The 101,803-nt window shown below is 39.3% G+C and overlaps 1 protein-coding gene across 7 annotated transcripts; it reads left to right on the top strand.

Moving 5' to 3' along the window:
- Positions 1 to 17,815: 17,815 nt before the first annotated feature.
- On the top strand, positions 17,816 to 97,311 carry PRELID2 (PRELI domain containing 2). 7 transcript variants are annotated; one of them, XR_005211390.1, is made up of 9 exons: positions 17,817 to 18,004; positions 29,953 to 30,010; positions 32,167 to 32,240; positions 33,814 to 33,974; positions 52,669 to 52,774; positions 78,883 to 78,933; positions 89,236 to 89,305; positions 90,387 to 91,705; positions 93,349 to 97,311. XR_005211390.1 is itself a non-coding variant. In XM_037801553.1 (8 exons), exons 1-7 carry the CDS (start codon positions 17,930 to 17,932, stop codon positions 89,293 to 89,295), a joined length of 558 nt encoding a protein of 185 aa, XP_037657481.1. In that variant the 5' UTR covers positions 17,816 to 17,929; the 3' UTR covers positions 89,296 to 89,305; positions 90,387 to 97,311. The 7 variants fall into 7 exon arrangements, 6 of the variants coding, with proteins under 6 accessions (XP_037657481.1, XP_037657480.1, XP_037657479.1 ...); XM_037801553.1 differs by having other exon boundaries at positions 17,816 to 18,004; positions 78,910 to 78,933; positions 90,387 to 97,311; XM_037801552.1 differs by lacking the exon at positions 90,387 to 91,705 and having other exon boundaries at positions 78,910 to 78,933.
- Positions 97,312 to 101,803: the final 4,492 nt, after the last annotated feature.

The raw sequence follows: 101,803 nt of genomic DNA, 5'->3' as shown, positions 1-101,803 counted from the left end.
GACCAAGAGCTGGGCTCTGAGCGTGCACATGAGAATATGCGGTGAACTAGAGTGCTGTTGATATTTCATGTCAGTCACTCAGAGCTGAAGAATTACTTACAAAGTTTATTAGTTCCCACTGATATTTCCAATTTAACTTGCTATATTGCCATTCTACACTTTTCTTATATTACATAAAGTTTCATCAACTACAAACCTTTCTCCTGAATTGACAATCTTTTTGGTGTGATGAAACTCCTTAGAAAGAAACAAGACATGCCTTGGTGCAGTATTTCCCAAACTTCTGTCTTTCACAGAATACATAATTTTTCTGGCCAAACCTGTGTGCCACCTATATTAATGTTTTAAAAATATTTTTGTTTAATCAACATTAAATTGGCCCATTTAAAAGAGCTGGCTTCACACTAAGCAATAGTATCTGTGAAATAACAGGATTTAATTATCTAGTCACATTAAATGAAATGAATACATTAAAATGAATACCTAAGTGTTGGGATTTGAGGAGACTCACCTCACCTATTCTCACTCAAGTTTCACACCATCTGAGAGATATGCAAGAATCAGGAAGATGGAGCTCAAAACAGAAGCTTCATTACCAATAAAAGCCATTTTGGAGGATGTGGCTTAGATGACGGGTGGTCATGGGCTCCCTAATAGTGGACCCCAAGCCATATCCACCCTGTCATCCACCCAGTGGGACACCTGCAGGCCTTCCTTGCAGTGCAGCCCATATGCCTCTCAGACAAGAGCAGCCCAGAACTTCTCCTCCCGGAAGGAGACTGTTCGGAAAAGACAGGGAGGGAAGGGCTGAGCTACCACATTCTGTTTTTCCTCCAAACTCACTAATTGAGCAGGAGTGAGTAAGGGTGCAGAGAGGGGTCAGAAACATTCAGTCAATGGCTATCTCTATAATTAGGTCACAAAGCCAGGGGAAATAACAACCACCAAAAATATGTATTTGTGCATATATTGGGTAAAAGCATCTCACATATACCTTTTGGGAAATACTGCTGTAGTGAACAGTGTTCTAATAGAGTGTCTGTGAAGTCTACCTTGTCAAATATTTCTTGGGCACCTTCTTTGCATTGCACAATTTGTTTGTTATATTTTGGAGCAATGGAATCGATGTAGAAAAGTTGGCCTGAATCCAACTCAGAGTGAGTCATGTTAACGATATACTACAGATACCATCTTGATCATTTTTCAGGCATTCCTGTTAAGGAAACTATCACTATAAAATCACAAATGAAAAGTACTAACCCTTCAAATGTCACAGGGAGTTATTTTACCCTCACCATTCACAAAACAAGTAGTATATGGAATGTCTTCTGGGCTTTAATTCTTTATTTCCTTAACTGCTTCAGGACACTTATCCCATTCAACTATTTTGGTATGGTTAGCTTCCTGATGATCAGGCTTCACAGAATGTCAGAGTTTAAATGGCAAAGTGGAGAAACCCTGTATAACTTCCCCTTCCCTTTGCAGAGATGAAGAAGCCAAGGCCTGAGAAGGCAAAGGACTGATCCAAGGACACACCCTACTTACTAACTGATAAGCCCAGAATTGGGGTCTTCTGATTTTCAGCTCTTCCCTTTTTATTCTGTCACTAGGACGTTTTAAACATAAAGGCAAAAAAAAAAAAAAAAAAAAAAAAAAAAGAATGCAGTGGATCTTGGCAGAGAAAACTTATTACCTATCAGTTCCTATCTTCAAACTAAATTTGAATTCTTCCATTCTTCTCTACCTTCCCTATCATCCTGATAGTCCAATCAACACCATCTCCTGCCTGGACCATTGCCTTCTCTATTTCAAGCTTTATCTCCATCCAGTTCAGTTACTTCCCTTCACTCAAGTTGTTCACTTCCTGGAATGCTTTGCCTTTTATTTTTTACTATCTCCCTTGTACTCATTATATTAGTTAGAACATTTTCTTTTGCAAAAGGCTGAGAAAAAAATTCAAACTGGTGGATATGAATCAGGATCGGAGAGATTATACTTCAGTAAAATACAATTCCAACATATTAACACACTCTTTCTGCCTTGGGTCGATGGGGCACTCTGGTCCCTGTCATGTCCAGGCAGGATCGCAGGTCGATGGAATCTCCTCTATCTGGAATGTGTTTGATTGCCATGGCAGGGTGGAGAATGCGGTGAATTGTGCCCTGGCTCTTAAAGCCTTCTGCCCAGAAATGGCATACGACATCTGCTCACGTTGCATTGGCCAAATCAAGTCCCATGCCTAGCTTCAAGGTGTGAGGAAATGCAGTCCTATCATGTGTCCAGGAGAAGCACAACCAGAAAAAAGATGGTGACCAGCACAAATGTCTACTACACCGACTTTAGCCTAAAAGGAACATGTTGTAACTCAGAGCTGAACCGTTCATGGATGGATATGATCAGGCGCAATTTAATTCTGGGCTTAAGTGATGAGGACAAAGGATCCATCTCTTGACTCAGCCATCTCTCAGTCATATATCATCCCTTTCCTTCAATTCAGGGTTAAATCCTACAACACCCAGTACAATGGATATGATAGTCTGCTTCCCTGCTAGCTCAAACCAAAGTCCCTAGGTTGAGCCTCACTGCTGTGATGGCCTGACATGGTTCACGAGTTCATCTCTAACCCAGTTGAATTAATCACTGTGGCCAGGGAGATGGGATACACTGATTGACTTAGCCTGGGTCTTGGCCCCACCCTAGTAGCCAGAAGTGGCAGAAATTTCTCCAAAGCATGTAGGCTGAGAAAGTGGGAAGAGTATTTTCTCCATAAAGACTTGAACTATGGTTACAGATAAATGTGAATGGATGCTGGGTAAGGGAAAAAAAAAAAAAAGGACACCTACTGCTCTTTCCTTTCAGATCTCATGTTTCGTGTCACTTCCTCAGAGAGAGAGTCCCTTGGCCATATCCAAACTGAGTCAAATCCTGCCTTTATTATCTATCAGCACTCCCTTTACTTTTCTTAAAAAGGCAAAATATGTAATTTTTAATTTACTCGTGTGATGATTTGTTTAGAATCTGCTTCTCTCCTTGGAAAGTCAGCTCCTTGAGGGAAGAAGTCATATCTATTTTGCTCACTGATGTTCCCTCAACATCTAGAAAAATGACTTGCATGTGGGAGGCTCTCAAAAATATTTATTGAAAGAAGTTAACAGTAAATACTACACATATGAATATTTACTGACTTTAAGAAAAAGATGTGGAGCAGAATTCAGGGGATTTGGGTTCAAAGATACATGGCCTGGCATATCCAGGGTAATAGTAGATAAATTTTCTTTAGACAGTGCAGGTAACAGATTGGAAAGGTAAAAGCATGGATTATCAATGCTTCTATAATAACCTTTAGATTGCAGCAAGAACAAGTTTCCAAGAATCAATAAATCAACAGCATAATAAAGTGTTGTAAAAAATAGGCAAATCTATATTTTTCACCATCTCATCCTGTCTAGAAGATGAAACACAATCTTGTTATGAACTGGCTTAGGTAAGTCCTATTGGTTGAAACATGGAGACTTTAAGATTTCATTTTTATGAGTTACTCATTATTTAACTATGGAGAATTTTTGTCTTAAACCAGCAGACCTTCTTATATGTATCTGAGTAAACGTGTTGTGCCTTAGCTTCTTTACCTGTAAAATGTGGATAATAATAGTAGCTGGTTGTTGTGTGAATTAAATAAGTTAATACATGCATACCACTCAGAGCTGTGTCTGGCACATATTAAGTGCCTAATAAATCTTAGCTATTATTATTAAGAGCTTTTATTTGTGCTTTATTTTCTTTATTTGCAAAGCAGTTTCCTCACTTCCAGAGCAATCTTATCTGAATCACGTGAGGGATTCAGTTTATACTGTTTCTTGGGTAAGAGAGAGAAAAAAATGTTAGACCCAGTCCCATCTCTGATAAATTCACCATCTAATTCCAACAGAATACTGTCAACTGAGAAATAACAAAATAAGCTGCAAGGGAACAAAAGTATTTATTTGGAATCTTGAATTGCAATTTGGGGAGTACAGATTCAGGTAGCAGCCCAGGTTGTGTTCCATCTTGGCATTTTCAGGTAAGGGTTTTTAAAAGGAAAAAAAGATTAGACATGTTGTTTGTGGTTGGTGGATATTTGGGGTAATTGAATTGTCCTTCAGGTTAAATAGTAACTGAGTTGTTTTTTATTTTTATTTTTTTATGGTTTAGTTTTATGGTGTCCCAGATGTCCTTGGGGTTTTGAGGAACATTGTTGCTTGAGTTTGCATAGTTTGGCAGTTTGTGATATCTGGCTGAGATCTGCATAAGAGTAACTTCCAGAATGACCTCCCAACTCCATTTTAAATCTCATAGTCATAGTATGTCATTCTATTTCATTTTATTTCTTTTAACATTACTTTAACCTGTGACTTGATTTTAAAAATACCTCTCCAGGAAAGCTAAACCTAGAGTGTTTGCTCTTTTTACAGATTAGGATTCTCTAGGTTGGAAGTAATCGAAAAAACCAACAATCTGGCTTAAAGTACAAAATGTATTTGTTAACTCATGTATGGGAAAATGAAAATAGTGTGGTGTTCACGGGTGGTTGATTCAGGGGCTCCACAGTGTGGACTGAAGGCCCAGCTTTTCCCCATATAACACATCACAGTGGTGGTGTCAAGCCAAGTCTGTCTCTCCAAAGGAGGGCTGCCAGCCACAGCTGGGGGCATTTCCTTGTTCACAACAGCAGAAGGAGGGCTAATTTCCAGAAGCCCCTCATAAACCTGTTTCATGTCTCATTGGTCCAGACTGGGTCATATATCCATTTCATGGCCAATCACTGGCACTTGAGATTACCCCTAGACCAATCAGGGCCACCTCTGAAGATGGGGAGGTGGGGTCAACGTCCCTTCAAGTCCATGAACTGCTGCTTGGGGGCGGGTTGAAATGCCTGGAGATATGCTAAGCTGGAGACCCAGACACTTCCTGACGCTCTGAGATGCTAGCCCAGAGTTTGCTCCAGAGAAGCTGAGATAGGACAAAATGCCCCAAGAGCAATGGAGAGCAACTTTTGGAGAGACACTTGGCAGCTGATGCTTAGAGATGCTTGGAGACATTTGGAGATGCTAGCCCAGAGACATTTTGGAGAAAGCCATTTTGAAACCAGAACCCCGGAGCATAGGATCAGTGGATGCCAGCACCGTGCCTTCCCAGCTAACAGCTTTTCCTGATGCTACTGGCTGTTCTTCAGTGAAGGTATCCTCTTATTGATGCCTTAGTTTGGACACTTTTATGCTTTTAGAACCATAAGTTTGTAACCAAATAAACCCCCTTTATAAGAGCCAATTCATTTCTGGTATTTTGCATAATGGCAGCATTAGCAAACCAGAACACCCAGTGTACCTTTGAAGAGAGAAACATTACTTACATTTCTTTATGTTCAATTATCTAGTTCAGTGCCAGGTGCATAGAAAATGCTTAATGAATACTGGTAGAAGGAGCAGGTATTAGATAGACGTACCATTGTTTCTTCACCTCTGGGTAAACCTCTGAGTCCTAGAAATGCGGATCCAGGAAGAAGCACTCTCAGTTTTTTCTTGTTTAATTGCTCTCTCCCATGGCATTATGACCTTGGACTTTGTCCAGTCCCTGGAGTGCTGGAGACAAGGGCTGGATTGGCCCCTTCCTCTGGAACCCCCTGAGTTGATTAATCCTCAGCTGTGATAGTTGTCCTCCTTCCCCAGGTCATAGGGCACCTTTTGGCTGCTTGGCATTATGTGTTGTGGTAGATGAGTCAATCTTTTAAGATTTGTGCTCTGAGAAAGGGGCATTTAAGCTTCCTCTTTATTCCAGCTCCGCATTTAGGGAAGCAGCTGTTGGTGGACTAATTAGCATCTTCGGGAGACTGAGAATGATCTCCACATCCTTTAACAGTTGCATAATTGGTTGTCCCAGGGGGATTCTGAGAGCATTACTGGAATGTTATTTCATGTAGAAAATCTAGGCTGGCCTAGCCTTCTGGTCATGATATGTAATACAATAGTAATAGTTATAGCAAGTTTGTTATGCCCATTCACATGTGAGGGTAAATTAGGGTGCATGTGACAAACATGAATTTGCTACATTCCTGGAATTAACTCCCTGACTTGCATGCTGAGCACCTGTTTGTCTCCCCTCACTAAGAGACGGCTCTTGTCTTAGGGGTAGACACGGGATAACCAAGTACTTGGGACCAGTGAGTACTATCACACAAAATAGTCATTTAAGCTATTGGGTAGCCGAAGCAAAACTAGGAACCACTTCATTTACTCTGAGACATCACTGCTACACCAATTAAATATGCTCCCATTGGTAAGATCAGCCTGCTTGGTGAGCAGACCAAGATGAGAATCAGATGGTTGCATGATGAGTTAGATTAATCTTGATATGTCCATTTTAGGAATTTTTTTTTTTTTCCAATGGAAAACGAATTATTCAAAATCCTTAGGTGACTATTCATTTCCTAGGGATAATTTCTCCAACATCCCTCCTTGGCCAGGGTATGTTAATGTTTACCTCTTGAATTTTTTTTTTTTCCCCTTGCTTTCATAAGTAACCCAAACCTCTTATTATCAGCTTATTCTTTCTTTAGAAACATCAATGCCTTTAATCTAATCCTTTCATTTAAAAATTTTTTCTTCTGGTAACATATATACAACAGAATAGTTCCCATTTTAACCACTTTCAAGTATATAATTCAAAGGTGTTAATTACATTCACACTCTTGCACTATCGTCACCTCCGTCAACAGAACTTTTCCATCACCCCAAACAAGAACTCTATACTCATTAAGCAATAACTCCCACCTATGGTACCCTGTAATCTACTTTCTTTCTATATGAATTTGCATATTATAATTATATAAGTGAGATTATACAGTATCTGTTCTTTTGAGTCTGGCTTATTTCACTCAACATGATGTCTTCAAGGTTCAGTCATGCTGTAGCATGTATCAGAACTTCATTCCCTTTTAACAGCTGAATAATGGCACTGCCAAACTGTTTTCCACAGCAACCGCACTGTTTTACATTCCTGCCAGCAATGTATGATGGTTTCTATTTCTCTGAATCCTTGCCAGCATTTATTATTTTCCATTTTTTAAAAATAATAGCCATTCTAGTGAGTGAGAAGTGATATCTTATTGTGGTTTTTGATTCACATTTCCCTGCTAGCTAATGATGTTAAGCAGCTTTTCGTATTTTTATTGGCTATTTGTATATCTTCTTTGCAGAAAGGTCTTTTCAAGGCCTTTGCAAATTTAAAAAATTTTTTTTTATTCAGTTTTATTGAGATATATTCACATGCCATTAAGTCATCCACAGTGTACAATCAGCTGTTCACAATACCATCATATAGCTGTGCATTCATCAACCCAATCAATTTTTGCACATTTTCCATACCCCAAAAACTATAAAAATAAAAATAAAAGTAAAAAAGAACACCCAAAGCATTCCATTCCCCCATCCCACCCTATTTTTCATTTAGTTTTTGTCCCCATTTTTCTACTCATCTTCCATACACTTGATAAAGGGAGTGTGAGCCACAAGGTTTTCACAATCACACGGTCACACCATGTAAGCTACATAGTTATGCAATCATCTTCAAGAATCAAGGTTACTGGGTTGCATTTCCACAGTTTCAGGTATTTCCTTCTAGCTATTCCAATACACTAAAAATTACAAAGGGATATCTTATATAGCGCATAAGAATGCCCTCCAGAGTGACCTCTCGACTCCATCTGAAATCTCTCAGCCTCTGAAACTTTATTTTGTTTCATTTTGATTCCCCCTTTTGGTCAAGAAGATTTTCTCAATCCCACTATGATGGGTCCGGGCTCATCCCTGGGAGTCGTGTCCCACGTTGCCAGGGAGAGTTACACCCCTGGGAGTCATGTCTCATGTAGTGGGGAGGGCAGTGAGTTCACCTGCTGAGTGACCTTTGCCCATTTTTAAATGGGGTTGTTTGTCTTTTTGCTGTTGAGTTGTACAAGTTCTTTATATATTCTGGATATTAAACCCTTAATAGTTATATGTTTTCTAAATGTTTTCTCCCATTCTTTTGGTTATTTTTTCACTTCTTAGTAGTGCCTTTGATGCAGAATAGTTTTTAATTTTGATGAAGTCCAGTTTATCTATTTTTTTCTTTTGTTGCTCATTCTTTTGCTGTAAAGTCTAAGAATCCATTGCCTAATACAAGGTCCATAGATATCACCCTGTTTTTCTCTAAGACTTTTTTTAAATTTTAGTTCTTACATTTAGGTTGTGATTGGTTTTGAGTTAATTTCTATATGTGGTGTGAGATAGGGGTCCATTTTCATCCTTTTGCATGTGGATATCCAATTTTCCCAGCACCATTTGTTGAAGAGACTCGTCTTTCCCCATTGAGTGGACTTGGCACCCTTGTCAAAAATCAATTGGTCATAGATGTGAGGGTTTATTTCTGAGCTTTCAATTCCACTCCATTGTTCTATATGTCTCTCCTTGTGCCATACCGCAGTAGTTTGATTACTGTAGCTTTGTAGTAAGTTTTAAAATCAGAAAGTGTGAGTCATCCAACTTTGTTCTACTTTTTCATCGTTTTGACTACTTGGGGCCCTTGCCTTTCTGTATGAGTTTGATGATGGGCGTTTCCATTTCTGTGAAGAAGGCTGTTGGAATTTGATTGGTTTTGCATTGAATCTGTAAATCACTTTGAGTACTGTTTGGGATTGTATTACATTCCCCAGAAAAACATGTTCTTTATTGTAATCCATTCCTGTGTGTGCAAACCCATTGCAAATAGGACCTCTTGAAGATGTTATTTTTAGTTAATGTGTAGCCAACCAAATCAGTTTGTGCTTTAATCTGAATTACTGGAGTCCTTTATAAAAAGAAATTCAGACGCACAGAGAGAAAGCCACAGGAAGACTCTGAAAGTCAATGGAACTAGAGGAGAAAAGAGAAGACATTGCAATGTGCACTGCCATGTGACAGAAAAGGCAAAGGCCAAGAATCACTGGCAGCCGGTCCCAGAGGCCACAGTCTTCAGGGAGAAAACATTGCCTTGTTGATACCGTGATTTTGGACTTCTCTTAGCTTCAAAGTTGTGAGCCAATTAATTCCCATTGTTTAAGCCAACCCATTGCATGCTATTTGTTCTAATAACTAGGAAAAATACAGATGGTGTTGACCTCTTAACAATATTTAGTCTTCTAATCCATGAATGCAGAATGTCTTTCCATTTATTTATGTCTTCTTTTATTTCTTTCAGCAATGTTTTGTAGTTTCCATGCACAAGTATTTTACATCCTTGATTAAATTTATTCCTAGATATTTGATTCTTTTAGTTGTTTTTTAAATGGAATTGTTTTCTTCATTTTCTTTTCAGATTGTTCATTGCTGGTGTTCAGAAACTCCTTTGATTTTTGTGTGTTGATCTTGTACCCCACCACTTTGCTGAATTCACTTTAGTAGCTTTCTTGTCAATTCTTTGGGATGTTTTAAATATAGGATATGTCAGCTGCAAATTGGGAAAGTTTTACTTCTTCCTTTCCAATTTGGATACCCTTCCTTTCTTTTTCTTGCCTAATTGCTCTGAGTAGAACTTCCATTACAATACTGAACAGCAGTGCTGACAGCAGGCATCCTTGTCTTGTTCCTGATCTTGAGGGTAAAGCTTCAAGTCTTTCATTACTGAGTAGGAATTGTGGCCACTATTGACTGTTCTTGGCTTCAAATCATTTCTGTTTTCTACCAGTGACTGTGCACTTATTAGTTTACACCTTTGTAAATAAAAATTTGGAGAAACCAGATTCTGCTACCTTTGGATGAGTTAATTAACTTCTCTAAGCTTTGGTTTATTTATCTGTAAAGTGTAGATAATGGATGTGGGAGTGCTCCACCCAGAATTCCCTCTTCAGAGTCCATGCTCCACTTTTTTTTGTTTAATATTCATTTTACTGAGATATATTCACATACCATGCGGTCATACAAAACAAATCGTACATTCAATTGTTCACAGTACCATTACATAGTTGTACATTCATCACCAAAATCAATCCCTGACACCTTCATTAGCACACACACAAAAATAACAAGAATAATAATTAAAGTGAAAAAGAGCAACTAAAGTAAAAAAGAACACTGGGTACCTTTGTCTGTTTGTTTCCTTCCCCCACCTTTCCACTCATCCATCCACAAACTAGACAAAGGGGAGTGTGATCCCCATGGCCCCCCAATCCCACTGTCCCCCCTCATAAGCCACATTTTTATACAATTGTCTTCAAGATTCATGGGTTCTGGGTTGTAGTTTGACAGTTTCAGGTATCCACCACCAGCTACCCCAATTCTTTAGAACCTAAAAAGGGTTGTCTAAAGTGTGCGTAAGAGTGCCCACCAGAGTGACCTCTCGGCTCCTTTTGGAATCTCTCTGCCACTGAAGCTTATTTCATTTCCTTTCACATCCCCCTTTTGGTCAAGAAGATGTTCTCCGTCCCACGATGCCAGGTCTGCATTCCTCCCCGGGAGTCATATTCCACGTTGCCAGGGAGATTCACTCCCCTGGGTGTCTGATCCCACGTAGGGGGGAGGGCAGTGATTTCACCTTTCAAGTTGGCTTAGCTAGAGAGACAGGGCCACATCTGAGCAACAAAGAGGCATTCGGGAGGAGGCTCTTAGGCACAATTATAGGGAGGCCTAGCCTCTCCTTTGCACATGCTCCACTTTTACACCTGTGGTACTTACTGGGGATGATTTTCTCCTGCAGGGAGCTGCCTCACTCTAGGGTAATTCCCCTCCCAGGAGTTGACTCAGGCCAGTGACTGGCTGAGGTGGGATACAAAGGCTCAGCCCCCTTGCTTCAATGGGGGCCACACTAGCTCCAGAACTTCCTATAGGATTGGCTGTTCCCTCAGGTACAACCAAATTTTGGGTTAGATTGTCTCTTTGCCTAACTTGATGTTCCTCACTTCCTAACAGATATATCTCCCCAAAGCACTCCCCGATATAACTGTATATAACTGTCTGTCTCAGAATCTGTTTCCACAAACCAAATTTAAGAAATAAAATATCTGCCTCTTCAGATTGTTGCACAGACTGAATGTATATATAAAGCCTTTTGGACAGCACCTTACTTTTGGAATGTACTTATTATTGATAGCTATCATTATTCTTGGGTGATAGCTCAGTGACTGATAATTCCATTCCTATCTCATCAATCAGTTCTTTGAGAAAAATAATGTGGTAACTTACTATACAGAAAGCCTCAATTCACTCTTCTTTGTTCTGGAGCCCTTCTTGTTTACCTCCTTCCCTGTCCCTTCCCTTCTGCTCTTTTCCCCTCTGTCTTCCTCTAATATCTTCTTACCCATACCTTCTTCCTCTAGAAAAATAGATGGGAAAGGAAAAGACTTAAACCTACTCACAGCAAGATTTAATATGTTAGGCCTTAGCTTTCTAAGTTATTTCACTTCATTTCAATTCTTCTCTGTATGCCTTGGTTTTATTATTATTTTTATCTCAAATATGACCAGAACTGCCCTTCAGTAATTTCTGGCCTGCAGTCTGGTATAAGATCAGTCTTTTTAAATTGGTCTTGCCAGAGAGGAAGCATCTTAAATAGACACTTTAAAAATGCATGACATTAATTGCTACTGTTTTTACAAAGAAAATTTCCCCTTTTGTACTTACACTGTGAGGTGAATTGGCCTTAAAGGATGCAATTTTACCAAACAAACAAAATGAATAAAATTCTTATTGGAATTCCAAACATTCAAGGTGAAGAGGGTAAAAACAGGGAGTTGAAAATATAAATGTGAAAGGCAGCTCAACTTTCTCAGGTGTCTGGAACTGGGTTAATTTGGGGATGGAAAAAGACCAAGCAATATGAGTATTTTTTTAAATTTTCTTATTTTTTCCCCTGGTATATGAACTCATAACAGCCAAATGTTTCTTCCCCTTTATGTAAGTTAAGAGTCTCACTTGAAAGTGATAGAAAACCCAACTCAAATTAAGTTAAACACAAAAGGAGTTTACTGGAAGGATCCTGGTGAAACTCAGAGAATCCATGAAGGAGCTGCAGAAAAGAGGGTAACTCATGAGATTTGGGGTCTGGAATTGAATTTTGGGTGCCAACAGAACTTTCTCTTCATTTTTTTTTAATCTCTTTTTGTTTGTGTCCAGTTTACTCCCTTCCATAGTCATGCGGGTTTCTCCATGTGGTGGAAGGTGTGATCCTTGGACTCTTTGGCGTGTCACTTCTCACTTTTCAGCACACCGTCTATCTCTAACTTCACAACAGATCCAGAATCCAAGAACTGCTCCCCACCACTGCTGCTACCACCATGGTCTTGGCCACCATTGTCTCTTGTCTGGATTGCTGCAATAGATTTCCTAATTGGTCTCTATTTCCCTTGCTCCCCTATAGTTACTTCTCCTCATAGCAGCCAGAAAGATTCTGTTAAAGCATAAAGTTCAAATTATGTCTTCCCTCTGCTCAATCTTCAATACTCTTCAGTAGTTTCCCATCTCACACAGCGATAAAACCAACATTTTTACAATGGTCTAGATGACTCTATGTGACCTGACCCCTTGTTACTTTTCTGACCTACTCTCCCAGGACTCTGCTCCTTTTAGCAGTTCCCAAAGCTCCTGCCTCAGGGTCTTTGAACTTGCTGTTCCCTGTGCCTGGAAAGGTCATCCCCTAAACAGGAGCATGACTTGCTCCTTTTTTTCTCTCATTTCTTTTACTTAAATGTCACTTTCTGTGGGAAGTATTGCTTGGCTCTTTTTTGAAATTTTAACCTCTCTTATTACCACCAACACTTTCATTCTTCTCCCCCACTTTATTTTATTTTTTTTTCCTTAGCACTTATCCCTGTGTAGGTATTTTATGTAGTTGTTTTGCTAGGCATTGGAATTAGCTATACCTTCTAGGTTCTCCCTGATATATTGAATGATACAATGACCCGCTGCCTTCCTGCCTTGCAATATTTCCTTTCTGCCTGCCTGAGACTCTTCAACTTCCCTTAACTCTCTAACCAATCTCATTTTTAATTGAGGGAAGAGAAGTCCAGTTCAATGTTGTCATGTGTTTTAGTTTCCTAGGCTGCTCAAAGCAAATACCATGACATGGATTGAGTTAAACAATGGGCATGTATTCTCACGGTTTTAAGGTCAGGAAAATGTCCAAATCAAGGCATCATCTGGGTAGTGCTTTTTTCCCAAAGATCAGCTGCCAGTGATCCTTGGCTCCTCTGTCACATGACAAGGCACATGGTATATTCTGTTGGTCTCGCCCTTCTTTTCTGGTTTCCTTGAGTTCAGCTTCTTACTTCCATGGTTCTCTCTCTCAGTCTGTATTCATTCCATTTACAAAGGACTCCAGTAATAGGATTAAGACCCATCCTGATTGATGTAGGTCACACTTTAACTGAAGTAGCCTTATCAAAAGTTCTACTTACAATGAGTTCACACCCACAGGAATGGATTAGATATAAGACCATGTTTTCCTGGAGTACATACAGCTTCAAACCACCACACCCTGACTTTGTGAACTTATTTTTGCCTTATTTTCCCTCAAAATTCCTTTTTTGTACCATGGTTCCAAATATTCTCATTGCTTGTGCTAGCCTAATTATTATTTTTTTAAGGTAAATCCTTTATTAAGTATAGTATACTAAAAAAAATATTAACCACAGTCCTCTCACCTGGAATTTAAAAAATCTTATCTCCGTTAAGCACTATTTTCAGACTTTTACCAAATTACTAATGCTTCAACTGAGCTTTAAGCCAGTCTCAATTACAAAGTACATCAGCTCACATGCACTTGAGCAATGAATGAGTGATGGTCATTTCCATTTTGCCATTCACTTGAAACTTCAAATTACCTAATATCAAACCTTTTTGAATTCCTGTTTTGATTGATAAGTCTTCAGTAGAAAAGGCAAAACAAAAAGGGAAAGAAACAACTGGGTCAGGCAACCTAGCTGATTCGCACTTCACTAACCTTCCTTGAAAGGTATGATTGTACTAGGTCCCCAGAAAACTGGACTTTTCTGTTCCTAGCCAGAGAAAATGGATGAGCCTGAAAAGTGCAGTGAATTATAAGTGAAAGCAGTATCTAAGGGTTCTGAAATAAGACGTCACCCACTAATAATTAAAAAGATGGGGGGCTTTGCACAGGGTGAACCCTCAAATGATGTTGACAATTATTTTTCCAGTGTTTTTCTTAGTTTTAGGTGTGGAAGAAGAGTAAAAGATTTGCAAAACTTAAGTACTTCAGGCAATAGTAACTAAATCAAACATCTGGTTACAACTAATACTAGAACACTTTAGCTAAAGCAATGTTCCCAAGAGTGTGGTCTCTTGCCTCCAAACCGGGAACATAACGGAAATTCTCAGGACACATCCCAAACCTAGTAAATCATGCATGCTAACATTTAAGAACCATTGGTTTAAAAGGAAAAGAATCCACACTACATTAATGTTGATTTCAAGAAACTTGGCAAAACTTCCATCAGAATAGATGGAGTTTTGCAGAAAGTGTTCTCAGCTTACCTTTTAAAGGATTTTTTTTTTTTTTTTTTTTTTTTACCTCAGGCTAGCCTAATTCAATCCACTGTATGAAATCTCAGGAGGCTAGGCTAGAAGGGAATTTAGAGATTATCTTGGCCCTCTCAGTCATTTTGTTGACAGATAAACTGAGGCCTCGGGACAGGAATGAACTTGTTCAAGGCCATACAGTATGTTAAATACATTCATGAATTTATTCAACATATATTACATGCCAGTCATTTTGCTAGGCATTAGATAGAGAAGGGTGAATAACACACAGTTCTTTACAGTCTAGAAAACCTCACAGGCTAGTGGAGAATTTACATAAACTGACAATTATAAGATTGGATAAAAATGATCAGTGATAGAGAGATGGTCAGGACGGTCAGAAGGGGGAACTGGACCAGCATGCAGTGGGTGAGAAATGCAAAAAGAGGAGGGCAAGGAGAGAGAGAGTCAGGAGGGAAGCCCTCTGTCCACTTAAATCTCCCAGAGTTTAAAAAGGTCTAATCATTCAGTTATTCAACCAAACTGTATTGGATGTCTATTATGTTCAAACCATTGTGACTAGCTTTGAAGACATTTCATCTTTAAGATACTAAACTCATCTTTATAAGATCATGGATTTAGCCAGCAAATTTCCAAACTCAAGTCCTTTACTAGTTAAGCCACCCAGTTTCAAAGCAGTGGAAATTTGTTCCACAGTCCCTCCTGTCTCCCTCAGGAGACACAGCAAGTAAGATTATTGTTGTGCTGTGCTTCTTAGCCACAAGATTACTTGGCAGCGGCCTCGCTGTTGTCAAGCCTTGTACAAGTTTCCACCTTCAGAGTTGCCCTGATGTCCTTGGAATGGGCAGGTGGCATTTGTTTTTTACACAAGTCACTTGGCCAACCAGTCCCAAGTAGAGCTAGCAGGTGCTGGGTCCTTCAGCCTTCCACGACACAGCCTTTGCCTTTTGTGTCCAGTTTATCCAGAGTTGGTGAGCAGCTGCCCAAGGATCCATTCTGGAAGAAAGTGGTGGTCAGGATGGAGTGGGGGCACAGGGCTCAGTCTGGCAGTGGGCTCATGTTTCACACAAGGTCTCCAGCTACTCTCTGGTAGCAGAGGCAGACAAGAAACCATCAACTCTTGCAAGTAAATTATGTCTCCTTTGTAGGCCTATGTGGTCCCCTGAGGAGACTGGTGTCTGTTTTTCTGTAAGGAGAGTTGGTAATGTAGTGGAGTTGTTTTATACATACATTCAACAGATGTAACTGGCTTTGGAATCTCTCTCTCCACTCCCTACACCCCTTTGCCATTCCAGGAAATATAGCCTGTAGGTTTAGCAAAGTGGGGATTAAGAATTAACTATTGGATTTAGCAATTTGGTCATTGTGACCTTGACAATGGTAGTTTCAGTGAAGTAGTTTCAGTACCAAAAACTGATTGGAATAGATTCAAGAGATTATAGGCAACTCTTTTGAGGAGCAAAAATGGAGCTGGAGGAAGAGATGGGGTTAGAGTGGATTTTTAAAAATGGTCCAATAGGGGGAAAAATTGATGGTGCAGGAGAGATGGGGGGGCTATTGTTAGAGAGATGTTCTTGAACAAGAAAGAGAAGTGATTTTTAGTGGTGAGCTAGAGTGGATTGTTAAACACAGCTATTATTAAATATTAAATTATATACATTTATAATTAAATAAATTATATTAAAAACAAAGGTAATAACACTTAAAACTCATCCCTTCCTAATTATTTTACTACATTTTGCTATTATCTATGATCTTGAGGTTATTTACACCTCTTGTACTTCTATGGTGAAAATATTATATCCTTCTGCACATTTTTCCCAACTCTATGTTGAGAGTTGCAATTGGCCATAATAGGAGTAATTAGAAATCAGCAACTGCTAGAGATCAGGGATTTGTTTTGGTTTGTTTTTTTAAAGGAGAGATGTTCATTAAACATTTGCCAGTTTACCACTGAGTTCAGTGGTAGATAACTGGAGAGACTGGCCCTGAACTAAGCACTGACTGTTCATCCATAGGAACAAGAGGAAAAGCAAATTTGGACTGGTGAGTAGATAGATGTGGTGGAGAGATGTTTCCTGTTTACTAAGTGAAAAAGGGAGCAAGTTGATCATCTGAGAATAAGGGTAGAAGAAGAGGTATTGAAGGTTTGCGGTGAGAGGAGTGTGAGACAGTGAATAAATGGATCAAAGAAATGTATTTGTCCAGCACCATTAAAGAATATCCTGAGGTCTGTGGTTATGAGTTTAAAAAGAGACCTGCCACAATGGGTGTATATTTTTATCTATCCTCTTTCAGCTGTTTGGGTGAAGCAGTAATTGGAGAGGTGGATTTATCCACCACTGGGATTTTGCCAGACCAGTAGGACTATGTAGGGGAGGGGCAAGGGTGATTATAAGATTATGTACATAAAAGTCACCATCTCAGAGAGATCTGCCTTATCTACCATAGTGTAAACCATGCCCCACCACCTTCGTCTTTAATCCATTATCCTGTTTATTTTTCTGTTTTGTTTGTTGGGTGTTAAATCGTCTGGTGTGGTATTTGGGAACAGGTACCATGCTTTTATTCACTGCTTAAATTGCAGTGTCTGTCATAGTACTTGGCACATAGTAGGTGTTCAGTAAGTAATGCATTGAGTAACACTGAATAAATGTGATTAACTTGCTAGTTCTCTTAAAATCTATATATTTGAGTAAAGAGCACTCAAATTATTTTTGTTTCCTTTTGTTCCTTACTCCAAGGTTTTTAACCTTTAGTGAGAAAAGGAATTTCCCTACAGGGTTGAATACAAACACCAGGGTTCTTTATTTCCTGGACATTCCTAGGGGATAGGGGCAATTCTTACTGTATTTGAGCCCAACTCCAGGCCTTAGAGGCAGCTGTGAGTAATGCAGTCGCTGGCCTTTGTCACAGCCTATTCAGCAACACTGCGAGGAGGCTTATGTTACAACGGTTATACTTGGAAGGCAAGTAGTTGATGTATTTATGATTTTGGTTTTTTAGTGCTGCCAAAATCGGTTTAGGGCTTATTCGGTGGCTTCAAGGTAGGCGATGACATAAAACCACAAGGTCCAAGACTCCAGGGAAGGGAGTGGCAGGGAAACTTGCTGCAAGCGCTGATGGGGCGCAGGCCCGGCCTCTCCAGGAACTAGACAGGGATCCTCCTGGGGAACCCGGGCGCCTCCGCCCCTCGAATTCACAGAGGACGCTGGCGGAAGGCGGCGGGGGCGGGGCGTGACGGACTGTCTCCTTCCCCGTGTGGACAATAAAGTTTCGAAAGTTTGAAAAAGAAGAAAAAGAGCCACACCTTTTTGGCTGCCTGGGTGAGGACGCTGGTCAGCCCCGCGCGGAGCTCCCGCCTCTGGAGGAGTGGCCGGCGCGCAGGGATGGGGGTCACAGTGGACGTGCACCAGGTCTACAAGTACCCCTTCGAGCAGGTGGTCTCCAGTTTCCTCCGAAAGGTACCGGCCCCCCTCTGGCCTCTCCGGGGCGCGCGTTCTGGGTGCGCTGCCTCCGCTGCCCCAGCTGTCTGCGATCTGGCGCGCCCGCTACCTGCAAGCGCTTTCCTCTTCTCTGCCCAGGTGGAAATCCCGACCGACGGCGTCTCTCCAGCCTCGGTTTCGCTTTAGGGATGTGCGTGGCAAGGGTGGAAGTGGATTTCCTCGAAAGCTCCTTCTTTGGGTTGAGGGAAAAGGCCCCGTGCGTGGTGTCACGTTCACACCCTCTCTCAGCTGACGGGAAGGGCATTTGGGGAGAGCCGTAGGGGATACAAGGATCCGCAAGTTCTCGAGCCCTTTTGGGGTGACAGATGACTTGTCCTTCTTTCCAGCACACCCTTGACCCCTTAAAAGCTAGTGGAAGCACTTGAAGCCATCATCTTAGGTTAAAGCACCAGCATTCTGCCGCTTCACCGTTTTTCTCTTTTATTAAACAGCTGTGAGACTCTGGGCAGGTTATTGAACCTCTCTGTGCCTTAGTTTTGTAATCTGTGAAATGGAGGTGATAATACTAACTCATAGGGTTGTTGTGAGGATTCAAATGAGGTAATTTATGTGAAGTGCTCAGCATAATGACTGATGCTTAGTGAGGGCTTTAAACTATTAGTGTTGTTGCTGCTGTACAACTGGGCACCCTAGCTTCAGCATTCAGTGTCCCTCTTTCATCCCAAGGGTTACTTCTAGGACTGTGGCTCAGGGTAATAGAAGAATGGGAAATGTCTTTGAAAAATGAAAAACACACATGCCCGGGAGGTGGGACCCAGGGACTCCAGTCTGGCTCTACTATTCGTTCACTGCATGACCTTGACCAGGGGTCTCCTCTCCAGGTCTTAGTTTTGGCATCTTAGGTTGAGGGTTTTGTACCAGAGTATCTTCTGGGTTCCCTTTCAGCGTTCACATTCTTAGGCAGAATTGGCAAGAATTGCAATTCGCTTTGGACAGCAGTCACTGGACAATTTACTTCATAGGTGCAAGGCAGAAACTAAACTAAAGAGATGTTAAGGGAGGAAGGTCAGTTTTTCTAGGTGATAAGGCCTGACTACCACTGAAGGAGGTGGCACAGTAGGGGGCTCAGTCACAAAGGAGTGAGTAGGACACTGGTTAACATGGTGTTGCTATGGAGGCCCTTTTGAGAGGAGATGTTGGCTCTGTGAAGTTGGGGACCTTATTGATATTGTTCATTGATCTTCAGTATCTAGAATACTTCATAGCACCTTCTAAGTGCTCAATAAAAATCTGTTAAATGAATGAGTGCATGAATGAACAAATGAAAGAATAAATTATGATCTGGTGTAGATTTTGCCTTAAGCCAGGCTTCTCGGGTCCAAAAATGGAACACCCAACATACCATTTTTTTTTTGTTAGGACTGGCACTTTCGCGCATGGATTCTCCAATGCCACTGCTCCTTTGGGAGCCTCTTTGGATTGCCCTCATCAGGAGTTGCTCTCTGCCTTCTCCAAGCTCCTGGGGCATTTGGTCTAGGCCTTGGAGACCATCTTCTGTGATGTCATATAGTTACTTCTGTACATGTTTTGTTTCCCCACTACTATAAGCTTCTTCAGATCAGGTATCATTCCTGGAGGAGCACGTAGCACAACACCAAGCTTTCATTTTAGAGCATTCAGCATGTGTCAGCTTCTAGGCTAATTGTTTTTCTTTCATTAACAGATGTTGATAGGAATTTTTTCTCCATTGTGTGAGGCTCTGTGCTAGGTGGTAGAAATACAGTGGTGGGAACAACAGGCAGACCCTCTTTTCTTGGAGCTGATGGTCGCTAGTGGGTGAGACTGACATTAAAAATCAACAAATGAACACATAATTCCAGTTGATGTGTACTTACAAAGGGAAAGTACTTGGTGTGGGACAGCATCTAGCAGGGGGCCCTGCTGAAGGCCAGAAGGTGGTCATTAGGAGAGGCTTCATAGGAGAAATGATGTTCATGAGATAATGGCTGAAGCATGAGAGTTTCCCTAGGCAAGAGGGGAGGGTGAAGGAAATGCTTTCCATGCATTATATTTACTCCTCCCGGCAGCCTCAGAAAGTAGTTATGAGTGACTTCCATTTCACAGTCTGGAGAAATTGAGATTCAGAGAATTTTAAACAACTTTTCTGAGTTCCCACAGCTAGCAGGTGGGGGACCTAGGATTTCACCACAAGTCTGAATCTACAGTCCACAATCTTAATCACCAGGCTATACTGCCTTGTACTGAGATATTTGTTGAGTGAATAAAATGTTGTTCCAGAATCAACTTTGTTGTGCACTTTATCCAGTCTCAGTTTCCTTTTATCCCAAGTCTTCTCTCAGAGTTTGCTCACCTGGAGTAAACCCATAGTGTCTGAAATAAGGGCTTTGCTATGTGTTAGGTTGAGAAGGTACAGTGTTACGGTTATTTATTTCTATGTTACAAATAACCCGAGAACTTGGTGGCTTAAACCAACAATAGAATTTTAATTCTCTTGATTTTGTGGATTGATTGGGTTCAGCTGGGTTGTTTTGTGCTTCATGTGGTATAGCAGAAGTCATTTATATAGCTGCAATCAGTTAGGATCTGGTATAATTTGTGTAAAATATGTAGCAAGGAGCCTGGCAGATAGTAAGTGTGTGATGGCTCAGAGAATGGTACACAGAGGAAGGAATATTAGAACCTCACCTTAAGGACTGAGGAGGACATTTGGAAGGCAGGGCTGGGGAAGGAGGAGGTGTGCATCCCCCACTGAAGGTCCTAGAGGTGGGACAGTGTGAACATCATGGGGAACACTGGATTTCCATGCTAACTTATTCACAAAGTAAACCTTCAGTGATTCCTGGGCAGGGCTATGTGACTATTTGTGGTGAAAACGTTTGTTTTATGTTATTTAAGGCCAAGAACTGGAAGTCCGTAGACCTGGATTCCGATCATTTTGCTTTCACTGTGAGGTTGTATGGCCTTGAGAAACAGCTTTCACTAACCCATACTGTGCTTTTGTGAAAATTCGAAGAAGGTACCATCTTGGGGGTCCACCCTGCAGGTTTATGGTAAATGGGGCTAGGGACAAGTAAATGGAGCTAGGGATGCAACTTAGAAAAGGTGCTCCTTCCTTTGGGTGGATGTAGCTGTGTACCCAGAGTGGCCTGCTTGACTGAGAGCCCTTGTGCCATGAAAACTTGCACAACCACATAAGACAGCCCTATTGTCATAGTTTCTCATCTGTAAAATGATAATACCATTCACCCCATCTACTGTCCAGGGTTGTTGTGAGGATAAATTGTGCAGCAGCTTTGACAAGTATAAGCTGTTTATAAGCCTAAGATAGTAAGAATTATGCTTTTATTTTTCTTTTATTCTTTATGGCTCCCCCCCCCCAAAAAAAAAAAAAAAAAAAAGAAAGCATTTGGCATAAGGGACAATCATAGAATCCCTGGAAAGCATTTAATCTGATTTTTCACAATGGTGTGTTTGAAGCTGCCTTAGCACTGAAGGAAGTTCTATTTTAAAAGAGTCTATGGAACTATGGCTTTTGCTATGTTTAGGACTTGCCTTCTAAGTTATAATATACTACTATTTTTAAAATCTGTGGAATGTTTGCTTTCTTACACCTGCTGGCTGGGTACCACAGGCAAAATATTAGCTGCATGCTTTCAAAGCTAAATGGCACCTTGAAAACAAACAACAATACTCTTTGTTTGTGGAGTACAGTGTTTTTCAACGGACTCTTCATGAAGGAATGCTCTGAAATCTGAAATGGTGTATTCATTGAATGCTAAACTGTTCTTTCCATGAACTATAGTTTCAATGCCCTTGACAGCGTATTTTGGTTTCTTCTCTGCATGACTCTTCCCTTTCTAGCTTTCATCATTTACAGCTGCTTCCTTCCTTTTGTTTAAAATCATCTACAAAGAGAATGGCAAAGTTGCCTAAATGAACATTAGCAGTGTAGAAGATATGTCATCTCTGGAAGCTCAAAGAGACCTGTGTGCTGGAAGCTCACAAAAGCTTGCCTTACATGATGGATTTTAAAAGGGTGCCAGGGACCAAGAGAGCCATTGTGTTGACTTGGTTTTCTTGTTTATGCTTCAAATGAGGCCAGAGCAGTTGTGGTTTTTCTTACTGTGGCATGTCAATTTTATGCCGTAGGCAAAATTGTCATTGTGAGTAGAGACTAAGCTTCATGGGCAGGAATTTTTGTCATTTGTTCCTGATATATTCCAAGTACCCAGAGAGATTCTGGAATATAGTAGGTATTCCGTAAATCCTTCTTGAATGAATGGATGAAATATATTCTTCTGGGGTTTAGCCCAATGTAATTTCAGACTGAAGTCAGTATGGGTTCAGTAATATGTCTTCACTTTGGGTACTCTAATAAAATGGTCAGATTAAAATAATTTCTTTGCTTCAATGATGACCTCGGGTTTTATTTATTCTAGCTGGGAGCCTGATGTGCTGAACAAATTTGTTTGAGTGTTTACCCTTAAGCTCACAAAGGGGATTTATGAATGCCTATTTCCATTTAGAGTAGAAAGTTGATTGGGTAATTAATAATGTTTCCATTTCCGATCCTATCTTTTCCACCTTGCAAATCTGACACTTACAAGTGTGGAACATCTCTCCCTGCAGAGCTCCAAAAATATTTTTGGTGAACCTGCATTTCTAAAATAAATGATTTGCCAAAACATAGGCCTAGTTTAGCAGAATGATTATTTATTTCTTCATCACACCGTAATAGTTTTACTTTATTTTTATCTTCCTGTCCTCAGTTCTCCTAGGAGATTAGGCATGATGTGAAGGAGAATGGTGCAGAAGTGAGGAGCATGGGCTCTAACATCTAACGGGGGGGATGAAGTACTACTAGCTATGTGAACTGGGCCAAGTCAATGCATTTTTCTTTACCTCAGTGTCTTCATCTGTAAAATGAGAATAATAATAACTATCTTCTAGAGTTGTTGGGGAAATTAAATTGAATAATGCATCTAGGTGCATGTAATATACCTAGCTTAATGCCAGCACGTAGTAGGTGCTTTAAAGTACGTGTTTAATAATAATGATAATAATAACAATGTTATTACATTCCATGAATCTGAAAGTAAAAAGCTGAAAGAAATAATCTGCAGAAAACTTCACTAACTTGGAGTAATAAAGGGGGAGTGAGCATCAGTGATGCTACATATTTGAATTATGACCTATTTTTAAAATGCCATTTAAATAATTTTAAGGGTCACATATAATTTATTTAGTGGAGGTTGTATTTTAGTCAGTGTATAAAAGATTTTTTTACTATCAAAGTGCCAATCATTAAATAAGCATTCACTCTCTGCCTACTAATAGACATTCATTATAAGTCTGGCATCGTTTTGCCCTTGGGAGATGTGGAGATAAAGAAAACATGGTTGTCCTCTAGGAGCTCACTGTCAAGGGAGGCATAAATATATTAACTTTTGTGAGAAGTGCTTTCTCAGGGGCATATGGCAGACTTATAGCGTGGGGCAAGATTTGTATTTTAACTAGAAATCTATGAGAGTTTTTGAAGTACTTAGAAATAGTTTTTGGCTTTTAAAAAAAATTAAATTTGCTTTCTGGTATTCTTATTATTCTGATGCAGCACTTTCCCTAATACTCGTGTGGAGGGAAATGTGTGTCCTTGAATCTTATACAAATTCGAATCAGTAAAGCATGAGGTTTTACTGGTATAGGAAAATCAGAAATATTAATATTCTAATCATTTTTGAATATTATTTAAACATTTTTGTGTAGCAAGTGGATGCTAGCAATATCCTTAATGCTACACCATGGTAAATTACCAGAACTTGAAACTTTATAGTTTTCAAGTGTTGGTTCATTCTTCAATAGTAAAACCAGCTACCGTTTATTGAGTCCCTGCATGGTACCAGGTATTGTGCTTTATGGAAAAATTATTTCCTTTAATTCCTGTAACAGCTCTCTGAGGTAGTATTTATTCCCATTTTACAGATGAAGAAACTCAGGCAGACTGATATTAAAGTAATTTGCCTGAGACTCTCACAGATATCTTTAAATACAGGTCTTTTGCAGTCAGAACTCATTCTGTTTTTCAACACTCTGTGTCTTTAATTTCATTTTTCATTTTTTAACTTTTCATTTTGAAATAATTTGACTTACAAAACATTGCAAAAACAGGCAAAGAATTCCTGTGTACCATTTTCCAGCTTCCCCAAACCACAGTATAATTTTTAAAACCAGGAAATTAACATTGATATAACACAATTAACTAATCTACAGACTTTGTTCAAATTTTGCCAGTTGTTCACTAATATCCTTTTTCCAGTCCTGGATCCAATCCAGTTTCCCACATTGCATTTAGTTGTCATGTCTTCTTAGTCTCCTCCAGTGTGGGACAGTTCCTAAGTCTTTGTCTTTTCTGGTTCAGGGAGCTTTTGAAGAGTACTGCTTAGTTATTTTGTAGACTTTGTATTGTTAAATGCATTGGGTGCATACATTTCATGTTGAAATAAGGGCGTTTTATTTTGTGTCACAATTATAAACTATTTTTTTTAAAAAAAACTTCATTATGCCATTGTAGATTATTGGGACATTTTTGAAAGAGGTGGCTGATGTGAGGTTGGTTGGCCTTTTTTTAGAATTATGGCCTGTCCAGGCCAGAAGGACCTTTGGGGATCATCTGGTGTTTCACCCCCCTGGCTGCACAGATGGTGGCATCCCAGTCTGCACATCTCAGCTCCTTTGTTGTTTGTTCTTTCTACTTCATCATCCTGCTGACCTGAAAGACCAATGAACAGCCTTTCAGAATATCTGTTGAATTAAAATAGTCCTTGTATTAGTCATGGTTCCCCAGAGAAAGAATATATATTAATGTGTAAATTAATTATATTAATTAATATAAAGAATTACATTCATATGTAAATATTAAGAGATTTATTATAGTAATTGGCTCACATGACCATGGGATTTGCAAATCTGAATCCTGTAGGGCAGGCTACAAGTTGGAACCTAGATGAAGGTGAAGGTGAATTTCCCAGCAGAAGCTGGCTGGCTGAAGTAGAGATAGAAATTCTTTTTTTTGACTACTGAGATCCTTAATTCTTGCTTTAAGGTCTCCAGCTGCCTGGATGAGGAGACTTCTCTCATTGCCTAAGGCGGTCTTCTTTTTTGATTGTAGATGTAATCAGCTATATTTGCAATCAACTGACTAATGATTTAGATCCCTCTACAAATACACTCAGACTAACAGGCCAGTGCTTGCTTGACCAAACAGCTGGATACTGTGACCTAGCCAAGTTGACACATGACCTTAACCATCACCATCCTTGATTGTTGAAATTTTGATTAATCGCTGACTCATTTGATCTTGGCATAAAAATCAATTCTTGTCTTCTGAGATAGATTATTGCATGTGGCCGATAAAAGGAGTTTAACATAGCCCATAATGATTTCTTTGCATAGCTAAGCACCAAATCTCTTTTCAGCAGCCCTATCTCTGTACCTCGACATGTTTGGAAGCGGCCTTGGAAGCAAAGATTCCCTTAAACAGATACATTAATATACCAGGCTCATTTGAGGCCCTCTTCTGTTCTTTCTGGGACTAATCAGACAGATCCTTCAGCTTAGTTGCTTCCTTGTGCTCTGCTCTCTCGGTTCACCCCATTTGAAATTCAGTAGACATTGACTCCTTTGGAGGACATTGATCTCTTTTGGGGAGTATTAGAAAAGGTAAGCATTGATTTCTGAGCTTTTTGGAAAGTTGATATTTTGATAATCCCTTACACTTTAGTGGAGGCTTCCTGAAAGCTCACAGATTTTTTTTTACTCAGTAAACAGGAAAGGTAAATGTCATTATCTTCATGAAACTCCTCCCATAAATACATTCCTCTAATTAGGTGGACTCAAGTCTTGACTTATCACGTTCCATAGCTATGTGTTTGCTTTAGTGTATGTTTTATTTTACCGAGTATTATGCAGTCTTTGACTTCTTACCTTTCAAAAGGTAAAAAATAATAAATATGACACTGTATGAGAGTCTGTATTTTACCCTCGTTAGACTATTACATATGTAATAACATATATAATGATATTTACAATAGATTTCTATCTTGGGGAAGAGAGAAGAGTTATACATTGTGTGATGAAAGTAAAAATCATAAGTAAGGGAAAATGGAAGTAAAAATGTATCATAAAAAATCCCTGTCACCCATAAATTATAGCATACATGGCATGTGTACACAGCCCTGTGCAGTAATTCTTATGTACACTGATGTCTGTGTGTCTCTGCCAGGTTCAAGGAAGGCATGGGCTGTCGGTGGATATCTGGGTCATCTTTCGTTCCCCGGGAGTCCGTGTGTAGAACGGGGACTGGAGAATCCCAGCATGACCTTGCTCATCTGCAGGCTTTCCTCTATTATGTTTTTAACACAAAGACTCTGTATGTGTAATACATATTAATAGGTTTCTTGGCAGCTTCTAATGTAGCACCCTGCACGGATATAGTAGATGCTCAATAAGTATTTGATAGATTTGATCCTGATCTAACTTGATCAGTTCCATATCTTCATTGTTTGAAAAAATGTCAAGAAAAAACTGGGCCACGCTTCCTGTCTTCCCATGTTGATGTTCCCCGTGGTGACCCTCTCTGACTTGCTTTCTCTCTCTCAACCCCTTACAATCAGACTTCAGATAAAATTTCCAGAGTTAAATCATGAATATGCAAGTTACCACAAGATAGCATCAGATCATTTCAAGGGGGAGTCTCTGTATAATAAATCTTTAATTAAAAGAGAAAAATAAAAATAATGTGTCTTTCATGTCATGGTATGCAGCAATTCTAAATAACCCCCTAAGAGCAATTTCTTTTTTCCCTGCTTGCATGGAAAATCGAGGCTTATGTTTGTTTAGTTCCAAAAATTGTAGTGTAGCCTGACTTGTATCTTGCAAACAATTTTAGTAGAATGAATTGTTAACCTTTCTTGTGTTTGGCTAACAAAATTTACAGTTTACTTTATTTACAGGCATTGTCTAATGGGCAACTTTTTAGTGTCTTACTATGCACCCCCCCCAACACACCATGTTTTCCCATCCCCCTATGATCCCTTAGTCTGCTTAATTTTTCTCCTGAGCATACCTGACATATTTATTGTTTTTTATTTGTTTCCCCAATAAAATGTAAACTGTAAGAGCCTAGAACTTTTTTTCTTCTGGTTCATTGCTGTATCCTCAGTGCCTGGAACAGTGCCTAGCATGGTAGATACTCAAAAAATTGTTAAATGAGAGATAGAGAGCTTTCACTATGATTTAAATTAATACCCTCTGACCTAATAAGCAATTATTAAAATTATGTAAGTGGGTGAAATATTTGAGCTCATAATCTGTAAGAATTTCACTGATAACTTAGTGAAGTAATTAGAACTTGAAGACTTTTATCACTATGCTTCTCTGGTGATTATATTTCCACCTTCTTTCATGGTTTAGTTTATTCATCTTCCTTCACCTTACAGTGTATTTATCATATTCAGTCAGGATGTGTTTATGGATATGAAGGGAAGAAACTTGAATTGCAGTTAAGAAAATAGTCTTATTGGACTTTAGGGCATAAGTTCTAATTCTCACATGCATGTGTCTCAGAGGACCTGTGTGAGTCTCAGGTAGCTCCTTGCCTGGAGGGAGCTTTGTCAGCGAAGGGCCTCCCTGCTGAGGAGCAGGACATCTAAACCTGACTCTCTGTTGTAGGCATGTATCCTTGTAGGGCTAAATTTAAAGAAGGCAGTCATTGTATTTTTGGGCATTTTTTCTAGAGAAAAATTGAATGAATGAACGAATGAATACTGAAAAACAACACAAAGCATGTTTTTGATCAGTTGTTGGGATTGTAGTTGCCACAGTATAAGTGTGGGTGACAGAGCTTACCCACATGGGGCATGGTGTGGTGTGGTGGCTGCTGAGGACTTAGCCAACTGCTGTCTTCACAGACTCGTCCCTGAATGAAGTGAAGTTTACCTTCCAGATTGATCCCGAGGTCAGCAAGGTTTATCTTCCAAATCATTCATTCTTTCTTTCATTCAGCAAATATTTATCCAGTGCCTGTTATGTACTGACACTGTGATAGGTGGCGGAGATACAGGACTGACTGAAATGGATAATATTCCTGTCCTCCTGGAGCTCTTGTTTTAATCTAGTGTGAAAGTGATGGGCCTTTTCCTGAAAGTCAGTCAGTCCGTCTCTTACACACACATACACGTGTGCATGTGGGGGCTCAGGGTGGGGAGGACCACACACTTACAGAGTTTTGTGTACCATTTCACGAGTTTCAGAAGACTTAAAGCTCAAGTTCGCCAAGTGAAGGGCCCCTCTTCCCTCCTGTCCACTGCCCTTGCTTCTTCCTCAGCACCTTATAACATCTTGGAAAAGACTTCATTCACTCTAATTTTCTGTTCAGATTTTAACAGATGATGAAGCAGCAAACCTTGGGGAAAAGACCCCAGGAGGGCTCAGCAAGGCCTTGTCCTAGGCTTCGGGCAAGTCACTGTTGCTTCCTAATCTCTCTTTTCAGTGTGAGAAGTGAATTAGAGAAACTTGGAGGTGATTTGTGGGTATGTTAGGTGGGCAGGCTTTGGGGGCAGACAGAGAGTATCTGGAGGTGAACTGCAGTCTCATCGCTCATTAGTTAAGTGATTTTGAGCAAATTACTTAATTTATCTGAGCCTCACTTCTCATATACCAAACGGAAAAAACAACACATACCTCATGGAATGATTTTGAGAATTAAACTGCGATTGTGTATGTAAATTGCCTTTGACAGAAATTGTAGCTTTTATCGGCCTTTTCACATCCAAATTGTCTTTTGAGGGAATTTAATCAACCAATTCAGTATTTACTGAGTACCTATTATGTGCCTGACATAGTTTACTTCTATGACTGTCTTCCTGTGATGCCAACCCAGCCACCAGGCAATGGTACAGGACAGGAGGGAAGGAATTCACTGTGCCTCAGACAGTCCTGATGGTTTCCTGGTTCTGTTACTTAACTATGTGAAACTAAACTCTCAGATCTTCATTTAGTTTCCATTTCTGTAAAATGGTGTTGATATACAGAACTGTCTAAGTTTGCCAGGACTTCCATGCCAGATACCAAGTACTAGTTGGCTTAACAACCAGAATTTATTGTCTCATGGTTTTGGAGGCTAGAAATCCAAAATCAAGGTGTTGCCAGGGCCATACTTTCTCCCTGAAATCGGTAGCATTCTGATGCTGGCTTGCCTCAATCCTTGAGGTTCCTTGGCTTGCATCTCTGCCTCCCGTCGCATGGTGATGTCCTTGGTGTCCCCCTCTGGCTTTCCCTGACTTTTGGCTTCTCTGACTGCATCTGAATTTCCTCTTTTTAGAAGGCTTGCAGTAGTACAGTTTAAGACTCACCCTTATTCAAATTTGCTGCACCTTTACTAATAATAATATCTACAAAAGGTCCTATTTACAAGTGGGTTCATTCAGGAACGTGGATTAAGAGCTTTTTTTTTTTTTTTTTTTTTTTTTGCTGGGGACATGATTTAATCCTCAACAAAACCCAGTCTCAGGAGAGGGGCTATTAGGAGATTTAAATGAGATTGCGCAAGTAAAGCATTTAGTACAGCACTGGCGTGGTGAACACTCTTGATTGATATTAGCCTAAGTGGTAATAATGTTATTATTAGTTAATCAGCTTAAACTCATCCCTCTCCCTACCCAGAGCAGGGTGGATCTAAAGGTTTTCCCCAGATTTTATACAGGTTCAGTTGATGATAGCATTTCACTTTTTTTTTAACTGAATAAAAACATTAAGACCTTTGATTAAAAACTGGTCTATACCTATGGGTTGTTTGGAAAATATTTATTTGTTTTATAAATAGCTGTGATAACTAAGAATAGCTGTGGTAAGAGATGAATGGTAATTTTTCTTTATGTGTTTTTGTTTAGTATCCCAACCCCATGGATAAAAATGTCATTGCTGTAAAAACCGTGGAGGAAAAAAAAGGTGAGTTTCCCAAGTATGCCCTCAGTTTAATGATGATTATTAAGTAATTCTCATGCTACTTTGTATAGATGTGTGTGTGTGTTTGTGTGCATTTGTTTGTGTCTGTGTGTTCTGTTCTGTTTTGAACAGGTATTTTCTGTACTTGACGTGACTGATAGAAAAGTCTAGCACTGAGAGCATCCAGCATTTACAGCAGTTGAAAGTCTGCCTGATATGCCCCTGTCACTTTCTAATTCATAATTGATAACAATACTGAGCTACTTATAATTTTAAGAGCTAATAGTTTTTTGAGCACTTAATATATGCCAGGCATTCTTTATAAACTCATGTAATTTTCAACTATCTATGGGATAAATATTATTATTATTATTCCTATTTAATGAATGAAGAAACTGAGGTACAGAGAGGTTAAATAACTTGTACAAGGATGCATGTCTGTACCTGTGTACAGACATTTTATAGAAGGCAAAATAGATGTGATTAATAGTGTGTAGGAGATGTGACCCATAAAACAGTGAAAATGGTGTTGATATATAGCATATGGAATCATAACTGTGCTTGACAGCTGAATGTTGACTGGAGCAGATGTCAGCAAGCTATGGCTTGAGTGGCCTGTTTTTATAAATAAAGTTTTATTGGAACACAGCCACATCCATTTGGTTACACAGTGTCTATGGGTGCTTTTTACTCAGCCAACTTGAGTAGTTGCAATAGAGGTGGGATGGTACACAAAACCTAAAATATTTACTGTCTGGTCTTTTATAGGAAAAGTTTTTCTTGACCCCTGGACTAGAGTGTAGGAGGCTCCACTGTCCTGTCATGCCCACCTCCAGTAGAAGGCTCTTCATTGGCTATATTTGAATGGAGAACAGCGTAGTGAAGGAAGTTATAACAATGCAGATATTCAATATACAGGAGCCTCACAGGCCCTGGTCTAACTTTCTCTATAGCCACTGGAAACATGAGATGCTACTTACTGTTTGTTTTGTCACTCTGAGGCCCTCTCTGTGCTGGGTGAACATAAAAACTGTTTTTTACTTGAGGCTATTTATATTTTAAAAATATTTTCTCATGTATTCACACTCAGTGTGGGAGAAGCTTGTGATTTGGCATCAGACAAGCCTGATTTCAAGTCCTGATTTTGTTGTTAGCTAAATGACCTAACTTCTCAGAGGCTCGGTTTCTTTGCCTGCCAAATGAGAAAATAATAATAATCTTGCCTTTAGGTTGTGAAGGTCAAATGAGAGAACAATGTGCATGTTCCAACGTGGTTTCTACCATCGACAGGGGCATCTTTGCCTTCAAGATAGTTAATCTGCTTTAAGTTTTGAACTGCAGACATTGGAAGAGATGGCCAGAGGGAGTGCCAGTGGACACAGATGAGCCAGTTTCTTGCCCTATGAGCAGTTTCTGAGCAGTCAGGTTATTTACATCAGGGGAAAAAGGCTGCGCTGGTCAGAGGTTTGAGCAACCTGCAGCAGAGCGACTGAGTCACAGTAATTCGTAGAGCAAATGATAGCACTTTAAAGTCGATTTTTTTTTTTTTAAAGTTGATCTTTTTTTCTCTGCTTCAGTCTTCCTTTTTCTTAACTCGTATTTAATGTGTGTCTTTTGCATCCCTGGTGCTCAGCCAGAAACATTCTTCCAAAACAGAATGGTCCTAGCCACAGAGGGTCTGCTCCACTATGGGAGAGAAGAGTATGGCTAGTCTAATTAACTATAGGTTTAAATTTTATAGCCAGAAATCTGTGCTTGAACACATGATTGGTGCAGAAGGTAGCAGAATCCGATTCTTCATCTTTTTTGTTAAAACGTTATCTTTCTTGGGGTTTTGAAGGAGGAGCCATGGCCATTTACTACTCTGTCATTGGAGCACTGATATTGATAGTCCAGAGCAGTAATAATGTGTGATTGTTTTTCCCCTTGGCTTTAGAATGTGCAGTATGAGTAGCCATTTCCTGTTATTCCTTGATTGCAGAGAAGTATACTTGGATTGATTGGCCTAGAAAGGTGGTCAGGAAATGAGTTTTGAGTTCAATATTTTCTCTAGGAGTTCTACATATAAAAAAATTGAGATCAACACTAAAAATTTTGTCACCGTTGACAAGAATAAATTCCCTTAATTTTTTTGAGTGTAAAAATTTTTCTTTTTCCAGATGTATCAACAGGCATCATCTATAGAAAGAGGATTGCAATCTGTCAGAATGTGGTTCCAGAAATTTTAAGGAAGGTAAATTCATTTAAAAATTTAATCAGATGTTGTGTTACATTGGCCAATTTTTAAATAGTCATGGAACAAGACAGCATTTTCTGATGCAAAGGAGCATTAGAACTTTCCCAGTTCTTCTACTTTACAGCCCTTCAGAGGAAGGAAGCTCGCTCATATCCAGTCTCAGCTTATTTTTTAAAGGAGTTTTATTCACACACCACACAAACCAACCGTTGTGTACAATCAATTACAGCCTCAGTTTTGGCAGATAAGACTGGAGATAGGTTTTTTTTTCCCTCTCTTTTCATTTTGTTGGAGGCCCTTCGTGGACATAGAGTTAGTCTACAATTATTTTAAAGATAACTTGGGCAGTTTGCATGAGAATTTGCATTTTGCATGAGAGAATGTTCATTTCTAATCTGTCCAAGTTTAGTAATGACTCTAAGGAAGAATGATCTGAAGTGGACAGATTGTACATATGTAGTCTGATCTTTAGAAAGGAAGATAAAAGCTTCAGTTTCTAATTCATTTTTGGACATGACAGACCAGAGTACTTTTGGGGGTCTAATGTTCTCAGTGTTCCCTGTAAGTCTTTTTTGTGTGTTTCTATAAAGTAATAGAATTGGTAATAAAGCCTTCTTGACAGCAAATTGTTTTCTCTCTTTGAAACCCTAAAGCACTCTGATGATACTTTGTTGGAAAAAGGTAAGTGGCAGTTTTTAATCTCATTGTTTGAACTATGTCAGTGGGAGTCCTTCTAGAATTATTGGGAAGTAAGAGGAGAGAATCTCAATATGTGCTTTTAAAAATGTCTTAGATGGTTGTTTCAACCCTGAAGTGATTCCATGTGTGATGTAGAAGCTAGTGTGGTTCCTGGCCATTAGCTGGCAAATTAAATTGCTGTGCTGTATATTTAAAAAATGGTGACTTTTGTCACATCCTTATCATGGATTAAGTGACTCTGTCATGTTCTTTTGTGGAAAGAAAGCTGATATGACAATGAAAATGAATTTTATTTTTCAGGTGGTAAAATGCTTTGCACTATATGTAGTGAATTATTAGTTTTTTTTCCACAAAGTGTATATCTTGCCTTTGCCCTATATACACACTTTGAATCTATTATTTAAAAAGGCATTCAACTTTGTCTTGTATCTCAGTTCTTAAATAATTTAAGGATAACTCTGACTTGTACTTTTCTTTCTTTGTAGTTTTCCATGTCTCCTCCTCTAGTTATAGGACAGAGTTTAAAATGAAGAAAATATTTGACCTGATATTGTCCTGTATGAGTGCCTGTAAGTGGGCCTGATTAAAATCCATCAATTTAAGAAGGCTGTAACCAGCCCAAGAGGAGACAAGCAGGAGGCTGGTAATTTACATAGAGTTTAGCAGTTAGGGAAATCAGACCAGGAACTGCACAGCCTGCATAAATCCTAGGCCATTTGCATGTCCCCACAGCATTTAGTAAGGTCACCATATGTTTGATGATCAAGGGCTGTATATTAGGATTGCTTGTCCTCTTAATTATCCAAGACTGAACTCTTTAGGTAGCTTGCTCTTCCTTAATTGAGAAAGCCATCCTCCTTCTGTTGGACAGGTGAGCATTTTAAAGGTACCTAGTATCCAGTTGGAAGAGGAATCATGGCTTAATCCTCAGGAAAGAAACATGGCTATACGGAGTCACTGCCTTACGTGGACACAATATGCATCCATGAAGGAAGAATCTGTCTTCCGGGAAAGTGTGGAAAATCCAAATTGGTAAGATTGCATGTGTGCATGTGTATGTGTATGTTTTAGGGGTAGTGGCGCACATATGAGCACATATATTAAAAAGCTCTGATTCTGTGCTCATGACTTCATTACTACTTTGTCATACATAGTCCATATTATTAAGTTTTAATCACACAAGTAATTAATGATTATCTTTTCCTTTGGGGGGAAAAATGATAGAGCTCAACTCCTGTTTGACCCTCCTTCCTATCTTCTCACCCTCTCTAGAGGCAAAGGGTGTTATCTGTTTGGTGAGAATTCTTCCAGACCTTTAAATACTTCTAGGTATATATATATGTATTCATAAGCCTGTATAGTATGCTTTTGTGTATTTTTTTACATAAATGGTTGTATGCTTTGTAAATCATTGTGTACTTCTTTTTTCACTTAGAATATTTCTGAGCTTTATCCATTTGATACATACATATGTAGCTTGTTTCTTTGAACCATTGCAGAGTATTCAACTATGGCTATATTATATTTTATTCAGCTATTTCTATATTAGTAGACATTTAGATGGTTTCTAGTTTCTCTTTATTATAAACAATAGCTTCAATATTTGTGAAACATATATTTCTTGTATATGACCCCTTATGCTATATGTGAATGTTTCTTTAAAATAGAGTTTTTAAAAAATAGGCTAATTGAGGTATGATTTGCATACAGTAAAATTTACCCTTCTTAGTGTATGGTTTTGAGTTTGACATGGGTATAAATCTTTGTGACCTGAATCAGGCAGTGGTTCCTTAGAAATGACACCAAAAACGCAAGCAACCAAAGAAAAACTAGATAAATTGGATTTAATCAAAATTTAAAACATTTGTGTTTCTAAGAATACTGTCAAGAAAGTGAAAAGGCAACCCAGAGAATGGGAGAAAATATTTGCAAATTATGTATCTGCTGAGGGACTAGTATCCAGAACATATATAAAGAATTATTACATCTCCATAATGTAAAGACAAATGCCCCAATTAAAAAATGGGCAAAGGACTTGAGTAGATATTTCTCCAAAGATGATCTACAAATGGCTCAATAAGCACATGGAAAAATGTTCAACATCATTAGTTATTAGCGAAATGCAAATAAAAACCACAGTGAGATACCACCTCACACCCACTAGGATGGTTATGATCAAAAAGACAGACAATAACAAGTGTTGGCAAGTGTGTTGGAATCCTCATACATTGCTGGTGAGAATGTGAAATGGTTCACTTGCTATGGAAAACAGTTTATCAGTTCCTCAAAAAGTTAAACATAGAGTTACCATTTGACCCAGCAAATCCACTCTATATTGAAAACCTATGTCCACAAAAAAACTAGTACATGAATATTGATAGCAGTATTCTTCATGATAAAAGTGGAAACAACCCAAATGTTCATCAACTGATGAGTATATAACCAAATGTAACCACATGTGGTATATCCATACAATGGACTATTATTCCGCTTTAAAAAGAAATGAAGTACTGATGCATGCTGCAACATTGGTGAACCTTGAAAACATTATGCTAAAGTGAAAGAAGCCAGGCACAAAAGGCCACATATTGTATGAGTCCATTTTTATGAAAGGTCCTGAATAGGCAGATCATAGAGACAGAAATTAGATTAGTGGTTGCCAGGGGCTGGGGAAAAGGGGGGTGATGAAAATATTCTGAAATTACACAACTCTGTGAGTATACTAAAAACCAGTTAATTGTATACTTTAAAAAAATGAATTTTATGGTATATGAATTATATCCCAATAAAAAGAATTTAGATGACAGTATCAATAAAAAAATTTAGATGTTCTCTGGGCATGCATATTTTTACTTTATATAGACTCTGGCAAATTGCCTTCCAATGTGTTAATACACTAATTTATATTTCATCAATAGTACATGAGAGTATTCACTTCCCTATAATATTACTGGCACTTAATGTACTTTTTTTTTTTTAATCTTCATTTTATTGAGATATATTCACATACCATGCAGTCATACAAAACAAATCGTACATTCGATTGTTCACAGTACCATTACATAGTTGTACATTCATCACCTAAATCAATCCCTGACACCTTCATTAGCACACACACAAAAATAACAAGAATAATAATTAAAGTGAAAAAGAGCAATTGAAGTAAAAAAGAACACTGGGTACCTTTGTTTGTTTGTTTGTTTCCTTCCCCTATTTTTCTACTCATCCATCCATAAACTAGACAAAGTGGAGTGTGGTCCTTATGGCTTTCCCAATCCCATTGTCACCCCTCATAAGCTACATTTTTATACAATTGTCTTCGAGATTCATGGGTTCTGGGTCATAGTTTGATAGTTTCAGGTATCCACCACCAGCTACCCCAATTCTTTAGAACCTAAAAAGGGTTGTCTAAAGTGTGCGTAAGAGTGCCCACCAGAGTGACCTCTCGGCTCCTTTTGGAATCTCTCTGCTACTGAAGCTTATTTCATTTCCTTTCACATCCCCCTTTTGGTCAAGAAGATGTTCTCCGTCCCACGATGCCATGTCTACATTCCTCCCCGGCAGTCATATTCCACGTTGCCAGGGAGATTCACTCCCCTGGGTGTCTGATCCCACGTAGGGGGTAGGGCAGTGATTTCACCTTTCGAGTTGGCTTAGCTAGAGAGACAGGGCCACATCTGAGCAACAAAGAGGCATTCGGGAGGAGGCTCTTAGGTACAACCATAGGGAGGCCTAGCCTCTCCTTTGCAGCAACCGTCTTCCCAAGGGTAAAACCTATGGTAGAGGGCTCAACCCATCAAACCACCAGTCCCCTATGTCTGTGGTCATGTTAGCAACCATCGAGGTGGGGTATTAATGTACTTTTTAATGCAAGTTTATTGAAATATATTCACATACCATACAGTCATTCAAAGTGTACGATCAGTTGTTCACAGTATCATTATATAGTTATGCATTCATCACAATTGATTTTTGAATATTTTCATTACTCCAAAAAATACAAATAAAAATAAAAAAGAACACCCCAAACATTCCAACCCCCTCCTCCCTCCCCTATTATTCATTTATTTTTTGTCCTCATTTTTCTACTCACTTGTCTATACACTGGGTAAAGGGAGTGTGAGCCATAAGGTTTTCAGAATCACACAGTCACACCATGTAAGTTATATAGTTACACAGTCGTCTTCAGGAATCAAGGATACTGGTTTGCAGTTCAACAGTTTCAAATATTTCCTTGTAGCTATTCTGATAAACTAAAAACTACAAAGGGATATCTATATAATGCATAAGAATAACCTCCAGAACGACCTCTCAACTCGATGTGAAATCTCTCAGCCACTGAGACTTTATTTTGTTTCGATTCTCTCTCCTGTTTTGGTCCGGAAGGTTTTCTCAATCCCATGATGCCAGGTCCAGGCTCATCCCCAGGAGTCATGTCCCATGTCTGGCAATTAATTTTAACATACTTTTTAATTTTTCCCAAAATAATGGGTGAGAAGTTATTAATTCCTTTGAAGGAAGCTTAAAAATAAAACAAAAATATAATAAGCACCAAATATTAATAGTGATTATTGCTGTGAAATATGCTTTCAGAGGATATTTACAGTGTGTTTTGTTATTGTTTGGCATGGTTTGAATTTTTTATTGTGAATCTTCATTTTCATGGAAATTTTAAAGCCCTCAAGCCCAAACAGCTGAAAACCAAAAAACCTGAAATCCATTCTTAAGCCCCAACACTTGTCAAGTTGTTACTCGCCTCCATTACGTTGGTCTCAGTGGTGATACTTCTAGAATGTTCCAGCAGCCCACCGAGTGAATGTGAATGCTGAGTCCTGCCAGCAGCAGAGGTGGGCTTGCTCTGAACCACCTGTAAGTCCTTAATCCTCAGCGCCCTCATCACAAGAGGTTCATGTAGATGTCTGGGATTAATAGTTAAGTCTCCGGCTAGAGAATAAAGCTGTTTTTCTTAGTACATAGAACTAGTAAAAGGGCGGAATTGTTTGATTTTATGAAAAAAAAAAAAGAGTCTATCTTAGGCAGCAACCTGACTTCATTTCATCCTTAATTTTTTCAGATTGTTGGGTTATTGGCTAGTCTTTAAAGCTAAATTGTTCTTTCCTCATTGATATGTAAAATGATACTACTTGGCTCTGAGACTCCAGGGAAAACATCCTCAGGAACCTTTTACTTTTCCTTTATCTGTTTTTTAAAAATTCTGATTCTAGAAAAAAAAGATACCTATGTCTTGTAAAAAATATTCATGCAATTATGAGGAAAAAAAGAAACAAAAAAAAATCACCCTGATTCCTGTCACCTAGAGATAGTGTCTGTTTACATAATTTTCTTGGTTCATTTCTAATCGACATTTAGATTGTTTCCAAATTTTTTGCTGTTACAAACAGTGCTGTGATGAATATCCCTGTAATTATATCTTTTTCCACTTATGCAATTATCTTTTAAGGTAGATTGAGCAAAGTGGGATTTTGGGATCATAGGTTATGTATATTACATATTTTGATACATATTACCAGATTCTTCTATAAAAAGGTTGTACAAATTTTTGCCCCCTTTTTTTGGTTTATTATGCTCTAATCCTTTCTCAAACACTACCTTTTATATTACTATCACAAGAGATTAGTATTTATTGATACCTACTCTATGTCAAGGTCAAGGCTAGATATTTTCACCTGTAAAGTTTTTGAGGCTCAGGTTAAATAACTTGCACAATAAGTTGCTGAGCCAAGATATGTGAATCCAAGTTTCTCGGACTTTACCTTGAGCAAGGTGGTGGGGGAGGAATATGGACATGTATAAAGAGTGGATTTACATCAGACCATAGAGTGCTTTGGATATTCTATATAGAGAATGGGTTTTGTCCTTTTGTTAGCACTGTATATGTGAAGGTTTTTGAATGGGGATGATGTGATGAAAGCCTTGATTCAGTCTCTAGGGAACTTGTGTCTTCTTAGCTTTTGATATGGATTTAGGAAGGCAGTATTAGGCAGACATTCTCAATGAGTGGGTAATCTGGTTGGGGAGAGACCATCAAAGAAAGGAGGACACATTATTATTTTCATTCCCCTCTTTTGACAGGGAATGTGAGAGTAGTGGCTAGCCTCTGCACCCAGAAGATGAAATGTGAACATTTTTCTAAAGGGGAAAACAAAACAAAAACACAAAGCAAAACCCGCTGTGGCTGCTGAGCCTAAAATTAGACCTGCACGCTGTGTGTTGGTTAGCAGGTATGTGTATGTGACAGGAAACCAGATGCTGCTCTGTCCCTGTGCTTGGCCTGTCAGCTCAATTCAGAGGTGGGTTTGAAATGGTTTCCTGTAGAATCTGACTAAGCCTCATTCTGTATTTCTTTACATGGATCTCATTGCAGCCCCCCCCCGCCATATCTCTGCAGTTTGGCAAACAACATGATTATTTCCACCCATCTATACTGTCTCACAAGTGAATATTTCTAATTATGCTTTCTTCCTTTCCTAACTTAACCCAGCATTTTCTTCCTGCAGTTCTTAAGGAATGGAATTTCCATCCTTCTTCAGATCATAGAGTGATGTGGTGTTTTTCATTACTCTAACTCTTCCAGACCCCAGCATGACACTGTGCCCTAGAGAACTCTTCTCCTATTCTTGCCCTTCCTCCTTGTATAAGTTAGGCTGCCTTTTGCTGTAAATAACAAAAGCCGGACTCACCTGATACCAACCAACACTGTATAGGTGATATATGTGGGTTCTAAGCCTATCAGTTATTCTGTCAGTTCTACCTTTTTTCTTTTTTTTTCTTTTTTTTTTCTTTTTTCTAGTTGGGCTTCCTCACAGCTTCAGGTAGCAACAAGCGCTAGCAACTACTTTGTCCATGTTGAATGAGGAAACAAGAACTGTGACAATAAGAGAACCTCTCTCTCAACCATGGGGGTTGGGGAGAAAGGGGAGGGACCTTCCTCTGAATCTGATTGGGCGGTTGTAGATCACATGCTCCCTCTTGGACCAATAGGTGTGATCAGAGGGATGTCACGGGGCTGATTCGCCTTGACCAGTCAGGATCTTCCCCAGAGTTGGTGGTGGCATCAGCTCCTCTGAAAGCATTGGCTACATGGGGGAAGGTGGGGCACCTGAACAACAAAAATTTGAAATAGAGCTAAGTGGGAACATTGCACGTATTTTTTTTCCTCTTCACATTCCCTTGTCACTGTGGTCTTTGATTCACTTTGGAAATAATGGAAACTCATCACTGCAGATGAAGGACTTTTTTTTTTTTTTTTTTTTTTGTGTTAACACAAGGGTATCTACCAGTGATTTGACCTCCCAAGGAACAGGAACCAGGGACTGGAAAGCCAGCAGGAACTAAGGCAGCCACATGGTCTCTTTCTTTCCACATCTGCCTCATTTGTTCAACAGTCTGTAGCTCTGCTGTATTCACACAGTCAAGCCTGGCTTCCTCAGGCACATTCAGGGTCTCACATGTCCTGGACTACAGTAACTGACTTGAATCCTTGATTATAATCCCACCTCTGCAAAATTGTAATTCTTGGGCAGCTTACTACACTTTTCCAGTTTTCTCATCTGTATGATGGGAATAATATCCTTATCTCACAGGGTTGTTGTGAGAATTAAATGAGATAATACATGTAGAGCTTAGAACAGTGCTTGCCCATAGAGTGCTCAATAAATGTTTGTTTTTTAGTAGTATTAATTTTGTTATTGTCATTGTCTTAAAATTCACATAACTTTTGATTCTCGTCCTTCATATGTATTTGTTTTAATACAGAAACAGTGCTTGTAGTTTTTACTGCTAAGTTGCAGGATGATGGTCCGTGTTGGAATTTTGCATTTCCCCAGTACCCCATCACTGGGGCACTCAATTTGAGAGTCTCAGGACTAGGAACCCTTCTGTTTGAATTCCGGAGTAGGATTTAAGCACTGGAGAGAATAGCAAACAGGAGTCAGTGCAAGCATTTGGCCTACGCTAATATCCCCATATGTGTAGTTCTCTTCTTGGCTCATGCTGTGACCCATGGGTGTTGTGGATCCCGGGGCCATCAAGCATGGTGTGCTGATGAATTGTGGCCGTTCTTAGAGTAGAGACGCTGGAAGGCTGCTTTGACTTAGGTCATTTGAGCCAAATAAGAAATTATAAAAGTGAATCTTAATAGGAAATAAAAACCATTAAAAGCCAGCTATTATGGGAATGTGCTTTTTTATTGTGAAGAGCAGGGCCCAAGTATTTACTTCTGAAAATGGAGAAAGGAACATGTTTGAAATTTTCAGAAGGAAAAGCAAAGTTATGGTTTCTGCCTTCTGAAACCTTACATCCAAAGGAGGCTTATTAATTTGTTAATATTTTGTGTTTTGTAGTTCTGGTTCTTTTCTTACTTATTCTCCTTTTCCTTGTAATAGATCTTTATTAGACTACGTGGGAATATAATTGGTGGACATTTGGTTTGATTTTTTTTTTTACCTTCATTTTATTGAGATATATTCACATACCATGCAGTCATACAAAACAAATCGTACATTCGATTGTTCCCAGTACCATTACATAGTTGTACATTCATCACCTAAATCAATCCCTGACACCTTCATTAGCATACACACAAAAATAACAAGAATAATAATTAAAGTGAAAAAGAGCAATTGAAGTAAAAAAGAACACTGGGTACCTTTGTCTGTTTGTTTGTTTGTTTCCTTCCCCTATTTTTCTTTTTTTTTTTTTTTTAATCATCATTTTATTGAGATATATTCACATACCACGCAGTCATACAAAACAAATTGTACTTTCGATTGTTTACAGTACCATTACATAGTTGTACATTCATCACCTAAATCAATCCCTGACACCTTCATTAGCACACACACAAAAATAACAAGAATAATAATTAGAGTGAAAAAGAGCAATTGAAGTAAAAAAGAACACTAGGTACCTTTGTCTGTTTGTTTGCTTCCCCTACTTTTCTACACATCGATCCATAAACTAGACAAAGTGGAGTTTGGTCCTTATGGCATTCCCAATCCCACTGTCACCCCTCATAAGCTACATTTTTATACAACTGTCTTCGAGATTCATGGGTTCTGGGTTGTAGTTTAATAGTTTCAGGTATCCACCACCAGCTACCCCAATTCATTAGAACGTTAAAAGGGTTGTCTATATTGTGCATAAGAGTGCCCACCAGAGTGACCTCTCGGCTCCTTTTGGAATCTCTCTGCCACTGAAGCTTATTTCATTTCCTTTCACATCCCCCTTTTGGTCAAGAAGATGTTCTCCGTCCCACGATGGCAGGTCTACATTCCTCCCCGGGAGTCATATTCCATGTTGCCAGGGAGATTCACTCCCCTGGGTGTCTGATCCCACGTAGGGGGGAGGGCAGTGATTTCACCTTTCAAGTTGGCTTAGCTAGAGAGACAGGGCCACATCTGAGCAACAAAGAGGCATTCAGGAGGAGGCTCTTAGGCACTGGTTTGATTTTAACAGTGGACATTTACTTTGTCTGAATAATGTAATTCCAAAAGATGTGAGTCATCATTTTGTAAAATAATTTTCTTGGGCTTCACATTTTCACCATAACCATGTTTTTTTTTTTGTGGGAAGTAAAAACTTTTATGGTATCTTTATAGCAACTTTTAAGTTATCATGGTTGTTAGATACTAGCTCTGTTTATGATATTGTATAGGTGGTTTCCTTTGAGTAACAGGATCACCCTACTGCACCCAGCTTTGAGCACCTCACTGGCCCAGGTTTTCATCTGTCTGTGCATTAGAGCTTCTGCTTAGACTCGGATGCTTGTTATCCTTATTCCTGAGATTTAAAAATGCTCTGTTTAGCAGAGTGTGTTAATAACATTGAGTAAGTCCCATGGATGTTGTGAGTCAATGTTTAAGAAATATCAAAGAAATTCCTCCTAGAATATAGTAAAAGAAACAAAAAGGCAAAATCAAACTCTACAGATAGATTAAACGAATGGGGTAAGTAGCTCTTCTTAGTTCAGTGCGTTTTCATTATTATTGAAGTTACTCATTTGAATATTCTTCATGCTAATCAGTAAGGTATATAAAATTTTGAACGTTTTTATTTTTGAATTTTGCTATTAAAATATCCCAAGTGTCAGTATTTATCTGGTAAATCAGAAACAGTATAATTGGCACATTTCAAGGTGCTAATATTTGGGTACTTTTTCTTTGGGTATCTCTTTTTACTCTGCTCTGAATTCCTTTTTATCCAAGAGCAAATTCGAAAGGCCTTCAGTTTTATGTCTTTCATGTGTTTTTAAGACTGTTATTGACCTTTTTGATTGACTTCTAAACTTCCTTGTACTGAAGTATTAAAATGCACTGGCTATGCTAACTTTACTTAGGAATTAATTCTCAGCCTCAATCCTGATGATAAAGGGCTTGAGGGTGTAGTTATCTAATAGCCTGAATAAATACCACTGTATTCGTCCCTGAACATGACTCCCTGTGCTCATATTGACCTTGATTTCCAATGCACCAGTGGGTGATCAAACAATTAGCAGAATGTGCTTCCAATTATGAAAAGCTGAGCAACAAGGCCTTTTCTGTGTAAATATGACATCTGGGCCGGACCCTTAGTTTTGACTGAATAAGACTGCCCTCCAAAAGATACTCATTTGCCTTTTTATGATTGTATTCATATAGTCAGGATCTTTCGTGTTTTCCCATCCTGTGCTTATTGGCTTAGGAAGGCTGTGCCCGGAGGTCACAGTGCTTGGCTGTATCCCTAGTAATTGGCACAGTTCTTGGCACTTAGAGGATGCCCCATGGCCATTTGTTGAATTAATGAGGAAAATTTACTTGAGGAGATGCAAAAAGTACTCCTTATGGGCTGAACTGCTGAGGAGGGAGAGGGAGTGAGAGGGATGAAACTGGTGGGAGGGGTAAGTGCAAATTTGGAAAGTTCAATAGGATTTGGTAGGCAGGTGTGATGTAGGGAGTCTTGGAATCAGTAATATGGAGACTCTTCTGGCTTCTGAGTTCTTTCTGTGTCCTTTGACTCTGGAAAAGCAGGAATAAAGCTGACACACAGAGTGATTTGAAGATTTAATGAGATAATAGATGGGAACGCTCTGTACTTGGAAAGTATAGAGCACTAGATAAATATGAGTTGAGTGAAAGCTGTTGTGAAGTAGGATGGCTCTTTAAAGGTAGTAAATATGGTAGATGGAGTTAACTCTTACTATTGAAAGTGGCAGTGATTATGATTGATCTGGAAGCAACCATGTTTAGCCAAGAGAGCATTCTATGTTATCTACAAGTAAGGGCTTTTGGCATATATTAGAGTATGTTTTTTGATCCCCCCCTCCCCCATTCTCCTTTGCCCTTTGGTTCCAAGTTGTGTATTATTCCAAGGTTCAGGAGGAATACAGATTCCTTATGGTGATTCTAGCTCTATAGGCCTGGGCCTGCTCCTGAGCATCAACAGTTTTCAAGTTCTCCATGTGAGTCTGCTGGGCAGCTAGACTTGGGATCCCCCTCTAGTCAGTATCCTGTGGTCCCAGTGTAAGCAAACATGCAGCTGGCACCCCTTTTTGGACTCCGTTTTTTTGCAAGGTTTCTGTTGATCTTATAAAGCATGCCCAGTTGATAACGTGGTTCTCCAGCAAAGGGCAAATACTTTTCAGCTGAAACAAGCTGCTGAAAAGTTCAGCAAAATTCAGATGAGGGCCCTTTGGAATTTATGTGAGGGAGGAATTTATCAGTGGAATTAATGGATGAAGAAGGAAGACTTGAGTCTGATTAGTGTCTAAATTGTGTTACACTCTCTTTTTTTCTGGAGCAGAGATGCCAGTTAAGTTTTTTCTTTTTTTGGTTAACTTTTCTGCATCAGTAGTAAATAGTAATTTTTAGTCCAGACATTGGTATCCTGCAGAATAACCTGAAAGGTCTTGAGTCAAGAACCTGATAACAGTCTACCTTGACTCAGACCCTATGTCCTCCATCAGACTGAGAATCAGCACTCAGAAGCTTCATCTCTGTAATCAAATCTAATATTGGTTGCTAAGCAGAAATGGAAAACAAAATTGGCAATCTGAGTTCTGCTTGCTTTTTACAAATTTACAGCTACATTTTGGGAACTTTTCTGTGCTAGAAGTGGAGGCTACTTGTGTGAAGTGAATCGTGGGAGGAGGGGAGAGACACAAACTGATGTAGTATAACTTTACAGAATAGAATTTATTGAATTACAAGACTACAAACATTTATCATTAATGATATGACAGTTGAGAGTAAAGCGGTCTGTACAGCAGACAAAGGAAAGGAAAAGAAAAACTCACCTAACGGGGAAAGCCCCGACATCTGATACTACTGGCTGGGGAGGTCCCGGGTCTTCAGCCGATCAGAGTTTTGGTTTGCACACTGTCCCAGGCAGAGCGTCCCCTCCTGGATGAGACCTCCGACGTTTCCTGAGATTCGGGCCAGTATTTATGGCAAATTGTCCAGGAGTAGGAGTGCTGTGCTGCAGGTCTTAAGGGAGGGCTAATTCCTTAGGACGACCACAAGACTTTCTTATCTTGGTTTCACCAGCAAGTTTGCACCCCATGTCTGTTAATTATTAGTGAAACACCCCACCCCTCTGTTAGACTTCAGTGACTTCCTTTGTTGTATCAGTGACTTCCTCTTTTATATCTTCAGTTCTCACTCCCTTGTAGGCAGATTGGCACCTGTTAACGTGCAGGGCAGCTATCTGCTTATGGTTCATTTTGGTTTGCTCCATACGTTACACCTTTCTACAGTTTCTAACACACTACCCTGTTTCATAAGTATCTGATTTCAGGAGGGTTGTAGCATTGAGAAGGCCTTAGGTAGTCATCCCTGGCTTGTTCTGTTTGACTCTCCCGTCTGCTCCGGGATGGCTCAACAGCTTCCCGTCTGAAGATAGGAAACCGTTTAGGCCTTTACATACTTGGATAGTGTTATTCCAGGTGTTCCTTATTATAGTATTTAAAAATCACTTTTCCTCTTTTCCAACAACTATTGCAGTCATCAAGTACATATAAGAAAAAATAAAGATATGTTCATGCCCTCTTCAGGTATGTGCCCTTACTAGTCAGTGACCCCAGAGGAGACCAACATTCTGACTTCCGTTCTTGAGATTAGTTTTGCTTGTTGTTGATCTTGAAATGGAATGGAACCATATAGTATGCATTCTGTGTTATCCGGCTTCCTTTTTCTTAACCTTGTGCCTGTGATATTCATCTCTGTTGGTGGGTGTATCAGTAATTTGCTCTTTTTCCATTGCTGCCTAGCATTCCATTGTATGAGCCTACTACAGTAGTGATTGTTTACTCATTCTGCAGAAAAAACAGTTTTGGAACATGGATTCATACTGTTCATGGATTTATCCTTACTAATCTGACTCATATTAACTTAGCATTACATTTGGAAGTATCTTTCCTTATTAGTAAATGTATCATTCCATGATTTTTTTATGACTGTTCATCAGATACAGTTATTCCAGTTTGTTTTACTAAATGTTGGGTATGTTTTACTAATTGTTGGGTATGTTGATTCCCATTGTATGCTCTTATAAATAATGATGTGATGTATATCTTTATGGGCTGATCTAAGCCCCCATCTAAGGTTATTTGCTTAAGATACATTCCTAGAAGTAGATTTGGAGGGTGCAAGGGTCAGAATGCGTGTGAGGCTTTTGTTAGGTGTTGCTAAACTGAAGCATACACCCGTAAGAAAAGCACCTCAGGGGCTCAGTAGTTGGCAGTGTTGTATACACTCAAAAGGGGATCAGGACCCGCTACATAATTTGTGTGACCCAATGCAAAATGAAATCTTGGGCCCCTTGTTAAAAAATGATTAAGAATTTCGAGATTTTGACAGCAGAGCATTAAGTCAAGTGTTTAAGCCAAGAGTCTGTGCTCCTCTTTCTGTAAATGGAAATAATATTGGGGAAGTAGTAGAGTAGCATTATTATTTTTACCTGTGTTAGCATTATTAATTATTATTTGTTGACTGCTTACTCTTCTAAGTACTTTACATGTATTACCTTATTCAACTCTGATCAACTTATGAAGTAAATATTATTACCCTCATTTTGCAGAGGAGACCAAGCTTCTGAGAGCTTCAGGAACTTGTCTACATGGGTGGGCCCACATTTTGTTTTAGAGCTGAGATGTGAACCCAAGTTGTCAGACTCCAGGCACCAGTCCCTTAATCCCTGTCTTATAGTAACAATTAAAAAAAAAAATTAAGGCTGAAAATTTCTTAGCGCTAAGTGAGCACTCTGTGAATTGTATTGGCTCTCTAAGGAAGTATAATTATATACATGGATTTGGAAAGATAGGATGGGAGAAACCAATAGTCTGGTGTAGAGTGCAAATATGAGCTGAGTAGACTCCTGCAGCAGTGTTACACCCAGGGAAGTGGACAGGGTGTGGCCAGGCTGTCTGACTTGAGGACTCATCTTCTCTGGGCCCCCCCTCTTTCCGTGTGGTTACTGGAGAATGCAGAAAGCCCCAAGATTAGAACTTAGATGTCATCACAACAGGAATTTCTGTGACACCTTGTTTCTCTTCAAGTCACCTTAATTAAATTCTCATCGTGAAAACAATTAGGCAAGATTTGCCGTATCTAACCAATCAATAATTCAGGGACAGGATCTCATTAACAGTTTTACTTTCCTGGAAACTGCAGTTTTGAGGATTCAGAGCTGGTGGCTGTGTGCCCTGGGGATTAATTCGTGATCCATATTTCTTCAGAATTTGTTAGTTTCCCAAATCCAGAAGGAAACAAATCTTTAAATGACTCAAAAATAGGAGAAAGATTGTGTTAACTGCTGTTCACCTTCACAAAGGTGTTCTTAGATTTGAGCTGTGCTTTTTCTGTCATGGCTCCATTGTGTTCTATATTGAATGGTGGACAGAGCGGTAGATGTGACTCAGACACAGGCTCCGCGTGATCGAGCGGGCTAGCAGCCTCCCGTTTAACACAATTTCCTGGATACTATGGCTGGTTTCTCTCTCAGCCAAGTGAAGGCTGCCCCCTACTGACTTTAGCAAGCAGAACTCCTGGGACATGTGGCTCAACTTCCCAGACAAAAGTACAGAGGATGCTCGATAAATTTCTCCCCTTCTTTTGCTTCTTCCCTTCCTCCTTTCCCAACCTCGCTCCTTTTTCTCTCCCTCTCTTCCTTCCTAATGAAATGCCAGCTATGTGCTGGGCATTTCAATCTAAATTGAAGGTGTAATGAAGAAAAAATTATAAGTACAACCATTTAGAAAAACATTTGGCATTATCTGTTAAAGTTGAAACTATGCATTATACTGTGGACCAGGAATTCCACCACTATGTACTCTAGAAGCACTTGTGTACTTATGTACCTGGATGTATTATAAAATATTTCATGCCAGAGTTGTTGATAATAACCCCAAACTAGGGCTATTCTAAATGTTCGCCTTCAGTAGAGTGGTTAAATAATTTGGTGTATTTTCAAATAATAGAACACTATACATCAATGAAAACATACAACAGCTACATGCAACAATATGGATTTGTTTCCCAAGCAATAGTTGCATGTGTGGTCTCTACTCATATGCCTTAGTGAAACACAAGGACCGAGCAGGCAGGGACTTGACCAGCGTGTGCTTAGGAAGCTGGTTTTTGGCAGTTTATAGGGTGGCTAGAGTATAGGGAATTCACGCTGGAGACACTGAGACCATTAGGGGGCGGGTGCAGTGGTCCTGGAGAAAGAGAACACTATACTAAACCCAGGGAGTTGTAGTAGCAGGAGAGAGAATGACATGGATTATTGAGGGATTTTAGAGGTAAAATAAATGCAATGTGGTGACTGATTGGAGGTTTGGGTTGATTAGAGAGGGACTCGTAAAACACGCTGCTGACACTTCAATCTCCTGGACTAGGGAGATGACTGTGTCATTAACTGAGATGGGAGGACCAGGTTTTTGGGGTGGTAGATAATGAATCTGCAAGACATCAAGCTCTATGACCTTGGGCATGTTATGTAACTTTTTTTTTCTTTTCCATAGTTTCCTCATGTATAAAAGGGAGATAATATTTTTTAATACTGTCTGTTTTGATTTATTGAGATATATTCACACACTCTACAGTCATCCACAGTGTACAGCTATTCATAGTACCATCATATGGTTGTGCATTCATCACCAGAATCAACTTTTGAACATTTTTCTTAATCCAAAAAATAAAAATAAAAGTAAAAAAGAACACCCAAAACATTCCATCCCCTCCATCGCACCCTATTTTTCATATAGTTTTTGTCCCAAATTTTCTACTCATCTGTCCATACACTGGACAAAGGGAGTGTGAGCCACAAGGTTTTCACAATCACACAGTCACAGCATGTAAACTACGTAGTTATACAATCGTCTTTAAGAATCAAGGTTACTGTGTTGCAGTTCAACAGCTTCAAATATTTCCTTCTAGCTACTCCAGTACACTAAAAACTAAAAAGAGATATCTATATAGTGCGTAAGTATGCCCTCCAGAGTGACCTCTCGACTCCATTTGAAATCTGTCAGCCAGTGAAACTTCATTTTGTTTCATTTCTCTCTCTCTTTTGGTCAAGAAGATTTTCTCAATCCCATAATGCTTTGTCCAGGCTCATCTCCAGTAGCCATGTCCCATGTTGCTAGGGAGATTTACACCCCTGGGAGTCATGTCACACGTAGCGGGGAGGGCAGTGAGTTCATCTGCTGCGTTGCCTTAGCTAGAGAGAGAGAGGCCACATCTGAGCAACAAAGAGCTCTCTGGGGGAGACTCTTAGGCACAATTATAAGTAGGCTCAGCCTCTCCTTGGCAGGAAGAAGCTTCACAAAGGAGACAATAATATTTTAAAAAGTAACCTGAGAAAATAATACAGTATCTGATGCATACTATGATAATAGGTACTTTAAAAATGTTGTTCAATAACTGTTACTATGCAAATTGTTGAAGAGTAAGTGTGACCCTGAGTATATAACACCATAAAGGAGATGAGTTCTCTCTGTAGGCTCAATGGAGATGAAAGCCAGAAAGGTAGGAAAATTTGAATCATCCTTATGACTTTGGCATGAAACACAGAGCTCTTCAACTGGGCAGGGAGAAAGTCCTAGGACAAAAAGCACAAAGGACTGAAGTTCCATAATGTTGGAAAAAGAAAGCCTAGAGGTTATTTCATGAGAAATTAAAAGAAAGGTAAGCCAGAAGTTAGCATGTACCTTTGCTGAAAATTCTTCTTGATAGCACAGAGCCATTTAAAGAATAATTTTATTTTTATAAAAATGATAAACTCAGGGCATCATTATTATGTTTTTGTTGATTGCCAAAATCATACGTATTTATTATTGAAATTTTGTGAACCACTGAAAAGACCAAGGTAAATAAATAACACCTAGACTTGTAGTGTCTAGAGTTTTTCTTGTGAGCATTTCAGCTTTTTCCATCCATCCATGCATTCATCCACTCATCCATCCATCCATCCATCTGTCCATCCATCCACCCACCTTTTCTTTGTTTTTGATTTTAACAGGACTGAAATTAAACTGTATATTGTTTTGTAACCTGCTGTGTTTTGCACAGCAACTTAAATGGAGACTTATCCTAGCATGAGGTATTTAGGTTAGCTTTGTGTAGTGAGAAAAAAATGTCTGATATGCTTTGTCAGAGAGTTATTGAGGGAGAGTGCAACATTTTCTTCTTTGGCAGTCTTAAAATATGATAGGATAAGCTCTCATCTCACTGATGGCAAGGGCATTGACCCTGCTTTACTACCCTGTTATTCTCTGATATGTGGACAAACCCTGAGAGTGCTTTTCTGAGGACTTCTCCCAAAAGTGGCAGAAAGAAGTATTGGTTAGGATATGTTGTAAGAGAGACTTTTATTAATCCCTCATCTACCCTTGCCTTGAGGACTGAAGAATGCATCTCTCTCAAGAGTGTAAGACTGGCCAACTTTTCATTTTTTATAGTAAAATCACTGTAAAATTCTACTCTGATGAATCCGGAATAAAGATGGGAAAGATTAGCATCATTGTTTTACATGAGCAAATCATTTTAAATAGGCTCAAATCCAAGAGGTAGAAGCTGCTTTGCCTAGGCTAAAGGTATTGATGTCAGATTGGCTGGAATAACTTTGTGTGTATAGAGAGAGAGAGAGACAGAGGGAAAGGCAGGGGGAAAGAAAGAGTGAGAAATGAGTTCTGAAGGCTTTCTTTTATTGTGTGAATGATCTAAATGCAGGGGCTACTATTGTTAGGGGACAGATTTAATTAAGAGTTTATGATTACTATTTTGACCAAAATAGCAGCTCGTTGGATCCGGGATTTTCTCAGAATTTGTTTCTTTGTGTAAGTATGTATATTCGCATACGCATGCATAAATACACAAATACCATATACAAAAGATGTGGTTCCCTTCTTCTTTCACACAGAGATACAAGGAAAAGGTAGTGAAAATATTTTCTTTGTTGAATATTTTTCATTGCAAAAGAAATTTAATATTGATTCAACAAACGCTCATTGAGTTTATTGAGTGGCAGGCACTGTGCTGAAAATCAGGGTTAGGAGTTTGGCTAAAAGCATTGAGGGGTGGCAACAACCCTTTTTTTTAGTCAGTGTCACACTTGTGACTGCTAATCTGTCCCTATTATTCAGTGGCTCTGGAAGAGAGGTCCTGTTGCCTTCAGCATAAGTCTAAGCCCTGCAGCCTGAGAAGACCTTTTGTGATCTGGTCTCCACTTATCCCTCCTGCTTCATCTCCTAACATCCGCATGCCCATCTTATGCTCCAGTTCTTCCTGTGGGGAGAATTCATTGAGCCCTTTACTGTGCACTGAGCATGTTCAGATAACTTGCAGCTTCTCGCATGTACCCTGTTCCTTCAGGCCTCCTTGAGCGGACCCTGGTGGCTATCTGCTGGAACACCTTGCCTCCATTTGCTGAAATGACTCCCTCCCACTTGTCTGTGTCTCCCACAGGCAAGTAGGTGAGATCCTGGAGGTCAGAGGCTGTGTTCTTCGCTGAGAGCTTCTGGCAGAGCACACTGCTTAGCGTGAAAGCAGCCACATAGTCAGTGTGTGTTGAGCAAAGGAATGAATGAGGCAACGCTAAGTATAATCCAAGTGTCTGTTGTAGGAAATGGAGATAATTAATATTGGTAGAACTTTGAAATGGGGCTGTGACACTTCTAATCTGTCTCACTTGCCACTCCACTCCAGATTAAAGAAGTCATTCCAGACTTCTGGCTCTCTGATCTTGGTCTCTCTGTCTCTCTGTCTGCCTGCCTATCTCTCTTTAATATAAATGACTGGTATTTAATTAAGGCTCATTATGTGTCAGGCTTTGTTCACAGCGCCTTGCATGTATTAACTCATTTACTTTTTGCAGGAATTTAAAAGGAAGGTACTGTTATTCTATTTTGCGCATTAGGAAACTGAGGAACAGAGAGTCTAAGTCACTTGCCCCAGGTCATGCATCTGATAACTGTTTCAGATTTCATTTGTTTTTCAGATTCTATTTTAAAAAGGTATTTGAAGTGAATATTCTTTAATTTGCGTAAGACTATTGCTTATATTATATAGACTATGTTTCTTTTTAACAAAATCTTTTGTTGTAACAGGCAATTTTTGAATTATTATTTAACAATATTTTGTGTTGACAAGTGGTAATTATGCAGCTGGACATATACATATAGAAACGTAGAATGACATCAAAGATGTGGTATTTTTTGTTTGTTTTTTAGGACAGAGTTCATTCAAAGAGGCAGGATTTCAATCACTGGGGCTGGATTTCTTAACTGCATTTTAGAAACTTTTGCCAGCACATTCTTAAAACAGGGTGCCCAGAAGGTAAGCTTGTTTCCCTTTGAACTGGCATTAATTTTAAGGAGCCATGGAGATTCCAATCGTGTTACTGAATAAAGCTCATGAACACAACAAGAAAAAATATAATTAACAAAGAAATATATGCAGAAAATAATTGCCCTCACTAATTACTACATAAATGCAAATCAAAGTAAAACTAAAGTGTCATTTTTGGCCCATTAAATTAAAACCAAGGCAAGGAAGAGCATGTGATAATATGGAGAATACTTACAGTTCAATTAAGAGAAATAATCGGTTTATAGTTCATTTCCAGTTTATACAACATGAAGACAATTATTTAATAGAAAAGATAATTGCTAATATTTATTTGCTATATGCTACCCACTGTTAAAAGAATTTTCTTCATTTATTTTATCTCATTTAATCTTCAGAAACCTTTGGCATATCTATTATTGTTGTCCTGGTATTATGGACTTGCACAGAGTTTAACTAACTTGCTCAAATTGACACAGCCAGTTTAGTGGCAGAGCAGCCATTCAAATCCGGGTCTGTCCAACTTCAGAGCCTGTATTCTTATTCTTATCCTATAGTGCTTATAAATATTATAAATATACTATATGAAAAGCACATATCTATCATGCTACTGTTACAAAAAATACACATAACTAGTGTGCACACACAGAAGAAAATGTACCAAGGAAGCAGGTGAAAATGCTAATAGTGATTATATTTGGGTAACTGTGAAAATATGTTACCTTTCCCCTTCTCTTTTCTTTTCCTTGCTTACTAAATTTTCTGTACTGTGCTTATATAACTATTTTAATGATGAAAAACCACTTTATTTCCAAAAAGTTCTTATTTTCAGATTTTATTTTGAATTTTATGATTCCAGTGAGATTTGAAATTACCTAGCATATCCGAGGTCAGAAATGTCATCAGAGCTTCTCCCTTGCTTCTCAGAACACACCCTGCTGTTTTGTACCCTCCCTGGCTATAGCCCCCCTGGCCTCTAGCTGGCTTCCGCGCACCTCCATGCACACCGCCCGGCCCTCACTGACGTGATCCCCACATCGTCATCCCCACATCAGCACCATTTGCCTTCATTATGCTCCGTCTGTGCCAATCTTCCTACCTCTTCCACAAAACCTTGCCCAGCTCTTCCCGCCTACAGTGCCCTCCTTTCCTCCCGAACACCGGGGCTCCCGATTGCCCATTCTTGTGGCTTTCAGATTGTACTCGTGGGAGGCCACCTTGGTTCTAAAGTCCTGTGGACCCTGTTTGAAGTACAGCTGTTCTGTTTTTATTCTATCTCATATGGCATTCCACATGAGATTTTTATTAGAAAAAAGGATGGGTAAAGAGTAAGTTAGAAAAACTCTGCTATATACTGCTCATTTAGCACCTAATCAATGTCATATTGTACTGTTATTCTGCTCTCAGGTAAATGTGTCTTCTTTCCTTGCCTTCACATCATGCTCTCAAACTCCTTTAGGGCAAAGTTCTTGCCTAAAATATCTTTGTATGCCTGGTGCAGTGCTGGGTATACAGCAGGTGCTCAGGAAGTGTTATTAATAATGATGATCTTAATTACTTATTTCTAAATTTACTCAGGACATCTGTGTAAGTGAACTCGTTGCAGTTTGCAAGATAGGCTTTATGGCTGGTCTAAAGAACTATAATTGTGACTCCCGGAGGTTGCTGGGTAACACCCTTCTCCTAGCTGTAGGGCTAGGTTCAAGAATGACCCTGGACCAGGGTGCATTGTCTGAGAGGTTGAGGGTGATGAGTGAGTGTTCAGTACTGTTCCATTCTCCATAGACTGTCTGTTGAGAGGTGCTCCTGGTCCAGATGAGGTAGTTCCTGGTGTGTGTACAGACAGGTCTGCGTGCAGAACTGCTCCAGCCTGTTTAAAGCTGGGCTTGAAGGGGGTAGTTGAGCTTCCGCAAGGTCTGATGTAACCTTCACTCACTCAGACATTGTTGCAAGGTGTTATGCTATATCGCACAATATATTTATTTGTAAAAAATCCCATGGCCTGCACAATTATGCACTAACAATAAAAGGGCTAATGAGAAAAATAATTTTGTTGCCATGTGCCTGACTGAGCTGACTTCCTATGTCAATCAAAATGAACAAACGTTCTGTAAAGGAATAGATAGTAAATATTTTAAGATTTTGGACCAAGAGGCAAAGTAGAGTACATTATATAGATACTTATATAATATAAGAAAGAAAATAAATTTCCATAAATTTTTTATTGACAAAATTAAAACTATAATAATAATCACTAAATACAATATTTTGTAATACATGTCTACATACAGAACAATGGAATTCCTCTTTTGGGAAGAGGGGTAACATTCCGCTGAATTGGAGTTCGAAGTTAGTATTCCGTATCAGCAAATTGATTGCAAATGCAAATGTTCATTTGTAAAAACCAAATTTAGTTTGTGGGTCTTACAAAAACAGTTGGTGGGCTGGATTTGACCCATGGGCTGTAGTTGGTGAACCTCTGCTTTAGGTAAGTAATCATTGTTTGATTAAACCTGTAGGGTCTGTGTCTGTCATCATTCTGTATTTATTAATGGTTCTTAACCATATGGTGGTTGTACACATTTTGATCCTGTGAGATGCATAAAGTGGACATTATTATTCCCATTTTATTGATGAGAAATGGCTTGAGGAGATAAGTACACACACTATGTGGATGGCTGCCTGCTGACCTTCCTAAATTTTTTCCTTTCACAAATATATATTGGGCACCTGCTTTGTGCCGGCATTGTGTTAAGCGTGGGCTAAATGGATTTATTCAAGGTCACAGGACTAGCAAAGAGTGGAGTCTGGACTCAAATCCCCTTCTTTTGTCATCAAGTCTTTTCTCAAATGAGCAGTACAGCTCTCAGATGAATGTTTGCCTACTCAGCATCATGACACTCAACAAATACTGCTCTGCATTAGATAAATTCTCTGGAAGAAACTCGCATGGTCCTTACATGGGTCCAGTGTGACCACAAGGGAGGAAGTCAGGTTTTACAGGTATGGCTCATCCTCTGCCATGACCATGTGGGTTGGGGGTCAGTTTCCAGAGAACGGGGTAGTGAGACAGGTAAATACTCCCGAAGTTTGTGGCATGGTCTCACGGTAGATTCTATGCTTCCTGCTGGCAGAGGGGATTCTAGTCATCTTAACCCCCAAATCCATAGTACCTTGGACAGGGCTCAGTACATTTTTGTGGAAATGAATGGGAAGGAAACAGAATGCATGGTGAGATTCTCTGCAATTAATGTTATTCTGGAAATCATCATGTGACTTTAAAATTTTAAAGCAAGAGATTAATATTTTAGAGCAGGTAATTTCTCTTTATTTTCATTTATTACCCTCAGAAGTAGGAATACATTTATCCTGTTAGCTTTTGCCCTTTCTGACTTCACTTTTTCCTTTTTGAAGGCTTAGTTTAATTAGTTAGCTTTTGAATTTTAGGATCCACTCATGCTTAAGTACCTTTTATCTAAGTAGTGATGTTTTCTGGATTCAGTCTGACTTCCTATAAATCTTCACAGCTGAGTTTGCATAAATGACTTCTGGAAATCACCATAAGAGCGTTTTAGGTGACTTTTTTTTCACTTCAGGACCTTATCCCTGAGGCTGCTTAGTGGTAGTAAAGGTCAGAACTGATACCTATTTTTGTCCAGAAAAAGCAAAACCAGGTACTCACCAGGTTTATCTCTCTCTGTTTGTAAAGTAAAAACTGGCCCTAGACTGGATCCCCAAGCTGAGATCACTTGAGTATCTGTGCCTGTGGGGGCTGGTTCGATTGCTTTTATTCTCCTTCCTCCATCACTGTAAGGAGACTTGCAGTTTGGGGGCTTTTCTAACACAAATGCTGACTTTTCACATACCACTTGGACCCCATTTTCTCTTGGAATGGAAGTGTATGGGCAGAAGAATAGGGCTTTCCCCTTTATAATCAAGTCAACAAAAAGTCCTTGGAAAAGAAGCAGTTCTGGACTTTGAGTCAGCTGAGCGCTTTCGCTCATTGCCTTTGTCACCTAGCACAAGTCACTTTGTTCTTAACTTTATTCATCCGTAATATGGGGATTTTAATGCATTCCCACAGATAGTTGTGAAAGCTATGTGTGATAACTCTCAGTGAATTGAAAAACACAGGTCAAATACACAAAATGTGCTTATATATTTTTTTACTTTTTAAGCAATTTTTTTGAGATATATTCACATACCATACAATCATCCAAAGCATACAACCAGTTGTTCACAGTATCATCATTTTGTGCATTCATCACCACAATCAATTTTTGGTTATTTTCATTACTCCAAAAAATAAAAGTAAAAATAAGAGTAAGAATGAAAATAAAAATCAAAGTAAAAAAGAAAACCCAGAATATCCCATACCCCTCCTCCCCCACTATTTTTCATTTACTTTTGTCTCCATTTTTCTACTCATCTGTCTCTACACTGGATAAAGGGATTGTGAGCCACAGAGGTTTTCAGAATCATGTGGTCACACCATATAAGCTATATAGTTGTGCGATCGTCTTCAAGAATCAAGGATGCTGGATTGCAGTTTGATAGTTTCAGGTATTTCCTTCTAGCTATTCTAATACACTAAAAACTGAAAGGGATATCTATGTAATGCATAAGAATGCCCTCCAGAATGACCTCTTGACTCCAAATTTGAAATCTCTCAGCCACTGAAACTTTACCTTGTTTCATTTCTCCTCCCCTTTTTGGTCAAGAAGGCTTTCTCAATCGCACAATGCCAGTTCCAGGTTCATCCCTGGGAGTCATGTTTCATGTTGCCAGGGAGATTTACACCCCTGGGAGTCGTGTCCCCCGTAGCACGGGGAGGGCAGTGAGTTTACCTGCCGAGTTGGTTTAGAGAGAGAGAGAGGCCTGTGCTTATTTGTAAGAATTTAAAAAATTTTAATGACGGGCTTCTTTATCACACTTACTTTTTATGGTTACTATTAGTTATGGTTTTATGGTTACTATGCTGCACTATTTGTTGTTTTCTTCAGACTCAGGTGATCATATATAGTCCACAAAACTAATTTTTAAACTCAAAAGTTCAGTTCCATGGTTCAGATATCAACTATGTGCCAGGTATTGGGTGGAATGTTGAAGATGTAAGTAGGAATAAGATAAAATTCACAAGAACAGAGACTGTGCCTTATACAGCTTTGCTTCCTAGGCATCTAGCTCAGAGGTGAAAGCATGACAGGCAAAAAATAAACCTTTGCTGGTGCTGAAAATTTATTGAGCCCCATTTGGAGTTCAGTGCTCAGCACTATGATTGGTGCTGAGAAGGATATTAAAATAACAATTAGTGCTTACAAACGCTTACTAGATGCCAACTGCTGTGCTTGGCATGCTTTATTATATCTTTTCTTTTGAACAACTCTGAGATAGGAAGTGTCATTCCCGTTTTACGCATAGGGAGACTGAGGCCCTAAGTGACAAAACAGTTTTCCCGAGGTCACGCATTTAGTGAGTGATGAATGTGGGATTCGAACCCAAGCCTGTCTGGCTCCAGAGTGTGGGCTCTTGACAGAACACTGCATTGCCATATCTTGGGTCTCTGCATTTAAACTGCTTGCATGGGGGTAAGATGTGCTTGACATATCAAGAGCGAGGCAGTGTGGCCTATACAGTAAGGATGGAGGAACTCGGAAGCAAGGGCCTCAGTTACAGTGTAAGAACCGGGACTGGGCAAGGGAAGTGGGGGCCGTGAAGTTGGCACTTGAAAAAGCCTTTGAGTGGCTAGAGAGTTGTAGTTTAGAGCTGTATGTACCCCAGAAAAAATGTTCATAAACTCAATCCATTCCTGTGGGTGTGAACCCTTTGTAAGTATACCTTTTGATGAGGTGACTTCAGTTAAAGTTCAGTTAAATGATGGCCAAGAGAAGGTGGGCTGGAAGTGCCGAGAGAGTACCATGTACATGTATCACACTGAATGTCACATACCTATTTGAATGTGTATCGAGGTAAGCAAGCACTTTACATTCAAGAAACAGATCAAGGAAACAGAGGGAAAAGATCAGAAGGGAAATAGGGACTTGTGGATGTCTGGGACACACAAAAGCTGTCACACACATATCTACAGCTAGGGGAATGGCCATCAACTATGCAAAGAAGATAAGGAAGAAACCCAGACAAGAGTCAAGTCACTGCCTGAGGGACCTGAGGAGGAGGAAACAGACAGATCACTGTTCCCTGAGGTGGCATGGCTCCACGGTGCCACTCCTAATGTCCTGGTGAAGTGTGTGCTCTCCAGTTCTGGGAAGGCATCCCTGATGCCACAGTTTATTCACCTTTTCCCATTATTGCTTCCTAAGGAACCTAATCACTACCACCCCCACACACCCACCATGAAATTTTAATACCATAGGTATACTATCTGTTTATCACTGTATTTATTATTAACTGTGCATCATACATAAAAAGCTAACAAATTTTCACCTCTTTTCAATATTGCCCCTGTTGAGGATGCCTGCCTTATACTGCACTCAACAGAAATATCTTTTGGAGTGTCTGCCTCCACCCCTCCAAAGCAAAACAAAACAATCCCCAGCTCTTTCCCCCGACAAAAACACAAAATTCCAAACCCAAATCAAAACAACTCCTTTGGCCAACTCCTATATGTAGAATTTGCAAACTCCTACCTGGTTGTTTGCAAATTCTACATATTACCTTTCTAGGGAGGCTCAGGAGATGATATGGGTGATGATAATCTTGTCATGCAAGTGTTCTTTTTTAGCCCAGTGTCTGAGTGCTTAGAGACTACTAGAAATGCTGTGGAAATGCAGAGCTCTCATTATGCAATTGTATAGAGGTAATTTTTTTTTCCTTAAGTTGTGAAATACGTTTTCAATGTGTGATAAAATAATTTGTTATTTCAGCCACTCTCCTGGCAATGCCCCATTGTTAGTTCCATCATTATTTTATTGTGTTGATAGGGTGACTGATGCAGAGAGAGATTGAATTCAACAGCATGCGAAATATTGGTCACTGAAACAATGTGGGCAAGTCAAACAATTTGAAAATTGATTTGAAGAACATCTGGCCTAGACATGTTAAAGCTAAACAGATCTGAACATGCTGCTTTCTTAGGGTATCTGCTTGTTATTTTAGCCTTTAAAAAGTCCATCTTAATAGTGGAAGATAGTTCCCTGGGACTGAAGAAAAATGTGGCGATACTATGTATTTAGTGCAAACGGCTTTTGAAAATCATGGCTATTGTTTGGTTCCACCATTTTTGGTAAACCAACCATATTAGTTATCTGTTGCTATGATAAATTACCCCAAACCTTAGCATCTTGAAATAACACCCATTTATTATCTCTCTGTTTCTATGGGACATGAGTCTAGGAACAGCTTTGCGGGGTTTCCTGCCTCTCAGGGTCTCACAAGGCTGCAGTCAAGGTGTAGGCTGGGGCTGTGGTCTCATCTAAAGACTCATCTGAAGGGAGGATGTGATGCCAAGCGCACTCTCATGATTGCCAGTAGGATTCTTCTAGTTTCCCTTGGTTCCTTGCTACATCGGCCTCTCCATCAAGTGTCTTACAAAACTGAGCTAGTGAGATGGCAAGAGAGAATGCCAGCAAGGTGGAAGCCACTGTCTTTTGAACCTAATCATGAAAATGAAATGCCTTCATTTTTCTGCATTCTTTCATTAGAGTCAAGTCACCAGAGCCAGCCCATATTCAAGGGAAGGGGATTACACCAGGGCATAAATATCAGGATGTGGGGATCATTGGGAACCATGTCAGAAGCTTCCTACCACTGAATATTCCAGTTTGCTAATGCTGCTGTTAAGCAAAATACCAGAAATGGATTGGCTTTTATAAAGGGGGTTTATGTGATTACACAGTTACAGTCTTAAGTCCTTAAAGTGTCCAAGGTAAGGCATCAACAGTCGGGTACCTTCACTGGAGGATGGCCAGTGGCATCCAGAAAACCTCTGTTAGCTAGGAAGGCACGTGGCTGGTGCCTGCTCTGGAGTTCTGGTTTCAAAATGGCTTTCTCCCAAGGGCGTTCCTCTCTAGGCTGTAGCTTCTTGGGGCAAACTCTGGGCTAGTACCTCCAAAACGTCAGCAAAGCTCTGCTTTCAACAGCCATCTTCAAAATGTCTCTGTAAGTTGCAGCCCCTCTCTCAGCTCCTGTGCATTTTTCAGTGTCCCTCTTGGCTGTAGCAAGCTCTCTCCTTCTGTCTGAGCTTATGCAGTGCTCTAGCAAACTAATCAAGGCCCACACTGAATGGGTGGGGCCACACCTCCATGGAAACTATCCAATCAGAGTTATCACCTACAGTTGGCTGGGTTGCATCTCCATGGAAACACTCAAAAGAATTACAATCTAATCAACACTAATATGTCTGCCCACACAAGATTGCATCAGAGATAATGGCGTTTTGGGGGACATAATACATCCAAACGAGCACACTGAACTAACCAATTTTCTTGTCTAGTTGTATGTACTTATGTATGGTACATATTGGGGAATGATAACTAGAAGTAGGCGAGGGTTAGCTACACCCCCACAATCTCACTACCAGCTTATAAGAAATTCTGCCACACATGGAGACATTTATTGATCACTTATTTGCACATAGGCACACAATAGTTTACCTAGCCTGTTTGTGGGTTCGATGAAGTCTCTGTCTTTTTGGGTGCTTTGACCTGAATTGCCTGAATGGTTTACTGAAGGTACAGCTGACAGTGTTCCAAAGGCAGAGTGCAGCTATTTTCAGAGAACATCAGGCAACCAGAATCTTCTGATCCTGTGGCTGGATATAGGACCATGTAAGCATAAACTGTGGGTACCATCCCTGAAGTTGGAGGGTGGAGGGCTTGTTAGAGTCTTATATTCTGATCACATAAGGATGGATGTATCTTGAAAATTTTGAGCCAATCTCCATATCTTAAATCCCATTAATTAAATTAATGAGAGTCAATTTCTAATATCCATTATGCTAGTTAATTAGCTACTAATTTCACCAGTGAAAATCTCAATTTTAACATTATGCTAATTATCAAAGTCTCTGGAGGTTTTCAAGGATAAAGGTAACTGAAGTTTCTGGAGAATGAGGTTGCTGATTAGAATGTTTGCAGACAAACCCTGGAGTGTGAAGCCTGCATTGGGACAGCTGAGTATACCTGGTGTGTAATTCAAACTAACACACTCACCGTGATGTTATACTGCCTGTGCTGAAGTATTTTAAAGCAAATTATAGACATCCTAACAATCAAATACCAAATATGAACTCTGAACCAAAGCATAGTATGTTCTGCCTTAAGAGATAAAATTTAGTGTGAAACAAGGTTTGGGCTATATGTTTAATATAAGAAATTGAATGTGAGGCTTTAGAGAAAGTCTCCTTGGTCCCTGATTTGGTTTTCATACCTCTCAGATGTCACTTTTCACCTCTTGGATCCTTGATTTTCTTATCTCTAAAATGAAGTTATAACATTACTATTTCACAGGTTTACTTTAAGGATTGAGATTACATATATAAAACACTCCTTTCGCATACGAAAACCTCAATAGTTATTAGCATTAATTTTAAAGTTCTTTTTTTAAGAAGTATGTTTTTATAGATAACTAACCTTTTAAATAGTTACCTGAAAGAAATCTTTCGATATGCAGCAGTGAAGGTCAAATTTCTATTGTCTCTTTTAAAATTTATTTTTTAATTAATCTTCAGGTTACAAAAGTATTAGATATTCAATATCAATTTTTAATTAAAGCACAATAAAGGAAATGCAAATTATTCATAATTCTAATGCTCAGAGTTTCTGCATTTAACCTTTTGATGTTGATGCTTCCGTGTGTCCATATGTGTGTGTTTGCATATGTAGGTATATATATCTTTTTTTAAATGAAAGTGGGATTATTTGCATATGTTGTTATTTAGCTTGACTTTTTCATTATGGACATTTTGTGAATATTTTTCTGTGACATTACGTATTCCCTGAAACATGAATTTTGATGCCTGTGTAAAAATCTATTGGCATAATAGCTCCTTTTGCAGATTTGTCTCTTTTTTTTCACCATTATAAATAATATTGTCCTGACTCCTTGAAAGAAATCCTTTTGTACAGTTTTAGTTGTTTCCTATGTTAAAGAGTGTGCATGTTTTTAAGACCATTGATGCATATTGCCAAATTTCCTTCCATAGGAATTATGCCAATTTATAGCTTCTGCCACTAGCTGGTACTGGGTATTTTAGTTTCCTGTATGCTAAAGCAAATACCATGCGATGGGTTGGCTTAAATAATAGGTATTTATTGGCTCATTGTTTTGAGGCTAAAAGAAGTCCAAAATTGAAGTGTCATCAAGGCAATGCTTCCTCCTAGAAGACTGTGACATTCTAGGGCTACCTGCTGGCAATCCTTGGTTCTTGGCTTTTCTGTAACTTGGCAGTGGACGTGGCGGCTTCTCTTGGTTTCTTGGTTCCATTGACTTCCAGCTTCTGGCTACTTTCTCTGTGGCTTTCTCTGTGTGTCTGAATAATTTTATTCTGCTTATAAAGGACTCCAGTAACAGGAGTAAGACCCTCATTCAGTAGGGCCACACCTTAACTGAAGTAACTTCATCAAAAGGTCCTGCTTATAAGAGTTCACACCCACAGCAATGGATTAAGTTTAAGAACATGTTTTCCTGAGGTACGTAGCTCTAAGACACCACACTGGGTATTGTCATTTTTCTTGCTCTGTTGCTTAAATGAATGGCTTAACCTCTCAAAACTTCTGTTTGCCATTGAGAAAGTAGGGCTAATTATTTTCACCTTTCAGGATTTTTGTGAAGAAGGAGTGAAACTATTAGCTCCTGTCTTCTGCTTCCTACTGTGAGGATGATTGAAAGTTAATTTTCTGTCATTAACCAGCAACTGACCTCAGTCTGGCTCCAAGCTTTTTAATTGCGTTATACCTTGGATTATTTATTCCATGCTGCTTAATTCCTTATCTGTGAATTGAAAGTCTAGTGTACATACATGCATTGGTGTCCTAATCCTAAAAAAGAGTGGGCATTTCAAAATCATAGGAAAAAAAAGAAAACTCTTCATTCAAGAGAATAAATAAAAGTCACAAGTAAGACATAAGAACCAATGTAATATTGTGCTCACTATATATTGAAGACTTACATTTTCTGCTTGTTGTTTATTTGAATTCTTTGAAGATTCTTTACATTACTTGAACCACTTGAAAGAACTGATGAATTATGTCTTCTCTCTCCAGTTCGAGGGTTTATGGCTCAGCTTTAAATTTGTTGATAATACATTTTAAGTTCACTCTTGAGTGCACAAATAAATTTATTTAGTTGATATTTATTCATTAGATACCATGAGATTAATACTAAAAATTCTAATTTTTAACAACATTTCTTGATTGGTTTAAAAAATAGTAGCTGCTGTCTTCATACATATCCCCGTCTCCATCAGCTCTGCTCCTCCTGCCATTATCCCTAGAGTTTTAGTTCCATGAAATGTAGCTATTGTGGTGAAAACATCTTGGTGAAAATGAGAATTCTGTGAGCAGTATAGTTTTTGTTCATTCCACTGAGTGTAAATCAGTGCCTTTACCTTGACTATGAGACTTAGGAATCCAAAATCCCTCAATCACTTGTTTGAATTCATCCCTGTTGTAATAGACTGCTCAGTGGTAAAGCTTTCAGGCATCCTTTAAATCAGCCAGCTGAAATTATAGGATGTTGCCTTCTATGAAACTGCTGAAACCTGGGAAGTTAAGCTCTTACCTGAAATGACAGAAAGTGGTTTCTGGAGCCCCAGGTGTGTAGATGTTATGTGTGTCATGATTAGACAGTGTCTGCACAGTGCAGCGAGGAGCATACTGAGCCCCAGTGGTCAGGAAAACTGCTTCTGGCCCTGCCGTCATCGTTCCTTAATGGCCATGTTGCTTGGACTAATTGCTCTGAGCTTCACTGTCACTTTCTGTAAAATCAGGAATTGGACTACATAGGTCATTTTCCACTCTGATATTATATGACTTATCTCCTTTTATTTGTCTGACAAATAAGTAGTCGTTAAGCCTGCATCAAAATTTGTGAGTTTAAGCTAAGTAGGGATCCAAGACAAACTAAGATAATTCATAGAGTAAGTAGATGGTCAAGGATAGGATGGCAGTTTTAATAGAATATTTAAAAATAAAAGAAACATGCTTTTATAGAATACTGGTTAGCAAGATGGGATGGTTAGGATGTGGTAGGGTTGTTACGATTTCATCTTATAATCATATTCCTGTAAGTTAAATAAGCTGCATATTATACAGACTTGTAGGTCTTCAAGCTATTGGTACCCAGTAATAAATATGTTGTCCTTTTTTTAAATGGCAAAACAGACAAAATCTCATCCTATAAATCAATATATCAACAAGAACCATTCAATTAAAAATGACTGAGTCTTTTTTAATGTAATTTTATTGAAATATATTCACATACCATACAATCATCCAAAGTGTACAACAGTTGTTCACAGTTTCATCATACAGTTGTGCTTTCAACACTGCAATCAATTTTTGAACATTTTTATCACTCCAAAAAATAAAAATGAAAATAAGAATAAAAATAAAAGAGAACACTCAAAGTATCCCATAGTCCTTCTTCCCCCCTCCTTTACTTTTTTTAAATTGAAATAAATTCACATACCATAAAATCATCCAAAGTGTGAAACAGTTGTTCACAGTATCATCAAACAGCTGTGCATTCATCACCACAGTCAATCCTTGAACATTTTCGTTACTCCAAAAAATAAAAATAAGAATAAAAATAAAAGCAAAAAGAACACTCAAAATGTCCCATAATGACTGAGTCTTAAAAGTCAATTTTTATAAAAGAAACCTCTTGAGCACATTTAAAAATATTTTACATGCCTCAAAAATATTATGCATAGAATTACCATATGGCCCAGCAATTTCACTCATAGGTATATGCTCCAAAGAATGAATAGCAAGTATTCACACAAAAACTTGTATATGAGTGTTCATAGCAGCCCTATACACAATTACCAAAAGGTGGAAGCAGCCCAGATATCCATTAACTGGTAAATGGATAAACAAAATGTGGTATGTGCTCCCAGTGGTGTATTATTCAGACATAAAAAGGAATGAAGTACTGGTACATGCTACAACCTGAATGAACCTCAAAAACATTATGCTAAGTGAAAGAAACCAGACACAAAAAGCCATGTGTTGTATGATTTCTTTTACATGAAATGTACAGAATAGGTAAATCCATAGAAACAGAAAGCAGATTAGTGGTTTCCAGGGGCTCAGGAGTGGGTGGGGAGCAGCTGGTTGAGGAATGGTTGCTTAATGGGTTTGGAGTTTCCTTTTGGGGTGATGAAAATGTTTTGGAAATAGACAGACGTGATGGTTTCATAACACTGTGAATGGATTAGAGGCCATTGAACGGTACACTTTAAAATAGTTAATTTATGTTATGTGAATTTTATATCTCAAAAAAAGTATGATGTAGAAGATTCAGAAATAGGAGTAATCATAGTTTCTCAGCCATAGCATTTCTTCCTCCAAGCCATCCTGTCACTACTAAATTAGGTTTCCTAAAATACCTTTTCCTCAGTTTCCTCTCTGTCAGAAACTTCAGGTGTCTTCCCATTTTGTTTCACACAGACTTCTCACTGCATGAGAAGATCTTACTTTCCCCAGCTGTCTTGGAAACTACTAAGCAGAGCATAGGACAAATTAAAAGCAACACCCCAAAGCATAGAAATAAGCTGTGCTCTCTCTGTTGGAGAATTCATTTATTCAACACACTTTTATGGAGGATATCTACTGTGCGAGGTACTGCAGCTATGAGGATAGGTAAATACAATTCCTGACCTCAAGGGACTCTTAGTATAGTTCTAGAAAAGGAATTTAAATACAACATGGAAGTTCAATAATAAAATATGTGTTGGCCTATTTTTTTCCCTGTTCATTTTTTTTTGCAATTTTATTGAAATATATTCACATACAGTACAATCATCTGAAGTGTAGTCAGTTGATCACAGTATCATTAAATAGTTGTGCATTAATCTCCACAATTTTTGAATATTTTCATTACTCCAAAAAATAAAAAATAAAAATAAGAATAAAAGTAAAAATAGAAGTATAGAAGAACATACAAAATATCTCATACCCCTTTTCCCCCACTATTATTAATTTACTTTTGTCCCCATTTTTCTACTCATCTGTCTACACACTGGATAAAGGGAATGTGAGCCACAAGGTTTTCACAATCACACAGTCACACCATATAAGCTATGTAGTTATACGATTGTCTTCAAGAATCAAGGATACTGGATTGCAGTTTCAACAATTTCAGGTATTTCCTTCTAGCTATTCTAATACACTAAAAACTGAAAAGAGGTATCTATGTAATGCATAAGAATAACCTCTAGAATGACCTCTTGACTCCAAATTTGAAATATCTCAGCCACTGAAACTTTATTTTGTTTCATTTCTCTTCCCCCTTTTGGTCCAGAAAGCTTTCTCAATCCTATGTTGCCAGGTCTGGGCTCATCCCTGGAAGTCATGCCCACGTTGCTAGGGAGATTTACACCCTTGGGAGTCATGTCCCACGTAGGGGGGAGGGCAATGAGTTTATCTTTAGAGTTGGCTTAGAGAGAGAGGCCACATCTGAGCAACAAAAGAGGATCTCCGTGGGTGACTCAGTCATAATTGTAAGTAGACTTAACCTCTCCTTTGCAATAACAAGCTTCATAATGGCAAGCCCCAAGATTGAGGACTTGGCCTACTACAATGGTAGTCCCCAATGCTTGCAAGAATATCAGGAATTCCCCAGGTGGAGAAGTTTAATATTACCACATTTTCCTCTAGTCCCTCAAGGGGACTTTTCAAATACTTTTTATTCACTGCCCAAATAACTCTGGGATATATTGGGGCTTCAAGTTAACCTGTACAAGCCAACCAGATCTCACGCCCTATTCAAGGTTCTATGTAGTTATGGTGTTTGAATAAACTGATCATACAAGTTAAATTCTATAGTGTGCTACAGAAAATATAGATTTTGCACCAAATAAACATCTCTTCCTTTGGTCTCACAAAGAAGTTGAAGTTTTAAAACACATTCAATATCATCCTTTACCCTTTAGTCTGATTTACCTTAGTCCAACCAAGTCTAGTCCATTTCGTTCATATCTCTAATTGAAGTCTGATCTCTTTTTCAGCATTTTTTTTTTTTTTTTAACAATTGCTGTCTGGGGTAATGCTAACATTCACAGCTGCCAAACTCTGGCTCTGAGTCTCAGGCATTACACAGATACCCGAAGTCATAGGGACCGACTAGGTTATACACAAACAGCTCAACATCTGAGAATTTAGAAATAACTTACAACTCATGAATGGATGTGACTGCTGTGAGAGCTTACAATCTAGGAACCTTTACAATAAGCCTTCCCCTGATAACCTGTGCTCTCAGACTCAGTTCTCAGAGTTTGCACATTATAGTTAGTTCATATTAGTGAGGCATTATAATGTTTGTCTTTTCTATTCTGGCTTATTTCACTCATTTGACTTTCCTCGAGGTCCATTCACCTAGTTGCATACCTCACAACTTCATTCCTTCTTGCCATCGCTCAATATTCCATTGTATGTGTACACCACAGTTCACTATTTCGTTTATCAGTTGATAAACCAGTAGGTTGCCTCCATCCATTGAAAATTGTGACTACTGCCATGTTGGCCTATTTTTAATCCATGCCTTCTGTAAACAGGGACTATTCTGGAAACTTTGGGGAAACCAGATATAGTAATGGTACCTATACTTTGTTGAGTGTTTAGCATGAGCCAAGTTGTGCTGGTTTGGATGTATTTTGTTCCCCCCAAACACCATGTTCTTTAATGTAATATTGTGGGGGCTGACATACTAGTGTTGATTAGGTTGGAATCTTTGGATTAGGCTGTTTTCATGGAGATGTGACCCACCCAACTGTGGATAACACCTTTGATTAGATTATTTCCATGGAGGTGTGGCCCCACCCATTCAGCATGGGTCTTGATTAGTTTACTGGAGCCCTATAAAAGTTCACAAACAGAAGGACCTCAGAGCAGCTGCAGCTTAGAGAGACATTTTGGAGAATGCCATTTTGAAATGCACCCTGGAAGCAAGCAGATGCCAGCCACGTGCCTTCCCAGCTAACAGAGGTTTTCCTGACACCATCGGTGTTCGTCAGTGAAGGTACCCTACTAGTGATGCCTTTGTTTGGACATTTGCATGGCCATAAGACTGTAACTTTGTAACCAAGTAAACCCTCTTTCTAAAAGCCAATCCATTTCTGGTATTTTGCATAACAGTGGCATTAGCAAACCAGAGCACGAGTACTGTACTGTTTTAGGAATATTTATTATTCTCAATAATTTTTTGAGGAAGAGACTGTTGTTATTACCATTTTTTTTCAATTTATAGGTGAGGAAACAGAGGCCCACACATGTCAAATTACTCACAGAAGGTCAGTGTCTAGTAAGCTGCAGAGCTGGGGTTTTAATCCAGGTGGTCTAACTTCAGAGCTTACATTCTTAACTGCTGTTCTACTTGACTCCCTGACTTAGAGGACTGAATCCTTTCCCCTAAGGAGCTTGGGTGAGTTGTGAGACAGAAGTATGGCTCTTCTCTGCCAGCAGTAGGCTACATATGACCTTGAGGTAGACACTTGTTAGAATATGGAGAAAATGCTCTTGTCTTCATAGCACTTAACGGTGGTACTTGCTTTCCTAATGTGCTTCTCCTGCACCCAAGCATGTGTCTTTTAGCCATGTTCTCCCCACTATTGTGGCTGGACTTACCAAACAATCTCTTAGTTTTCTGGGCCTGTTTTCTCACTCTGTTGTGCTGAATTCAAGACAAAGACAATGAGAAATAGGAATTTGTGGCCACCATAAGTCTTCACATACCTTGTATAAACCTAAGGCAGGCACAGAATTTAAAGTTGCAACAGTTCTGGCTGACTGCATTGGAAGCCCCAGAAAACTCGGAGCTTCATCGGCAGATTGTGTGGACTGTTTGTTTAATGTACAGATCTGTTGTGGATCAAAGGTATTAGTCCTTGCAGGATTGTGCTGGAATTCAGCTGTGCTCTTTGTGCTAAATTAAGGCTCTTAGTATGATCAACAAGGCCCAGAAAATGTCATTCAGTCATCTCAGGTCAGGGGTTAATCCAGAATGCTAGATGGAGCAACTTGAATTGCAAAGGTAATTTCATTTTGTAAAGACACATCCAATAGTGAAACTTCATTTGTGTGCTGAAACCCTGCTGCATGCTAATTAAGTGCTCTTTGAGCTCTCTGAGGTGCTCAGCAGTTCCCCCTGAGTATTCTTCCTCCCTTTATGCTGAGTTTTTATTCTGACTCTCCACTCTATGGTGGAATCTCATTTTTTGCTGAGGACTCCATTGATTGGGCCCACCTTTTGCAGGACCTTGGGCAGCAGGCAAAGCCCCAGAATGAGGAGAGCACTGGTGTCTACCTGCTGTTAGGAGAGAAGGAGGGTTGCTTCCAGCAATCCAGGTTTGTTGGAGTGACATTTCTTTGTAGCGTTTAATTTCTTTGGAATCTCATTTGCTGCTTGGAATTTGATCCTTTATTCCTTGTCCAGCTTTTTCCTTTAGATTCTAGCTAAACTGTTTTCCTATTTTTCCCTGACTTTCCTTAGTAAAGGGAAATTGTGGGTTTTTGAGAGTTAATTAACTCCTTTCATATTGATACTCAGATTAAGAAGAAGTTAAAGACTATGATTAAAAACTTTCTCCATCAGTGGCTATTATGGATTGAATTGTGTCTCCCCCCAAAGACATGTTCAAATCCTAACCTCTGGTCCTGTGAAAGTGAACTTATATGTGAATAGGATCTTTGAAGAGGATGTTAGTGAAGATGAGGCCCCAATCTGCTATGACTGGTATCCTTATAAGGACAGGAAATTTGGACACAGACAGACAGACAAACAGGGAGAGAGAAGGCATGTGAGAGAGGCAGAGACTGAGTGTCGTGGACTGGCAGCCCCAGAACCAGGGAGAGGCGTGGGGTGGATTCTCCCCTCTGAGAGGAGGCGTGGCCCTGCGACCCCTTGCTTTCGGACTTCTAAACTCCAGAACTGTGAGAGTGAATTTCTGTTGTTTAATTAGCTAGTCTGTGCGGTACTTTGTTCTAACAGCCCTGGCAAAATAAGTTAGTGGTCTTGGGTAGGGATGTAGATTTTGTTATTTTTAAAGGCATGAACATTGGTTTTTCTATTATTCTGTGCTCTTCATGATATGTTTGAAGTATTTCATAATAAGGATATTATTATACTCTTCTCAAAAAAGGCTCTTTCAATCTTTAAACAAAATTTAAAAATTTAAAATATTTTTCAATAGGTATTACCTACACATAAATGGTTTTGATTATATTTCCAGAAGAGCCATTTACATTCTTTTGTCCTGGCTCCTTTTGAAACCAGCAGAGTATTCTGCCTCTGACCACCTGCGTGACCTTGGGTGAGCCATCTAATTTTCTGTGTCTCACTTTCCACATCTGTAAAATGAGGATAATATTGGAACCTACTTCAGAGTTCTTATGAAGAGTGAGTTACTGTACCTGAAATACTTAGGACAGGACTCGGCAAACAGTCAATGATCAGTTATTATTCTTATCATTAGCATTTAGAAAGAAAAATGCAGGAAGTGAAAACTCGTTTTTCCCATTATGACATTATAGACAAATGTTTAGTGGTTTTGAGTCACCCAGCCTGGGTTTAAATCCTGGTGCCCTCCGTGGCATGCTATGTACTAATCTAACCTCTTTCTGGGTAAAATATGATTAATAGTACTTACCTTATGAGTATGAGAGTTAAAGGCGGTAGTGTAAAGAAATGCTTAAAATAACCTGGCACACAAATACTCCATCAATGATAATTGTTATCCTTCTATTCTAATCCAACTACAGTGAATAAATTGGCATATTTCCTTCTAGTCTCTTTTTATATACAGATTTTTTCAACACAGTCATATTTGTGGTATAAGAACAAGTTTGTCTTATTTTTTTCAAATAATATTTTATCACAAATACCTTCTGTGGTAACTACATGAATTTCAAAGCCATCATTTTAATGGCAGTGTAATATTTCATTAAGTATTACATAGTAATTTATTTCATCTTCTTTTTTAGTATTAAGCATTTAGGTTATTTCTAAATTTTTACCTTTATAAATGAGACCATGTGAACGTCTTTGTTGTATGTAGAACCTTTCATATTTTGTATTATTACCATAGAAAAGGTTCCCCAAAGTACTCTTTTTTTTGCAATTGAGGTGAAATTCATGTAAGATTGAATTAACCATTTTAAAGTGTGCAGTCACCTTATTATGCAACCACCACTTCTAGCTAGTTCCAAAACATTTTTATTACCCCAAAAGAAAACCCCATACTCATAAAGCATCCACTTCCTATTCCCCACCTCTCTTCAGCCCCTGGCAACTACTGATCAGCTTACTGTCTGTGGATTTACATATTCTGGATATTTTACATAAATGGACTCATACCATACATGAACTTTGTGTCCAGCTTCTTTCACTTCTGTCAGTTAGCCACTCTTTGGAGATGTATCCATGTGTCAGTATTTCATTCCTTTTTATGGCTGAGTAGTATTCCATTCTTTGGATATAGTGTGTATTAGTTAGGGTTCTCCTTGGAAACAGAATCAATGAGAGATGTCTCTTATTATCAAATTGTAAAAGTGACTCACGCAACTGCGGGAGCGCATGAGTCCAAATTCTGCAGAGCCGTCAACAAGCTGTCAACTCCAAGGAAGACGTCCGACGAACTCCTCGGGAAATGAACCGACAACTTTGACGAACTCCTCAGGAAGCGAACCGGCAACTTTGATGAACTCCTCAGGAAACGAACCGGCAACTTTGACGAACTCCTCAGGAAACGAACTGGCAACTTCGACGAGCTCCCCAGGAAAAGCTTCACTGAACAGCTGAAGAAGAAGTGAAGGTTCTCTAACTGTCCGGCTTATAAGCCTCCAACTGATCACCCGGACCAAATCCAGCCAATTGCATTCTCTCACTGTGGAAGCACGCCCCTTGATGAGTCATCAGTCAGCTGCAGTCAATTGATGATCCGACAAACCAGCCCATTGGTTTATTAACTAGCCTCAAATAGCCTCACAGCAATCGTCAGGCCAGTGCCCGCTTGACCAGACAGCTAGGCCACCTAGCCAAGTTGACACATGAACCCAACCATCACATACTGTATTTTGTGTATCCATTCATTTGGTGATGAACATTTAGGTTGTTTCCTCCTTTTGGCTATTGTGAATTGTGCTGCTATGAACATTCATTACAGGTTTTTGTTTGAGAACCTATTTTCAATTCTTTTGGGCATAAGAATGGATCCTTTGTTACTTCTATGTTTAGCTTTTTGAAGAACTTCCAAGTTGTTTTCCATAGCGGCTGCACCATTTTATATTCCCACCAGCAGTGTATGAGAGCTCCTGTTTTTCCTAATCCTCACCAACACTTGTTATTTTCTATTTTTTTAAGTAATAGCCAACCTGATGGGCATGAAGTGATATCTCATTGTGGTTTTAATTTGTGTTTCCCTAATGATTAATGGTGTTGAGCATCTTTTCACATTGTTAGTGGCCATTTGTATCATCTTTGGAAAAACATCTATTCAAGTCCTTTGCCCATGTTTTTTTTTTTCCATTTTTATTGAGATTGTTCAGATACCATACAATTATCCAAAGATCCAAAGTGTACAATCACTTGCCCCTGGGTACCCTCATACAGCTGTGCATCCATCACACTTAATTTTTGTTCAATTTTTAGAAACTTTTCATTACTCCAGACAAGAAATAAAGTGAAAGATGAAAAAAGAAAAAAAGAAAAGGAAACTCTAAACCTCCCCTATCCCTAACCAACCCCCCTCAATTGTTGACTCCTAGTATTGATATAGTACGTTTGTTACTGTTTATGAAAAAATGTTGAAATACTACTAACTGTAGTATGTAGTTTGTAATAGGTATATAGTTTTTCCCTATATGCCCCTCTATTATTAACTTCTAATTGTATTGTCATACATTTGTTCCGGTTCATGAAGTGATTTCTAGTATTTGTACAGTTGATCATGGACATTGCCCACCATAGGATTCAGTTTTATACATTCCCATCTTTTGACCTCCAACTTTCCTTCTGGTGACATATATGACTCTGAGCTTCCCCTTTCCACCTCATTCACACACCATTCGGCGCTGTTAGTTATTCTCACATCTTGCTACCAACACCCCTGTTCGTTTCCAAACATTTAAGTTCATCCTAATTGAACATTCTGCTCATACTAAGCAAGAGCATCTACATTTCTTCCACAAGGCAGGAGGGAGAGTCAAAGAAGGTAGAGAGGCAAAAGAAAGAGGAAACAAAAAAAATGACAGCTAGGAAGCAGCAAAAGGAAAAATAACCTTATATCAAAGTAGAATAAAGAATCAGACAATACCACCAATGTCAAGTGTCTAACATGCCTCCCCTATCCCCCCCTCTTATCTGCATTCACCTTGGTATATCACCTTTGTTACATTAAAGGAAGCATAATACAATGATTCTATTAGTTACAGTCTCTAGTTTATGCTGATTGCATCCCTCCCCCAATGCCTCCCCATTTTTAACACCTTGCAACATTGACATTTGCTTGCTCTCCCTCGTAAAAGAACATATTTGTACATTTTATCACAATTGTTGAATACTCTAGATTTCACCAAGTTACACAGTCCCAGTCTTTGTCTTTCCTCCTTTCTTGTGGTGTCTCACATGCTCCCCATCTTTCTCTCTCAACCGTATTCATAGTTACCTTTGTTCAGTGTACTTACATTGTTGTGCTACCATCTCCCAAAATTGTGTTCCAAACCACACACTCCTGTCTTCTATCACCCTGTAGTGCTCCCTTTAGTATTTCCTGTAGGGCAGGTGTCTTTTTCACAAAGTCTCTCATTGTCTGTTTGTCAGAAAATATTTTGAGCTCTCCCTCATATTTGAAGGACAGCTTTGCTGGATACAGGATTCTTGGTTGGTGGATTTTCTCTTTCAGTATCTTAAATATATCACACCACTTCCTTCTTGCCTCCATGGTTTCTGCTGAGAGATCTGCACATAGTCTTATTAAGCTTCCTTTGTATGTGATGGATCGCTTTTCTCTTGCTGCTTTCAGGATTCTCTCTTGGTCTTTGACATTTGATAATCTGATTATTAAGTGTCTTGGTGTAGGCCTATTGATATCTCTTCTGTTTGGAGTACGCTGTGCTTCTTGGATCTGTAATTTTATGTCTTTCATAAGAGATGGGAAATTTTCATTAATTATTTCCTCTATTATTGCTTCTGCCCCCTTTCCCTTCTCTTCTCCTTCTGGGACACCAATGATACGTACATTATTGTACTTTGTTTCATCCTTGAGTTCCTGGAGACGTTGCTCATATTTTTTCATTCTTTTCTCCATCTGCTCCTTTGCGTGTAGGCTTTCAGGTGTTTTGTTCTCCAGTTCCTGAGTGTTTTCTTCTGCCTCTTGAGATCTGCTGTTGTATGTTTCCACTGTGTCTTTCATCTCTTGTGTTGTGCCTTTCATTTCCATAGATTCTACTAGTAGGTTTTTTGAACTTTTGATTTCTGCCGTATACATGTCCAGTTCTTCCTTTACAGCCTCTATCTCTTTTGCAATATCTTCTCTAAACTTTTTGAATTGATTGAGCATTAGTTGTTTAAATTCCTGTATCTCAGTTGAAGTGTACGTTTGTTCCTTTGAGTGGGCCATAACTTTGTTTTTCTTAGTGTAGGTTGTAATTTTTTGTTGTCTAGGCATGGTTTCCTTGGTTATCCAAATCGGGTTTTCTCAGACCAGAACAGGCTCAGGTCCCAGAGGGAATAAATATTCAGTATCTGGTTTCCCTGCGGGTTTGTCTTAGAAAATTGCTCCACCCTTTGATGCCTCGGGTAACTTTTCTGCCCAGCAGGTGATGCCTGTTAGCCTATAATTCTTGACTGGTGTGAGGAGGTATGGCCGTGTTCCCCCAGGCTCTGGGGTCTGGTTCTGAACGGAAAGGGCCCCACCCCTTTCCTCCTAGAGAAGACAGACCCCTCAGGTGGAGGTCATTAGCATTTCAATGGTCTTGCTCTCTGCTTGTGGTGTCTCCATCCTTCCCAGAGTCACAGCCCTGGAAACTTAAAATGACTGGGGCTTTCTCCACTGAGCCAAAAAAGAAACAGATAGTCCCCTTCAGACCCAGTCCAAGGCAACCCTCCGGCTCTCCCAGGTCAGTCGTCACCCAAAGCGTCTGTCTGTTTTTTGGGGATGCGTACCTGTAGTGAGCAGTTCACACTCGCTACTTAAAACCCCAGTTGGAGCTCAGCTGAGCTGTATTTGCTTGCTGGGAGAGAGCTTCTCTGTGGCACCACGAGGCTTTGCAGCTCAGGCTATGGGGGAGGGGGTCTCCCGACCTGGTTCTGCAGGTTTTACTTACAGATTTTATGCTGTGTTCTCGGGCATTCCTCCCAATTCAGGTTGGTGTATGATGAATGGATGGTCTCGTTTGTCCCCCCACAGTTATTCTGGATTATTTACTAGTTATTTCTGTTTTTTTGTATTTGTTCCAGGGGGACTACTTAGCTTCCACTCCTCTCTATGCCGCCATCTTGCCCGACCCTCTCCTTTGCCCATGTTTTAACTGGGTTGTTTGTCATTTTGCTTTTGAGTTGCCTGAAGTACTTTTATTGGTATCTGTTTGCCAGGGCTGCTGTAATAAAGTACCGTAGATTGATTGGCTTAAACAACAAGTTACTGCCTCACAGTTTTGGAGGCTGGACGTCCCAAGTCAAGACGTTGGTAGGGCCATGCGTTCTCTGAAGTCCTTGGTTCTGGTGGTGGCTGGCTGGCAGCCCGTAAGTCAGTCTCTGCCTCCGTTACATGACCACCTCTCTCCCTGTCTGTCTCCTACTACTTGTGTCCAAATTTCTTCTGCTTCTAAGGACTCCAGTCTTATGGATTAAGGCCCACACTGATTCAATTTGGCCTCATCTTAACTAATAACATATTCAAAGATCCTGTTTACAAAAGGATTCACATCCATAGGACCAGGGGTTTAGGACTTGAAGTTGTCTTTGTGAGGGACATGATACAATTCATAACAGAATGTGGCTATTTTCATGATTCTTTGAATGTATTCTTTGTTGCCCTCACTAAATGACAAGCTTCTTTGAGGGGCTCACCTCTTTATACCTACCACATAGTCAGTGCTCAGCCATATTTACTGAATTAATAAATGAACAAATTGTTGTTATTATTTTCCGAAAGTGTTAAGATTTCTTTATGTTTCCATTCTTTTATTATTTTTTTTTTCAAATATCAGGTGCATTCTATTATTAGAATCAGGTCCATTCTATTATTTTAAAAAATACTCTTAGAAGCAGAGGAACTAAGAGTGTATACATGATATACTTCTAAGGTATGACACTAGCACAGAGAGTTGACAACGGAAGGGTATATGGGAAGAATCTACATATTGCATATCAGGGACTATAATTAATAGGAATACCATACTAGTACTACACAAATATAGGGACAAATAATTAGGGGCTGACAAGAGCTACAAGATGTTTTGGGTCATGAGAATTGTTTAAACTGGAGAGTGATGAGGATTGTACAACTAAGTGATGATAATGTGAGATATGGATGGATTATCGTGGACATAACATATGCTATGTGAACTTGGGAACCCCCTACTTTATAAGTCAAGCCCTCAATTTTGACACTTGCTTGGGTGAAACTTATGGTTGTAAAGGGGAGTCTAAGTCCACCTGTAATTATGCTTAGGAGTCACCTCCAGAGAACCTCTTTTGTTGTGGACTTTCTCTCTTTAAGCCCAACTCGGCAAATAAATTCATCACCCTCCCCCCGATGTGGGACAGGACCCCCCCAGGTGAATGAATCTTCCTGGTGATGTGGGACACGGATTCCACGAATGAGCCTGACCCTGGCATCGAGGGATTGAGAATGCCTTTTTGACCAAAGTGTGGTGGGGTGTGGTGGGGAGAAAGGCAACAAAATAAGGTTTCAGTGGCTAAGAGAATTCAAATAGGGTCAAGAGGCTGTCCTGGAAGTTACTCCTATGCAGGCTTCACCTAGATATGCCAAATGACCACAGTATGATAAGCTGAAGTCAACAGTAGTCCTGAAAACCTTAAGGAGTACCTGGATCCCTATCTGAGACTCTATAAAGGTTTCACTCACTAAGTTTATTCTTCAGAAACTTAAATTCTTCAAAGTGCTCCTATGCCAGCTAAGTCCCAAAACCCAGAGGCCTCTTTGAGAACATCAACTACATGTGTCCCCTTTGCTCATAAAGTTGCCAGCCCCTTATAACATGAACAACTTAGGGTGGTCACTGCCCAGACATCCCTGAAGATTGTGAAAGTGTTTAAACTAGAGGAAGGGGTAGCAGCAGACAAGATGGAATTTAACAAAGGATTATGAATACTGAATCTTTGTATGATTTTCTTTTTCTTAGTTGCTGGGGTATTAGAATAGCAAGAAGGAAAGAATTGAAATGGTGCAACTGTAACACTTAGCATCCTTAGAAATTTGTTCTGTAGCTACTTATTAAATTGTAATTTGAAAATTGTCACCTTTTTGTATATAAGTTGTATTTCACAATAAGGAAATAACTGAAACTATGGTACTAAAACTCATAACAACTTCGGAAATTTCCTATATAACTTCTTGTTTAAGCATACTTTGAAAGAGACTACCTTTTTGTATATATGCTCTAGTTCACAATAAGGAAATAACTGGAACTGTGAACTGTTACCTGTAATATTCTTTGAAATTTGTTCTCTAACTGCTTGTTAAATTTCACTTGGAAAGTTATCACTTCTATGTATATATGTTATATTCTGCAATAAAAAATAAGATTAAAAAAAGCAGAGGAATGTCTTAGACAACAAAGGGTAAAGGCAAAGATAATAATAACAGGTAGTATTTACTGAGCACTTTCTGTGCCCAGGGATTCAACTGAGTGGATTACATGTATTACCTCGTCTAATAAACTCAACAATTTTCTTAGGTAATTACTGTTATCATCATTTTACAGATGAGGACTCCGAGGTACAGAGAGGTAAGTTGACTGGCTCAAGATCACACAGGTACGAGTTGAACCAAGATTCAAAGTAGTCTGACCCTGAGTCTGGGCATTTGATTACTGTACTGTCTGGCTTTAAGATGTTGCCTCCCAACCCCCCCCCCCCACCCCCATTTTACTTTTCCAGCAGCTTACTCCTTTACTTCAGCCAGTCTAACAAATTAATTTCCAGGAAACTTGAATTTGTTGGCCAAACTACAAACAGCCTTGAAGATTTTGCATCAGTCTCAAAACAATAGCCGGATTTTCTTAGAATCTTATTACTGAAAAGGGATCCACTTTTGCAATTCACCAAGTGAAGGATGTATAAATGTGTTCTTTATAAGCCTTAGATTTTTTTTATTGAAGGTAGGAGTTTTATTCAATTGTTTTACATTAAAGACAGCTGGTAGATTTAAAACATTATCCTTTAGGGAGTTATTAATGTAGGAATATCTGAGACTGAACAATACAAAGGATATGATCCTAGGGTTAGTCAATAACACTTCCCATTTAGTTAGCAACTAAAATAGAGAGCAGCTTGAACAGAATCAACTGTATTATTACTTATTTTTTCGGTTTCTCCTTTCCCCTTACTAGTTTATTTTTGGGGTTGGGAGTTTTGAAGAACATTTACATATATAAGCACTACAAGGTATTTTTTATACATGTTGCAAATGGTTGACTTTTTGTCTTGTTTTGTTTTATTTTGAGGTTCCCTGCTTTTAAATGTTACTTCAACCTCAATTTCAAACTTAAATTGCTTATTAAATCTATCAAATGGACAACTTCATTGGCAGTGAATGAATTGTCTTTGAGGAAAAAGAATCACAATTTGGAAAATAAGTGAAAGACATTTACATTGAGAGAGCTTGAAGATTGTTTTTTTTAATGTTAAAATGATAATGTGTAGAAAATACTGTGAAAATATATATCTCAAAATAGAATAGGTTTAGGCAGAAAGCTCAGTGAAACAATTACTTAAAAATCTGAACAATAGAAAGGACAAGTAAAATATTCTTTCCTTCTTTGACCCTTCCCACTTTTTTTTGCCTTTAGACTCTACTAGTCTAGTTGTACTAAAGCAGAATAATCTAAAAGCCATGAAAAAGTGCTGGCATTTCTCAGGATCTCTTTAGACATCTGGGAAGCTTGAATCCTTTCCCTAATCAAGGCAACTGATGCACTTCATCATCTAGCGACATGGGTTCAAGGACCTCATCATCATCCATCTTCTACCCCTTCTTCTATTAGCGTCATTTTGGCGCAGGCTCACCAGTGTTGGGATGACACACAGAGAGAACAAACACTGGCGGTCCCCCTGAAGAAACTGGTGTCACCCATCTTCACTGTCACTGGAGCTGGCTCTGTTATTTTCATTTCCAGCATGGAAATCTGTGTTTAAAGGCTGAGATGGTGATCCATAATTTGGCCTTTTTGTCATTTAAAGTAGGATGGTTCAATGAGTAGAGCTTGTGTGCAAGATCTTTTCCTGTAAGATACCTAAATATTTCACATAGGAAAGGTTCTGATTCCAGAAAGTAAGTTAATCATTCTCTTGACCAATATAAGTATCTGTGGTTGTCATCTGCAGTAATGGTGACCTGGGATTTTTTGCCTTTGTGCACCTGAGTTGATCTAAATTCAAGAGAATCTGTAAAGGCACAGGGGTAAATGTTTTGCAGTGAATGTCCTCTATAGGAGACCTTCATTTTTCCCTTCAAGAGGATACCCAGGCAGTCGTCAACTGAGGTCTCATCCTCTGCAGCATAAGTCTGGCCCTTTTTTAAAGTTGGATGATCCCAATCTGTCCAGTTAATCTTCTGAACAAATCTAGAGGAACATAGAGTGGTTCAAACAATCACTGGTAGATGCTGTTGAGTTCCTTTTCAATCCTTTATTGCTGGTCTTTCTTGTACAAAAGACATGAAAGATGCAAAAGGTTAACACCCAAGAACAGAGAGTTCCAGATCATTATAACCAAGACACATCAGTAGAGAGTGGCCCAGAAGATACAGAGGGACATCCTATAGTTAACATCCCCTTAAGAAGAATCATATGAAGGTGAAGAGAAGTTGGAATAACTGGCCCATTTGCAAAACAAATATTTTCTATATGAAAAGCTAGATGATGAATCTCTCTCCAGTTTTCACACGTGGTCTCATTGGAAGGCAGGGTGTAATGGTATAAAAGAAATTATATTTGGAGCCTTGTCCTCCCGCCTGGCTTAGTCATAAATTTCCCTGAGAGAGAGCCCTCCGGTTAGCCCTGCCCAGGGTGTAACAGCAATTAAGCAAAGCCTGCAACTCCATACAGTTTGGATGAAAAGAGCCTGACCTTAGTTCTCTGAACAGACCCTTGCCCTTTTGTACTACATAATTTACTAGGTAATTTACTAGATTTACTGGAAATCTAGTTCTCCCACTCCTCTGGGATTTTATTTTATTTTATTTTTTTCTTTGTTGTTGTTGAGGTCTGGAGCTGTGTGTTTGTGACTTTTTGAAATTATTTTTGCTCCCAAATGGGGAATGGAAAGAGAAAAAAATAGGTACTGTCTCTTTAAGACTCTTCTGCCACTTTTGCCAGAGTGGGGGTTGGACCAATGGCCAACCTCAGAACTGGACCCCCAGCAGTCTGAAGTAGCTGATCAAAAGCAGTGATCACCAATCAGACCACACACCCAGGGTATTTTGGAGGAGTAGGTCCTTAGAGCCCAGTCTGGCTTACCAGCAAGCTGTACCAGGAGCCCAGCTGCAGTCCCCATTGCTGCAGATAACAGATGACCAGTAGTATGACCAGTAGTCAGAGATGTCAGGGATCCAGTGTGGCATTGTGGGAGGCTGAGCCCATCAGTGGTGAGCAAACCATTTTGCAAGAAGTCCAAGTCAGGAAAAAAAAATTACTTGCAGTTTACTTGTTTTAAAATTAAAAATGAAAGTTGACTAGTTGAGTCACATTTGAAGGAAAGTAGTTTTATAAAATAGAAAAAAAAACCAGTGACCAAATTTGGTGCTGCTTTTTAGCTACTAAAATGTTCATGTCAAGTCAGGATTTATTTGAAAATTGGCAGTGTGGAAAATGGCTTTGCAATCTTTTATTCTGATTCTTGATCACAGAATATTTCTCCAAATCAGATGGACCACTTTTAATCCTTTGCTGAGAGTTTCCTATCTGGACTAGATAATAGAAGGTCCTTTCCAACTTCTGGCTTTTATAATTTGGGGATATATTCTTTTCCTTTACAAATTGTGAGAAGAATTAAATATTCTTCTTAAGAGAGAAAGTTTTGTAATGTGAAGCGAACATATCTAAATTATTGTATCAGTTAAATGTTCTGCAGTTACACCTAAAGATTTTGTGTTACTTATCAAAATAGCCGTGATAGGGAAGTTATATTGAAGTCATATATTCGCATATTCCTACTTGAAAAGCCATGTCTTTAAAATAATTTGTAGAGGTGATTAAATATTGATTCATATATTAGGAATTGTTCCCTTTTGTTAGGGAGCAAGGTTGAAATATCTGATTTATTTATCAGCTTTTTGAATATAGTCTGTAGCTTCTGCTATGTGCCCAACATTACAATAGGTGCTTTCACTTATGCAGTCTCATTTAACACCCCACCCCAGTGGTGAAAGATCCTGGATCTTGGCTCAGATCATGGCTCTGCTTCTTAGTTACTGTGTGATTTTGGACAGATGCTTAACTTCACTTATCGTCAGTCTCAACAACAACAAAAAAGAAAACAGAAACAAATCTTTTATGAGCAGCGTTTCACTTACCTTTTGGCAAGAACACTAGATGGAAATTCATTGACTCATTCGTTCATTCATTCATTCATTCATTCATTCATAGATGGTGCCTGTTATGTGCTGAGTTCTTGTGTGGATGCTGGGCATTCATCAGGCAACACTGGCCAGGTCTCTGATCTCATGGTGCTTACATTCTAGTGGGGGTATATGTGTGACAGGCAGTACACGTTATAAACACACATGATAATTTCCTCTAGCATTGAGTGCTCTGAAGACAGTAAGAGAGGGTGATGTGATCCAGACTGTGGCCAGAGTTGTTTTAGCTAGGGTAATTGGGGAGCCTCTGAGGAAATGCCAGTTGAGTTGAGATCTGAATATTGCCAGAAGCTAGCACATGACGATGTGAGGGATGCTTCTGCCAGAGAGAACAGTAAGTGTAAAAGAAGGTACTGAACATGTTCCAGGAATAGAAAGCAGGCCTGTGTTGCTGAAGCATGGTAAGTGGAGAGTGGGGGCACTGAGGTTGAAGAAGTGGACAGAGGCTAGATCATACTGAGCCTTATAGCAAGGATACAGAATTTGTGTTTTCTTGTAAGAGCAATGGGACACTATTGAATGGCTGAAGCAGGAGAGTGACATATTCTTATTCTACCTTTTTTTTTTCATGTAATTGATTCTACATAAATTAAAAGATTCTGAAAATGTTTATGTAAACCAAATTAATAAAAAGATCAGCATTAAAAGGAAAGCTGGGCTTTTGAAGTAAACTTGATGCAATACAAGATGTACAACGCGAATCTTTTTATCAAGGCCAGTGGTTTTAAAATATTGCAAACTTCAGCATCCCAAATTATCCCACCTTCTGCATGCCTCTTGGTTAATCCAGATTTTTCAGGACCCATTTTAAATCCTGCCTTTGCTTTCAGTTCTCTCCATATCCCTCTCTCCTTCCTACCTTCTGTCTGCTGTTCTTTTTTGCTTTCATCCTTTATTCTTTCCTTGTTTTGCTCTTTCCTCTTCTGTGACAGCCCTTGTAATCCATTTTTTAACCATACTTTAAAGAATGCTAACACAGGGCAGATCGCATTATAATTTTGGGCATTCAAGAGTAATTAGTTGATCCAGTCTTAACAATTCCGACAAACATTGAGCACTTGCTGGGTAGCAGACTAAGCACTAGACAATTAAGGATTCAAATATAAGGTTCTGTTCCCTGCCTTTGAGCAACTTACCGTCTGGTGTGGTAGGCTTGTAAGCTGATGGTTGATTAGTTGAGTGATAGATTCATTCATTCATTCATTCATTCATTCAGTAGACATTTATGCCTGCCTTCTGTATACCTGGCATTGTTCTGGGTGATACATCTTGAATAAAACAGACAAGGAGACCCTTACCCTTATGGGGCTTGCATTATAATAGGATTAGTAATTGTGAAAGTGATTTAGGTGAAGAACCATCATTTATTTACTGAGTGTTTACGAGAAGGGAGGTACCATGATAACTATTCTACTTGCACTATTTTACCTATTCCTTACCACAAGCCCACGTTACTATCACCACGTAAAGCTGAGGCAGGTGAGGCTTAGAGAGTTTAAGCACAATGCCCCAGATCTCACATCTACCTTGCACATGACCCTGAATTTCTGTAATAGTGCCATTTGCGGCAATGCAGGTATGTTTTTTATGCTGTTGTCACTTCCAGGAAAGAGCAGAGCTGAGATGGGAGGACATCTGCTTGGGAGAGTGGTGGGGGCTAACGGAGGAGGTGGAAAGGTCTTATCTCCTACTCCTTCCGGTCCAGTTTCCATCCAAAGGAAGACAATTTCTTAACTATCTGCAGTTCCTATCCCCATGCCTTTTCTTAAACTTCCCTCTGTATGTGACACTGATAAGTGAACCTAGGGTCTTACTCAAGTCCTACCTCTTCCACCAGGCTTTTGCAGTCCCCCCTCTTCCTGCAAGATTAGTCTCTACTTCCCTTCTTGCCCTAAACTTTTTTTCTTTAATCATTGTAGCGCTTCTGAGAGGCTGCCTTGCCTTTCTGTTACTGTATTTTTGGCCTCTGTTTCCTCCCAGATGATCCCCTGAGCAGAGGCTTCTTGTGTGCACACCTACTTCGCACAGTACTGATGCAGCTTCTTAAACCCAGTGGTTGCTGTTACCATTTATGGTGTTTATCCCAAAGCCTTAACCCCCAAGAAGGCCTTACTTTCAGTGGGGGCGGGGAGGGGATCTTTAACACTGATCTTGTATCATTGTGATAATTAAGTGAGGGGTTCTCTTTTGTTAAGAGCTCCCCATGGATGTGGTTTTGTGAATTGCTTTAGAGCTTTATGATCACCCTCCTCCAGACCTCTAGGTAAATCGGAGCTTTTAAGAAAGCATCATTTTGGTAACAAAATAAATATGCTATCTGGATTTAGCTACCTTGAGTTCCAACTTAGGCCTGTTCCTCTTAAGACAAGCTTTGAGCTTTTGGTAATAAGTAGCTATTTCTCAGAGACTCTTAACATGGGGAGGGAGTTTGTGTAGTGTCTTGAATCTTAGAGACTCTGCAGCTCCTTTGTGGGGATACGCTTGGCTAGTACAGCTCTGGTATTAGGGAAATGAGACTGTGAAATAGCTCACTTATCTGTACGTTGGCAAATAGAGAAAGATGGCCTTGTAATGGAGAAAAAAAAATTCTCATAGTGAACAAAGGTAATAAAATCAAGCTGGTTTATGGTTTGTCAGTCCAAAAAGCTTTTAAGCCGTATCTATAAAGGTGGATCCACTTAATGTTTATTCTGCATTTCGGTATCATTGTGTGATAAGTAGTGTAAATTTAGCTCCTTTAAGCCTGATCTCCCTGGGGTTGAGATTTAAGTGTTGGAACTTTATTTGAAAGGACTCTATTGATTGGGCTTTGATTTGCTCCTTCCTTACCAAAGAGAAGTACTAAATAATGACTGGGCCTCCCTGTTAGGCTTTTTTTTTTTTTTTTTAAATTCACTCTATAGGCCTCTTTCCCTGCCCCCTTTATCTACCTTTTTGTAACTATTTTGCTTAAAAAGACTAAAGTGATATGAGAGAGGGGAAAAAAGGGAAAGAAAAATCAACTGTCACATTGTGAACATAATTGATTCAATAAATAACGTCTTTTCAATTCCCATGGCAAACCTCAGAGTCCTCACTTACATCAGTTAGTGTTCACCTCAGTAAGTGGTGGCGTTCTTAATTTAGACAGATTGGGAGAGTTCACGGTTATCACTTCCTAAGAAAAGAATTTGCTTTTCTTGTTTTATAGACACACTGTCTGGATTTATCTGCCTACTCTGCAAAAAAGAAGCTTGAAAGGGAATTAATGTGGCAGTTTTTATTCTTCCAGATAATAGAAGGAGGACATTGGATTATTGTCCAGGGGTTTGTTGAAACAAACAGTTATATTGGGGGATGAAAATACTCTGGAATCAGAGTGTAAGCTCTGTGAGGGCAGGGACTTTGTCTTGTTAGTTCACTATTTAATCTCCAGGGCACATAGTAGGAGCCCAATAAATATTTGTTGACTGGATCTGTTGTTGAATAAATGGGAGTACTTTCTAGGTCTTATGATAAGAACTGGGTTAAATTTCATTCCAATGCTTCTTTCACACACCCCCACCCCCTCCTTTTTTTGTTGTTGTTAATTTCTTTAAAAGGAGAATAACTCTAGGAGTATAGTATAAACGGTGCCTTCAGAAATGGTTAGGGAGAATCTATTTCAGCAATTCTCAGGCTGGCCCAGAATTGAAAGGGATCTTGGAGGTGATGGCAAGCTGTCATTTATACACTCTCATAAATGAACTAGTTGTGCTTCAGAATTATATGCAGTGTGCTGTTAAATGTCCAGATTCCTGGACCCCAGCCCTGGAAAGTCTAATTGCATAGGTTCTGGGTAGGTCTTCACAGTCTGTATTTGCCTTTTTTGGCTTCCCCTAGTAATTCTGGCGTGCAGCTGGTGTTCTGGTTTGCGAATGCTGCTGGAATGCAAAACACCAGAAATGGATCGGTTTTACAAAGGGGGTTTATTTGGCTACAAAGTTACAGTCTTAAGGCCATAAAGTGTCCAAGGTAAGTCACCAACAATCAAGTACGTTCACTGGAGGATGGCCAGTGGTGTCTGGGAAACCTCTGTTAGCTGGAAAGGCATGTGGCTGGCATCTGCCCCAAAGTTCTGGTTTCAAAATGGCTTTCTTCTGGGAAGTTCCTCTCTAGGCTGCAGTTCCTCAAAAATATCACTCTTAGTTGTGCTTGGGGTATTTGTTCTCTCTTAGCTTCTCTGGAGCAAGAGTCTGCTTTCAACGGCCATCTTCAAACTGTCTCTCATCTGCAGCTCCTGTGCTTTTTTCAAAGTGTCCCACTTGGCTGTAGCTACTCTTCAAAATGTCACTCACAGCTGCACTGAGTTCCTTCTGTTTGTCAGCTCATTTATATGGCTCCAGTGATTTAATTCAAACCCACCCTGAATGGGTGGGGTAACACCGCCATAGAAATTATCCAATTAGAGTCATCATCTGCAGTTGGGTGGGGCGCATCTCCACAGAAACACTCAAAGAATTACAATCTAATCAACACTGATAACGTCTGCCCACACAAGGTTACATCAAAGAATATGGCCTTTTCTGGGAGACATAATACATTCAAACCAGCACAGCTGGGTATAGAAAGCACTAATCCTATATGCCTCACCTTTCTGGTCAAAGTTTATACTTTGTAAAAGTGGCTAGCCTAAGGCTCCTAGCAGATTAATTCGTCAGAACTCGAACCCATGTCTCCTGACTCTCTGATTATTATGCTCCTGGTACTACAGTTTGCTGCTTTGGTTTAGCCAAATACTCATTGTTCCTCACCATTGTGTCAGAATCTTTTAATTAGTATTTCTTCTATCCAAGATAGTGGCAGTGTTTGTGTTGATGGCCAGGCGGTATCTGATGAACATTCTGAGTCCTCAAAGAAACATTAAATTATGTGCAGTATACTTTGGTTTTAAATATATTTTATTGCATTCTCTGGAGATTCCTTTGATTATTCCCATCTCCATCCTCTGGTTCAGAGCAAACCCCAAGTAGAAAGTTTCTTCTTTTTTTCTGCGGCGCACTCATCATTTCCCACCCTTGCCTGATTCTAAGAGAATCGCCTGGTGCTGGTTAAAAGTACGGAACACCAGGACCTACTAAAGGCTTTGGTCCTGCTAAACTGGAATCGGTTCCCAAGAGGAGCCTGGGATGAGTATTCTAAGTTAGCTTTGATCATTCTTATTCTCATCAACCTAATTCCTAGGCTCTGAATACAGCTAGTCTCTTTCCCTTGGACCAGGCTTTCACTTCCTTAAGGCCCTGGTTCATAATTGCATCATAATTCTGTCTTTCCAACTGAAGGTGTGTCCTCTGGCTTGCAGATTTTGTCCCTGTGGGAGGAAAGAGGCAGAATATGCTTTCTCCCTTCCTCAAAGGTAGAATTTTGCTGGACAAGATGGCTGGGTAGACAGGTAGGTACGTACAGTGGTAGAATGAGCATCACAAGAAGGTTAGAGAATGGCCTCTTGAGCCAGAGTGCCCGTTTTTTTTTCCTGACACTTGTACTTAACAGCTGTGTAGCCTTGGGAAAATTACTTAATGTTATTGAGCTTCGGTTTCCTCATCAGTAGAATGGAGGCAAGAATAATACTTCTTCAGGGGTTTTATGTGTATTCATCAAGATGTCTTAGGTGGATTTATCTGGAACACAGAGACAGAGATGGAGATCTGCGTGCAGAGTTACATTAGAGAGGGCTCTCAGGGACAATTCTTGTGAGGGAGTGACGGAAACAGGATTAGGCACAAGGGGAAGTTGCACTGTGATGCAGTTGCATCAAAAGCCTCAGTTGATCCCATGGGCAGCTCTGGAGCTGGGATGCCCTCCAGGGTTGTCCCGAATTGAAGGAAGGGAGCTAGGTCTTTCAGCATCTATGTCCACCAGGCATTGAATGTGGACTGACCCTGGAGAGGGAGCATGTCCTCAAGTAAGGCAGCTCCCTTTGGCTTTAGCTGTGAGCCACAGTCTACTGTCCTGGCAGTTGGGAGGAGTGTCTCATTCACTCCTGAAGTCACCAGACAGGGATCTCAGCACCCCACAGCATCCACTATCCAAGATAATGCACATAAAACTCTAGCATAGAAACTAGCACGTTTGTAAGTGTTCAATTAATGTTAACTATTAATATTATTATTCCAATTCTGGCAATGCTACTTAGTAGCTAGGTCACCTTCAAGAAGTTACCAGTTCTCTTAGGCTGTATCCTTATGTTTAAAATGGAGATCCTAAACCCTGGTCTACAGACCACCCTGAGTACTTCTGACCACATGTGGAGGTAATGTATGGGAAATTGCCGAGCAAAATGTTTAACAATGTAGAAAAGACTGTGAGCCTACTATTCTGAAATGAATATATGGTCATGACTTGGATTTCTTGAAGGGAAAGGGTTGTGATAAATGTAAAAGTGCTTGTCTGTGAAATATGGCATTTTGATTTTTCTTTACTTTCTCTGTAGGGAATTAGAATAATGGAGATGCTGCTAAAGGAACAGTGTGGTGCCCCCTTAGCTGAATAAAGAATCATCAGTGAGTACCAAAAGCTAAATCAGAATTATGTACTCCAGCTATGTTTTCATGCTTATAAGCCTGACATTATGCATCGGCCTCCCTGGGCTATTCGTGCTGTACATCTCCCAGTTATATGCACAGAATACTGTTTCAAGGTGTTTTGTTATCTGTTCCATACCTTCATATACTTGGGTCTTTGATTTTCAGAGCAGTTTTGCTCTCCGTGGTGGGTTACAGCTTCATTCAAATTGTGGAAACTGTTCAGCACAATCCACCATGATTGCAATCCTCAAGGTGCCATAGATGTGTAAGGACTGCAGTGCAGGATTAACTGAAGCTTAATTTTATTGTCCTGAGTACGATAAAAAGAGAGGTTTAAAGCTGTAATTGGAGTAGGAAGGAAAATAAGGAAGGGGCATATTGATTGGCCAGTGAACAAATACATTTTATCGCTCATCTGTATTCCCACTGATTGGGGGTAGCTGCCTGCAGTGCTGTTGAGAAGGATTCCGAGGCCTTGAGAATAATTTCTAGGCTCTGAGTAAGTGTGCCTTGATTGATTAGCAATGTCTGCTGTGGGCACAGGCTGGAAGGACAGCACTTGCATTGGAGCACAGGCCCCTTCCAGTTTAGGGCAAATGGTGTAGGGTTAGCAGAAAGCACAGGGATTGCAGAACTGCTCAACTTGTGTTCCCCCTGAAATTGTATTGTCCACATCAAGGAGAATGATATTCATTTTGGAGAAGGCAGAACAAAGTTAAGAGAGAATCAAAGCCCCAAATAAATGAGTTCAATGGATTTACAGCTTACGAAATTTATTGAACTGAGGTTTTTAACATGTGAGAGAAGGTGCAAGGCAGTTCTGACTCTTAACTATCTGGAGTCAGCACAGACTTCACTGGTTAAGGGCACAGTCCTCCACAAGACTGCCCTCACTGCAGACAACAGCCACAAGTTCGGGGTTCCCAGGGTCACCCTCACTTCTGACCAACTGGCTAGAAATTCAGGGGTTCCTGCTTCCTGCTTGGTTCAATAATTTGCCAGAATGATTCACAGAAGTCAAGAAAGTGCTATACTGAAATAATTACTTTTATTATAGCAAAAAGGATACAAATAAGAAGGAGCCAAAGAATAGATGCTTCACGTCAAGCCTGGGAGGATCCTGAACTTGAAGCTTCCACGTCTTCTCCCCTGGAGTCAGGACGTGTCACCGTCTTGACACATGGATGTGTATTATCAAGGAAATCTCCCTGAGCTTCAGTGTCCAGAGTTTTTATTGGGGTTTCATTATGTAGCCACAATTGATTGAATCGATGCTCCTTGGTTGATCTCAATCTCTATCCCCATCTTTCCTCCCCAGAAGTGGGGTGGGGGCCTCAAAGCCCCAACCCTCTAGTGACATGGTTGTTCTTTCTACCCTGAGCAGCCCCCACCCTAAGATTACGGGGGTGCTGGCGTACTGTCCCACTCTGGTCCTCTGTTTAGCATAGCATAGACTATCAGGTGTGGTGTGTGGGGTCCTATGAATAACAAAAATTAGAGGGTATCTTCCAGGATACCGTGTAGGAGACACAAAGGCCAACCAAATTATCCAACAGAAGGTGAAACCGTTGAGTAAAGCATACGTTGCCTTGAGCGATTGACAGTTACCTCACATTTCCTTATATTGGCTTAAAAGTTGAGCACACATGATTTTGTGTAAGAACCTGGTACGAAATTGTGATGGATGATAAAGTTTGAGAACCATTAACCAAAGAAGCAGCAAAAGAAGTATTTATATACAAGTACTTCAGCATTCAAAGATTGCTGGCCAGGCCTGTGAATGGACCTCAGTTGAAGATTTGTGACCGTTCCTGCTTGTTTGCTGATTGACTCCATTTTGATTGATATTAAGCCTCTGTAAACCTAACACGTATTAATAGATGTATTTATTTCTGCAAATGCTAAGCAAGACAGCATGGCACATGGCAGGTGCTCAAAAACATTTGTTGGGATTGAATCTAAATATGATTTGCTCCCACATCCACTCTGGTCTTTGAAAAGTTTTCTAGGAAACCTTGGCCACATGTCTCTGTTTTCCTGGGCTGGCTTTCTTGTGAGGTTCACTGAGCACCTTTTGTGCTCTTGTGCATGGGCACAGATCTCATCTTACCCTGGGGGTGGGATCCTAAGTCAGCTCTAATTAATGCAAGAATGAGGGAACTCCACTTACACAGGAAAGGTATGTACTTGATGGTTTTCAAATCTCAGGGAGCACCGGAATCACCTGTGCTTACTAAGCAGCCTGCTGGACGCCACCCTTAGAGATTCTGATTCAGTAGGAGGTCTGGGGCGAGGACTGAGAATTTGCCATTTGAAGAAGTTCCTAGTTGACGCTGATGCTGCTGGTCCTGGGACCACACTTAGAGAACGTCTGCTGTAAGTGAGTTTGCTTTGCTGGGCTGAGAAAGGTTAAATGCCAGGGAGCTGAGAGAAAGTTGAAGTTGTTGTCTCTCGTGTATTCTGTTAACCTTAGATTAACCAGAGAAATGATTTGCTTTGTGTGGCTTTTCCCTGACTTTACCATCTTAGCCTCTTTTGCTTGCTTTAATCTTGACAACTCCACACCAGAGCAGAATAACTAAAAACAGGATTTTTGAGACTCACACCAACCTGTTGTGTTTTAAATTAGTTGGATGTCAAGTCTTGCTAGTGAAGATGTGGAAATGACTCATTTCAAATAAATTTACATCATTACCTATGCTGAAGAGTAGGGGTTAGAAAACTGTAGCCTGTGGGCCACATCCTGCTTGTGCCTGTGTTTATAAATAAAGTTTTATTGGAACACAGCCATGCTCCTGGCTCTGTTTAAGCTTCAGCAACAGAGTTGAATAGTTAGGACAGAGACCTTACAGCCCGAAAAGCCTAAAACATTTACTGTCTGTCCCTTTACAAAAACGTTTGCCTGTCCCTGGATTAGAGCATGTTTTCTCCCACATTAATATCACCAGGTGTGTTGTGGTGATTGTTTGACCTTTTTCATATAGCATTCGATCACATCTTGCCTCCATTGCAAAGTTAATAGTCTGACAATTTATTTTTCCTGCATTAGCTCTAGGGTCACCACTTCATGAATACTTTGAAGACTTGGATGATATTTTAAGAAATAAAAAAGGTTAAAAATGATAACAACAGTGAAAGTTAAAATACCAGCAACAATGGTGACTAAAATTGCTTGTAAAGTTCCGATGCATATGCACAGCGGAGTAGATCACCCCAAACTGACCCAAGAAATATGGGTGCTTTGTGTATAGATTGAAGTGGCACTGTGTTGTGGTAGTGTAGGATAAGTGCTGTTTCTAATATACTCAATTTCCCAGCTTGGGAATTTTACAGTTGTTAAGTTTTTAAAACATTCTGTGGGACTTGCAGAAGTGTACGTCATGAGACATTATTTAAGTTTTATAACATAGCGCATTTCAAATCCGTGTAATTTACATTCACATAGGATGTGGCCACATTGTACATTTGGTACCTGGTCTGAGAGACACTTGCCTAGAACTCTTTGGCCTGTAGAGCCAAGTGGGCATTTGAAAATTAGCAAGCTCAGAAGGTGATTTTATCATGAGCCAAAATGCAGGTGTATATAACTCACTAACCAGTATGCTTGCAGCCTGGCTGCCGACACATCCATTTGATAGCTTTTTGATTTCCTGTTATTTTTGAATAAAGCAAACAGCCCTGACATCTGTTTGTTCTTGCCCATGGCAGTTGGAGAACCAGGCTTGGTGAGGTTTGATAACATACCAGAGTCCTATCACATCAGAATGATTAAGGCAGCAATTTTGGCTGTATCTTAACTCCCCTGTGAACTCTCTCTTCTGGGTAGTTGGACTTAATAAAATGAGGTGCTTGCTTTGTTTGAAGATCGTTGGGAGGCAGAAATGCAATTTCTTCAAGAATCATCTATAGTGATAAAATTCAAGTGATTCTTAAGAGTTGCTTCTGAAAAGAGGGCAAACAAGTATTGATTGGTTAGTCATGTTTATTAGGTGATAAAGCCTGTTCACTTTGTCTTGTAGGGAAGCTGTGTTTGAGTCTACTTTGTCTTGAGAATACCTTCTTGGCCATAGCACATCGTAGACACGGATTCTGGAATACAGGTGTGAGGATGCAGTGTCAGCGGCTCGAAGAAAAAGAGACCTTCCTATCAGGACAAAAAAATGATACACTCCCCTGAGAGCCTGCTTCAAGTGGTGGGACTCACAGAGATGAGACCTTCAGCTGGATTTTTTGTGGCACAGTCTCTTTACGATTTTACAAATAAAGGAAAAATAAGATGATGTCCATTCTTCCGTAGGGTGTCCTGCTGATTGTCTGGGGATGGTATCAGAGCAGCCACGGATGTGTCAGAGGCCTGAAATGAAATGCAGCGTCTGTGCCCTTATATTGTCAGCATAATTGCTCACAGGATTCCTGAGAGGATTCTGAGACAAATAAAAAGAATGAACCTGATACCTGATTCATAGGTGGCCTGGACAGGCATGTACCAGACCTGTGTTGAAGCTAAGCCATAGTTATAGGATGTTTAAGATTCTCAGAAAACAGAATTTTATGTCTATTCAGAAGTATTCAATAACTGCTATTCAGTGTAGCTTTTATAATATGACATGTGAACTGTGATTTGTAAAGCACATGGTATTAAGACTGGGAAGGCAGGCTCTAATTTTGACTGCTACTAACTTGTTCTGTGATGTGGAGGAAATCATTAACCTCTCATTTTTTACTGGGCAAAAAGGGATAATAGCACCTCATCTTTTTGCCTGTGGATTGTGAGGCTAAAACAAGGTAATTTACCTTAAAGAACCCAGGATTTGGGAGTTAGCCATACCTGGGTTTGAATCCAAGTGCTGACACTTCCTAGCTCAGTGACCATGTACATAATTTTAAATCCCTCTGAACCTCATTTTTTTTAAAATTGTAAATTGGGGTGATAGAATCAGCTTGGTGAAGTTGTTGGACCTATTTGAGATCATGTATATAAAATGCCTAGCACACTGCCTGGTGCATACTAGAAGTTCAGTAAATAGAAGCCATTGTTATTATGTGAAATCATTTTGAAAATGTACTTTTCAAATGTAATGTAAAGTAGAATTACTGTTTGAAAATTAGATGACAGTAGTTTGCTTTTCACATTTGGAAGCCAAAATATAAATGCATACTGCCTAACAGAAAGCTTGAAGAAAGGTAATAATTTGGAATTCATCTTCTTAAGATAAAAATTGGGCCATTATTGGAAAGTTGGGAAAATTGTCCTTTTCTTAATATTTGAAAATTTTTCCACTTAGTGCATTGATGAATTTCAGAGCAGTTGTACTTTTTCATACAAGCCTGCCACCACAAGCCTCTGCTTATTGTATTTGAGCTATTTATGCTGTCTGAGTTTTGTTTCTTAGTATAATTTCCTTTCATTTCCTTACTGTTCATTCTTCAATTGTGATGGAGGGAAAATGAATGGAAGAAACCAGAATGCACTTTGACCTTCTTTTCCAGTTTGTAAATGGCAGTTGGTAGGCTTTGGTAATAATAGCCCATTTTCAAAAATAAGAGGCGATATGAATTATCACACAAATGAGAGGCAAGAAATTTGTATTTGGTGTTTGACATCGGAATAAACTTAACTCTATTCTCAACAGCTTGCATACTCTAAGGCAGGAATTCTCAACGTTGGCTGTCACCTGGGGAGCTTTATGCCATCCCGATTCCCAGAGTGCACCCCAAACCAATAAATCACAATCTCTGGGCCTGGGATCCAGGCATCAGTATTTTGTAAAGTTCCCTGGGTGATTCCAAAGTGCAGGTAAGGTTGAAAATACGGCAGTGGATTTTAAATAATTTGAGATTATCTAAGTTTTTTCTTAATAAACTCTGAAGTAGGAAAGGATCTTTCCAGTAGGGCTTTTTATTAGAAGTAGAAAATGGGAAGCAAAAAGAGGCTGCATTTCTGCCTTAATTCCTTTAAGCCCAGGTCATGGGTGCAGATGTCTGCAGGGATCTGGCAGGTGATGTGATGAGGGAAGGTGGCAGGTGACCATTGGAGAGAACTCGGGGGCTCACGCCTGGTTAAAGATGGACAGCTGCTACCCAGCTCCAGCACCATGTTGCCTTGTGGCTGGTTTTTCTAGTTCTTCCACTTTTCAATTTTTCTAGAAAAGACTGAATTAAAAAAAAAAAATCTACCGATTTTCATGTGTTAGAAACCAATTTGGAATCTTAAACTAATTTGGAATCTTAAAGCACATTGTGCTGGCCAAACTGGTTTGCCAGCCAGTAGTACACAGCCTCTGCTTTAAGAATTTTAAGGACCAGCCTGGACATCCCGGCCAGTTTTTAATAGATTTGCATTTTTCTGTTCTGTTAAGCTGCATTCTGCCTTCCTTCCAAGACTGCTTTTAGATGTATTTTCCTCCCTTTCCACTCCCAAGTAATCCCCTGGACTTGTGCCAGGCATTTTCTTCTCAGTTTTTTTCCTTTTTCCTGCCAGCATCTATTGCTTCAAGCTTCACATCTATGGTTTAGAAAATGTTCTTTTTGAAATTAATTAGGGCTTGTTGGAGTTTATTTTTATTTTGTGTCATAATCCTTCTCTTGTGATAAAACATTTAGAAGCCCATGTTTTGTTTTGTTTTATTTTCTACAGTCTAGTTCAAGAAATGTTAAAACCAGGACTACCGTCTTATTGGGCACACTAGGAACAAGCTGGGAAAGGGTTAAGTTACTGACAACAGACTCTGGGGTGAGCCTTCACTTCAGGTGATTTGCTGCAGTGACTCCCAGGATTTGAAAGTGAGGAAATCCTTGGGGAGACATGCTAAAATGCAGGCTCCCAGGCCCCTCCCCAGTGATTCTGAGTCTTAAAATTTCAGTCAGGGCTCAGGAAACTACATTTTAAACAAGTTTTCCTGGAGATTTAGGTGTGCTGTTCCACAGATCACATTTTAAGAAACACTGGGTTAGAGGAGGTGTTTTTTCCTCTCCGTTTCCTGTTGTTTAGGAAGATTTTGCGATTAGTTGGGCCCACCTGATAATATAGTTTATCACTCAGGACACAGTAAAAAGTTCTTATGTGGAAAGAAGCTGACTCAAGCTATCCCTACATGACTGAGGTGCTTTTATTCTGAAGGGTCTTTTATGGTTTCAATTGTACCTGGATAAAAAGGATGCTGTATTCTTTTTTTTATGTAAATTACTTCATGTATTTTATAAATGGTATATGTGTAATAATATACCATTTATTTGGCCTTGTGGGGTGTAGTGTATAGATAACTGAAGTTTATGTTTTTTTTTTAAAGTAGTACATCTCTTTAGCTTTATTTCAACCATTTAGATGGTTTTGAAAGCAGAATCTAGTAAATATAATTATACTTTTTTAGGGTCATCATATATCCTTTTAGTTCTTGCAGGTCCTATGTTGGCTTGTTAAAGTCCCTACACTGACTGGCCCAAATGGCTTTGCTCTTTGAGTTCCCTAGGGGTTTTTATAGTTTTTCTTTTCCCTCACTATTACCTTTCATTTCTCTCTGTCGTTACCATCCCTGCCTCTAGGAACGTTCCTCCAGTTTGCTGTGGGGTTGGGAAATCATGTAACTGCATCCTAAGCAGAATCCGAGTGTGGCTTTTGAAAAGCTTCTCTAGGAATAAAATGAATGAACTTTGACTTAATGTCATCATCTTAATGTCTCAAATATCTTCCTCTAAGTTACTTTCTGATCCTCAACTGCAGTTTGCTTTTCCCATGATTGGAAAGTGATATGTTTCTACAAATGATTTTTGTTAATCTATTCATGTGTTTTCTCTGTGACTGTTTTTATGTTTTTATATGGATGGTTTTATAATGTGAAACTTGAGGATTAAAATTCATCTGAAAATTTCTCAGGCCATGTTTTTGCGCATGATAAAATGTTTTTGATTTAGTGTTTTTGTGATTTGAAACAATAAATTAACTGTATATTTATAAAATTCAGTCTGGCAGTTATTGTGAAATAAAGGTGTTACAACTAATATTTATGCAGGAATTCTAATTTCTTTGGGGTATCACAACACAGCATAGATTGTGTTTATCATTTGTAGTAATGATCCTAGTCCTTTTCACCTGCCCCAGATGAGGGTATGATACTAACCACATGATATTAGCTGCCCCCTCCCCCAAGGCATGCCATTGCAGTTTATCCCAGAAAGTAAGTGGAGGCCACCAATTTCCACTGACCCTGGTGAGCCATGTGCTAATGATTCAGAGGACAGAGTCTGCAGAGGGAAAAGAAATGAGGCACAACACAGAGAAATGGTGGCATGAAGCCAGGTGGTCCTAAAAAGGAGGGTGGGAGAGACAGAGTAGTTGCTTGTGGACCTCTGAGGCTGGGCTCAGCTTTCTCTATTGTGTTTCTTTAAGACTTGCCTTCATCTTTTCATTTGTCCTCTTTTTACTTGAATGTATTTGAGTGGGTTTCAGTGCCTTATTACCAAAATGCCTTGTCCAAGCCTATTAATGCCTTTCCCTTGCTAAAGCCAGGGTGATGAAGTTACCTTTATGAGCAGAAGTCCTGAGGTAAACCAGCATTTATTTGACTACCTGCTACGTGCAAGAGAAAGGCAGGATTTGTCTTCTCATTTGCCTTGATCCAGTTGGTTACCTTAACGCTTGCACCACCATTATACTGACAGATAGATGGCAGCAGGGGGCACCAATTGATGTTAAGACCAGTTATGGTTACTTCTTGGGTAAAACGTTTTCTTACTTAAAGGATACATGATGCACAGTGGAGAGATCACAGAGATGTGTAGCTTGGTGTTCCCAATGCCTCACCAGCAGATGCACGATTATGAATGATAGTATCTGTATTAGTTAGGAACACATCATACCTTTTGGGAAATAAAAGCTTCTCTCGAGGCCCAGCTTTATATGCAGGAGGATTGAAGGATACGGGACATTCAGGCTTGAAAGTCTTTTACCTTCAGACTGTTCTGACTCTTACGGGCTGGACTGAGGACATCCCTGATTTCAGAGCCGCAGCATCACCGTAGGCTGTCAGGGTGGACAGGCCATGCTAACCAGTGCGGGCTCATCTGCAAACCTCAGGACCTTGACACAGCCATGGAGAGATCGAGGCAGGTGGAGAGGGAAAGTCCTAAGAATGACAGCCCAGTGTGTGGGGACTCAGAAATTAAGTTAACTTAGAGAAATTCTAAAATGTAGTATTTTTTGCGTACCCGAAGCAGTGATTCCTACCAGCTTCAGAATTAATGTTTGTTCTCCTATGAGTGTTAACCCTTAAGAAGCTAGGTCCAAGAGGGAGTTTGTGGTCTGAGGCATTCCCTTTCTAGTGTTTTACTTCCTGTCCTTCAGAAAAATAAAACTATTGAAGAAAAAATATTCTCCAGTGTCTCTTAAATGCTAACAGAAGAAAAGAGATGCTAAAAATACTCCACCATGCTCAGCTGCCTTTGTTAAGATCAAAAGTTTGAGTTGCATTTTTGGAATAAAATCTCATGCAGAGAAAGGATCCCATAATAACTCAAGACCCTTGGTTGACTTGAAGGGTTAACCCAGGTAACTGCGCTGCTCCACCTTCAGAGGTAGCTCTCCCAGCTATGGACAGGCATCCTGTGCAAGAGGCAGCAGAGAGAAAATAGCAGCCACCAGCCTGTTAAATTAAACTCCATGGAGCTTTTCTCCAACATTATGGAAGAAGGTTAGAGCCATTTTGTGCCTGCCATCTGTTAGGCTGCTGATAGAATCATTACTTCTTTGTGACAGTGCCAGAATGAACTTTTAGATCTGATGACAAAGGAGAAAATGCTAACAATGCTAACATATATATATAGTTTTATATTTATATTTATAAATATTTATAGGTATAGTTTGTTTGTTTTGTTTTGTTTTCCCCTTTTGCATTTAGGTTTTCCCTAAATTCAAAAGCCCATCAGTTGTTCAAACTTTGAAATTATGGCATTGCCAATTTCTTTAAGGGCTTGGGGGAAATTACTTCTGGACTGAAACCCCCTCTGTCTTTTGTGACTGTTTAGGAATATAGTCATTAGTTTCATCAAAACCTAAGTAGTTGTTGTCAATTTGTCCAAAAAAAAGAAAAAAAAAATCCTCCAGTTCCCCAGGACAGGAATTTTACAAAAAACAGCCAGAAAGAATTTAATGAGTGAATTCCCACAGAGTAGAGTTATTGCAAATGGAACAGGATATGGGGCAAGGAGAGGAGGAAGAAAAAGGAAAAAAACCTATCAAGGTGATACCTGTAACTGATTAGGTTAGGGTGACTATGAGGAAACCTTTATTGTCTGATATCTTCTTTCACAAATGACATTTCAGAGAACTGGAGGATGTAGCATGGAGGTTTAGTGTGTCTTCTTTTTAAACTTTTTTTTCTGACGATCTCCATACATACAGCAGAAAAAGGCTCAGTACAGCTTTTCTACTTGTCTCTTGGTGATTGATTGTAAAGCCTTTGGAAAACGTGGAGATACATTTGAGGCACTAGATGGCTAAAATTTTTAATTACAGTTTTAAATTGGATTAAACAGTATGCATCAGATTACAGTTGGAGCAATTCCAGTATAGAAAGTAGTCTTTTTGTATGTGAAGCTGGAACCTAGCATTATAACTTGTTTCCGTAGGTGTTAATTGTTCTGTCAAGCACTATGAGAACCATTTCTTCCTGGAAAAAATAAATGCTAACAATGGTTTGAGGTCTTCTGGTATGGGTTTTACAGAGAACAATGGAGAAAGAGCAAAGCTCAGCCAGGCATTTATTTTTCCTTTTATCTGCCCCGGAAACCAGTCTCTGGGGTATTGCCTGTGGTTTTTGTAGTCTTGGGGATATGAGGTGGTCTCTGTGGGGGGCATGTGAAACCACAAGATGGACAGGCAACTTCCATCTGGTGCATTAATTTTTCTTAACAGTTTGTTGGAAAAAAACATTATTTTATACTAAAGCAAACATATAACTTTGAAGAAGTTAAAATTGGAATGGATTCTTAATAAAAAATAGTGAGACTTAAAAGAAATGTATTTGGGGCACTTGAGATCCTTAGAATGCTGCCTTATACAGAGCAAGTGTAATACCAGGTTGGACCTTACGGAAATACCTCAGAAGGGCAATTGCATATGGTTCAGCCTAATACAAGTGCTTGCGATTATTACATCCCCCAAAGCTCCCATCTGCTGGTTGGGGCCAGGAGTCCCTCCTGGAGAAGCACAGATTTAGGCTGCTCCCAGTACCTGGAATTTCCAGAATTCCCATTTCCCTCAGAATCTGCCTTATGTCTTGGCAGCTTGACCTTTGCTTGCCAATATCTTGTAAAAGAAAATGGGCAAATATCCAGTAAGCTTGGGCAAGCCTTGTTATCAGCTACCTCACAGGTTGTTTCGAGGACTTGTTAAAATACAGCTCTTAGTTGTTGGAGGGAAGTACATAATATTAATTATTATTAATAATGTTAATTATTGAATATTACATGATAAATTATTTTTACTTATAATGGATTTCTTGACAGTGATATTTCCTCTTTTGTTCAGAAAAAACACTAGTAAGGAAAATTTTATTTGTCAATATAATGCTTTTAATGCACTTTTTTTTCTCTAAATGGAGGCAGTTCAGATATCCCTATATACTGTAGTTTTCTCTAACCACTCTGCAGCATATTATCCAGGGTGCTTGTTAAAAATCAATGGGAAGGGGCATAGTTAGTTTTGGAGGGGTAAAATAACAAACACCAGGAAAAAAAAATTAATGAAGCAGTGTTTTGATTCTTGATTCTTGTAATTACAGGGGTGTGGCTATTTCTGCTCTAGAGAAGCTCTTACCGTTTCCAGTGACTAACCTATTTTCTGGTTTATTCTCTCAGATATATTTTAACTGTCATCTGGAGGGAAACTGTATGGCAGTTGCCAGCAGGAATAACCTTTTAGTTTTATTTACAAAGCACATATATTTCTATCGCGAATGCTGTTTTGTTGACTTAGCATATCCTGGTCAGATCTGAGTTTCCTTTCACAAAAATGGCACCTCACAATAAATTTGGTAATAGATTGAAATTAAAATAAAAGAAATCAAAGCCTCTGATTTAAATCAAATATCTCCTGAGCAATGGCCATAGGCTAGACGCCCTGTGAAGCTCAGAGGTAGCCTAGTGTGGTGGACTAGAGCCGGGCTCTGGAGCACACAGCCGAAATTGAAATCCTGGCTGTGCTAGTTTTGCTCTGTTACGTAAGTGCTCTGGGCTTCATTTTCCTCATATGGTAAAATGGGAGCAATGATGTCTATTTGTTGAAAGGAGTAAATGAGTTATGACATGTAAAAACAGTTGGAACTATGCTTGTCACACAGCAAACCCTCAGCAAATAATATTAGCTTTTTATTCCTCAACAATGTAGAGTTCCAGCCTACCCTTTTACCTCTAAAAGGGCATAATCAATGTAGCCTACTAAGCTCTTTGGTGGAGAAAATTCTTAGGTAAAGGAAGATG

Source organism: Choloepus didactylus, chromosome 13, assembly GCF_015220235.1.
Source record: "Choloepus didactylus isolate mChoDid1 chromosome 13, mChoDid1.pri, whole genome shotgun sequence".
Lineage (NCBI taxonomy): Eukaryota > Metazoa > Chordata > Mammalia > Pilosa > Megalonychidae > Choloepus > Choloepus didactylus.
Note: the sequence above shows the minus strand (reverse complement) of the source record. Positions and strands in the feature narration are given on the sequence as shown.

Excerpts from the sequence above, each read along its gene's own strand:
- PRELID2 (XM_037801551.1), top strand. The coding sequence starts at position 17,930 with ATGGGGGTCACAGTGGACGTGCACCAGGTCTACAAGTACCCCTTCGAG. Across the intron at positions 30,011-32,166 it reads AACCGTGGAGGAAAAAAAAG|ATGTATCAACAGGCATCATC; the intron begins GTGAGTTTCCCA and ends TTCTTTTTCCAG. Across the intron at positions 78,934-89,235 it reads GGACTCCGAGGTACAGAGAG|GGAATTAGAATAATGGAGAT; the intron begins GTAAGTTGACTG and ends CTTTCTCTGTAG.